General features: G+C 37.3%; 8 protein-coding genes across 13 annotated transcripts in view; 6 read left to right on the top strand and 2 right to left on the bottom strand.

The window, feature by feature from the left end:
• Positions 1-962, top strand: part of LOC115624271 (ichor) — a 1,815-nt gene extending 853 nt beyond the window's left edge. Inside the window, exon 2 of the mRNA XM_030518898.1 lies at positions 1-962. This exon is cut by the window's left edge and continues 341 nt beyond it. Within this exon, the coding sequence (XP_030374758.1) occupies positions 1-962 (962 nt within the window).
• A 13,267-nt stretch (positions 963-14,229) lies between these two features.
• On the top strand, positions 14,230-29,398 carry LOC115623419 (serine/threonine-protein kinase PAK 1). Of its 2 annotated transcripts, none has more exons than XM_030517738.1 (8): positions 14,230-14,751; positions 21,334-21,605; positions 21,675-21,829; positions 23,899-24,064; positions 24,646-25,221; positions 26,791-27,560; positions 28,449-28,667; positions 28,731-29,397. In XM_030517738.1, the coding sequence occupies exons 2-8, from the start codon at positions 21,458-21,460 to the stop codon at positions 28,812-28,814; spliced, it is 2,118 nt and encodes a 705-aa protein (XP_030373598.1). In that variant the 5' UTR covers positions 14,230-14,751; positions 21,334-21,457; the 3' UTR covers positions 28,815-29,397. The 2 variants fall into 2 exon arrangements, with proteins under 2 accessions (XP_030373598.1, XP_030373599.1); XM_030517739.1 differs by lacking the exon at positions 14,230-14,751 and adding an exon at positions 19,560-19,657 and having other exon boundaries at positions 28,731-29,398.
• A 5,209-nt stretch (positions 29,399-34,607) lies between these two features.
• LOC115623543 (transcription elongation regulator 1) lies at positions 34,608-41,477 on the bottom strand. 3 transcript variants are annotated; one of them, XM_030517928.1, is made up of 8 exons: positions 41,231-41,477; positions 39,599-41,172; positions 39,117-39,450; positions 38,444-38,594; positions 35,810-36,187; positions 35,351-35,724; positions 34,955-35,284; positions 34,608-34,893 (listed from the first exon to the last, which is right to left on the bottom strand). In XM_030517928.1, exons 1-8 carry the CDS (start codon positions 41,404-41,406, stop codon positions 34,767-34,769), a joined length of 3,444 nt encoding a protein of 1,147 aa, XP_030373788.1. In that variant the 5' UTR covers positions 41,407-41,477; the 3' UTR covers positions 34,608-34,766. The 3 variants fall into 3 exon arrangements, 2 of the variants coding, with proteins under 2 accessions (XP_030373788.1, XP_030373789.1); XR_003995418.1 differs by lacking the exons at positions 34,608-34,893; positions 34,955-35,284; positions 35,351-35,724; positions 35,810-36,187 and adding an exon at positions 36,834-37,671 and having other exon boundaries at positions 37,852-38,594; XM_030517929.1 differs by lacking the exons at positions 34,608-34,893; positions 34,955-35,284; positions 35,351-35,724; positions 35,810-36,187 and adding an exon at positions 36,836-38,133.
• A 685-nt stretch (positions 41,478-42,162) lies between these two features.
• Positions 42,163-43,922, bottom strand: LOC115623830. Its single transcript, XM_030518375.1, has one exon. It carries the CDS (start codon positions 43,920-43,922, stop codon positions 42,225-42,227), a length of 1,698 nt encoding a protein of 565 aa, XP_030374235.1. The 3' UTR covers positions 42,163-42,224.
• Positions 43,923-44,346: 424 nt separating this feature from the next.
• LOC115623551 (FACT complex subunit Ssrp1) lies at positions 44,347-46,871 on the top strand. The gene is made up of 3 exons (XM_030517942.1): positions 44,347-44,474; positions 44,553-46,130; positions 46,195-46,871. The coding sequence occupies exons 1-3, from the start codon at positions 44,421-44,423 to the stop codon at positions 46,750-46,752; spliced, it is 2,190 nt and encodes a 729-aa protein (XP_030373802.1). The 5' UTR covers positions 44,347-44,420; the 3' UTR covers positions 46,753-46,871.
• Positions 46,872-47,569: 698 nt separating this feature from the next.
• Positions 47,570-49,870, top strand: LOC115623653 (general transcription factor IIF subunit 1). Its single transcript, XM_030518107.1, has 4 exons — positions 47,570-47,697; positions 47,787-48,694; positions 48,749-49,336; positions 49,401-49,870. Exons 1-4 carry the CDS (start codon positions 47,674-47,676, stop codon positions 49,600-49,602), a joined length of 1,722 nt encoding a protein of 573 aa, XP_030373967.1. The 5' UTR covers positions 47,570-47,673; the 3' UTR covers positions 49,603-49,870.
• Positions 49,871-50,322: 452 nt separating this feature from the next.
• On the top strand, positions 50,323-51,040 carry LOC115624153 (protein archease-like). Its single transcript, XM_030518750.1, has 3 exons — positions 50,323-50,458; positions 50,522-50,546; positions 50,613-51,040. Exons 1-3 carry the CDS (start codon positions 50,404-50,406, stop codon positions 51,001-51,003), a joined length of 471 nt encoding a protein of 156 aa, XP_030374610.1. The 5' UTR covers positions 50,323-50,403; the 3' UTR covers positions 51,004-51,040.
• Positions 51,041-52,652: 1,612 nt separating this feature from the next.
• Positions 52,653-109,907, top strand: LOC115623338 (transcription factor E2f1). Of its 3 annotated transcripts, none has more exons than XM_030517610.1 (8): positions 52,653-52,883; positions 72,643-72,670; positions 99,996-100,113; positions 100,590-101,444; positions 102,344-103,093; positions 104,561-104,810; positions 104,885-105,943; positions 108,489-109,907. In XM_030517610.1, exons 4-8 carry the CDS (start codon positions 100,872-100,874, stop codon positions 108,635-108,637), a joined length of 2,781 nt encoding a protein of 926 aa, XP_030373470.1. In that variant the 5' UTR covers positions 52,653-52,883; positions 72,643-72,670; positions 99,996-100,113; positions 100,590-100,871; the 3' UTR covers positions 108,638-109,907. The 3 variants fall into 3 exon arrangements, with proteins under 3 accessions (XP_030373470.1, XP_030373469.1, XP_030373468.1); XM_030517609.1 differs by lacking the exons at positions 52,653-52,883; positions 72,643-72,670 and adding exons at positions 88,430-88,719; positions 89,626-89,953; XM_030517608.1 differs by lacking the exons at positions 52,653-52,883; positions 72,643-72,670 and adding an exon at positions 88,430-89,953.
• The last annotated feature ends 4,937 nt before the right edge of the window (positions 109,908-114,844 follow it).

The raw sequence follows: 114,844 nt of genomic DNA on the forward strand, positions 1-114,844 counted from the left end.
TTGGTTCGGCCATTGCGGACACCACAGTCCCCAATCAGCTGGATAAGGACGAGGGTAACGATACGCGTGACTCCTGGATGGATTTGGATGCGTGGATCGATGGTACCTGCATACAGCAAGAGGGTAAGCTGGTGGTGTCCCAACAGGACACGCTCAGCGACTTCATACTGCCCCATTCGCCGGTGCATACGAGTAGCTCGACATTGCAGAGTCTCCTCACACACGGCTATATGCCGTTGCTACAAAACCGCCTGCAACATGGACCGCCCAGCAATGCGGCGACAACGTCGAATGCGACGGGGGGCATGAAGAGCGAGACGCCCAGTTCTACCTCATACTGCAATGAACTGTCCACGGCCACGTCCAGCAGCAGTCCGCCGGGATCGGTGGTCAGCACCAGCACAGACAATCTCATGATTAATCCGCGCTACCTAACCAATGCCAGCAGTCATCAATACCAGCTGGGCGCTGGCAATAACAACGGCTCCAACAATGGCATGCAGACGAATTCGGGTGGCATGGCGGGCAGCCTGAAGTCCGATGGACTCTGTAGTCCCGACATGCTCGGCAATTACCCGCACACCACCACCGTCACACCGACTGGCACACCCAAAGCCAAACGCTCCCGCTCCCAGAAAAAGTCCAGTCAGCAGCAACAACAGCAACAAAGTGGGAGCACCGCTACGGCGCCGGCGCCACCCCAACAGCTCAATGCTATCTCACCCTCCAGCGTCAACAGTTTCAGCGCCAACGATCTGTCCGGATTGCTAGGCAAAGAGAAGCCCGTCCATCGTTGCAGCATCTGTAATCGGGGCTTCCTCAATAAGTCCAACATAAAGGTGCATCTGCGCACCCATACCGGTGAGAAGCCGTTCCGGTGCGATGTCTGCGCCAAGGCCTTTCGACAAAAGGCGCATTTGCTCAAACATCAACAGATACATAAGAGAATTGGGCGTGACTGACCGTTGCCTCACGCTAATTTGCTGGCCAATGACGACGCTACAAGTAGTAGAAGGAACAGAAGAAGTTACAAAACGGCCCACAAACAGCATACAATGAAAAGTTGTGGGGGATTGGGGTTGGAGTAACTAACCCCCAATACCCAACCACTCCCTCTCTGTTTGCTGGCTGTGGTTCGCTTTTGTTTTGGGGAAAACGTAAACCAAAATTGCACTTCCAATTTTGTGGTTTACGGCTTCTCGTGTGTCGCATTGCTTGACCATGCATGGGTTTGCCTGCTGGGTGGGTTAGCCTTGCGCCCAACCACGCCCACATGCAACAAACCATGCAAGCTATTTGAAAAAAAAAAAGGTGAAGCAATGCCATACACAAAATTTTTGATATTCGTTGTTGTTGGTTGCTTTTGATCTCTTCGCTTTGTTGTTAGCATTTTAGCAAAATGTACAATAATTTGTACCACAATTGGGTTAAAGAGGGGTAGCAAAAAATAGGAAAACAATTGCATAACATAAGAAGATTTGGTTCATTGCAAAACATAAAAAGCTGAGCTGTAAAATAGTTTTAAAAAGGGGTCCCTTCAATTGTCTTGAAAGCATTCAATGTTATCTATTTTTTATTATCAAAAAGAAATACAGGTTAAAAGCAAACTTTAAAATTGCTCCTCAAACAATATTAGCGTACTGCATTTAATTTGCATATCCTATTTGTTACAACAATTATATAGAACAGATTCTATCTATAACATTTTCGATATTTGATAAATCTTCGAATCTAATCGTCTATTATTGACAAAGTTGATTTAGCAAATCATCAACCTACTACCTCCCAAAGCAGTTAGTTTACAAATTATTAGCCAGTCAACTTATAAAAAAACAGCTGTTTGAAGCCGTTTTATGACTCCGAAACTGCACAACATTATCTGATTTCCAATTATTGATTTTATGCCACTAAAACAGGACTTGAAAAAGATTAGGCAAAATGCTTAACATTAACTGAATAGTTTAAACGATTTTATACCAATAAACAGGCCATTAAAGGCATCTTGCTGTGCGGTCAGTCAGGCAAATAATTTGCATACAAGCTCTCAAGATTGTGTGCAAATTATTTGACTGTCTGAACCTAGCAAATATATTACTTGCAGAACTTCAGAAAAGCCTGTAGAATCAAGTCTAGATAGCCAAGTAGGAGATAAATCTCTATTTCAGTTTAATAAGTTTTAGTTAACAGAGGAAATACTTGTCTGTTCAATGGCACTGTTAGACAGCATGTAAAGGGATTTTCATCTTCGGCTACTGTTAAAGTTTACATGGACTGTTATGAGGACGCTGTTAAGTTGATAGAATGGAAGATTTACCTTTCCCTCTGTAAAATGTACCCTGAGGGAAATGAAAAAGAATTAACTTTGTTGAACTGACTTTGTTTTCAATAAATTGATTGAAATACTTACAGTTGTTGTAGATTCCTGAGGTTCGTTCTATTTTCAAATATTCTACATTTTTTATAATATCTCGAACTATTCGGTATTTTAACACTAGTTCCAACTGGCTGTGAACCAAATTAGGTAACGAGATTTTTTCAATTCGGAAACGTACTGATAAACTCCCAGCCGCCAGTTGGAAACCCCTTTTTTGAGGCAGCAACACCCCAAAAAAAAGAGACCACAAGCAATGTAAGAACAACGAAGCGTCCAATTGTCTTTTTGCAACTGTTGTTCTGTTTTGATGCAAAACTGCGCGGTTCGTACACCTTGGCACAGGTATCTACATATATTAATACATAAGTATATAGGCGGATGAAAATACATGAATATAGTTAGTACTGCTATTATATAGTATAGTGAAGAAAAAGTAATGATAACAATTCGAATAACAATCTATATGTATAAATAAATGAAACGAAATTATAATTAATATTCTGATATGTTATTTTTTGTACCTCATGTTGAAAACTGTTAAACAAAAGCAATACAATTATAAATTAATTATGAATAATTACAATTTAATGTATGTACAAAAGAAACGTTTTTAAGCACACACTTTCTTAGACCTTAAGTTGTAGCGGGCTTGGCAAAATATTTATGCAAATAAATATCTAAATATATATTTAAATTATTTCAATATAATTCTTAATAAACAATTAAACAAAATACAATAGCAAAGTACTCAAGTAATAATTTGTATTGAACTTATACCATAAATTTAATGTTTGTTAATTTGTTTTTTAATCATTTGTTGCTAAAGTTTATATTATATACGTATGCTTAACTTAATCTACTTATGTTTAATAACTATTGGAAGATATAAACGAATATTTTCTTTGAAATTATTTATGCGGCGTCCTTTACTTACCTTCTAAACTTTCAATGTTCAAGCTCTTTGGAAATTACAAAAACATTAATTTATTGAAATTACAAAATTTACATCAATTATAATTTTAAATAATATGTTTAGTTCTAGCAATGTGCAATTTTATTTATTCAAAATGCATGCGTTTTATTGAATTGTCCCGTCAATTTGTAAACATTTCGTTTGTAAATATTTATTCGCTAATTCTAATTTTAGTTTAATGTTTATTTTTAATAAAGAAATACGCAAATTGTCATTTAAAATGTGCAACAAAAAGAATTGTTTCAAGCAAAGTGAATGGTGGTTTGTCTGCTTAGTAACTGGAACAAAATGTTGGGAATATCCCAAAATATAAAGAAGTATATGGCGGGTCTAAGAAAGAAAGGTAAGACTTAAAGAAATTATTTTGCTTGGTTCTTTTTAATAAAAATATTTTTCTTAGACAAAGTTTAGACAGATTAGTACATTTTCAAAATTAATTAATTTAAAAAAATTCCTTGTGAAATATTTTTTCCTAAATTACGGCCACAACTGCATATAATTTGCATACAAATTTGTCGTGTTAAAAACATAGGCGTTGAAAAGGAAAAAGGGTGTACTATTTTTTATAAAAAATAATATAAAATGCAAATAAAAAATGACATTTTTTTCTGAAAGCATAATAAATTTTAATCATGATTTTTTCTATTTTTACAATAAACTAAAGATTTTGACATATTTTTCAATTTTTCTAATAATACTTCATAAACTTTTCTGAATTTAATTAATTTTTTAAATGTTAAAGTCGAAAAATTATTATTTTATATTATTAATTAATAAAATCAATCATTTTTTTTTCATTAAAATCAAAGTATATAATAAATAAATTAAAAATAAAATACAAGCTAAATGGGGAAAAATATTTAACACTTATTTGGGTCTCTTCATGTTAGTAATTGGAAAAGAAAATTAATAACTTTGCTCGAATATTCGATATAGATTTAATTTTTACAGTATTTGCAAAATATGAAATCGTTATGATTTAAACTTTGAAATTTTGTTGACTATTTATTGTTTATTATTTATTCAATACTTCCATAAGAAAGGTAACTTATAAATTATACCAAATTTCTAGGTCTTACCTTACACACATAGCATAATGGTGCGTTTTAAATATTAAAGCGACTAACTATTTATCATGCTCTCTGCCATCTGCTTAGACGGCTCCTTCTCTTTCTGTTTAGACCCAAATCGATCATTCACATTCAATGCATAACAGTTTTGGGTGGCGCGTTGTCGCTTTGCCCGCATTGCGCATGCCCCACGCATATGTGACCATTAAAAAATGGAAAAAAATAAAACCAAACCTGACAACGTGCTGCGCATGACATTAACAAGCTATCACAACAACAAAAACCACAGCAACAATAACAGAAATGCACAGATAAATGGAGTAAATATTCCAACAGTGACCAAAAAGTAGAGATAGAGAATGGGAGACAAAAAAAGCCAGCAAGCCAGAATCATTACTGACCACAAATGCCACAAAGAAAGCAAAGCAAAGCAAAATGGAGAAAGAAGTGGTGGCTGGCAGAAAAAAAAAGCAAACTCACACCAACACACACACACACACACTTGAACACAACTACAAAGACAGCTTGCCATGCATTCTGTGCCACTGACCTAGTTTCATACTCGTTTTGCTCTCTCGTTCTCCCACCTTGTCGCTCTTTCTCTCCCTCTCTCTCTCTCTCTCACTCTATCTCTGTCAGTCAACAGCGCCATCTCGCCGAAGAACGCAGCAAAGCAACCGCAACGGATTTGAAATGTGAACTTGTATGGCCATCCACAAGTCGCAAGTACGAAGAACGCGGCTTTAAGATACCAAGATACTTTGCTCTTTCACCGCACACCAACACACACACACACACACACACACACACGCACACACACTCTACAGATAGATCGTCTTAAGTTGGCTGTCGCCTTTTAGCCAGCATCGCATCGCGTATCCGCATTTCTTTAGCTTTTTTGTATCTTGAACTGCCTCACTGGCTTCTTTGGCTTCGTTTACTTTTCTTTGCGTTGCTTTGCTTTGCTTTGCCTCTGCATCTGTATCTGTAACTCGTTTCTGTGTACTCGTATCTGTTGCCTCGTATCTGTGGCACTTAAATTTATGCAACATCATGGCTACGACTCTGTAGCTGCCTCTCAGCCTTTGACACGAGCCCCTCTGTTACTGCCGCACGTAGCCAGCCCAATGCTTACTTGCCGCATTCAAATTCCTTTTATTTTTGAAAAGAACAAGATTTACAAAATTTCCAAATACGCAGAATATGCAAAATAAATGCTGTATTTCGATATCAGTTTAGTTTTATTTTCCGGAAATTTATGAGATCTTTGCCACAACAAGTTTGGAAAGAAAAGTAACCCCAAATGGCCCTCAATTTTTCAACAGAGAATTGCATTTTTTATTAATCGTGTAAAATGTTATATATGGTTTATTTAAATAGTAAAATTTTAGACAAATTTTGTGAGTGTCAATTTTTCAAAAGAATTTCTGCATTACAAACAAAGGAGTATTATTTTTAAAAAACAATAAATAAAATACACACATATATAAATATATTTCAGAATAATGTGCTTTAGCTTTTTTTATATATACAAACTATTTTCGTGGAATTCTTATACAAGTAGTTTAAAACAGTTTCTGAACTTTGGAAAAATGTTTATTTATTGGCAAACTATTTTTATTATTTTAGTAGCAGATTACTTCATTTAAAAATATTATATTTAAGCTATACAGAAATCAATACAATAATTCCTTTGATAAATTTCTTCATTAAACAAGAATATTGCATTTTTTAAACAAATATTCATCAAACAATTCAGAATTAGCTCTCTTCTATTTATAAACGACTCTCTATAATCACATCCGGGAAATCTTGGTTTTTTTCATACATTAGTTAACCTATTAAATAATTGTTTGTCTAATAAGGTCTCTGACCACATCTGGCTTTAAAAACAAGCATATCAGTTCTTCTTCAAATGTTGTGAGAATATTTGTTAAAAACATTATGTTTCAACAAAATAATATTTCAATTTTCTCATTGTGCAATTCTGTTCTTCTCAGTGTAAAGTATATGTTTATATATAATATAAGTAGCGCTTTATTCATTCGCCATGCTGCCAAACATAATGTTGTTAGATAATTCGAAATGCATCAGTCGAAAAAAAAATAGATGAAAACAAAAGACAACTGAAGAAGCGCTTCTGGTTGGCTTTCTTTTCTAGTCTTTCGTCTTTTTCTTTAAATTAAATTTTATGTCAATTACCCGTAATCTTCTACTCATTGTTGGGTTACTTAATTGCGTATTTTATGACGCATTGTAATTAGTGAGTCGACCCACTTTTTTCAATCTCGAAGATTTCAGACCGCAGCTAGAATTTGATAGCTTGGGAGGTCTCGGTCCCAACACCTCACCAGCCATGAAGTTAAATGCAAAAAGCAGAGAGCGCTTAACGCTCATTTCTCGGCTAATGGAATGTTTAAGCTTTGGCTTTTGTTTAAAACAAAAACTTTAAGTAGGGACTGTAATTGCAGATTGTAGGGAAGCGCTCTTCGAGTCATCAATTAAGCACATAGACAGTGCAAGTGATATGGCAGGGAGCGGGCGATCAAATTAAATTTTACAGTAGTACTTGGAAGAGTTAAAGATATCAGGTGTATACAATTTTTGTAATCAGTTAGAAAAATTAGAGTTTAATAGACTGTAAAATGATGTCCATTAGGTACTCGTAAGAAACAGAGTAGAGCAGAATGTTTTAAACATAATTTCTATAACTTATATATATTTATAGCTGATAATAGAAATACAGAAATTATTGCTGATATCAACATTTTTTGAGCAGGCAACAAACGCTTAGAATTAAACACAAAGCCGAGAAACTGAAGCCAATTTTAAGCCCGATATGGACATATGGTACGAGCTTTGGAGTCTGTGGAAATTTGGAGGGCAGGATTGAGTCCATGAATACTATTGGCCATTCTTCTGTAACAACTGTGGAAGTCTTGTCATCGATCGGTTGGCATTATTGATGACAGTGCTTAACGTACTATAGCCTGAGCTTATACCGCCATAGAGCTGCAAATAGAATCGCCTCAGAACCGATTTTGTTTCGGAGAGTTGTTTTTTAATGTAAGTATACCTGAATTAGCTTGCCAGATGGTGAACAAAATAAAATATAATAAAATTAATCGTTAGAAATGGCAGCTAACTGAAAAACAAAAACCTAGCTCGAAGTGACCATCACCATACCTCCCAGACTCCAATTTTTGTAAACCACACATCCTCAGACACAAATTTTGCATATTTAGTCACATCCAGCAAATATGGAGGGAATGTACTACTGTCTGAAGCCTAAATTTACTTTCTACCAAAAAAAACCAGTGGATACTAAAAAATTAATAAATTGTAATCTCATTGATGGAAATGACAATCAAATTAATTTTTTGTGTGTGCATTGTTAACGAATTAGGATATTTTTAATCGCAATCAATTTATTTAACATTAATTTCGTTGCAACAATTATCCCCGGCAACATGAGGATTTATAAGCTTAGCTTTGTAGCTCCTGGCATATGGCTTCTTAGACAGAAAAACATTACCCCTTAGTGGTTGGTTGATTGTTCAATTCAAACATTTAATAGTTTTGGTTTGATTTGAAACAAAACTCCAAGTTCTCTTGGCCATAATTGCATCGAACTAAAAAAAAGAAGCAAAACCAATAAAAAGCAATTGAAGTTCGCAATAATAACTAGAATTGAGTGCAGCGTCTAATGATTGCGGGTATTTCATAAGATTTGCGTCTCGCACTGTTTGCTTTTGCAGTTAATTAATGTGATGTTCTTTATTATTGTTTTTGTTATTGTATTACTATGCTTTAATAAACTTTATTACGGCGGCAACGAGAACGAGCACAGACTGCTTAAATATTAATTTCATAAATAATTATGGCATGATTTATAAGTCACGAGCAATGCTGTTGTTGTTGTTTCAGAATCTTGGTCAGTAGTGAGCTGTTCGGCAAGTTAGCGAGGCGTGAAGAGGCGTTTGCTGCCTTGAACAGAATTTAATTACCAAAAAGCGAGCGCATAAATTATTATTACAATTTTTCGTAAATTGTAAAAAATCAACAAAAAATTGCAACAAAAAAAAAACTTACACAAATTTTCAACTTCCGACACGCGAGGCGTTTCCGTTCTGTTTTGAAAATCGAGCATCAATCAAAGCCTCAATCAAGAGCAAAAGTAATCGAAATAGACACACACTCACATACAATATATATTTATTTATGCTATAAATGTAAATGGAAAATTTACAAGAAAACAAACAAACATACCAACATTCAAATCATTGGCTGGCAGAGAAAAACTGAAGAAAGAGAGTGAAAAAAATTATGCGCGCGACAAAAGCAAAGCATGAAAAGGCAAAAAATAGATATACATACTTGTATATATGTATGTATGTATATATAAGTATATAGACAAAGAGGCAACAACAGCGACAAGCAAATCGGCAAAAATAACAATAAATATGTATAAAAATGGCAGCAACAACGGCAGCAAATACTTACAGATACACACACACACACACACTCCAACACACACACCCCACACACACTCACTTGAAACACACACAAAATAGAAATGGAGAGCAACTTTCACCCAAGGTCATTGTGTCTTTAACTGCGCGCGGCAGCAGCGGCAGCAGCAGCAACATTAGCAACAACAACTGCTGGACAATACGCTGTCTGGGTCGATTGGTTGCCATTTTGTTTTTGCTGCTCTTTTTGTCAACTTGCAACGCCGCATGGGGCGTGGCACGCCGCCTTGATGCTCATCGTTTGGCTTTGGCGTAGACCAACAAAAAACACCGAAGGTTGAACTAGTTGTTGTTGCTGCTGCTGCTGTTGCTGTTCACCGTGTGGCAGCAACAACTTGCCCGAAGTGCATGTTAAAAATACTTGTTGTTTGTCTATTCAGTGCTGTTGTGGTTGCTGTTGCTGTTGTTGTTTCTGCTACTGCTCTTGGCTATGTTCAAAGACAGCATAGGCCCAACACTCACTTTGTGGGAAGCTCAACTTGCATTTAATTCGGACCTGTTTAGTAACCAATACTGTTGGCTTACAAATATTTAATAGCATAGGGGAGCTTTTTATCTAAAACTGTTTGTTCTGGAATAGAAGATTAAAGTCCGATTCTTGAATAACCTGTAACCACCTTTATGCTAAAACATTTCATATATTGTACACAGATTCTGTTCGAAACTTTACATTATCTTGAGAAGCTAAAGAAAACTTTTATGTAATTTTAAAAAACAAAATATTTTTTCGTACTAACACTGGGTTTTGTATCGATTGTTCCTATGGCAACTATTTGATATTGTCAACCGATCTACATAATAATAATTGATAATAGATTGTAGTATTTTATTATGATACCAAAATGAACAGAAAGATTTTTAGTGCTTCAATTGACTTCTATACCGATTGATGATTTTTTTGTCGACCGTTCCTATGGCAGCTATATAAAATAACGAGATTTCATGGTTTGTAATTAACATATACTGCGTTAGCGAGCCTTTAAGGGCTGAAGTCGGATGGGCCATCAAACTCGTTCTTTAATTTCGGTACCACGGGCTGAGAAGTTTCAAATTAAAATCGACTGTCAAGCTGCAGTTGACACCCAAGTAGCTGTTAAAGAATTGGTTTCGGCGTGCAGTTGCGTTTTCCAAAGGGGCGCTGGCGTCCAAAGATCAGCAGAGCTGCTAGAAATGCATCGCTCCTTATCCAATCGGGAATGCATTTCCCGCTAGCATGCATTCGACATTGACATATTGACATATTTTAACAAGTAGTGTATCAAAAACCGATTTCAGGTTCAATTACTCGTATGAACTACTTTAAATCGCTCCATCCTCCTATCTATCAACTAAGGTATCTTTAAAATGGTTCCAAAAGACAGAAGGAGAGCCTGGATACTTTTATTTGTCGCCTCATACGACAATCAATGATATAAGGAATCTAGTTTTATTGATGCTCCTCAGTTATTTAGGTAGTTGCTTTAGGAAGCCTAACATAATTGCAGATGCAATTGGTTTCTTCCCATAGGTTGGTGCAAACACTCCTTTATTGAAACTTCTAAAAGTTTATCAAGTATCTTCATAAGCTTATGAACCGCGAAAATTGTATCCAGCCCGACAGTCTTATATTTTAAAAATGCATACAAAGCATCACATCTCATTGCAATTCTCGGCTGATCATGGATACTTTGTGTTTGTACGGAACATTTCTATATTTACATATGTTGTTCAAATAAATAGTTGTTTATTAACATTATTACGGCTGTCATAGAAATTGCTATTTCTTCTGAGGGCCTTTATTAATAAGATCTCTTAATCCCAAGAAACGATTACAGAGTAATTGTATGTTTTGCCCCAATGTTGAAAAGAAAAGAACAGTAACCATGTCTCCTTAAAATATTTCACAACTGAAAAAAGATTGCCCAGCAGCCGACCTATAAAATATGGAACGGCGCATTAATTAAAATCGAAAGATGAAGAAAATAACGTAAATCAAAGATGAAGCAAACAAATTGTGCATTTGTTTTGTTTTTTTGTGGAATTTTTTCAAGTTCGTGGATACGTGCAGCTTTTAAAAGGCCAACGCAGTGCTGCACAAACAGGTTAAGAACAGTTAATGGTGGCGGAGTGGAGTGGAAATGTGTGTGGACGCGACTGCAATTAATTTCCAATGCATTTTCGAAGGCAGCCAAAGGCATAAAGAGCAGCAACAACAACAGTAACAGCAGCAACAGCAACAACAACAACAACAACAACTTTGGCAGTTGGCGCGTGATCTAGCGCCCCATGGCGACGTCTACGACGACGGCGACTGGTCAACTTACACACACACACACAACACACACACAAACATACATGCACACACACAAATAGCTTGAGAGAGGGGCGAGCGGGGCGAGAGTCAAGCGACCTCATTTTTATTGGAACCTCAACAAGTTGCGTGCTGTACACTGTGTGCGAGTGTGACTGTTGTTGTTGTTATGGTTGCTTGTTCTACTTTGAAATTTCACTTTTCAAATGTGTGTGTATTTGTGTGTGCGAGTAGAAAAATAAAAAAAAAAAAAAATTATTAAACTAAAAAAATGTGCGAGCATTTTTGTGCGTGCGCCGCTTTAAACAAGTGAATGGGACAAGGAGTGTGGTCGGAAGCGTGGTAAAAAGCAATGGTGGTGAGTATAATGCATCAGGAGCGGTGAGCTGCGCTGTCACGCTTTATTTTATGCATCCCCAAATATTTGCTTGGAAAAAAAAACAATTTAAGTAAGTTTTTTGCTGCAGTCTTTCGTTTTACATACAACAGTAACAGCACACAACGAACAACAATGCACAATTGTCGCACGATATACATATGTACATACACGTATGTACATACATATTTATGTCGAAAATATTAAAAGAGGCAGCGCAGAGCACAAGCAAGAAACAGAAGAAGAAGGTGAAGCAGAAAAGCAACAACGGCCACAACATTGACGATTTAACCTCAAACTTCAAGTGTCACTGTCATGGCCCTTTTTACTGCCTCGATCAACTACAGCAGCAACAACAACAACAGCTACTATAACCTGTTGGCAATTTAGTTTATGACTTTTAGCTGCGCACAGTGGCACAAACTGCACACTGGCATGAAATTGAAAATATTTTAAACGAAATGAAATGACAAAGAAATTGAAATATATACAATATGTTCCGGAATATATATTTTCAATTTCAATTATTATATATTTTCAATATTTCCGAGGGATAATGAACTCTCTTTAATTACTTTATCTTGCACAAATAATGATAATAATAATAAATGATACGTTTTAAACACAGAAATAAATAGATATCTATGTTTAAAGTAGCTAGACAGCCTCAGAAATTGTAATATTTTTCAAAATTTCAGAGGAAGTGGGCAAGCAAAGTCCAAAATTTGTCCATCTTATACGCATATACTTATATTCAAACCAACCCTTTTACCATATTTCTAAATCATTTGTTGGCTTTAAAGCCAATGTGCAGTTCCACCAAAGTACAAAGCTTTCACCTGAGCTGGGGCCCACTGTGCTGTAACAGCGTCAGCGCCGCACGTATTGCCACGAAAAGTGGGTCAACATGAAACGAGCCAGAAATGAAAAAACAACAACATAGCAGCAGCAGCCAAAAGCAACAGCAATAACAACAATGAACAATAACAACAGCAGCGTGCAGCGCAGCCAAAAAGCAAATCACGCTGACGAACTGGCTTAAGACTCAATGGCTGGCTGACTAGCTTTTGTTGGTATTGTTGTTGTTGCTGTGGAAAGCACGGGTGCGGGGCATGCATAAGCATTGGTAAGAAACAAGTTGTTGAAATGCTAAAGCTTCGCTTCAAGCAGCATTGTACATTTATTTTTTGGGGCTTGGCTTATGGAATTTGTTCGTGGATTCGTGAAAATCCTGACAACAGCATTCTTGACGATCATCATGATGAATGATAATAATGTTTTGCATATCTGCAGCTCATTGCAAAAAGAAATAGGCATGAAATGTTTATAAGCAAGGTTTAGCCAGATTCTTAATAAATTGGCGCTAAAAAATATTTAAATGCTACAGCCCGCTCGTCATTGTAGTGCTGCCCATACAAAAGCAACTGTTATCACTGTGGAGTGGCAGCACTACAAAACAGTGCTGCCCCAAAACATGGGTCAGTTTGGTCAGTTTGAATATTCATTGTTGTCAGTGTATTGCGGATTAAGCACTTTCTTTCTGAGCAAGCTTCACAATATATGAGGTTTTTCGAACCCATGAAAATGTTTTTATAATGAGAAGGAAGCAGAAGATCATATACATATGACCATATTGACCTTGCCAATAGGTTCATATAAGTTATAAACAATATAATAAGTAAATAAGACTAATCCCTTGTATAAGTTGTAATTGTATTTTGCAATAAGTTTAATTTAAGTTATTGAAATAGTAACAGTATAATACCATGCATAAAATAATTAGCCTTTAGAAATGAAGCATAAAGCTGGACTCGCTTAAAAAGCCAAAGGTACCTCTACAACCTAAGTCTTTAAGTGTAACTGAAATAAAATCTAGTTATTTCGCCTAATCTTAAAAAAAAACACTTCATTAACCAAATTTAACCATTAATCTATTTTAAAATAGAGTTAGTAATGCCCAGAGATGTTGCCTACCAAGCGAAATCCCATAATTTTTGAAATAAAAGTAATGAAACAAACAAATTATTAAAAAATAAAATAAAAGAAATAAAATCCAGTTATATCGCCGAAATCTAAGAAAATAAATTAAATTTAACCATAATTCTATTTTAAAATAGAAATAGAATAAAATATAAATTCAACTCCATAGGCAAACTTCAGGCCTACTCTGTTCGAGCTGCAAGAGTTTTGATACACTTCTGTACAATTTTAAGTATGTACACACTTTTCCTAGCAAACCAATAAAGGCAATTTTGGCATTTCCTCTAAACAATTGCAGGTTTTTGGAAACAAAGCTGGGCCATGATTTGGCGAAGTTTTGTTACTTGCGGAAATTAAAAATTTATTTCATATGAAGGCATTTTTATTAATTCGTGCTAAGACCCATCGTACAAATAGATTATTCGCTCTCTGTCATTCCAATACATTTAAATTCGTCCACATTGTTGTGACAGTGCTACCCATGCTTTAGCTGAAGCAGCTGTTGATTTTTGGGGAGCACTGTCCAACCTTTGCAATTAATCGAACAGATATATCGCTGTAGTAATCGGTGGTAATCGTTTGCTTCGCCAGCCCTGAATAAGTCGAAGCAAAAAAGTCTGCGTTTTGAGCTCTTATTAATTGTTATAAAAACCGCATAAAATGTAAATTAGAGTATTGGAATAGCGGCAGAAACGCGCGCGTAACACACTCACGTAAACGGCAGGCTAACAACGCGTGGAACTGTGCTTTGGAAAAGAAAAGAAAATTTGTGTTTTGTTCGTTCGGGTCGTTTACACTTGTGCGCTGCCAACTCGTCGCTCGCTGCCGCTGCGGTTTTCCTTTCGCAAAGGGTTTTCCGCAAATAAGAAAAAAAGGCATAGTTTATTTAAACCATCATAATTATATGTGTGTGTGTGTATTTAAAGTGCATTGTGCCGATGTTTTCTTGAAAGTTTACAAACACGTAAAAAATCTCCAGCTGGAAAGTGTTGCCCCTCTGCCCTTTAGTGCTGCTACCGCCTGCCTCTACAACAGCAACAACAAATACAACACATAGACAAACATACAAACACGCACACTTAAACGCACTTCTTTGCGTTGGAAAGTGACGAACGAGCAACGGTAAACAGGGTGTCACATCATAGATATACCTGCAGTGAGTTTCTCAAAGTTTCATTCATAAAAAATACATACGCACACACAGCACTTACATACTTTAATACATGATCAAATTTTAAATTGGTGTTAGCGACACACACACACACATACATACTTGCATGCAGCTGTTTGGCAACACGCACGCACACATGTGCATTGATTTTTCCAACACGGCACTACTCGAACTGGCGCTTGCTTTTCCGCCTGCCTGCATGCCTCCTTCCCCTCCCCCTACGTGCTCGCTTCTTTTTCTTTATTTCATGTTTGTCTGTGCACTCTTGTGTTTTCTTTTTATATGTTCCGGAAAAACGGTCAGGAAAACGACTCAAGTGGTTTTTATTTAAGATTATTTGAGATTAACACATTGCGAGTTGCTCCATTTCGACTGTGTGTGTGTAAGTGTGTGTGTCTATATATCTCTATGTTGGTGTGCCCCAAAATAAAACACAATTTGGGCTCTCATGGAAAAAGAAGGAAAATAACAACAACAGCCACAGCCACACTTACGTATAAGTTTTTGGTCATAAAATTGCATTTGTGGGTCGTAAAAAAAACTTTGGGCATTGCTTGGAGACTCAGTTGCCGAAGAAGAAGAAAAATGTCAACAACTGCATGTACAGGGTGTCTAAAGTATTACCATGCACGTGCAACAACAAAAAAACAGCAACTGCATCAACATTAGGCTAAAATGTTTCCAATAAACACTATCCAACAAAAATGGGAACTAACTTTTGGCCTATTTTGGAATATCAACAGAGAATTTTCCAGCAAGAAAGCAAAACATTGCAAAATTCAAAACAGGTCTTAACAATCAATAAATCATAGCATTTAGATAAAGAAAACTCCCTTAAATATTATCGACTCGGAGGAGAAACCGAACCAAATACAAAATATCATATTTTCTAAAATAAATATACAATAATTACATTTCAGGTTGTATGAAATTAGTACTAGCTGTTTTGGTCTTAAATGTATATATTAATTGGAAACCACAAACCTAAATTCTTAACTTCAATGGTATTTTGATCTCAAAATATAACATTTAAACAGAATAGTCTTCATAAACGTTCCAAAGCAAAACAATTTGTTTTCCTCCTACCATCAATAGTTGGTAAACCAAATATTAAACAATTGTTTTATAGATAGTGCCATCGGTAGCTCAATATTGCTCTTGAGTAGAGCAATAAAAATGTACTGAGCATCGAAATGTAAAAAAATGTTGCACAGTGTAATAGGAACACAGAACAAACGTGCCTAAGCACAGAAAATCCCAAATACTATATGGTGTACCGACATAGGCCCATAAAATAATTATAATGCTAGGCCCGCAACATTTTGCAGTCAATTTAGCGTTTAACGGTTCTCTGCCACCAATACGGGACCGACAGGTAAAGACTGACACCACAATATGGTCTGATGTTGCTGGGTGGGAGTGCTGGGGTGGTGGGGAGGGGGCAAGGTGGAAGGATGGGTACTTAATATATATAGGCATAATATCCGTTGCACAAGTCAGCGGCAGACGTACATACGTTTATTTCTTTCTTTCTGTCTTCCTTGGGCGCTGCTTCTTCTTCATTGGGGTGGCGCGCAAAACCAAAATAGAAAAGACAACCAGCGCGCCACTCGTCGGCGTCGTCATCATCATCATTATTGTTGTTGTAGTAGTTGCTGTTGTCGTTGTTGGTGTTGTTGTTCTTGTTGCTTATGAACGTTTGTGGCTTCTTCCTCCACTTGGCTTTATGAGCGCAACCAGCCGAACCAGCAACAACAACAATATGGCAACTGCTGCACTTGCTGCAAGTTGCAATAAAACACACACACCTCTACATACGCACACACACACACACATACAGGAACACACCGCCATACACACCCATATATTGCCTAAAGTGCGCCACTTTTATGAGTGTCGCTCTCTGTTGTTGTCGTTGCTGTTTGCTGTTTAGTTGGCAACATGCAACGCCAACACACACACAAACACAACGCACACATAGGCACAATGACGTTGCACCTATGTATGAATATGTACAATATGTTTGGCCCACTTGAGCAGGTACTTCGACCAAGTCTATGCTGCCGAGCCGCTGTCGTTGCAAATATGAAAGAGTGTTGCATTCACAGTAAACATTCGCAAATTAAAAATTCCCAGGGTGTTCAAATTTCTACATTTTAGTTTGAAAACAATAATTAAAACTCAGAATTTCAATACAAAAATGTACAATCTCAATAATTATACTATTTATTAAAGAAGAACTATCTTAAAGACATAAGTTAGCTCATGTAGACATTTTCTAATAAATGTAGAATACTTAGTATATGGACCTCAAATGCATTGCACTAATCGGGCATTATAGAAATTGATTAGGAAAAATTTGGGAAATGATTGGGGAAAATATTAAATCAAATCAACACTCAGTTGCCACCTAATTGTTAATTTAAGTTGAATAAACTAATTTTTTATTTTTATAGAATACATTTCCTTAATCTTCATAGGGAATTGATTTCCGACTTGTTTTTAATTTGATTCCGAATGAATCCTTTGAAATAGATTCAAAGTAAATTTCGGAATATATTCATACTAAAAAATAGATAATCAGAATCGCTTCTTTGTCATTTTTTGTAATTATAGATAAAAAGCGAATTACTTTTGATTTCAGTTGGGCATGGCCAAAATTATTGAAATAGAATTATTTGATTGTTTTTCGGAAGCCGGAACAGCAAGCGATTTCCATTTCCGAATAAGTGAGTCGAAATGGAGACAACAGTGCTTACTTTGTTTTAAAATTTCAACCACCAGCTGTTAACAACGCAATGTGCGTGACTCACGATCACAATAATTCCCAGATCACGCGCCACTCTCGAATGCACAGCCAGCAATTTGTAATGCTGGATGTGTAGTGTGGAAGCTTCCTGTCCTGCCAACCACAATATCATGCTGTCCATGAAAGCCCATGGCGATGATGGTGATGCGTCAGTGGGCTGTGTGTGCGCTCATTAGGGAATAATTTACATTACCTGTGCAGCAATGCGACAAAATCGCAGCCACATCACATGTTGTGTTGTCATACTTTTTATTGATTTTGCATGAAGTTCAAGCAAAAAATAATATAAAAACAAATGTAGAGAGAGAGATAATAAAAAATGGTTTAAAAGACCAAAAGCCAAAATGCAACGATGCAGAGAACAATTAACCCAATTCTTGGCGCCCACATGGATGACTTTATTGTTGTTGTTGTTTTATGGAGTTTGCCGCCCACCCACGCGACAGACTTTTGTTGCTTTTGCGATCACATATTGTTGCCACCTTTTGGGAGAAACTAATTTACATGGCTGCCAACGTATCTGTCGTCGCATTTGTGGCAGACATCCAAAACCTACTCTACATACACACATGCATATAAACAAAGTGTTTGTTCCATATAGCTGTTTCAGCCCTGGAATGCGCTGTTGCTGTTATTGTTGCTGCCCCACCGTTCGTGACTGCATTGACTTTTGACGCTTGACGTTGATAAATGAATCATACAAGCAGCGCAGTCTGCGTCAGCGTCAACATCGTCGCCAGCGCTGTTGTAAGCCGGCAACGAAGCAGACATCAACATAAACGCACTCTCACACACACAAACACACACAAGAGCACGCATTAAACTGGACGGCGGCGACTCAACTCTCTGGTCGTATGTTCTTTTTTTCTTTTCACCCCACAACCACCCATCTACACCCATAGAACACATAGAATGCACTCAGAAGTCTTGTGTTTGCATTTCCATTTAATTTGACATTCATTTCTTTTACATTGAAAAAGCACAACACGAAAATTGCTGATAAATGTGTGACTGTGACTCGCAGTTTTGTTTTTCTTCCTAATCGATAACACACACTCACACATTAACCCATACATACATACAAATGGATTTATGTATGAATTTGTTATCTCACTCGCCCTAGATGTTTGAGTTCAAAAGCATTTCTTCTCCGTCAGCACACACGCAGACACTATCTGTCCATTTGAACTGTTCCCGTCCCCGATTACTTTTAAAAACAAAAACGTTTGCGAATCCGTATTGATTTTGCTGAATGAAATTACAATTTTAAATTGTTTCATTACGATTCGTTACCAGCTGTTTTAATTTGTAAATGAATAAAATATTTTTCTTTAAAAAATTGCATATGTACATACATTGATCATTTAATTTAATATTTCAATATAAATAATTACTGAGTATAATCAGAAATGAAATAAAGAATTAGCCTCAATTAATCAAATAAAGTGACCATATTAATAGGCTTGATAGTTTATTATTAAAAATTATAAGCGTTATAGACTTAAAAATAAACGATAGTTAATCTTGACAATATATTAAATATTAAAATAATGATTTTTATTTTTAATAATAATAATTTAATTCGTTTTCAAAAACCGAGACAATTAGCAATTTCGTTTTTTAATAATGTAAGCAAAATCGCAAACACGAACCGTTCTGTATATTTATTCTTATTGGAATCAATGCTTTGATCGTCGTCAAACTTATCTCCAATTGCTGCTCTGCTCTCTCCCGCTCTCTCACGGTTTTACTGAATAGTATCATTTGCCCACGCTCTCAGCAACACCCACAGTGGCGCCGTATCTGTTGTTGTTCTTTCTGCTGCTGCCGTTGGTTGTATTGTATTTGTTTGCGGGCAGTGGCAGTGACACTCAAAATGCCGGGCCGTCGACCAGACGAGAGCGCAGCGGCCCATTAATGCCGTTAGTACACACACATTCAGTCAGTCGGCCGGCAACAGCAGCAGCAACGGGAGCGCCCCTCAATTCATAAAACGCCGCGTTTAATGCTGTTGTTATTGTTGTTGTTGCTCTTTTCATAGTTTCTGTTATTATAATAGTTTCGTGGACTAGTTTTGTGTGGGTGTGTGTTGTTTGCATTTATGTATGTATGTATGTAGTTTTTATTTGCTTGCCCATAACAATTCTTCAGTTTGTTGTTCTTTTTGTGCTGATTTAAAGCATTTTCAAACGTTTTTGTGCTAAATTTTAAAACGAATGTGCGCCTCAAAAGTGACTTTAACAATATCATAAATATAAAATCAGTGCAAAAATACAAAAATACTAAAAGCAAAAGCAATTAAGACGTGTGTGGAGGAGACGTTGATTTCCTCGTATTTTTGCGCATAAATATAAAAAATAATAAACCAAGAATATTGTATAAGTTGTGTGTGTGTATGTAGAACTGTGTGAAATATATGTACAAAGTTATATATTTTTAGGTATATATGAATATAATTTTTCGCATGTATTACATACATACATATGCACATACATATGTATGTATGTTATGACAACGTCTCGTTGTTTTCTTTTTTGTGGGAATTTTTTTCTTTTGCCCTGTTTATGACGCGACTTGCAAGAAAAAACAACAACAAAAAGCGTTATCTTTGGCATACCGAAGATAATGTACCCTTGCAATTTTTTAATCACTGCTCATGTCTACAAAATCTACACACACACTGAAACACAAAAGTATGTGTGTGATATAATCGACTGATTTATTTGAAATTCAGGTGTATTTTTAGTTAAAATACTCATCAAGCTATGGACAGATAATTTGCACACAAACCATAAGCATTGTAGACTTGAATATGAATAGTTTTGTGATATAATAAGCTTATAAACTTGTGAATCAACTCTTCAAGGACTCTAAATTATTGGCAAGTCTGACCACAGCTTAAAAAAGGAATTATTGGGAAAATCCAAAGATTTTGGTTTCTGATTTAGTTTAAATACTTTCTAAAATGCAATTTTTATTTGATCATTTGTTGATTCTTTTTGTATAACTTGTTCATATGGGGTTTTTTTTACGAAAAATTTTTTTTCCCAAAACTCTGTTTTGATCATAACTTGTCCCAAGCCCACGAAAACTTGTTGGCTCTAAAGTTACAATTAAATTTCTTGTTTGTATTTGAATGGTTCGGAATGCATATAATTTTCAACTTTCAAATATAATTAATATATTTTAAATATTAAATAAGATGCGTATTCTTAAAGTTTCGTTATAAATATAATCGATAAATTGATTATAAATCAAAAAGTTCAACGAAGTTTTTAGTAAAAACTGGCACATTTATTTCAAGCAAATTAAACAAAATTTAAAAAGAATATTTCCCTTACCCCAACTCCTTCCCTGATTTGTATGTATATAAAAGTAGATCTGTTGTCAGTGTTGCAAAAAAAAAATACCGACTAAAAATAGAATAGCATAAAATATTTGTAATTAACTAATGCCGCTTTGATAAATAACCTTTCAGCGCCCACGCATTTTTTGGGAATAAAGTAGGGTCGTTTCTTTCCCTTTTGTCTGCGTTGCAAAAAAATTACTTAAAATAGAATACACCTTTGTTAGTGTATGGTGAATGGTTGCTTTCGGCAGCAAAAAATGAAAATTAGATAAGCCTTGCGAAAAGATAAGCTTTCCCCCCTATTTATAAACCTAAACCGCAAAAATGCTCACAGCATGAAATCATTTCTGCAGCTATTCACTAAACAATATCAATAACTGTTGCATTCCAATTCGATTTCACATTTCAGACGCTACATACATACATATATACGCGTATTGAGGCAGCCACAGTTGTTTTACTATCAGGAAGTATCCCGGAAGTGAGGAAGAGGCGACGCAACATCTAGAGGCAAACAGCTGTGCCGCAGCAGAATGTCGAGCGAGGAAGATAAGCCGCCAGCACCGCCAGTGCGTCTCACGAGCAATCGTGGGGGTGGCATTGAACGAGTTGTGGGTGTGGGCGTGGCTGTAGGCAGTGGTGGCGATGCGCCACCTGTGGATATGCGTCCGTTACCCAAAGGTAAGCTATTCAGTATGTGGCAGCCATTCGCACGCTCAACAATGTGCCTTTTTTTCCATCCACCTGAAGAGCCCGACGATGCGGACCGCAAGAAGAAGACGCTTAAGAACAAAATCAAGGGATCAAAACCATCGCATACGGACTCCAAGCCAAATATATCGTATCCCACGAATTTCGAGCATACGGTCCATGTCGGTTTCGATGCGGTCACAGGCGAGTTTACGGTAAGTCTATCACAACCGATTCCATAGGAAAAAGAAAATATATAGATATAGAGATATGTACATTATTTTTATGTGCTTGCTTCTTGGCCTTCAAACAATAATAAATATTCGATTTTCATTTTGACGGGCAACTCAGCATTTTCGTGTTGATTTCAACGCTTCAGTATTATATTTTGCATTTTAAATGCGTCTGGATGTTGAAGAGCTCTTCGAAAAGACTACACAGACACTTTTTATTAGGGGAAAATGTTGAAAATTTCAAAAACTTGTTTAGAAAAACGTGCTTCAAATTAAAAAAATAACAATAAGAATATTCAACGTGTGGGCAGACGAAACCAATTAACGGATTGGCCTATTTGGAAAATCGCTATCTATTGTTTCGATGATGCTTTGTTTTGGATTTACCTTTAATTAGTTTATTTGGAATGTGTTTGATGATAAGCAGTTAAATATTTTTATGAATTTTTATTTAAGCCATATAATTTATCTCTGGGCAACAAACATGTTTATTGATAGAAAATATACTCATTTATTTTTTAAATAGGGAAAGTTTTGCAGTAAAATTTCATATGTGATATGAGTTTCAAAGGTTTACCTTTATTTTAAAAATAAAACCAATATACAAATATCTCGCAGCACAGTCCTGTTTAAACAAAGCTTTGTTAACTTTAAAGTAATAAAAAAAGTTAAATAACAAATTATACAAATTGCTAAATACTTGTAAGAAGAGCTATTGAGAAAAGTGCTACAAAGCTTTATACACTTTATAATAAATTAATATAACAAAATTTTAAACGCAATTAAATAATTACCTGTTGATAACATAACAAAACCCATTAAAGCTCTCTCTCTCTCTTTGGCATTGCCTATAAAGGTTAACCAAACTTTTGCGTTTTTCAACTGCCCATATAAGCCCGCATTGGTCAGCCATTTACATATAATACATACTCGTTATACATAAGCTTTTGGTGCCCCTAGCCATATACATACTTACTTGTACACTCACACACACTCTCTTTGCCTCGTTTTTGATAATTTCTATACCGATTTTGTATTGTTCGTTATTATTTCAAGCTGCCAATGAAAGTAAGTAAACGCCAAGTCTAACGCAACGGAACTTGCCTTCATTAGTCTTTCCACTGTCAGTTAAAGCCGAAAGAGCTATTCCGTTTATGTGTTCGTTACCAACTTACTATGTTTTCAATAATCGGGCCTTATAGTTATCTCTATATTGTTGTGATTGTTACCAATTGCGTTTTCTTACACAATACATACCCTATACATTACACAATTTCACTTTGTTAACAAGCTTGCCACATAATATTAGTAAGCTTGATTAGTTTAGTTAAAATGCTTTTAAGCGCTGGCTTCTTTCAATGATCTAAGTGTGTTGCTCATTTGTTAAACCAAACTCCCAAAAAACCACACTCCTCTCCGTTTCTTCAAGCTATATAAATTGATTAAGGTGTGTTCAAGCAGGCAAATAATTTAAACACAATCAACATTTCATTATAAATCGTTAATTATCAACTACAACAAACTTGCGATTGCATGTTGAAGGCTTAATTGTAAAATATTACGTATTTGCGTGCAAATTATTTGCTTGTCTGACCATAGCTTAAGTCTCTGTATCCTTTCTTTTGTATAACCATAACCCTCAGTCTACTTAAAAGAGTTGGGTACGGGATTGTTGTCCAAAAGATGGCACCAAAAATATAAATTGTGAAAAATGTGAATGTTGCCAAAACATTTCGAAACAAAATTTCGTCTATTTTCAATTCCCATAAAGGTTTCGAGACTTCAAATAGTTAATCTACAGCCTGTGAATGTCTGTATTCTATAGATCAAGAGAATCGACTTCTTGAACAGGTGGATATGAAATCGAAAAGTCTTACCAATAAATATATTGTCTCGTACCCATCTCAGTTCATTTCACATTCCATGCCATGTGCTCTGGCTAGCCATAGAGAAGAAAATAGTTGCAGCACATGCCTTCAATGCCTGCCTGCCCTAAACAAACAATATAACGAGTTTATTGCACTTGGAATGCTCTTTTATTTGATTTACAGGGCATGCCAGAGGCATGGGCGCGTCTGTTGATGAACTCCAACATTAGCAAGCAGGAGCAAAAGAAGAATCCCCAGGCCGTGCTTGATGTCCTGAAATGGTTCGACAATACAACCAAACAGAGGCCAAGTTCCAAATACATGACAAATGCCATCACGACGCACTCAGGTGAGTAACTAAATCCAACTTCTTCATCCAAATACTAGTCTGTACGGACAACGCTTGAATAATGCGTTATTTGCGTTGCAAGCAATTAAAGTTTATTGAGAAAAGTTTTAAGTGTGCGAAGGATTCGATATTATGGTGCTAAAAAGAATTGTGGAACATGTTTTTTCTATATATAAATAATAGTTTCAAATGTTGTGGTTCCTCACAGCTTAATTTGAAATGAATATAATTGCGTTGCAAGCAATTAAAGTTTATTGAGAAAAGTTTTAAGTGTGCGAAGGATTCGATATTATGGTGCTAAAAAGAATTGTGGAACATGTTTTTTCTATATATAAATAATAGTTTCAAATGTTGTGGTTCCTCACAGCTTAATTTGAAATGAATATAATTAAGTTTCAGTTGGAAAAAGATCTTAACTCTAGTTTATAGCATTAATATCACATGAAGAAACACACGTTTAAAATGAATTTTAAAGTCAAATTTCGACTGAAGCCTAAAGCTATTCTGTATCCAAATCGATCGCATTATTCAAGGCCTTAGTGTAAGAGTGTTAATATTAATGTATTCCGTTCTAAATGCAGGCTCCTCGCTCAGTCGCGTCAGCAGCAGCAGTCCGAGCAGCACGCCCACTGACTCCGAGCTGCATGCCTCGAACAGTGGCGGCAACCTGATCGGCGTCCAGCTGGGCAGCATGACGCTGGGGCCGAATGCCAACAATGTGTCGGTGGCGGGTCAAATGCTGAGCAATCATTACCAGCAGCAACAATTGCTGCAACACCAACAGCATCAACAGTTGCAACACCAACAAATACACCAACAACAACAGAATCAGCAGCAACACATCGGCATCAGTCAATCGCATTCGTATAATTTTGGTGGCCATACGGCCTCCTCATCATCGCAACATTCATCCGCCAACGAGGACGATATTTTGGGCGCACCACAGCCGCCGCCACCGCCAGTGGCTTCGCGGCCAGAGCGCACGAAATCCATCTACACGCGGCCCATCGATGAGCAGCAGCAACAGATGAGCATGCCAGCGGCGCCGGCGACCACGCCCACAACTCCATTGCAGAGCAAAAAGCTACTGACGCTCTCGCCGGGCAGCAAACTGAATAATGCCACAACGACGCTTGACAAGAACAAAAACAATGCAAGTGAGTATCGAACTCTCCCCATGCGGGCACTAAACAGTAATCTATAGCTCAGAGATGTGCGGCATTTGTTTACATTATAGAAAGAAGATATTTATTGGACAGCAAGAGCTTTGTTTATTAAGAAAAGTTAACAATATTCAAAAGAGAGTTACAAATATTATTTGAAAGAAACATATTGGGTTATTGGAAATGCATTTCGTTGAAGCTTCATTTAATGAAGCTATTGACCGAAACGATGATGTGTTATTGAAGAGAAGATGAAGATTAATTCGATATGAATGATTAATGATTGAAGCCGTTAACCAAAAGTTTCTGGTAGCCCGAAGAGATGTTAGCTAAACGAAGATATTGAGTCATTTTATTAGAAATGCAATTCGATGCATATTTATTTCATAAGAATAGTTGATGAAAGAAGATATTGACCAAATGTTTTTAGAAGTCCGAAAATATGCTATCTGCTAAAAAAAAAAGATGAAGAATAGTTGATGAATGAGAAGTTGTCAAAAGAAGATGAAGATTCATTCGATATATGTAAATTGTTGATGTCTGAATGTTTCTGGTAGTTATCCGAAAGAAGATGAAGATTCATTCGATACAAATGGTTCAAGTTATTGATCGAAGGGTTATCTAAAAAAGAAGTAGATTCATATGCAGTTGTCTAAAAGTAGATGAAGATTCATTTGATCAATGTAAATGGTTGGTGACTGAATGTTCCTGGTAGTTCGCGCACATCTCTGAGAAATGGGAATAGTCTTGAATGCAATATAATTGTTAGTTTTAATTAAAAGTAATAACTAATATTAATTGTTGTTTGTTTTAATCTGCATTGTGTGTGTTTAAAATTTTAACATAATGTTGTTATTGTTATTGTATCGCCTCTGTGTTCTGTTTTTGCATTCAATTTGAATGCACAAATCTTTTAAATGCTGCTTACTGCAACAAATAATGACTCCAACAACAACCGACAACCTACAACAGCAGGCAATAGCTGCATAGAAGCGACAACAGCAATGGCACCACAGCCAGCGCCAACGATTCCAACAGCAACAGCAACAACAGATATAGTTGACGAGCGCGATATTGTTGGAATAATTACAGCAACAACAACAACAACAGCAACTACTAATAACACTTCTACTAATAATACTACTAGTGTATTGTCTACTACTAATTCTACTACTATCAGTACTCATAGCATACATTTTAATGACTGCAATACAGCAGCGACTACAACAACAACATCATCATTTGCTCGAGCAACAGCAACAACAACGACTAATCACGACTCTTCTGCTTCCTCCTTTTCATCGTTCCCCTCGTTTCACGACGATGCGACTTCAACAACAACAACTACAAATTGCACAACAATTTATACCAACCTGCCACCAATAAATTGTCCAACGCCAACATTATCAACCTTATCGTCGACGCCACCACCACCACCATCGCCACTGCTAATACGCGACTCTGCAATTACCATTACAATGGTTACACCGGCCACGCCCGTTGTCGTTGCTCCCGCCAACACGCCCGCCAACGCCCACACCACAAACACCACCATCGTCACAGACCTGTTGAACACACACCAGCTGGCGGCATCGGCGGCGACGGCAACGACAAACGATTCAAATGCCACCACAGTGGCCAACAATCTGAATGCCTCGCCCGCAGCGGGACAACAGATTGCTGTGCCGCAGGCGGCGGCAGCCACACCCAATACTCGCGCCGGCAATGCCAAAAAGAAGAAAATGTCCGACGAGGAAATATTGGAGAAGCTGCGCACAATTGTCTCCGTCGGCGATCCCACACGCAAGTATAATAAAATGGAGAAGATCGGACAGGGTGCCTCGGGTACCGTCTATACGGCAATTGAATCCTCGACTGGCATGGAGGTGGCCATCAAACAAATGAATTTATCGCAACAGCCCAAAAAGGAGCTGATCATCAATGAGATATTGGTGATGCGAGAGAACAAGCATCCGAATGTCGTTAACTACCTCGACAGTTATCTGGTATCGGAGGAGTTGTGGGTGGTCATGGAATATCTACCGGGTGGCTCGCTCACAGACGTCGTCACCGAGACCTGCATGGATGAGGGTCAGATAGCGGCCGTGTGCCGCGAGGTGCTGCAAGCCCTGGAGTTCCTCCACGCCAACCAAGTCATACATCGTGACATCAAGAGTGATAACATACTGCTGGGCCTCGACGGCTCCGTCAAGCTGACTGATTTCGGTTTCTGCGCGCAGATCTCACCTGAGCAATCGAAACGCACAACTATGGTGGGCACACCCTACTGGATGGCCCCCGAGGTGGTTACACGTAAGCAGTACGGACCCAAGGTGAGTCAATTCAGAACCTCCCCAGTTGATGAAAATAATTAAAAAGCTGCTATTCTGTGGTAATTTTTAAATTTTAGTTTTTAAATTGTTTCAAGGGTGATTTTTCTTTATTTTTCCACAATTTTCGCTTTCTTTGACTTAAGTAATGAGTTCATATATTTGCCAAATTAAAAAAAAAAAGAACAGTTAAAGAATTGAAGTGGGAAGCAAACTTTTCTATAGTCATTTAAAAACTTTCAATTATTTCTACCTCTGAGATGAGAGATTTAATTTCTTTTCATATCATAAATTCTTTTGCGTAAAATTGGATTGCAATTTATCTAGAAAAATGTTAAAAAATTAAAGAAAATAATAATAAATGATTTGGGCGTAATATTTCCAAAATTTTCCGAATAAAAAGATGATTTTTCATCAAAGAAGTTGAAGAATTATTTGTGAATATTTTTGCCAATATACAATCGATTCTCTATTGTTACACTCAATAGAACTAAAGAAATAAAAAGCCTATAGAAACTACAAAACTACCTAATAACGAATTCGACTCGGCGGGGGATTTTATTTTGAGTAGTTAGAGACGTTATTAGACCTAACAAAAAAGAATTAGAGGTGAGGAAATTGCTATTTCTTCAAAAACAAGTATAAAGGAATTCAAAAATAAATTTAAAATAATAAATATAAATTAAAATACTTAATTAAGTAAAGAATTTAATATTATAATGTTCGGTTATAATATTAATGCCTGAGAATTGTTCTTTGAAAGTAAATGATTACATAAACCGAAAGACCAGTAATATTATTTAAGAGATATGTAGAATGTTTGTCGCGAAACAAACTGTTATTTACCTGAGAACTGTTTCGTCTAATCATAAAAATTTTTGCTATTTACAGGTCGATTTGTGGTCATTGGGTATTATGGCCATTGAGATGGTTGAGGGCGAGCCACCCTATTTGAACGAGAATCCGCTAAAAGCCCTGTACCTCATTGCCACAAACGGCAAGCCGGAGATTAAGGAAAAAGACAAGCTGTCCGCAGCATTTCAAGATTTCTTGGATCAGTGTCTGGAAGTGGAGGTGGATAGGCGTGCCAGCGCCATGGATTTGCTCAAAGTATGTCTATTATTAAATGCATGCCATTAATCAGCTATTTAATGCATTCATTCTCTTTGGCAGCATCCCTTCCTGAAGTTAGCGCGTCCTCTGGCCAGTCTAACGCCTTTGATTATGGCCGCCAAGGAGGCCACAAAGGGCAACTGATTAACAACCAAGAAACAGCAGCTCATTTAACCATTACTAATGAATTATTATTACAACAAGCAACAGCAGCAGCAACAACAACAACAACAATAGCAACAGCAACAATAATTCTTATGCGTATGTTATGATTAATTAACTAATTATTTATATAAACGTATTATATACATAAATCTACATATACACACATATAAATATATATATAAATTTATATATTCTAACACACGAAACAAAAGAATAGAAGAGAAGAGAGAAGAAAAAAATTTCAGTTCACTTTTTAAAATCATTTCAAAAAGTTTCCCAACAACAAATCTGTAATAACTTTTTAGTGTTGTTTGCATTTCAAGTTCAACCAATCAATTCTCTGCTGCTATTTGGAAATACCAAAATTTATGTTTAGTTTGTACCATAAACGAGAATTCTACAAATAAAATTAACAAATAATTCGCATTTTAAATGCATTACACAATTGGAATTTTGTGAATTTAGCAGTGTTTCGATTTACAATTTAAAATTCGTATTTAGCATTTAACAAACAAACAAACAAAATATAAACAAAAACAATTGTAAAAAGCACTTTTCAGCAAAGAAATTCTTGCGCTAAACGCTGTAACTAACATATGACTTAGAGAGTATTATTTAACAGTTTTGCTTACATTATGTCTAGAATTTTTTGCTACATTTAGTAACTAAATAAACAAATATATATAAATACACCTATATATATATATATATATATATTTTTATATGATTTCTGTTGTTTTATTTTATGTTTCATTCATTTCTTTCGAAAACTAACAAAGTTAGTTTTTTGTTTCAACAATCGAGGGATGTTTTCTTTTAAAAGCACTCTTTGGTTCCATACCAGATCTGAGTAACTGCCACCAATTCCGATAACAAATTCAAACAAAAACTTCAAATTGTTATGCACACACACACATACACCCCCCACACACACACACTCGGAAAACTACTTTTCAGTACTTAGGTATATATATCTGTGTACGTATGTAGTTGTAAACAATAAATAATAGTAAGTAGTCATATGATAACATAGTATTAGAGAAGCGTGTATTTTTTCAATTTACAATGATTACCCAAATGTGGTTTAGAGATATACACTGAACAACAACAAAATTTAGCAATATATTAAAATTTATATAAAACAAAAACAAAGAAAAACACACTAAATTGTTCAATAAATTGGTAGTAGCGACTAGAAACTAAATAGCATGTAAATGAAGATAGAAAGAAAAGAAAACAAATAGCATACCATGAAAACCAGTTACTTTGTGCCTAACCAAAAGAAAAACAAAACAAAATAAGGAATCAATAAGAACAACAATGATATTAATAATAGTAACTAACTATACATATATATAGAAAAAGAAGATGATAGCCTAGTATGTAGAGCAGCGAACTAAACCATGTTAATTACTCGTCTGTAGCAATGTGTGGCATAGCTAGTGAGTAGTTGGGAGTCCAGCAATATTCTACATATAATTATCCTTTAAACTGATTCTAAAGTTTGATTCCTTTCTTTACTTCATTATACAAAACACGATCAAATATCTCTTAAGGGTATGTATTGATGCCATTGTGATCGGTGATCGTTTCACTCAGAAATTTACACATTATTTCCGGATCATACTTGAATTTTTGCGAGCCTACATACTTCAATCAGAGCGCGATCAGTTCAAATCATTTTCCACATAACAAACACAAAGCTAATATTCCTTAATGCTGATCGCGATTATTCGTTATTTGTTTCAATACTTCCAACAAAAGGAAGCCATTCCCTCAATTTCAGTAAACATTTTGCTTAAGACAAAACCCAATCTCAATAAACTGATCAAAACTATTTCGTTGAATTTCCACATTAATTTAATTTCTCATCACTTCACTCGCTCTTCATAATTACCAGTTGATTGTAAAAATAAAGTCAAATGCTTCCAATCTGATCACGTTCATATTTCTTTATAAATACCATTAACAACGTTGTAAAACGATGCTCATCGCAATTATTTGTTATGTATTTTGGACTTTTCCGATCATTATTTCAGAAACAAACCCAAATTTCGAAATACCCTTAAATCTGATCGCGATCACTTCAACCGCTCGCATTTAAATAATCGTCAATAATCAATATTTCCTCTACAAATTCTGAAGCAAAAACAAACCAAGTTGCGATTCATATAAAATTCGATCATCACGATCATTTTGCTCGATAGCAATAAATATAATTCAAAAATCAATTTTTTTGTTAAATGAAATAACTGAGTAGAAGCTTCACAAACTGATCTTCAGATCATCATAAATTTCAATAATCAAAAATTTGTAGATCACAAATTCCTCAACAAATATTCTGAATTCAAAAACTGTTAACTGTTTCTTACCCTTCAGATGACTTTGAACGATCATTAAAAATTTCCGGTTAAAAATTGCTCGATCGTAGAAAAAACTTTAGAAAAGACTAAGCTATAATCCCTTCAAACTGATCGCTAAACTAATAGCTTTTCAATATTATTGTCATCTATTTTCTCTATCATTAAACATTAAGGTTTAACAATCATGATCATTTCATTCTTCAAATGAAAAAATAATCGCTGATGAATATTTACACTATTTGATATTAATATTTCTTACCGTCCAGTATACAGAAAAGCATTTCCAACAAGACACATTGAATGGCATCTTCACGTCTAATGATCGCTATTGAAGAGTGTATTGCCCGCATCATCTCAAGAAGATCAAAAATATCAGTGATCGTAGGATTGCTCCCAACTATGGACTTAGATTCCGTGATCGAACAAATTATTTCCCACATATGTGCCGAGCTTATAATTCTGCCATTGAGATCTTTCGAGCATATTGTTTAATGAACTATATATGTAATCAGATCGGTTTTTTTTATAATTTAAATGCTATATCTGCTCAAGTCGTAGGCTCCTTGGACAGGCTTTCTCGAAATTATTTGTTATTTGCTGGGAGTTTGCAATGCCAAAAATTTACATTTCCGACAGCAGCTTTACTCTATTTTCATGTTTGCATATTTCCTCCATTTTTTCGTAACGCTCTACACAGATGAATTTCATAAATTGCGTAAGAAAAAATAACAGTAAAATAAATTAAACATCAATATAACATTTTTCACAGAGCGCATTATTTTCGCTATTAGTTCCTAACACAACATTTATATCGTATTTAAAAAACGAAAAGAAAAATTATTACAAAAACGAAACATAAAATACAATTATAAAAATGTGTTTTGCAAATTAAAACTATTTATTGAATTGGCGCCAATTTGGTGCCAAATTGGAAACGAAGACGCAACTGAACTTTTACATATAATTATGCGGAATTATGAATAATTATGATTATGTGTACGTTTTAGTGTTAAAAACTCGGAACTCCAAATTGCAGAACGAATGTGTATTAAACAATAAATGTAGAAATGTTTAAGCAAGGCGATGAATGATTACATATATACAATATATATATATATATATATATACACACAACTAGAATTATGAAATGAAAACGAAAGCAAGATCTATATATATATATATATGTATATGAATGAAAAATTATTATAAAGTATTTAAAAATGATCAATAAAAATATATATATATATATAAAACAGGAAGATGTTGTAAGATGGTGCAATTTAATTTCAAGGGTTGGTAATACTCGTAGATATAAAATACCTAGATTCCTATTCGAATCTGTATAATGCACGTCTTTCATTTCGGTATATATAGCACCATTATTTTATATAGCTGCCATAAGATAATAGAATTGATACGTTTAAGTTTCATCAAAATCGTTGCACCAAAGCATATATTAGCTGTCATAGGAACTATCAATGCAAAAATCAATCTTAGTACCAACAACTTTTTGATAAGTTGTTGATCAGGGTTCATTTCAGCATAACCTAAGTGCAAGAAAGTTTTTTATCATACAGGTAACAAATAGTAATATTCCTCGTTCTACAAATATGCACCCTAGGATCTTGGAAAGAACTAGAGTCTCCAAACTATCTATACAACAGTGATGTAGAATAATCGATAGTATAGTTTTAAGATTATTGAGAATAACGCTCAATGCTCACTTTTATTTCAAGTGCTATCGACTCAAAATCAAGAAGACTATGAAAATTACCATCGGTAAGTGGGAAATAGAGTAATAAAATAAAATTTTATTTGAAAATATACAAAATAAAATAAATAATAATAAAGTGGCGGGCAAATCAATAGTTATGTGCATTTAAAAAAACAATCAATCAGCAATAAAATGTCACGGAAAGAACTAATCCAGACTATTGATAGTTTGATAGCCATAGTCTACAGTCCCGTCTAATTAAGCAGATCAGGCTTTATTTTTTTCTGTTATTGGCAGGTGCCTACAGAACCAATGGGAATGTTTGTGCAAGCTGTTGAGGCGGCTTGAGTACCAGTGCGGCCATATTCTTGGGGAAACAGGACGATGCAAATATTTAAAATTTTAATGGGAATTCAAAAGAACAGCTCACCTGTCTTGCCCAGGCATTGGTCCAATAGATATTTGCACTCGCTGCGATAATTTTTACACATTACCGTACCGCTGATGGTGGCCGTCACACAATACGGTGTTTTGTGATCACATCCGCGTTTCGATGTCCATTTACAAAATATTCCTCTGTTGGTGTTCAAAAGCAGTCCCGCCTCCATGTTGCCTAAAAGGCACAGAACTACAGCGAAACAAATAATTAAGTGGTTGCGCTTCATTTTGCAAATGAACTCAAAACTTGGCTCTTTTATAGGCCTTTTCAACCAAAGTTGACCAAAGCTAAAGCACCCAAATATTCTGCAAATATTTGCCAATTAAAAGCTCAGCTTAGTCTACGTCTAAAGTAATGTAAGAAAATAAAGAAGTGAAACCATTAAAAGGTTGTCAAACAAAGGTTGTACAAATCTAAGAAGCCGTCTTTCCAACTTTCACTTTCTCCCAAATTGCTTTATTTACAAACTCCAATAATGTGGATCGGGTTGGGTCAACTTTTGCAAGAAGCTTACTAATGTGCAATTGTTTGGGACTTTAAATAAAAACCAATAAAAAAAATGGACTTACTTTTCTCATTAATTGTAGGCATTAGGGTAAAGAAAGTTTCTGCTTAGCTGCTTTAAAACAAGGCTGAACAAACGGACATCTCTAGAAAGAATACGCTTCCCTTTAATGTACCTACATACTATATAAAGTCTAATGTGGTTTCTTCTTTGTTTATCTCAGTTAACGTATCCACTTATCCACCTAATCCTAGTCACCAATATCTGAATAATTCACATTAATTATAAAAATTCATTTTTATTAACTAACACAAATTAGAACAGCCTTCCTCCGCACTTCTCATACGAATCCCCTAACCACAGCCAGTTTAGGCACAAATAAATAGCCGACTTAAACATCAACGTCTGTGAATTTTAATACACGTCAAAACTACTGGACTGATTTTTTCAAAGTTTTTCTCCATATCGATCCCAAATGAATGGACAACCAGGCCACTCTCTCCAATTAAAGCTGTGATCACCAAGCAATTATTCAAGAAGGTAATCATGTAATTTTCTATCTATGTAGTACTGGATGAGATGGACAAAACTATGTGGGCGCTGAGAAGAAAGAAAGGCGTGGCCCTTTCTTCATTTTAACTGGTTCACCAGCATCTTTATGGATGACATTTTTTAAAACTTCAGTTAAATGTGGAAATTATTTAAAATCTTACCAGTAGATAGTTTTTGTTTTAAAGTGAAAACAACATGCTTCGCATTCATCTCAATAGTTTTATTTAATTAAAAGTGTTTAAATTATGTTTTATAGTTTTAGTTTGAATGCTAAAAATAATAATAATATTGATTAGACGAAAGATCTTTATGTTCTTCCTGCTGCATCGAATCATAATAATGTTAATTGAAACTGCGACTACTTATTACGACGTGTGGACTCGGATGCGGTAGGCGGCGGTGGTGGTCCACGTTTGTTTAGCTCCTCAAGGAAGCTCATTAGAATGATGTTACGCTCCTCCTCCAGGTGCTCGAGCACCAAGTAGCTGCGGAATGGAAGAATAAGTATTTAAGATTGCTTTTCTTTTACAATTTAGTGACACTCACCGTTTGTCATTCTTGAGGATATCCTGAATTTCCTTGAGATGATTGGCATTCTCTTTGATGAGATCGCTGCTCTTGTGTGTTATAAATTTGCATTCCTGCAGCAGCTCGCGCAGAGCCGTCTTCGCCTGCAGTGTTTTGTCCTTTATATAGTCGCGGAATTCGCGCTCTCCCTTATCCGAATTGTATTTGAGATACCGTGGATCCTCTTTGATTATCTTTTTGATCTCTTTCCAGGTGCTGGTCAACTCCATGCTTGAAATTTCTTCCAGCATTTCGCGGAATTTCTCACGCTTCTTTTTCATCAGATTATCAATGTGTTCATTGAAGATTCTGGAAAGTAATATTATGTGTGGATTTAAGCAGGAAGATAGGTAGTTCAATTTTCTTTCTACTCACTTCTCACGATCGTCACGATCGAGCGTTTCAATCAGTTCCCAGCGATGATCTTTGCGTAGCTGCCGTTTTACCTCCTTCCAGGTAAAGTCCGGATTGCGCACCAAATCCGTTAGCAATGCATTGAAATGTCCAATCGCTTCGTCACGCTTATGATGCTCACGCTCCTTGTCCCTGTCACGCAGATGACCGGCCAGTGTGCGTTGCACCTCCTTCTCTCGCTCACGAATGCTTTGCTCTGCTCTTAACTTACGCTCCCGATCCTTTTGCTTTTGTTCCGCTTCGCTCTCCCGTTGGCGTGCATCTTCACTATCCTCGCTGAGCGCACGCTCCTCGCGCTCCTCCGGCTCCGAGTCATCACGATGTTCGCCCTCCTCCTGAAAACAAAATCAATTTCGACAAATGTAATTAAATTCGATGATTGTCGAACTAAAATTTTCACTACTAAAAAATGGAACCTACCGGTGAGTCTCGTTTAATTCGCCCCGACTTGCTCTTCTCCTCTTTTTCTCGAGACGATTTGCGTTCTGCACGCTCCCGACTGCGGCTACGACTGCGACTACGCCCGCGGTCTTTGCGTCCTTTCTCCTTTTCCTTTTCCCGGCGTTCCGCTTTGCGGTCCCGCTGTCGTTCACGTTCGCGCTGTTCGCGCATCTCGCGCTCCTTACGTTTCTCGTCCTTCAAAACATGCAAATAGTCCTCGAAGTATTCCTCGCGATACATTGAGTCCACAGCTCGATAGCGTGGGTCCGACTCGAACTTCTTTTTAATGTCATACCAGCGCGTATGTCTCTCAATGTCGTGACGCTCACGCAACATATCGAAAAAGTCCTTGCGTATCTAGATTGTGTGAATTAAAGGGAATTTGACATGACAGCCATGCGGAAGAAAAGAGAGTAGGTGTGAAAACGAATTAGTTGCGTCTCTGGCCTTGATAGTCGCTTGCACTTAGAATTGTAAAACTTATTAATTAACTTAACTTAACATCACATTTAAAGAACTTAATAGTTATCAAATATATTTACACGATTTTGTTGCTGAAAGAGAGAGATTTTCAGATTAACTTTCTTCACCTAAGCTGAAAGAAAAGTTGATTAGAGTATAGCCAGGCACGGGATTAAATGTGGTTTAGAAATGGCTCGGATTCCAACACGGACAGGACCCAGCCCGGACGAGGGCTTATGAAGCAATATAAAAAAACCACTTCCTTTTAGTAACTAACTAAATGGTGTACTGATATGTAAAGCTATTGCTAAAACACGAACATTTTGTGAAAAAAATTAACGCAGGTCAGTAATTTCGGAATTTCATTAAATTATGTGGAAACTAACGAAATTGACAATTCCTCTTAATTCCGGAAAAACGATTTATTATGAATATGAATTGTTATGAATTTGGTCTAGTGTTCTCCTAGTTTTGCTATAACTAATTTCAAAACCAAATTGCTTCACATATCGGATAGTGAACTAGATATTCAACTTTTGATGAAATGTTTCTTCTAATCTATTACGACTGATATTTATGGCATTCTACTAAAATTAACTGAAAAATACAGAGTTATATCGTTTTTGGTTTTGATATCAAACCCGATCCCACACTTTCTCATAATTTAAAAAGTTTGCCATAATTACACTATCTCTCCCATCCGTAAAATTAAACATGGGACTTTTTAATTCTTTCAATCCCAATCCCCCCTTTTTATAATCGTTCAATTATACCATTTCTTCCCATTGTGCACGAGGCTATTATTAAAAATTCTACGGCTATGCCGTATCGTACAAATACAAACAGTATTTAAAACTAAAATATGCTTAGGTGTATCGTTTTATAAAAAGGTAATGTCTATAGAGAGTGAGTTTCCAACGAGCCCAAAATGCCGTTGTTTAAGCTTGTGCAGGCAAATGGAGAAATAGTCTATTGTCTCCAATTATTGGTGGAGAATTCAGGATCCATTTGCCTGGCACATGCCAACAAAATGATGAACTTTGTTGAGTTGGTCATTAGAACATTCATCGATTATTTTTAAACAAGAAACAAATTAAAAAATATATATTGGGTTAATTAAATTATGTATTATTCATACTGTTTGCTCAGCGCCGAAGCCACCTGCATACGTATTGTAATGTAGAAGTAGTAGAAGTCGTCGTTGTTGTTCCTCCTCTAGTTGTTGTTGCTGTTGTAGCTAATCCAGCCGTTGTTGTGGTTGTGACTCCTTTTCTGGCTCCAATGCCATCATCCATAACTCTCAATATCATCTAAAACATCATCATCTTCCTCATCATCTCATCACCATCGCAACATCATCACCATCATCTTCATCTTTCCTATGCGTGCGACGGAAGGGAGGAGGGGGGAAGTGGAAATCACACCAACGATTATCAGCTAATTTTCAGTTTTGCAAACCTTTTGATTTTGAGTGATTTTTCATATATTTTCCAGATTTCTTTTTCGCACAAAATTGCAGAAAAAAAATTTGAATTTTTTGTTTGTTTTTTGTAACTCACCACACAGGATTGCAAGCGTGTGCGTGGTGTAGTTGAAGATGGCAACGAAGATCGACTATCGACGATGACGGCTGGCAGACAATCGATATCAATTCGTTTCGTTTCGTATCGGTTTACAGATCCGATCAATTCAATTCTCGTTTCAAGGCAGATGATCAGATTTGCATGGACATTGTTATTTGTTATTATTACTATTATTTTGTGGGCGTTGCGCATTTTCAGTACTCTGTGAACTCACACACAACATCAAGCGGCGACAATTGCGCACAACAATAGTGTTTGCTACACGGTGGAGTTGTTGTTTATTGTTGTAGTTGTTGTGTTTTGTGTGACATTTGCAACAAACCGAAACGACACGAGGGGGCAGGAGGGTCGTCGTTTGTACGATGTTTATGTTTTAAAATTAACAAAAAATCACATTATGTAAATATGTTGTATTATATAAGGTTAAATTAATATTTATAGATATCATTATAAGAATAGAGATATATATGTACAACCATTGCCGGGACAATGATTTTCAATTGTGGTTTGTTATATATTTGCGATACGTAATTAACAGCGGCAATCGCATGCACGCATCGACACATACCTGCTCTTTCCTCAGCAGCTTGTCCTCCTTCTCCCGTCGCCGCACCTCCACAATGTACTCGTTGAAGAGGCTCTCCCGTTCCCGCACCTTCTCGATGGCCCGGAAGCGATCGTCCTTGGCATTGCGCTGACAGAACTCGCTGAAAGAGGACCTGCGGATAAAATAGAACATTAATCAAATTGAATTGGGACTGAATGAAATGAAGGAAAAGTTAAGTTCAACACGAAAATTAAATAAGATGTGTATCTTCTGGAGGAGACATGAATAACTTTTATAAACGTTTGATTGATTGATTTGTTTTCAAATAATATTTGCTTGTTTGTAAACGAAAGGATTTGGAGCAACAAATCATTTCATAAGGAGTCACGCCTGTCCGACTCTTGAACATTCAGTTAAAATAAACTTGTTTCTATAGATATTTGTATAGGATATATATGGTTTGTACTAAACTTTCTACTGCTTTTATCTATAAAGTGCGGAGTTTGTGAATCGTATTATACACTAAAGTTAACAAAACATTGAGTATTGTGCGTTCAATTGTATTCTATATTTCAATTGCTAATTAAATTATTATTAAAATTCCGTTATTAGCGAACCCTTTTTCAAATATTGACCTCTTCAAATTGTTTTGTCTCAGTACAGAAATATTTTTATTAAATTGGTTTCTACTCACTTGCCATGCAGCTTGACCTCTTCCATGAGCTTTCGGAAATCGTCCCGCTTCTGTCGCATCTTATTACGCTTCTCCTTACGCTCCTCCTCAGCACGATCCTTGACATATTTTTCAAATACCTGTTTACGTTCCTTCGATGTCAGCAGCAAGTAGCGCGGGTCGAACACAATCTTATGCAACTCCTTCTCCCAAGTGCTGAAAGCGGACACATCCTTTTCGCGCAACATCTCCTTGAACTGAGTTACTCGCGTCTCCAGGGGTACCAATGCGCGTTCCTTGGCAGCACGCTGTTCAGCCTCCAATACAGCATCCTCGTTCTTCTTGGCCTTGTTCACTGTAATAAAAATAATTGATAAGAGATGATTCACAGAAGATGCGGTTTTAAAAGCTTTCGAAACTATCTAGAAACTAAAGTAACAAAGAAAAACTATTCTTTGGAATTTGTGAATTAAAATAACCACAATTATTGGCATTTAACTTACGCATGCGGACTCGCTTGGTTGGGACCTCCTCAACACTGGACTCGGACTCTGTGCGTATTTTAATGACCTCATCGTCATCCTCCTCCATGCGCTGCGCCTGTACCTGCTGTAATAGCTGATTGGTGGTGACTAGTGCCTGTTGTTGTTCTGGCTTAGCTTTGCTTTCCTCGACAGCGGTCTTCTGCTCTGCCTCGACTGATTTCTCATGTGGCGACTTCAGCTGGTCGGGTCGTTCACGCACTGCTTTGTCAACATCTTCGCGTCCCATGAGATCTTCGGGTCTGTCCCAAACAGATGTGCGCGTGGATGGGTTGTAGAAGAAAACTCTCGCATCTCCAGTCCAGACCACACACCAGGGTGTCCCGGCAATTGCGATGCTAGTCACAGGACGCGACTTGTCTGTTTGCTTGGCAGCGGCGGCCTGTTTCTTTTGCTCTTCCTCGGCCTTCTTGCGTTTTTCCTCGGCGGCCTTCTTCGCCTCCTTCTCCAGAGCAGCTGCCTGGGCTGCCTTGGAGTTTTCGGTATTAGCCTTCATGGCGGCGGCGGCAGCAGCAAAAGCCATTTGAGGATCGAATCCAGGTGCAGTGCCGGGCGGCATATGCATCATTGGATTGGGCAGCAGATGTGGCGGCATGCCGGTAGGTGCACCAACTGGTGGCGCCTGCCCCGGTGGAGCTGCTAATGTCTGTGGCGAAGCACCGGAATGTGCGGCCATGCGTGCCGCCTCCATATCCCGCAATGCTTGTGGCTTCTCCCACACACTTTCGCCACGTCCCGCATGAAAGTAATAAGGTCTGCCGTCAGGAGCCCGATGTTCTGACCATTCAGCAGCTCGCGCAATAACCGCTGGATCGATGACACCAGGTTTTATGATTAGATTCTTCGCAGGCTTATCCTGATGACCAGCTGAGGGAGGCGGAGCATGCATGGGCTGTTGCTGCCAAGGCGGAACTCCTACACCCCAGGGACCAGCAGGTCCTGCACCTGGAAAACCATATGCAGGCGGCGGCATGCAAAACGGCGGTTGTCCAAACCCCGGTGGTTGCATGCCCGGTTGGAACATGGGTGGCGGCTGTTGACGCACATTAGGTGGTGGCTGCGAGAGCAGTGGTGCTTGTGCCGCATTGGGTGGCGGTTGATTCATTAGGTGTGGCGGCGGCTGCGATGTAAGATGAGGACCAACTGGTGGGACATCGCTGGCGCCGCTCGGCAGTTTTTCATTCTCCCCATCCGGTTTATTCATTGGCACAGCTGTTGCTGCTGCTGCGGGGCCTCGCTTTGAGAGTTCTTCAATTTCAGCTTGTGTCAATATCTTAATATGCAGCCCCTCAGGACGTGTCCACGTTGTCTCTCTTGTCACAGAGTGGTAATAATACGAACGGCCATCATCGGCTTTTGTCTCCACCCAAGTCTCCTGCGGCGGTTGCGTGACTGCCAACATGCCATTAGCATTTGGCGGCGGCCCTTGTGCCATCAGAGGCGGCGGCCCATGCTGCTGTTGCGGCTGCTGCTGTTGTGGGTGCGGGTGTTCGCCGACAGAACGAACGCTAAACGCCGTAAAAGTTTTACTGCCCCTGCAATGATAATTTAATGTAAAACATTTTTTTTTGGTACTTCGAGTGCTTCTCTTACCATGGCGGCTCATTGGAGTTCACTTTTTCTGCCTGAGAACTAGCAGCCCCCACCACCCCTTCGACGGTGACACCATTGCCATTTATGCCATGAGGCGAACGACTGGATACATCATTAAAATTCGCTTGCGGACTAGCACGTTCACTGTCCATGCTCTCGTCTAAGCTTGTTTCCATTTAACAATATTTAATTCTGCACTTAAAACACTTTGCATTTATTGGGTTTTCATCAATTTTCTACAACTTAGTTCTACCGCTAGCGATGGTACAACATAAATGTAGAGATGGGCGATAATCAACTGCCTATTCTATTACGTTACCCTCAATAACAAACCACTATGTCGATAAAAATAACAGTTTGTAGAGTTAGGGGTGGCAGAGGTGGATAAAAAAAGCTGTTTTTACAGTATAATACATTATGCATTCAGCTAAGGTTATTTGAAATGATTTTTATAACAATAAATCACGTTAATAGCTTTGTTTCAAAAAAATAACAAACTTGGCATGACGACGACATACGTTTTCTTTATGAAAGCATTAAGTTCAGTAATGAGCTGGTTCAGGGAAACTATTGCAGCACAAGCGACTCAGTAGAACAAGTTCTATTGGCATATTTTAATTTTAAAAAAATATAATTTATTTGTGTTTTATTTTTGTAAGCTAAAACAAATTGTACCCAATTGTTTTTCATGATTCAAGGCTTAGTTCTTATGTTTATTTAACACAAACTTTCAATTGACATATTTTACATAATTAAAAACAAACGACCACTTTTGTGTATGTTTTTGTAATTGTATGCTTAAATTAATTTAAATTTAGCCAAATTAAATTAGTCTCATTCTACATAATTGTTACACAATTTGCCTTAATTCTGAACACGTCAATAAAGCGAATTATCATCTACCATATTTAATTTCAAAAAAATAAACTCAATTGCTTTTTGTTTGCTTTTATTATTTTGTGCCTAACATATTTCCACATCATTGTAATAATTCCTAACGACTCTGACTTTTCAATTCCGCCCATAGAGTATTTATGCGTTTGCGACCCTCCGCTAAATGTTGCAACAAAATCTCAGCATGTTTATCATAAATACCCGGTACTTGGCACATATCCATGTGACGGTACAGTCGCCAAGTAACCTTAAAGGATTTGTGGCATTTGGGGCAGGCAAGCTTTTCATTTGTATTTTCAAAAGACTGATTACTTTCGTAAGAGGCTGCCGCTGATCTTTGGGGACTTGACCATTTGGGTTCGGGCTTGATGAGCAACTGCGTTTTATTTTTGCGCTGCAACTCCTCCTGATGATTGTGTCGTATGTGATTTATCATTTTGGACATGCTGGTCTTTGTGCGCTCGCACAATGTGCATTTTAAATAGGATCGGTAGGGCAAATGATTGAAGCAATGTTTTTCGAGTGCCGACCGTTTTGTGGTGGGCTGTACTTCCCGACATGTCCGACACCTGCTCCCACGTCCCGACTCCAGTATTTCGAAACTGTTCTCGATGAAATGCTCGAAATCGTGCTTTTCAAAAACATGTGTACGCCAATCGTCCATAGATATAATCTCTTTGCCGCACTTTGGACACAGAAACGAGATTAGCTTCATATAACCGGTGACATCGGAGACGGTATCGCGTTCGGTGGGCGTGGAGACACGTCTTCGCTTCGCTTCTGGCGAGGGTGTCTCATATGCTTCGTTTCTATCTGTTTGCATTTCCTTTTGCAATTGATCCACTTCCTCCTCACCAAGCGCATCAATTTCAATAATAACCATTTCCTTATTCTCATCGCTTTGTTTGCTTGGGGTCGATGGCTCAGCAGGTTCGCATTCTTCGATCGTCTCTTCAAAGAACTCCTTACAGAATGCATCAAGCTGTGAGTCCATGAAGTCATTGTCGGGTTGTCGTTTACACTCGTTGCGCACAATATCCTCGTAGGCATTTAAACAACGATCCAAAGCCAATTCGCTGGCATTGGGCTTTGATTTGGTGGTGCTTGAAGGCTCCTCCGGCTGCAAATCAATGTCCATTAATGCCTTCTGCAGCAAATCCTTGCGCTGGCGAGACTCTCTCTCAATAGGAGCTGTGGGGCGTGTCACCTTCGGAGGTCTTCCTCTAGGCCTCTTAGGTGCTATTTGCCTGTTTAGTGCACCTGCACCCGCTCCTTGTTTTAGTGGCACTCCCTGCTGCTTAGGTGCTCCCTGTTGCTTCGGTGTTCCCTGCTGCTTAGGTGTTCTCTGCTGCTTAGGTGCTCCCTGCTTCTGCTCCTGCTGCTTTTTTAAATGGCGCAATTTATTTTCATATTGTTCGATCTCCCGCATGTGCGTCTCCAGCAAATGCACATTCAGAGCCCGGCGTCTTGTGTACGCCATCCGGCAGTGCACGCAGCGATAAGTTTCCCGATGGTCCAGATGCATAAAGTAATGATATTGGAGTAAGGCGATTGTTTTGTGTGCATTCTCCACCCACTTAAAGCACAGCTGGCACTCATGGAATCTATCGTCGATTTGTATGAAATTAAAATCGGAGTACGTCTTTTTGAGATAATCGTGTCTGGTGTTCAAATGTTGACGCCATTCGGCCTGGGTGCGAAAGGCTTTGCCACATTCCGGGCATATGTAGACCATATGCGCCTCCAGTCGCGCATTTAATTTGCTTTGCTCATCCGTGAGCACCGCGTTTCGCGACATTTTACAAACAAAACCTTTAAAATTTAAACCCACAGTAGGTTTCGTTTACCGTACTTCCTCTTCTACCTGGCGTTGTTACCATTCACCGCGAATAAAATGTCTATTAACATATTAACAAATTCGCTTGGTATTTCAGGTGGATTGGCAGGGCCCAGATGACGCGCGCGTTATCGATATTTAGTATTAGATTTCGCAAAACATGATTTCCATTGTAATAATACGATACTTTTCCCAACTGTTATTCAGTGTTATTTGATAGTGACAAACCAATATAACACGAGCTATACGATGCAAATACGATGCACTTATGTCTCTGAGTGTTCAGTATTTTATGAAAATTACTCGCTTTTTATCATTTGAGCGTAGTTGGCAGCACTGCATTTTGGCGTCCTCAACTCCATACCGGGTGCGAAAACACGCGGGAATTCGCAAGTTGCAAATAATTGGTGTAATTTATTGTAAACATACAATTTATTTAGCGTGCAGCGTAGCAACGATATGACCGATGCTCTAGAGTACAACGACATAAGCGCAGAAGTGCGCGGCGTTTTGGTAAGATGCTATTTTCTTCCAGCTTGTTAAGAATTTTTCCAACAACAAAAGTTTGTTTTTCTTCAACATAATCGTTAGTCTGCCGGCCGTCTGAAGCTTACTGAGCAGCACATCGTCTTTAAGAATAATAAGACCGGCAAAGTGGAGCAGATTGCTGCCGAGGATATTGATTTGATCAATTCGCAGAAGTTTGTAGGTACATGGGGTCTGCGAGTCTTCACAAAAGGCGGCGCTTTGCATCGTTTTACAGGATTTCGGGACAGTGAGCACGAGAAGCTGAGCAAGTTTATTAAGGACGCATATGCGCAGGATATGGTGGAGAAGGAGATGTGTGTCAAAGGCTGGAACTGGGGCACAGCACGTTTCATGGGCTCAGTGCTGAGCTTCGATAAGGATACGAAAACGATCTTTGAAGTGCCCCTCTCGCATGTATCGCAGTGCGTCACTGGCAAGAATGAAGTGACATTGGAATTTCATCAGAACGATGACGCACCCGTGGGCTTACTTGAAATGCGCTTTCATATACCAGCTGTGGAGTCAGCTGACGATGATCCTGTAGAGAAATTCCATCAGAATGTGATGAATAAGGCATCGGTTATATCGGCTTCGGGCGAATCTATTGCCATCTTCCGAGAGATTCAGATATTGACACCGCGTGGTCGCTACGACATCAAAGTCTTCTCCACATTCTTTCAATTGCACGGCAAGACATTTGATTATAAAATTCCAATGGATTCCGTGTTGCGTCTATTCATGTTACCGCACAAGGACAGTCGACAAATGTTCTTCGTGTTGTCCTTGGATCCGCCCATCAAGCAGGGCCAGACGCGCTATCACTATCTGGTGCTGCTCTTTGCGCCCGACGAGGAGACCACCATTGAGCTGCCCTTTACTGAGGAGGAATTGCGTGACAAATATGAAGGCAAATTGGAGAAGGAGCTGTCTGGTCCAGTATACGAAGTCATGGGCAAGGTGATGAAGGTGCTGATCGGTCGCAAAATAACCGGGCCGGGCAATTTTATTGGACACTCTGGCACTGCTGCCGTTGGCTGCTCGTTCAAAGCTGCTGCCGGTTATCTGTATCCTTTGGAGCGAGGCTTCATCTACATACACAAGCCGCCATTGCACATACGTTTCGAGGAGATTACCTCCGTGAATTTTGCCCGCAGTGGCGGCTCAACGCGCTCTTTTGACTTCGAGGTGACCCTTAAAAACGGCACTGTGCACATTTTCTCGTCCATTGAGAAGGAAGAATACGCTAAACTGTTCGATTATATTACTCAAAAGAAACTGCATGTGAGCAACATGGGCAAGGATAAGAGTGGCTACAAGGACGTTGATTTTGGCGATTCAGATAATGAGAACGAACCCGATGCTTATCTGGCACGTCTGAAGGCTGAGGCGCGTGAAAAGGAGGAGGACGACGATGATGATGATGGCTCCGATGAAGAATCCACAGACGAGGACTTCAAACCCAACGAGAACGAATCCGATGTGGCCGAAGAATACGACAGCAATGTGCAGGATGATTCGGACGACGATAGCGATGCCAGTGGAGGCGGCGGCGATAGTGATGCGCCGGCTAAAAAGAAGGAGAGGGAAAAGAAACGCGAGAAGAAGGAGAAAAAAGAAAGGAAAAGAGATACTGAGCGCACTGTAAGTTCAGAACATTTCTTTAAAAATACACTAATAAATGTAAATGATTTCAAATATTTTGTAGAAAAAAACCACCAAGAAGAAGGATTCAAATAAACCGAAGCGCGCCACAACTGCGTTCATGCTGTGGCTCAACGATACTCGTGATAAAATAAAGCAAGATAATCCCGGCATTAAGCCGACTGAGATTGCCAAAAGGGGTGGCGAGATGTGGAAGGAGCTGAAGGACAAATCGAAATGGGAGGAGGCTGCTGCCAAGGACAAGCAACGCTATCAGGATGAGATGCGCAATTACAAGCCCGGTGCGGGCACCGATGATGAAAACGAATCATCCAACAAGGTCAGCAACAAAGCGAGCAAAAAACGCAAATCTGATCCATCACCCGCCAAAAAGGCCAACACATCCGGCAGTAATTTCAAGAGCAAGGAATACATATCCGATGATGATTCAAGCAGCTCCGATGATAAGGCCAAGAAGGGAGGCGAGCCGGAGAAAAAGAAAACCAAACCTTCCAATGCTGAATCGAAAAAGAAGAAGGCGGCCAGTGAGAGCGAAGATGATGACGAGGAGGAGGAAGATGCCAGCGAAGACCAGACCAACGAAAGCGACGCCAGTGATTAGGGCCAGCGGCTTAATTAAGCATTTCCATTATATAATTTGTATTCGCTTTCCCCCCATTACTAATTTAAGCATTTAGCTCTAAGAAACACATTAAACTGTTATATATACATACATACATATATGCAAATTTTTATTCATACAAGCAACACAAACTTGTCGCCTAAACTAAAAAGACATACTATAATTATTATTTGAGAATCAAGTTGGATGGTTATTATTTGATTTCAAATTAAAAATCTTGGTTAGACTACACAATTATTTGTTAATCAAGACGGGTACCATTAAAAAAAAAATATATATATATATATATTTGGCTTTAGATTCGCTGTAAGTAGAGATTATTGATTAATGAATTGGTACTGGTGAGGATTTTACAATAGATATACATTTAAGAGCAATTCGAACTATGTATATTTAAAATTCACATAGTTTTGGCAGATGTGAGGACAGGCGCGGTTTTTTAAAACAATCGCTAGTCATTGTGTGTGCGCCAGTATTTTATTTGAATAGATGGGTTTAGATAGAGTTCCAATTAAATTTGATTAATTTGGCAGTACTTGGTCGCCTAAGGGCCATGTTGGATTTTTGATATCAGGCAATTAATGTCGTTTATTAGCGTTCAAGTGGATGCTGAGGAACATTAAATATATATGAAATTTAAATAGTTACTTGATTTGAAAACCACATAACATTATTGCACTCACGTCGATACTCGCTGAACCGTTACAATTGTCTGTCTTAGCGATGATACATCTCTTGCACATCTCTAGCTAAGCTACAGCTGTTCTGCCTGCCAACTAGTCGCAAACACCGCAATTCTTCGCAAGCAGAGCGATTTCTTTTACCATTTGTTAAATTTTAAAATATATACTAGCTCGTAATTTGTTTTATCCTATCTTCTCTTGAAAGTGAGAACTTGCAATGTCCGCTGCAGCAAAAACAGCGGTAAGTAAAACGCATTTTAAGTTGATGCCTTACTCACTCCACACACACATGCATATGTATATGTACATACGTTTGCAAATATTTAACAGTCCAGCGGCGTTGCTGGAAGCACGACTTCAGGGGCTGGTGCTGGTAGTGCTCCAGGCTCGAGTGCTGGCAATGTGCAGGAATTTAAGATACGAGTGCCGAAGATGCGAAAGAAGCATCATGTAATGCGTTTCAATGCGACGCTGAATGTGGATTTCGCGCAGTGGCGAAATGTGAAACTGGAGCGGGAGAATAATATGAAGGAGTTTCGCGGCATGGACGAGGATCAGCCGAAGTTTGGTGCTGGTTCCGAATACAATCGTGATTTGCGCGAGGAGGTGCGTCGCAAGAAGTTTGGCATTATTGCCAAAAAATATCGGCCCGAGGCACAGCCATGGATTCTAAAAGTCGGCGGCAAGACTGGCAAGAAGTTCAAGGGTATTCGAGAGGGTGGCGTCGGCGAGAATGCGGCCTTCTATGTCTTCACCCATGCGCCGGATGGCGCCATTGAGGCGTATCCACTGAATGAGTGGTACAATTTTCAGCCTATTCAGCGCTACAAGTCTTTGTCGGCCGAGGAGGCAGAGCAGGAGTTCGGGCGACGTAAGAAGGTGATGAATTACTTTTCTCTGATGTTGCGGAAACGCTTGCGTGGTGACGAGGAGGAGGAACAGGATCCTGAGGAAGTGAAGCTAATGAAGGTGGCAAAGAAAAAGTCCAAAGAGCTGAAAATCACCGATATGGATGAGTGGATTGATTCCGATGATGAATCCGACTCGGATGACGAGGAGGAAAAGAAAAAAAAGGAGGCGGAAGACAGCGATGATGAGGCCGGCAAAAAAGGCAAAGGCAAAAAGGGTGCCGATAAGAAAAAGAAGAAACGAGATGTGGACGACGAAGCCTTCGAGGAATCGGATGATGGTGATGAGGAAGGTCGCGAAATGGACTACGATACGAGCTCCAGTGAAGAGTATGTTGTAAAGCTTATAAAAATAATAATTTACTCACAATTTAATTTAATTAGCGAGCCCGATCCGGAGTCTAAACTGGACAAAGACATGAAAGGCGTGGCCGAAGAAGATGCTTTGCGCAAGCTGCTGACTTCAGATGAGGAAGATGATGAGGAAAAGAAGTCCGACGAGTCGGACAAGGATGATGATGAGAAGAAGAAAAAGGATAAGACTAAAGACGAAGGCTCCAAGGACAAGAAGAAAAAGAAACAATCAAAAGATGACAAGAAAGCCAAAAGCAATGGCAGTGAATCGTCCACTGATTTCAGCTCAGATAGCTCTGATTCCGAAGATGATCTCAGCAATGGCCCCATCAAAAAGAAACCCAATGTTAAGGACAAAGATAAGGACAATGGCAGCACATCGACATCCAAGGCAAGCACCAGCAACGCCGCCAGCAACAGCAATACCAACAAATCCCGCTCCGCCACACCCACTCTGAGCAATGACAACAACAAACGTAAGCTAAACAGTCTGCCCAGTGATCTCACCGGTTCGGATACAAGCAACAGTCCAGTTAGCACACCTGCCAAGAAGCCCAAAAACGAGATCAGCACCTCACTGCCTTCAACATTTGCCGGTGTAGTCAACAACAAAATCGAGTATGAAAAGAAACCACTATTACAGTTTAGATATTCCTTATCATATAACTTCCACTCTTTTCAGGGATTATGGCATCACTGAGGAGGCAGTGCGTCGCTATCTGAAGCGCAAACCATTGACGGCCACGGAGCTGCTGACCAAGTTCAAAAATAAAAAGACTGGCGTCTCCAGCGATCGCTTGGTGGAGACAATGACCAAAATCCTAAAGAAAATCAATCCCGTCAAGCACACCATCCAAGGCAAAATGTATTTGTGGATTAAATAGACAGCCTACCACCACTTACCACCCATCATTTAAAGCCGCAATCGCCACTGACAAAGCCCTTCGCAATCGCTTCCCAAGTTCTCAACATCTCAATAACTGTCCAAATGACCTTATTAATTCTCAATTATTTTTATAAATCCGAGACTTAATGCCATTTAGGGAAAGGTGATTAATATTTAGGATGTTTCTGCGAATTTGTGCGAGTTCAATTTATATAGCCTATAGAATGTTGTAAGTCTGGAATAAATATAAATTGTTTTGAAATGACTGAGCAACAATTGTTTCTTTGAAAAAGAAAAAAATTTATTTGATTCGATGGAAAAGAAAAAAATATATTAATTGGGAAAATGAAAGTATGAAAAGTTTTAAAAATATACAGAATTTACCACCAAAAAATTTAAATTAAAATACTTTTTCATTAAAAAATATATACAAAATAAAGTAACTAAGTTTAGTTTAAAAAAATAATATACAATTTTAGAATATAATAAATATTTGTGTATATAACATTTAAAATAACTTTAATAAGTTTATTAATTCAATTTATTTGTTGCTTTCATTTTTATAGTCTAGCAATTTTATTTTTAATTTCAAAATGAAATTAAAGTATTTTAAAAATTTAAATTTATTTCTAAATTTACAGTAGTGGCTTACAAATTAGTACCACTCTGTATTTATTAAAAGAAAAGTGGCAGCACTACCGGCATGTGTCATCTTGACACTGTGTGGCAGCTCTGTGTAGCCGCGTTTATTTATTGCACATTTCCAATGAAATTTAAGTAATTTGTTGAAATAGCTAGCATGGAGGTGGAATTTAGCAAGGAAAACTTTCTGCTGCCCGAAATAAAATATGAATGTAAGCATAAGTTAATTAATTGTTTATACGAACGCCTTAATGACAACTGTTGCTATTTTATAGATTTGGACCACACAGCCGATGTGCAGTAAGTACAAGATTTAAGGATATGTAAATACTTATTTAGACAGCCGTTACTATGTTTTCTGATTAGACTTCATGCCTGGGGCTCCACGCTGCAGGAGGCGTTCGAACAATGCGGGATGGCTATGTTTGGTTATATGACCGAACTGGATTATGTGACTGTCGAGACGTGCTACGAGATCGAAGCGAAAGGCGACGATATTAAAGGACTATTGTTTCATTTTCTGGACGAACTGCTCTTTTTGTTCTCCGCCGAACCGTATTTGGTGGGCAAGAAACTGGAAATCACAAAATTTGATATGGACAATCTTGAAATAGTCTGCCGATGCTATGGCGAACCCTTTGAATTGGGAAAGCATCCACAGGGGACGGAAGTAAAGGCAATCACATATTCGGCCATGGAAGTGGTGCAGGACGTGGAGCGAAGTAACTTTGAAGTGTTTGTTATAATTGATATTTGAGGCGTAAAAAGGGTATTAAATGAATTTTGACATTGTTGTTGTTGCTGCTGCTCCCTTTATTTACTTTGGTTCTCACCCCAAAAAAAGCTTCGGTGTGCATTTGTTTTTTTTTTTTGCTGTTCTCATTAATCATAAGCGAATTTCCAAAAATTTGCAATCTGTTGCACATTAGGGTTGGAAGGACTTTCCAAAAAAAAACCATTCAATGCAGTTTATTTAAATGCATGTACATACATATGTATGCGGTTGGGCTACCGCTGTTATCCTTCGTGATCCTTTTGTACTCGTGCAACGTGTTTTGATTCCCGTTTATGGCGAGAGCAGTTCAATGCACCCGTCCTGTCGAATTCATGCACTCAAGGTTATTGTCCCAACCTCCAAGTTTCTCGAATGTATTAAAATTAAACGTTATTTTAATTTTAAAAAAAGGGTTAAGTTGGGCAAGCTTGAACTAGTTCCAGATTTAGATTTAGTTGCTGAAGTAAATTTTTTAGACCATCGAAAAGAATTCTTAAATTATTAAATACATATTTTAATTTTCGTAAAGAAGGGCTCATACCCAGCATTGTGCATAGTACAGTTCTTATGCAAACGTGTCTTAATAATAAATCTTTCTTGTAATTATATTGCGTTTGCAAGCCTTCTTACATCTTTTACTTGCTAAATCATAAAAGGGTTATCTTAAATATAAAATAAAGTTTTCATGTTAAAGAACGAGAAACAAATCAAATAACTAAAAGATAATGCCTATCGAAAAACGAAGTATTCGCAAAATGAACTTGTTTTGAGTTCAAGCAGGCTGGCAGTTCGTAATTATAAATAAAAATTGTGAATGACCGTTGTGCGGGGCAGCAAACTCGACAAAATTGGCATTCTAGCGAGTTACCTCCACCTACAACAATAACAAACTGATCATTTGCAGCGAGTTGGCATGGCGCGGCGAACAAATTTATAAACAGCTGTATGCACAGCTGGCCGGGCGAAAAAATGTAAACAACAAAAAAACGCGCGCTGCCGCAGCGGCATATTTGTGTATGCATGTGTGTGAATGTTCCTTCAAGTGCAAGTGTACTGGTAGCTTTAATAAATAGTAAAAAATACATTTAAAATAAATAAAATATTCACAATAAATAAACATGGCCGCTTGATTGGTTCTGTAAAGCAACACTGCGACGAATACGAATACGCGCACAAAGTGTGTACAAGAAAGTGTGTGTAAAAGAACAAACAAAGTATGAAAGGCAAAGCGGCAATAAAATGTACAACAACGACAACACAAAATAGGTATTAAATGAAACGACATTCTTGAGTCTTTTATTTCATGTGTTTGAACGACGCGTACTGTGTGTGTGAAATATTTTAACTATTTTAACTAACTAATGTTTTATTACATATTTATGCTAATTGTTGCATACGCAGGTGTTGTTTCAGCCGTTAAAGTGGGCCACAAGTAAGCGCGCCTTTTTTATATCGGTTCTGTGCTGTGTCTAAGAAGTGCAATTTTCTATAAAAAGTATAAAATATATCCAAGTATATATTTTTATTATATACACATGTGTATATGTATTTCATAAAGATAGTAACAACAACACCACCATCACTACCAAATACTCACACTCGCACACCACCAACCAGCATACACGTTGAAAAAAACGTCATCATCGCCGCGCCGCACTTCGCCTTTTCTTGTTGTTGTTGCTGTTGCTTTTCAATTCGCTTGCTCGCGCTCTCGTTCATTCTTTCTGCAGCCACCAATTGTCATGGTGGAAGCATGTCGAAGAGGAAGCATTGAGCACATTGTGTGGCAGTCAGTTTTTTAAAGTGTGTTTTTGCCAACCAAGTCGTAACGCCAGCGCCCCAAAATTAGGCGCCATCGAAAGGTAATACTCTAAACTATATTTTGTGCTACATTCCAAAACGCTAGTATGTGTAAAAGTGTATGAAAAACGTTCCGGAAAAATCCATAGCCAAAGGTACAAAAAAAACCTGAAAAATGTGGTGTAGTTAGTAGTGTGTTAGCTGCCGATACGGCGACAAAAAGTGAGACATGTGTTTGTGCATGGGTGTGCGTCTGTGTGTGTGTATGGCGGCGGGGTGCTGCGTTGGACATATGTACATATGTATGTGTGTATTTCAGAGTTTGAGGCTCCCGGTTGACGCTGGCAATATGAATACCGCCTGACTGACTATCTTTGCAGAGTGGGCGTGCGCTGACCGCTGTTCTCTGTTCGCCGGCATGGCAATCAACCAGCTGTTTTTCCCCAGACAGCTGCAAGGACAGCATGGAGCTCTTAAGTTCTGCTGATTAGCAAACATACAAATATTTCAATTGCTGATAATTGGTCCGGTAGTGTTCGCTTGCGTTTTATATAATTTTGTGCATATTTTGTTGTCACAGCTGAGACGAGCGTTATTTCTCGAAGTCTAGTCTAACCTCAATTTGCATAGCAAACGCATTTTTTGCACTTCTTGCGTATCCTTCCCTTATGTACATATATACTTGTATGTACCTACATATGTATACATATGCATATGTTTGTATGTAGCAACACTGCCTCGGCTTTTGCTTGGCCACCACCTCTGCTCACCTGCAGTTGCAGCGCAGTTTTTGGCTTCAGCCAAAAAAAAAAACGAGTGAAACGCTAAAGCCGCTCGAGCCCGACTCTTGCATGCCCTGCCCCTCTGCCTCTCTGTCACTCTTCTTCAACGGACATAAACTTAGCTGCAGCAATCGGTCCTATGACAGGCTTTTGATATCGTGCACCAATACGATTCGTCTCGTCATGCTGATCAAGAATATACATAGCACAGCATCTCTTTCTCTCGGTTACATACATACATATGTATGTACATTTGCACAAACCCAATATACTATGTACTTGTTTTACCCTTTGGGTACAGGGTATTAAAAAAACAGCTGAGCGCATCTTGCAAAATGGCGTTTGGCTGCCTTTTGAATGATAACCGCTTTTCTCTACACACACGCACACTCACAGCAGCGTAACGGTTTTGGCAAAACATCTTCAGCTTTACTTTCAACTGCATTGCCGCCTAGAGAAGAGAAAACTCCACTTCCAATTCATTGGCTGACGTCACATTGACGATAATATCTAATTGGATATTTTATATATATTTTTCGTTGTCTTCTTTAGCACTCTCTCACACAAATGCATATCAGCTCTATTGCTTTGCTAGCGCATTTTATTTATTTATATATGTATATGTGTGTGTGTGTGTGTGTGCATACACAAACATTTGTACATGGTATAATTTACTTAACATGTATTTGAATTTGAAATAAAAACGTACCGAAATAACAACAACAACATCAAATCATGACCTTGGCAGCAGTTCCTCCTAGGCAGGCGATATTTTTTAGTCTCTACTTGAGTGAGTTATTTCTTTTATCTCTCTGTACACTTATTATTTGTTAATTTAACAATCTGCCACGTTCGCAAGATATTGTTATTTAATTTTCGTTTTGCATATACCCCGAAGCACAAATATTACCACTGCACTGTCTTCAACAATTTAATTTCAAGTTATTGGACTGGCTACAATTTTTCATTACTGTGCAGATCGGCTTTGATAGATTTCAATTCCATTTATTCTTAACTTTGAGTGAAAATTTAAATCAACTAAATTTTATATTCTACTTGGTTTGAGTGCAACAAATTTTGATCATAGTCCGCAATATGGTTTAAAATTGCATAAATTATTTAGAAAACCTGGGAAAATATGTCTAATATGTAAGAGTTGTGTCGTATGTGGAGCTGAATTACAATTATTATAAATAAGAGAAGACTGCGATCGAACTAAAGCAACGTTGCGATGCCTGAGGCCCTAACTTGGCCTTTATAAGTTCTTTGTGATGCGTGTATGGTATCCCATTGGTTTTTATAGGTCTGCTATCAGCCGGTATATGTAATGAAATTTTCTATTTTCACAATCTCGATATTTGGTCGATATCAAATAAGATCATTTAGAAAAGAGTCCGCATGGGCAATGAGAAAGAAATTGCTCCTCGCTTTTCTCCAATTTCTCATCTCTACAGCTTCTGAAGAAATCATTTAATCGGATGCCAAGTCGGTGTTTGAAAACCGGACAGAGAAGCGTCAGTTTTCCCATCACCTTGGAAACTTAATTCCATTTAGTTTTCAGAGCTTGGATGTTTTTTATATGTCTGCCCACACATCGAACCTGAGATTAATAAACAATGAGAGTCTTTTAGTAGGTTAGCAAAGGCTTCGTTTTGTGCGAGGGAGAACAATTTGTTCAATTTTCAGCTTCAACTGTTTTACCAAACTAATAATGAATTCATTATTATCAAAGTGCTATTAATTTTATTTTATACCATTACTCAAAACATGGATCGATATTATTGATTAATACAAGGAATATTTTAAAAGAGATTTTAGGCATTTCTAACAAAATAAAGAGAAATGTTTCTATTCATTCATTTTGGAGTACTTCATGAGCATTCGCGAAACAGCATGTGCGTTATTGTATACCCCAGAACTGTTTGCCTTATCGGCATAACCCATATTTGACTCTTTTTCATGTCCCCTTCCACGTGTTGGGTGATAAGAAAAGAGTTCAAATTGCAGTAATTATGGTTTCCAAATGGATTGCTTTAAAGTAGTATCACATTTTCGATCACACATATTGGCTTATTTATAGAATTATTAAATAAAATGAGAGGCATTTACTGCTATTCCTAATGAACTTCTCTTTTCTTTTCCTTTCACGTGTTGGTTGATAAGAAACGAGTTAGGTTTGCAGACATTACGATTTTCAAATCAATAGATTTAAGTATTATCCCAGTTTTCTTCATGTTGATTTATTTGTAGTCTTATTTAACAAATTAAACGTAAAATGCAAGTTGAACTGAATAATATTTAGTCAATGATCGTTAAACTCTTTTGCCTAATAACTTTTGGCATTGCTTCAATTTATTGCGAATCGTCGCCACTCTTTGCCTTCGACGTCATACGTAACCATAGTTTGATGACCTCCCCTAGCCACTCAATGCTGCCTCCACCTCCTCGAACCGCTTCCCGTTCTTCGCTTCGTCTTCAGTCCGCTGCGTCATCAGTTTTTTCTCGCTCTGAATTCAAAAAAAAAAAAAAAAAAACATTCTGTGTCTTGTTGGGGGCTGGGACTTTATAAGTCTCTGCATATTTGGACACTTCTTGGCCTTCGCATTCGTAGTTGTTGTTGTTGTTGCTCTTGCTCTTCTGCTTCTTTCTTTTGTTCGTTCGTTTGTGAACCAGTTCGAGGGGTTTATAGTGGAGGCCGGCCTGCTTGTTTGTTCTCTTTTACCTGTTCTGAGGTTTCATGGGCCACCTTTGGCACACACACACACACACACTCAAAGTGCTGATATTTTTGCGTTTCTTTGACTTTTTTTATTTAATGTATAGGAAAGCATATTGAATCCGATATAGTATATTAATGCGGAAGCAGTGATTTGTACATTTTATTTCGTTCTCTATGCACTAATGGGTGAAAAATGTCACTTCTTGTCGGCGGCTTATCATTACACCTATTTTGTTCTTGACTCCACTGCTCGAAAGGGGAAGTCTTCTTAGCTTGTCTGAGCCAACTACATGAAAAGTTTGAATTTTAACGTATTTTTATGTCAGCATGAGTTGCATTTAAGATTTGGTAAATAGTATGTAGCTCTGATTTTCCAATTAATTTTAAAAAGCTACAGAACCAGGTCTTTGGAATCGAAGTAATGGGAATTAATATGAAGTTTCCCAACGATTTAAATTAAAAACTACATCTTTTTTATTTTATGTTTTTGATAAATAGGCATTTACAAGTCCTATAAGAAGTCAAATATCAAGAAACATTTCTGAAAAATTTGGTTATTTAAGGATTATATTTAAAACAGCAATGTGTATTAAGTCGGTTTTACTATTTATTGTAACTAAATGTGTCAACAGCTACCTACATTTGATTGGAATATACACTTACTGTGCACCCAATTTAAAAGAATAAACAACTTCTGTCGTTAACAGGCGACATTATATTCATTTTCTTTCATTATATGTATAAAATACTTTTTTTAAGCTTTACAATGTGAGGCGTCGCTCAAAGCTTTTTAAATCAAATTAGTCGCGCTTTGTGTAGTTTTCTTCAATTACGGTGCAATTTTTGCTCTTACAATGAGTGGCAGGAAAACGTTGAATGAAATTGATAAGCTCTTAACTTTTACAGCATATTTCAACACCAAATACATATGAAAATATGTATGTATACTTAAATAATAATACACCAAAAAGGTTTTATCAGCAGCGTGCAAAATGCTTTTAATTAACAGCAGCTTTTACAATTGCCTGTTAAAGTTAACAGAGTGTTGAGACACACTTGCTGCTGTTAATAAGAAAGTTGGCAAGCAAATTCATAAATATTAAATGTGTTAATAAATATTTAATTTAATTGTGGACCTCAGCCAAACGCTCCTAGCCCCCTATTGCCCGAGATTGTCATTGCATGCAATTTTTTTTTATGAAAAATTATTTTTTGAACGTGTGCGATCATATGTCGTTCTCTTTATTTGTTTTTGTCATTTTATATAGCGAGTTGTTGTTGCACCTTTATAACAACAATAACAACAGTAGCAAGAGTTGGCAACGAGAGCAAAAGGCATGTCAATACCTAAATATGTGCATATGTATACATATATGTATGTGTGTATGTATACACGTGTATATAAAAAATACTTTAGCGAAACAAGTTAAAAACGCTTTCATTAATATGTTTGTGTTGTTGTTTGTTTGTTGGTGCCTTTTGTTGTTGTTGATGCCGTTTGTTGTTGTTGATTTCGTCGTTTTAGGTTGCCCGTTGCCTTTGCCTTTGCTCGTTGGCTATTTTTAAAATGCGCAAAAACAAAAACAAAATACATACATACATACCATAAATATATAAAAAAAAGCCGGCGCACCGATTGCCTTGGTTGTTGCTGTTGTTGTTACTGTTCCCGCTCAACTGCTGTTCTCGCTGCTGCGGTTCGCATAAAAAACGTGGAATATGAAATTTGTGAGTACGGCCCCCTCACACATTCGCAAACTCAAACTCTCTTTCAGAGAGACCCCACGATATTTGCGTTGAGGCTCACGCGTCGCTGTTGACGCTCACGCTGTCGGCCGTCTCGTTGATGTTGTTGTTGTTTTCTTGTGCAAATTGGAGCAAAAAAAAAGTTAGAGTGTAGCTTTAGTTGAACATCATCGACATCGATTTCCTGCTGCTTCTGTTTTGATACTCTACATCCAAAGTGTACACTAAAATGTCTAAACGATAAAATCACTAACTTTTTTGTTTTTATAAAAACATATCAAAACAAAATTTTGGTATTGATAAGTTCCTATAATAAAATATAAATCTAATATAATAATAAAAAATAAAATATAAAATATATATAAATATAATATAATATAATAAATAAAAATAACTGAAATAAAAAGTTCAATAAATTTACATTTCTTAAAATTAATAATTTAATAAAAATTTGAACATAATGATAAAAATAATAAATAAAAAAATTAACAAAATATTATTTTTAAACAATAATTAAGTAAACAAATAAATAAATAGATAAAAAAAAATAAATATAATACTACTTATTATTATAATAATAATCTATAATATTTTTATAGGTGAATAATAATACAAGAATATGTATAGTTTGCAGGGCTGCCACGCCTACTTCTGTGTTATTACATGCGTATTTTATACTTTACGTACAAGGTATAAAAATAGATAGATAAATAAAATAATAAAAGTTTTTTATTTATTAATGAAATGCTCCTAATGTATAGACGATTGCTGCCACAAAGCCTTTTATAGTTAAAGCCATGTTTTAACGAAAGTGTCGGGTGAAGTGTAAACAAGAGTCGGTGTAGCGCAACTAAAACGTTTTACTCGTTATGTATGACAACTCATTTTTTGTTGTCCACTCAACTTTCGTCTGTCTTGTGCGCAGCTTTGACTGTGGCTGTGGGTGATGTCGTCGCCACTTGATGGCAGGCAACAGCAACAACACACACTCCACAAACACACATACGCACACACACACACACACACCAATTGGGTCAGATTGGCGTCGTCCATTCGTTTGTCCCTCTACCCCAGCATCGCTGTCGTTTGTTGCATCTCGTCATCCCACTTTTTGTGTTGCCCTTTTTCGTTTTTATTTCATTTATTATTTGTGCAACTTTGTTGTATATACATACATATGTATGTATGTACATGCGTACGAGTAGTATGTTCTGAGTTTTGTCAATGCTTTTTGCTGTTTTTGATTTTTTTTTTCAAGCTCGAAATGCGACTTCGCACTTCATTGATAAAATGATTAATCGCCATGATTATTGTATGTGTGTGTGGGTATACTTGATTATGTGTGTGTGTGTATGTATGTCACCTATAACATATAACGTGAAACGGATGTTTAAACGAACCATTTACATATATTTATGTATGTACTTACATATACAAACAGACAGACAAACATAGCAACGTTTATACAAAAGCACGTCCCTTTATGAAACTACAAAATAGGGAGTATAGTATGAATGAAGAGACTTTTCTGGAATATTCATAAAAATTGTTATAGTTGAAGTTTTGTGAGGCGAAAGAAGAACGCAAATATACATAGATAAGGAATTACTTTGACCAAACCTGTTGGTTAAATTTGTTAAAGTGAAAATAAATCAAATGGGGGAAACGATTAAATAAATTTATTATATTATGAAACCAGTCCTTGGGCAGTTAAATTGAAATGTTTACCCTAAAAGTATGCTGTACTTAATTTAAAATTCGTTTGATATCATGTAAATCTGTAATATTTCTTTGAATCCTATTTCAAAGGTGCTTAAGGCAAACATTTAAAAGGAACACATCATTAAATTCTACTTTTAATCATAAATTCAGTCAAATTCGGCGCCATAAACTACAAGAACTAAGTTCTTAATGCCACTCTTCAATATATATTCATAGTTAGAAACAAAACATTCATCATTTTGGTACATTTACATATGGTGTCAATAAGGAATTTACTTTTATCTGTAGGTTACTTGATAAGTTCTTTCCATAAACTGAAATGTAGCAATAAAGAAGCTACAAATTGTTATAAAAATATCTTTATTAAAGAGTTTAAATCTTCCTTATACCCCATATATATAACTCCTCCATAGATCTTTGCTTTTCTATAAGACAACGACTTTAACTTGTAATTTTCTGGATTTTCTATTATCATAATATGTTTTTCTCATAAATTGCAAATATAACGCATGTTTTCCCATCAGTCTCATTATGTTGCTTCCCATAGTTCTTGAGTAATAAATAAATCTATGTATATTTTTCTTTTGCAAGAAACAATTGTGGGTTTTCGAATCGAATCTAACAAGCGCATAGCCCTAATTATAATTCTGCGCTTTACTTTCTCTGGCGCGTTTATGGTATTGTTGGGAACAACCATAAATTATGATTTAAAATCAATTTGATGTGCAGCTGATGATCGGCAACGACTTTGGGAAAAGGAACTTAGCGGATTCTCTGCCTTATGCATTATGCTCTAATTACCTAATGCATATGGAATTTGTGGGCTAAGATCGAAGCACGAACGGCGACCCTCAGCGGCAACCCCTCGTAACCCTGACCCACAACGGGGAAAAAAAGAATGGGTATAAAGAAAAAAAAAAACAGCACCCAAATGCAATTTATGGGACAGCGCACAGACGCATACATAAATATAAAATCGTATCTTGCAGATACGAGTACATGCAAGGCATGCACATTTCAATCTTGAATCTTTCTTGCAGCTGCGCAAAATAATTGAGATTGAAGCGAAGCATTCAAAATCGAGCAGAGCGCTCCGCTTTTTCATTCTTTCTTTTCTTTCATTCTCACTTACTACTTTCTTTAGATCGTTCTTGTTCTTGTTGTTTGTTGTTGTGAATGTGTGGAAATTGCGAAATAACTGTCTGAGGTGCTTTTCGCCTTTCACAAAGGGCAGCTGCGCGGCAGGACATTTCCAGGACACTGCCACTGTCCATTCTAGTGTGACATTTTGCATCATCTATGAGTATGACTTGAATGGACAACCGCTGTGTAGTCTTTGGCTTTGTTAGTAACTCGGCCATCGTCGTCGCACAGTGGTCCACTCTGATTTTTTTATTGCAAAAAATTCTAGTTTTTAGATAAAAAATGATTGTTGAAAAATTAGAAATGGATTTCAAGTGAAAAAAAAAAAATTTAATTAAATCTTGTGTTGGACGTGGGCCTAGATTAAAAATTGTTAATTGATTATTATAGGGTATATGGTAGACTATTGGACCACTATTGGCACCTCCAAATAGACAAAATTTTGCAGTAGTGTGCTGGAGAACGTTAAAGCGTTTGCTTTACAAGCCTTCGTTCAGGCGATATGCTCCCAGCTACTGTGGAAAAAGTTTACCAAACTAAAATTTTCACTATTTTTGAGTATATATGAAGACAAAAAAAAACATCTTAAGAAATGGAAACTTTGAATATTATCCAATAGTTGATAATAATATTAATATTTCGTACATTTCTTTTCACAAACTCAGCAATTAAGGTATGGATTTTTGCTCCGAGTGTTGTGCAAATTGTCCCATTGTTCGTCAGCATCTGTCTGTCTGATCTTTTATAATCCTGCGCTGCATCCGTACGTGCTCATAATTTATGCTGCGGCATCAGCCACACGCACACAAACACACCTGTCCTGACTTTTGAGGATCCTCAACTCGATTTGAGGCGACTCGGCATGTGTTTGTGTGTGTTGTAGTTTTTCCTTATTAAGTTTTTCCTGATGAGCAGCTGTCGTTGCTTCCTTCGTTCGCATCCTTCTCTCGTTGTTGTTTTATAATTAAACGCATATTTATCTGCCTGTTTTCATTTTCTTTTCCCATTTCGGGGGCTACGCCTTTTATTGCGCATTTATTGATTCGATTGCTCCTCGCTCCTCACGTGTTGATAATTTGTACCTTTTGTTTTCGTCATAATCATCAATGACGATCATCATGATGATCGGTGGAAGCGGAGGCAAACAGGTGTTATCTGTGTCCCTCGGCGCCATTTGTCGCACTGACGACTCACATTCATTGTGCAATTGTTACTAAATATATACTTTTTAATTCTCATTGCACATGCCAAGTGGCCATAACAAAGCAACAGCCCACGCAATGCTCTCCTGCCCCACCAATCTAGAGATGGGCACGTGATTCATATGTTTACAGCATGCTTGAGAAGCTGTAGAAACGGATTTGCAGTAAATGCCAGAGCATTTTAAGAGTGAACTATTTGGAGTACTCCTTCAATTACCCCCAAAAAAATGGCATTCTTATAAAAAATGGTATTTTGTATTAATGCCCCATTTTTAAGTTCTTTCGATAGTTCCTCTGTAAGTTTGATAGTTCCTTGACATCTGCTTTAATCATTATCATCATCACTCAATTATTTTGTGGCACAAACAGTTCCTTTAATTTTTCTACATGGAAAAGAATGAAGTAGTAGCATTTAAGCACCATTTTGAAAATCTTCCCATAGATTCTTGACATTTCTTGTACAAAACTATCAGTAACTGTGCTTAAAAAAGAGTTAATAACTGGCGCTCTATTTGTGGTACGAAGATCTCTCAAATTGTACCCGTTTTTGAAAGCTCCATTTTATTCAAAAACTCGCTAGTTATTTCAAGCTATATGTATTAAGAAATTTTCAAAAGAAATTAATATAAATTTCATAAGGATAGAAATGTATGCCTCTGTTAAACAATTTTATTTATTTTTATTTTTATTAATATATACTTAGAATTTAGGTACATGTATAGACTTTCTTTTGATGAGATATAAAATCTCGAATTTCGCTTCAGCCGCCCCATCTCTAAGCCCCACACTTGTTTATTTCTGTCAATTTATTGGCGGTTGTGTTGCCGCTTTATGGGCCGACTGGGCTTTAAATCGACACACGTTTCGCATTGCCTGATTAGATTATATGGCCAGCATATTGAGCCCACAGGGTTCACATCCTTCGTCGTCTGCTACGTCTTGGTTGGCTGCGCCGATCTGTCGAGACCTCTTCGTTGTTGTCGTCGCAAAGTTCAAAGCCAAATGGCTATTTTTACTGCTGGCTGCCTGTTGTTGTTGTCGTTGTTGTTTTTTTTTTTTAGTTGTTGTTGTTGCCATTTGCTGCGCTTATGTATTTAATTTGCCAGAGAGCCTGCGTCGTCTTGTTGCCGCTGCTGCCTGTCTGCCTTCCTGCCTGCCACTTGCCCCCCAGCACCGCCTTCTTTTGGGGCTCTGTAATTGCGCCAATCTACGTTGCAATATGCGTAAAGCCAGCCAGCCTGTGTAATGAAATTCCATTGCCCGTCCTTCTTCTTAGCTGTTTCTTTTATATTTGTTTTCAGCGTTTTTCCAAGAAATCGACAAATGCAAAAACAGTGAGGAAAACAAACAAACTACAAAAAAAAGAAACAGCATCAAAACGACACCAAATGGCAGCTTGGCCCACAACTCGCTCGCTCGTCATGGCTCGAACAGAAATCACTTTGACCAATTGCTGTAGGGCCATAATTAGCAATATGTGTGGGATCGGACTGTCGGGCATGCGGTTACAACAATTAAAAATCCATTAATTTTTTCCATTTGCTGCTAATATTATTGTTGTTTGTCCGGTCTAGTCGAGTCTCGCTACATTTTCTGATAAGCAGACCTCAACAGCTTGAAACTGCAATTATGCCAAAAATTTGCAATGTCGTCGGAATTTTGTCAACCAGTTCCAATGACGAGCGAAAATTAGACTGGTGCGAAAGTCAAAGTGAATAGGAATCAGAATCCACGCTAGAGACGAAAGCAGAAACACTCTGTTGTAATTTATTCAAGTTGTCTTTAATTTATATATATAAAACTTATATATATATATATTCAAAACTTATATATATATATAAAACTTATCAAAATGATCAGTTCTGTTTCCATTTGCGAATTCACGTCAAGCGGAAACGAAATGCCGAAATTCGTAAATAAAAAATATGAAGTGATTTATGTTGAAAGTATTCATATAATAAGCTATACGTGACTTTATTTTAAAATTTAAATACATGTACAAATTGCTGCTTCTTAAAATCTATTGTGCAAGAAATTTTCAACTGAAAACCAACAAGAGAAACCGTCAAACGAAATATTTGGCGACATAATGTCCATAAATCGCATTGTGGACAACTCCAATCCGCTCAGCTGTTGACAAAGCAACGAGAAGACAGTGCTGAGAAGACGATATCGACACGCACAACAACAAAGTCGTTGACGGCGGCGGCGCACATACATACTTGTAATCACAGCTACAGCAGAGAGACGAAAATTGCAACAAATATGCTAAATTTGTGGCATGTACACAAAAAGCGACAAACCCAACGTCGATGGCAACGAACACCAACACCAATAACAACAGCAAAAGCAACAAACAGCAAAATCCAGTTTTATGCCAAAGTGCAAGAAGGAGGAGGAGTGAGAAAGAAGAGTGGAGTGCGGTGAGCGGAAAGCAAGGCTGGCAGAGTCATATTCAATGCAAAAACAATAACAACAACCACAATAAAAGCGGCGTCAACAACATGCCCCGCATTGCCCCACTTGCTTGGGGCTCTGTCTGGCATTTTGCTTCTTTTTTACTCTCTTTGCTCTTTAAGTCTGATGCGCTCTGCACATGATTAGCGCAATGCACAATAACAACAACAATAACAACGACAAAGCAATGCGTACAACGTACGACAACGAAAGGAAAACAAAAAAAAAAACAGAAAACAAAAAAAAGAGCGAAAACGTTGCAAATGAAAATAAAATTTACAAATTCCATTCATGAAATTTTGCTGCGTTGGCTGCGACGTTGGCGGCGACGTTGTCAGCGACAGCAGGAGCAGCAACAACAGCAGCGGCGTTGGAGCTCCACTCTCACATACACATACACACACACACACACACACACACACAACCAACTTGTTTTTATTGTTGTTGCTGTGTTTTTGCAACTTGTTTCAGTCAGAGTCCTCAGCTCAACGGCTCATCTTGTTGTGTGCTCCTGCACCCCCCACCTCCTTCTTAGCGCTTATCGCCTGCACTCTGATGCTGGTGCTCTCGCTGTATTAGTGTTAGTGTTTAAGTTTCGTTCATTCGTTCGCTTATATTGTCTGCGTGTGGCGCTCGCTCGGCTTTGGCACTTGCACTCTGTTGTTGTTATTGTTATTGTTGTAGTCTGATGTTGTTATTGCCCGGATGTTTTGTTGTTATTGTTGTTGTGACTGTCTGACTTCAACCTCCATGCAGAGCTCTGCATGTTGCATGCCTCTGCCCCCATTTCATATGCCGGCACTTCCTCTCTCGTTCGTTCTCTTTACATTTTCCCTGTTCTCGCTCTGATGCCTTGGCAATTTGTGGGCTTGTAAGCTGCAGCAGGCGTCAGTTTACAGACTGCATGCGAGTGTGTGTGTGTGTGTGCGTTTGTGCAACTTTGTTGTTGTCGATTTAATGTCTGCTGCTGTTTCAGGCACAAAAGGATGTGTCGTCGTCTCCTCATCGGCCGTCGTCTGCATTGGCAATTACAGAAGTTATGTCTCGGTGCTGCCGCCTGGCCACCCTTTTCGTTTATTATGCGGGTCTATATATGTTGTGGGTGCCAACAATTGCTTACTCTCCACTCCCTTGCTCTCCGCCTCCCTTTAGCGGCTCGGCATATCTGCAAAGCTCACGCATCGCATCCGCTTCCGTTAGCTCAGCTCTATACTAAGCTCTTAATGACTAGCAGCACGGGCAAATCCAGAACCTATATACATATGTATGACTTGTTATTCTTACACATTTTATGGGGAATGCGCGATAAAAGTGCAACAATATTATTGAAAAATTGTGGCAATACGGAAAGTGTATGCTCTATAGAGGTGTTTTTGTATCCAAAATATAATTGCTGGGCTGATAACTGAGATGATGGACTCTAAAGGTTGTTCAGAGTATCTCAAGCTTAGCTTAAATTTTCTTAATTACCTCATAGCTGCATTGTTCTGCCCAACTCCTTCTTCTTCAACATACAGACATTATCAGCAATAGTGGTAAGCTCTTGGAATGCAGGGTATAGAAGTAAGTTCGCTGCAATAACGCATTCTCATCGTCATCTTCAACATTTTCATTCCCTCTTCGGTGCCATCATCTGCGCATATTTATTACACGACGACAACCCCCTCGGCCGCCACGCCTACCCATTGCACACGCATTCTCTTCCTTCTAGCTCCCAGCCTCCCTCACTACCGCTTGGAAGCTGGTGGTGCTCAAATTTCAAACGATTTCAATGGAATTCTGCAGCAGTCGAGTCGAGACACCAAAAAGCAGTCCAGACTCAACACAACAACAATACAAACAACAACAACGGAATCCTTCTAGCACTTTGGTTACAACAACAAAATATCAGCAACATTCAGTGCGCCACGCTCTCGATGCAGCCTCCAAAGCGGCGCATAATTTTAGCTTTTTGGTTCTTTTCTTTTTTGTTTCCTTTATTTTTTGAGTTGTCGGCGTCTGTGGCTTCCAGCATTTTTCCTTCCTTGGGTGCCTGCTGCATGCGTGCCTGCCTTGTTATTGTTGGAAGCCCTTCTTTTGCATTTGTGCCGACAACGACGAAGATGAGATTTTGTTGTTATTGTTGCTGTTGTTGTTAGAGCCTGCTGGCTTTTATCGAACTTGTACTGAACCCGAACTGGTCAGTTGGTTGGTCATTAAACTGCCAGGCCTGTTGCTGCTGTCTCTGCTGTTTTGCATGCTGGATGGCTGGAACGTATGATTTGTTGTGTCGTGGGTGGGGCTCAATGAATTCCTGTAATACTAGCTTGGCCCAGGCCTCTAATCCTTAAGTTAGCGTTAAATAGGCAGCAGCATTTATTTTAATTATGCTTCAAGCTGCACAAGGAGCTACCAACAAACAGCAGAAGATATTGTAGATCCTTCTATATTTCGTGAATAAAAAGAAATTCGAAATCATTTTTTCAAAAATGAACTTATTGATTTTTAAAATGTTCTCCATGAAGATCAGTACATTTTTGCATTTGCTTGAAGCACTTTTTGAAGCTCCTTTTCCATCTCCCAAAACTATATTTTTAAACGCTTTAATGACTTCTTCGAGCGAAAACGTTGTCCAAGTAGTAGAAGAAGGCTCTCTTTTGAAACCTGAAAAATTGAATCCTATTAGATAACCTATTATTAACATCTGTAAACAACACTTCTTCAGAAACTTCAAAAACTATTGACGTTAAAATCTATATATTTGATAAACCTAAGTCAATCAATTTATCCTAACGAAATAACAACAATATGATCCTTTTAATATGACGCTTTATCAGCAATTCTTCCAGAAAATTATCGGTGTTATCTTAAATTTGCTGCTAACTGGATTTGGCAATATTATGTCAAGTATTCCATTATGTTTGGCTTACTACAATCATCAACCTTTCTCAACTTTTTCCAATTACAAAATAACTTCCATTCCCTGTAAAGAAGAAGGGAAATACAAAATAAATGAAATATTTCTCTACATTATAGTGCTTCCATTTTTATTTCATTACAAACTTTCGAATGTACAACTTTTTCTTTGTTCGCTCCATTTCTATCTTGATATCTACCATCCCTTCGTTCCCTTCTTCTCCATCTTGGTGGATATCCATGCACGTTTACAGCTGGAAGATACTGTCCCTTTCGAGTGCTGTATTGTGGTTTTACTTCCACTTTTGCTTATTTGTGTTTCTTGTTTATCCTTTACAGCTATTGTTGCATTTGTCGCATTTTTGTGGTTTTAAAATTCTTTGCTGGACACGCGAGTCACATGACAGCCAACAACCACTGTGTCCAAGGGGCTGCCAAGTCTTTAACATTGTTGTTGTCATTGACTGTCTTGCAAAATATGCACTGAATTCCCTCTTTGGGGTTAACCTCAATTGGCTTAACTTCATTCATTTTATTTGCAATACACACCGAAACAAAAAAAATGAAAAACTCATTCGCAATTTTTTATTTGCGGTTATTGTGGAGCTCAGGCCCTTGGAAATGTACACCGAAACGTGGCTAGGAATTTAAGGCCAAGCAGCGTACAGCAGTTAAGCTAATCGGCTTCGTTGCGTTGTGTAGAGTAATGCGGGGAGGGGGAAGGTGAAGGCGGCTAAGCCTGACAAAGTAGAAATGTGTGGGAGTGCGTTCAAAAGGGGAATATACCATCACACCTACCAATACCTTAGCCAGCTTACATTTTTGTTTTTTACGTGAATCGTGAAAAAAGCTTCTTTTCAGAGGTTGGTTGGAGGTTCCTTCAGAAACTCCAGAGTCATATTAATTCATTTTATAATTACCAGTGATACCTTAATATAAAACACTGCTTACTTTTTAATCCACATTAAAGTCGTAATTATCGCCATTGAAACAATTTTAAGTTTGTAATCAGCTTTGATGCTCAATTTTTTGCTGCTGGTGCTTTGGTAAGCACCATTGGTCCATTAGGAATCAACTTTTATAGATTTGTGGTACTTTAAAAATCCAATTGATAACTCAATAATTGCCGTTTATACCTTAATAATCTTCATAGAAAATTAGTAATCACTATAGGTACCGTAGTACGTTAAATATTTAATTAATTACCTTAGTAATCACCGATGATCCGTTAGTAATGAACATTTAATCCTTAGGAATATAGAACATAGTAATCATCATTGACAGCTTAATAATAAAAATTTTTAACTTAGCTATAACCATTGGCACCTTAGTAACCAGCTCTATTTATCTATATTTTATTTTATCTGTCGATACAGATTACAATAAGTTATATTGATCAAAAATACGCCTCAAAAATAAATGAACAATTATGCCCATTAACACCTCAGACACGATGGGGGGATTTAATTTGTTATTTGCCAGTTATGCCTTAAGCTAATAAATCGAAATTTTAGTAAATGGCATTAATATTTTAGTATTTATCTAGGAATACCTTAGAAATCAGCCATGCTACAATTTAGTTGCCTTTAACCTACATCACTAGAAAGAGTTCTAAGTGTATGTTAGTGTTGAAAATCAACAGTTTTTGTTCAGTGTTGGTAATGATTTGAATAGATAGCCATGTTGTGTTGGTAAATCAAATAACAAATCAACCTGAAAATACCTCCAAAGCTCTGGATTGAGACAAAGAAATCAAGTAAATGTTGCTTAAGTATGAAAGTTGAAATTCGCACCTTAATTTGTTTAATTTTTTTTTTTTTTTTTACCACACATCATTTAAGATAGTCTGTTGGTAAGTAGGTGTAGACTACCAACAATTAAAGTTATTTTGGTTGTAGATAATGGGGCATTAATAAAATAAGAGTGGACAGACTGCCCTTCGTTCAGTCACGCAGGGGTCGCGGTGCCTCAAGCCAGCAAAGCAACTGCCACAGCCGCCTGTGTTGCAACAACCTTGAAACTGTTCAATATTCCACAACATAATTCGTGGCCGGCTCAATATCACGAGTTTCCACAGCCGCTTGGATTGTGTAAAAATGTTGGTAGTGGACTGATCTGGCAAGCCAAGTTATCCAGCCGCCAGTTGCTTAACAATGTCAACACAAGCTCGCCCGCTTTACTAAAATTACGCCAAATTATGCTGAAATGCAATGGGAGCGGTAAAAATGCGACGATGTTGCAGACAGCCACAACAATAACAACAATATCAACAACAACAACGATCGATGCCATCGCATTGTGGAAATGCCAGTGACAAGAGTGGTAGAGATGACCATTTATGTGATATTCGTATCACTGCTATAATCCAATAATATTTCAAAATTTTCAATAATTTCAATTCTTCATCTCCCTCGTCAAGCACCATATCAGAGATGCAGTTCCCCGACATTTTAGAGCTCACTTCACAATAGTTAATCATCTTTTTCGTCTTTAGTTAATACAAGTGGACTGAATAACAATTGTTCATCGCCAAAACCTTTATCCACTGTTCCATTTAAGTCATTCATTGCTTTTTCACAAACAAGCTTTTAACTTTGCAGGCTTTCATAGTCTTTGAGTAAATAAATCGTTCTTAGTTTACGACATTTCCATTTTCCATTCCTTATTTCTTTTCACTTTTCAGAAGGTGTGAAGATCGATTTACACACAATCTTAAACTATATTGAAGCTTTCAACTAAAACTAAGTAAACTAGATGAATTAAATTAAAATAACTGGCTTCGAACAGATCCAACCAACTGTAAGAACCAACTGAATCTTCCTTAACATTGTTTTAAAAACATCCAGAGATTTAACTACAACTTTTATATCGATTTTATTAAGACTACTCCAACTACTTTGACAATGTGAATCAGATAATCAATCTAAAAAAAGAATCTGACTTCTACAAAATCTTTCATCATGTAATGGTTTCTTCCTTAAGTAAATCGCAGGTACCTTCTCCATAAAAAATCATGACTTAATAGTAAAATACAAACGATTGTTTATACATCTTGAGAATGTTAACTTCTTTTTAAGAGAACGACTTTTTTTTTTGATTTTTATTTTTTTAACTAAATCGTAGTTACCTCTTCTACATTGTTAAGAACTAGAAGTTAGATGTCTTAGCTCTTATTTCTAATATGCAACGATGTTGCATTCCCATTTCACGTGATAAAGTCACAGCTGTATTCGTAAAGCTCACCTCTAGAGTTGAGTGTGTGTTCAGTTTTTGGAAGCCATATAGCTGCCTCGCATGCAATTGGTGGTCTGGTGGATTGCTTATCGGTCGGCGAACATCTTATTCGCAAAAGGACGACTGCAGACTGAAAATAGCATGAAATATTTTTAACGCTTCAGCAGCGCGTCTTCAGCGACTTGAAGTGAGTCGATTCGAGTCAACTCGAGTCGACTCGACGACGACTCGAAGCGGCAGTTCTCAACGCACATATATTTATTGCATTTTAATGTGGCACTGAAATAAGATTTAATTGGCATTGTTGCTGCCATTCTGGCAGCCACTAGACTTTGAACTATTTGTGCCGCTGAACGCAGAACGCTGCATTGGTCTCTCTCTCAGCTTGCCACACGGATTTGCAAGTTACAGCAGAATTTCTTTAATTAAATTCATTCTCACAGTGTGTGCAACATGTGGCAGTCAAAGCAGCATGCTTAGACCCAGCACATACAGTAAAAACTCTTTCAATGAAAGGGACTTCCCCAACTGCCCAAAGAAAGAGATAAACTTGACATTTATCGTAGTGAGTTGGTTTGAAGTGTGGGGTTTGTTAAACTTATCGAGTTATAAATTATCTCTGAAAACAAACGGACCTTCTCTTATCAATCCACAGTTTGACGAACCCAACAGGTTGATAACACACTAAAAATTAACTTATCTTTTCCCTGTTGAGCTGCTTTACAAGTTTTGTGCTCGCTTCTTAAAACTTTTCGCTGTTAGCGACTCCGACTTCCCCAACTGCCCGAAGACAACTAAAACTTGGCTTGCATTACACGAAGTAGCTTCTAAGAACAAAGTTTGTTGACTCTAAGTCTTACATTTTTCGAGTTGTAGGCGTTCATACAGACAGACAAAATAAACGCACGTACCTCTGTTCTTATCAATCCCTAGTTTCTTAACAACAAGTTGATAACAAATAATAAATGATCTTATCTATTGCTGCCAAAGTTGCCCCACAAGTTCTGTGTTCGCCCCAGAAAGTTTTCACTGTATGTTATGGAATGCTGCGAGCAGACATTGAAAGCGACTCTGACTCCGACTCCGATTGTTGACTCCTGCTTGGAGGAGCCGCCACCGCTCGCCGCTTCTATTGCGTTGACTGCCCTCTTTGGCAGGAATTTCAGAAAGTCTTCGACTTCACACACTCACATCGGCGTTGTCGGCTCTACCTACGCGAGCCCTTTAAACTTCGGCTCCATCCCAATCAGGTTTCGTCGTCGATATACGACAGACGCATAAATCGCTGAAGTTTTTTAAATGCCTGTCCAGCCGACCAACAAACGAACGAACGACCAACCAAACCAATCCAAACCAATCGACCAACAAAGTCCACGATCCCAGCCATTGCAGTTCTTCCTTCTGCCTTCTAAGCTGGCCACAAAAAAGTTATAAATGCTTCTCATATTTTTAACACCAAACATTGTTGCTCGGTTTCCTCCTCATGGGGCGCGTCCAACAAACCCATTTTTTTTGTCTGCCCTCCTCAGCTCCCAGAGCTTTGTCAGCAGCATTTGTTTGATTTGACAACTTTGTTGCGTCTTCTGTTGTTTGCTTGTGCTTTGGCTTCACAACTCGCTCTAAATGTGTTCGACTTGTTGATTTAGGCTGGGCAATAAGCCTAAGGGACACCAAATAATAGAATTGTTATGTATTCTCAACAAACTGCGATACTTGAATTATGCCAATAGGCTTTCCTATGCAAAGTTTCGGTTTGAAAATACGACCAACCAGTGGTTTTATTAGTGGTTCCCAAGTAAACTAACATTTGAGGGAACTTTAGAAACAAACAAATAGGCTGTAGGCATTATATTTTGTATTCTCGATCAAAAGTGAAACTTCCAACTACTACTAATGCTATTCTCGTTTTTTTTCGTTTCAGATTGCCGATTTTAGCTATTTAATATTTGGTAAGCCTTAACATTAAGTTAGCTAGCAATAAAAAAAAGTCAATGGATATTTTAAGAAGCTGAGCACAATATATCGCTAATCCGATACACAATCACTTAAGCGATTTAGAGAGTTTTCTATAAAACAGATCTTACTGGTTTGTTGGGATTCTAAAACTCTTGATTTGATGTAAGATTTTTTAAACACAATCCTTCTTTTCTTTCCCAATATTTTGAATTTTTCTAGTGAAAGATAATATGTGAGCTTACTCTCTATTATTTATATTACTTATTCCGAAATAAGTCCATTTAAACTCAATCGATATTGGGAAATGTAATATTACCTATTTTCCATTAAACGATTAGTTCCCTATAATGATCTTTAACATAAGTTGGCTTATAATTTTTTATAAATCCAATCCACAACTGGGCCTTTAATACCATCTTACCACATCTTCTTCTACTTCTAGTGCATTAATTGTTGAGGTATATGTTTTATATGCCTTCAACTTATCTCTGTATCAGAGTTTTTAATTAAATATCTTCATTTAAAATCTGTCATTAAACATTATAGCAACGAAGATGGTCTCGTTTTTCTAACTCTTTGGAAAGTCAACCTATTCCCACCTTTTCTCAAATAGGAATTAACATCGATCTACACTAAACTACTAAGTAGAATTCGTGGCCATCACTTAGTTGTGAGTTATAAGATTCTTTGAATCAGCTCTTCACCAAATATTTCATTTGTAATAGTAACTCGGTGGCCAGCAAGTCTTGTACTTAGTAGACAGGCGGCTGGAAAAGCAAAAACAATTAGTAATTAGTTATAGAGAGCCCTCACGAGCCCTCTATGGCAGGGTTCAATGGCACCCGTTTGACAGATCATTGAACCGTGGCCAGTCGGACAACAACTAAACAAACACTATCTGGCAGCTTAACCCTAACAAATGAACTCAATATTCTGCGCTAACATCAAAGACAATAACTTGTAAGTCCACAAATGGCTACAAGCTGTTAACACGCGGTCAGGACTTGGGCGAGAGACGGAGGGTTTGTTTGCAAAGCGAATGTCAAACCCATAAAAACAATAAGGAACTGGCCCAACTACTTTTAACTCCCAGCTCAGTCCTGCAATATACAATATTTAAATGCCATAAAGAGTAAAAGTTTACAAATCAATTTCAATTTTAAATGGAATGTTGGAATGTTTTTACAATTTTGTTTGACAATCACTTGACAAGGGGGAGGCACAGGAGCCGTTTAGCACCGAGGGCTCTATGCATAAATTAAAATTTTCTGCTGGTTAAGCCAGTGGCAACGACCCAAATTTCTGGTCAAATGCTAATTAATCCCACGAGGGAAGAAAATCAACAAAAAACTAAACTAGACGAAAGGGTCGCACAGGATTTGCCTGCCATGCACGGCTGATTTTCACACACACACGCGTCATCGTCGGCTTAGCACTTTTCCGGTTGTACCCAAATGGGACATCAGTTAGGACGGGCCCAACCAGGTAGCCGTTCATTCACACGCCCCTATCCTCCCCTCCCTAACTAAACACACGCTCTGATTTTAATCTCACGCATGTAATTTGTAGGGCGAGAAAAATTGCATCACATCGCGTACGATCCTAATTTCGATTCGACTCTGGGACTCTGCCAACTGTCGCCTTATCTGTCGCGCCTTTGTCACCCAACTGTCCCTAATCTTGTATTGATTTCGCAGTTTCTCTCTCTTTAAGTCCTTGGGTAAATGTTATTTCTTGCATCCCTAGTCCTGCTTACTTTTTGGTTTTCTTGACACGCGCGCACCCCTACCGGAGAAGTGCCCGTTCTAACCTAACCTTAAAAGCAGCAGCAAGCAGAAAACGCCAGCTGTTCCTTTAATTTTGCTGCGTCTGCGCAACATTCCTACACATGATTAGTTGTAACAGCGCCGCAACCCTCGCCCTGCTCTAAATTACAAGTTCTTTGCAAAAAAACAAAAACAGAATTCACCCCATTTGCGCGGTACGAGTACGATAAGTCGCCCCATTTCGTAGACTCCCTCTAGGGGTTGCTTTACTTTAATTATTAGCTCAGTACCAGAGCCGTAGCCGCCTATATCGAGATCCCTTTGCGAACCCTTACAGAGGGCTTACTCTGTAGGTAACTCCTGCCTATCGCCCTCGTCGTCAGCGTCCTCGTCATTTGGCACATGTCAATCGTCGCAGGACACTGACAGCGGCTATAAGGCCTAGAAGGGTCGAACTATAGACTATACGCTGACACAGTGCATCAAATGACATTATTTATGAGGGAAAGACCCCAGCTAGAGCTATAAAGTTTCTAGAAAGTTTTGCTTAAACTTTGAAAACAAACCAAATCAGCTTCTCATCTCGGAAAATAGATCTAATGACTAAGATAGGCAAGCAGATAAAATTTTCGACTGTTCCCTTGCTTTTATTGACAAACCTTTAAATTATTGAAAGTAAAATATTCCTCTATGGATATATTATTTATTATTTACCCTGAAAAATAATCTATCTAACGATTAACATATTTAAGGGAAGAAGACTCTACCTCTACCTAGAGCATGGGGTCGGGCTCTTACTATTGCTTATTTTTTGATAAGTGATAAGCGGTTCACAAATCAAGCGATTAAGATCAAGATTAGATTTATTAACAATATCACGGTTTTTAAATGATTTCGATGGGCTTTAAGTCCTTTAAGCTACTTCGATGCTTAAATCTAATTTGAAGGCAATATTATTGGTTGTTATGACGTATTTAGGGATCAATTAATGCACATTTTTCTTTATAGGGAATACAGTATAGGCTTTTACTGAGCTATAGTATTTGGCTATAACTTCTTTTAGAGTTAACCTATCACATAAACGAATGGAGACAGATCGAAGAATTGCGGGAAGTATAAGAAGAGAGAACGCTACAGTCGAGCGAGTGTAATACCCTGTACCCAGACTAATTTCCAAGACAGAGTTATATTCACTCATAATAGAAGAAAAAAGAAGAAGAGCGTAGTACTGGAGTGAAATTGTTCCACTAATAGAGAACGCTACAGTCGAGCGAGTGTAATACCCTGTACCCAGACTAATTTCCAAGACAGAGTTATATTCACTCATAATAGAAGAAAAAAGAAGAAGAGCGTAGTACTGGAGTGAAATTGTTCCACTAATAGGTTTTTTTAGAATTGGCCGATTGGGATGAAACTTAAAACAGAACTATAGAATTGTATGTACAATTAGATTATGTGTGCAAAGATTGGTTAATGTACAAAAAATTGACTAAATTCTGTAGCGGGTTTCTGAGATCCTTGCGTTCATTCAGACAGACGGACGGACGGACATGTTTAGATCGGTTTCTCTCGTCATGCTGATTCAGAATATACTTTATGGCGTCGGAGATGCTTCCTTCTGCATATTACACATGTTACTTTGCACAAACCTAATATACCCTTTTTACCCTACGGGGTTACCCTGCAGGGTATAAAAATAATCAATAAGGGGGAGTTTAGAAATAAAAACAAACCAAGTTTGCTTATTCTAGCTCTTAAACTTTTCAAGATACTGACGTTCATACAGACAAACAGACGGACATGGTTATTCCGATATAACTGATCAATAATTTCTAATCTGTAAAAATGTATTATTTTTTTTATTAAAATTTATTTAATAATATACTTAAATGGTAGTTACCAACTAAAATTGTTGGACGCGTTTTGAACCCTAAATTTCTGCCCACTGTGCCAGCAATTGTTGAACGCTCTTGCTGCCACTGTGGGGGCCGTTGCTGCCACTTCATCAACGCCGGCGCGTTACAATTTTCGCAACCACTTCCTGCACTTCCTGTTGAATTGCAGGAAACCAAAAAGCAACAACAGCAACAACAACTACTACAGTGCCCAATTCTAACACTAGAAACACCGAGTACTGCCGCACCCTTAGAGCCAAAGCCAACCAGAATTACGCGCCGGCATTGCATTCTGCAACAATTACAAGGCGAGCACTGTGTATATGCTTCGGCAAATGGAAATGGAAATGGTGCTGCAACCTAAAAAAAATTACCTCAGAACACGGTGACAACGACAACTACGATGGTTCATCGTCGTCGTCATCGTCATCGTCGTATTTGTATTTGTATTCGGAATCATTGTAATCATCTGGCATCGTGGACGTGCCGTGCCGTCAAAGCAGCGACATTTGTGGATTTCCCTCGTCTGTGTACGTTCCACTTTCCTACTTTTTCAACGCATGCCGACTGTCTGAAGTGCTTTGCAACCAACCTACCAGCCTATCAACAACAACAACAACAAGTACAACAACAGTAGCAGCGGCAGCAACAAGAGGGTGCTCTCTGGTTTTTCTTTTTAAGGGTGCTTCTCATTGCACTCCACGTTTGGGTTTTTGGGTTTTGCGCAAGACCCAAGACGTAGGGCGCAAGACGAAGTCGATTCGAGTATTATTCATATTTTCTACTGCTGTCCAGGTGTGTTGCCATCTTTGCTACTGTTGTTGTATTCGTTGTTGTTGATTCTTCCTCTTCTCTTCCTCAGGCTTTTCATTTTTCTCAGGGATTAGTTTTGCCACATTCGGGACATCTGTTGGTTCTCTTTTTTTTTATTCTTGTGCTATGTTTTGTTTATTAATTTGATTTCTGTGTCATCCATTCTACTTAGAACTTGGCATTTTCGGATAGGGATAGGATAGCTGTTGTATCACTCATTTACATTAGCTTGATAAATAAGATGAAGGATGTATGTATATTTATTATTATTTATTCAGCTTAGAGCCATTTACGTTAGCTTAATAAATTAATGAAATTATTTCATATTAATTGCAAAGTTTTAATCCCATATATCAATTCAATTTGGCGTTAGGAGACCCAATTCTATCTTAAGATAACACAATTCTATTGTCTGATAAGCCCCCTTATACATTTTTAAATTTAAAATCCTTTTGGTTCTCTTTCGGTTGAGGCTCCTTATAATAATAATAATAATAATAATAATAATAATAATCATCTTGTAACACTAATAATATCCAAAAAGTATCAAATTTTGGGTTAAAAGGTTGCCACTCGCAGTTGTTCTAAAAACTTTGTGCTTAGACCTCAGAAATTCACTTTCCCTTTCCCCTTGTTTTTGAGATCTTAAAAAAAAATATTTTCAAATCTCTTCATGTTTTGAACTCAAACTGTGACTGCATGGATGCTGAGAAGAGCAACGCCTTTTGGATTCCCGGGTCCAGCTGGAGACTTCCGCTAACCACGGAAGCTCCCACGCCATCGTCATCGTCCTCGCAACTTATTAGATTGGTCGAGTGGTAGAGTGTTTTGCTTTCAAGCTAATTGCAGAACGTCGTTATCCTTGCCACATCCTACGCGGCGCTGTGTCCTTTTTTGCGTTTAGTCTCTGACATGTTCATAGGAAACCGAGAGCAGCAACAACAAGAACAACAACAACAAAAACAATAGCAACAACTACAGGCAGTCAGCGAGATTTACTGATCTAAAAATTTCCAAGAATTTCGTGAATGGGAAAACAAAAGCGCAGCTCGCAAACACACACACACTTACCAAATGAGAGAGAAATACCTTTTAGCTAGTCTACCTTTAGCCTGGGCCTGGGCCGTTGTCTGGATGGCCCGTACATACGTACATATACATATGTATGTAGGTATGTATGTATGTATGTTTGGGTATATCTTATGAATGTACTTATACTTGGCTCTCGGCCTCTCATCGTAGGCAGTGGAAGAAAACGAAGAAGAAGAGGAAGAGGCATCAGAAGTTGAAGCAGTTTATTTTTGAAGGTTCTTCTTGCTTTTATGCCACTGCTCCGCCTGGTCTGGTCTGGTCTTTGGCCCGGCTCGGCATAGCTTTTGTAGTTGTAGTTGTTGTTGCATTTGCCGCTGCTGCTCGTTATTGTTACTTAAAATAGCTGAAAAACGTGAGCAAATGCTCAAAGCGTTGAGAGGCATATCCCAAATTTGAAAACCGGTAAAGCAGAGTGCCAGGTAGTTTTTACTTTATTTTATTATATTAGTGATAGCAGTCGTAATAGTGAGTTGTTCTTTTTACTCTTTCTCGGTCTACTTAAACGTCCGCCCTCGGGGCCTTCAACGTACCCCAAAGTTGGGCAGCAAGCAGTTGGCCTAGAGCAAGGTTTCTGGGAGTTGTTCGTCTGGCAAGATCGGTTCGGTTACCTCTTTGACCTGCGTTAAAGCATTAAAGGGTATTTTAAAAGCCACAATGTGGAAAGTATGGCTTATTTCAAGCTATATATGAGACAATCGATAAAGCCATGTTTGTTTGTATGAACATCGATAACTTTTAAACCATAATAGCTAGGAGCAGAAAACTTGATATGTTTATTGTGTCCTTTCCATGCGCAGATGAAGTTTATCACAAAATACATATAGCTCTATTAATTTATGTTGCTTGTAAAATTATACAGTTTGGGAAATCTTTGAAAAACCAAAACGGAAGGATAAAGGCGTTTTTATCAATGCGTTTTATCAATGGACCTGAAATAGAATTAGTCATAAGACTTAGTTTAGTAACTGTTTACCCATTTATCAGGCATGTGCGCCACAGAAAAGCACGAAAAAAATATATGAAATTTATCGTAAGGACTTAATAATACCTGTTGATATGCTGAAGTTTAATCAAAATCGGTCATAGGAGCTCTTTTCTTGAAAACGATATATTGATCCAATTTAATATTTATGTGTTTTATTTTTTTAAAAACCCTTGTTATCAAAATCGGCCCTCTATATCATACTGTCATTACTGCCATCGGAACGATTGTTGCAACAAAGTTCATTTGAGTTGACGGACTGTGGCGGATAGCGGGGGCGCAACTTTGGCATTTAACTTCGTTTTTGTTGTTGTTACTGCTGGCATGAGCTACGACGTTTACTTTTGGGACCCATTGTTCCCCTCCTCCCCCTTCCAACCGCTTTAACACACAAATAACAAACGACAGCTGCACACCACCGGAGCAGAGAAAGAGAGAGAGAGAGAGAGAAATGCCGTTGATATTTTAGTTGATTATGAAATTCCTTAACACTGGATAGCAACCCTCAACCTTTGTCGAACCGACCATCGAACCTCAGACTCGAGCCCAAGCCCATGCCCATGCCAAATGCAACAGCCTCGACTGTCCCTGCTCGCAAATGCAATGTCCTGTGCGCAGCCTGTACACAGGACGCGGTACAGTAACTGCCTGCCTGTCTGTCTCTCTGTTGTACTCCTGAGGAATTCCTGGACCCTCAAACGCCATGTAAAGTTTTCACTTTTTATTTTGTGTGTTATTACTTGTGATGGATGGATGGATGGATTGATGGATTGGTGGATAGGTGGAGGAGTAGTGGGTAGTGTTGGGGCGGCGTCAAGTCATCTCCTGTTTCATATCCGCTCATAACTTTTTGGCGTCTGCGGTGCTGCTGGCGCTTCATATATTCCTTTCCTTAATTTTTGTTGCCAGACTGCCGCCACTCCTGGAGCTGATTAAATTTTATCGCGGCTCTCAAAATTGCTTATGATTTTGTGCCGTTGCAATCATCGCCTCTATAATTTCGACATCAACTGAACTTCAATATGCCGCACTCGTGCAGCCGCCTGCCACCAAGCAGCAATCAAAGCGCCGGACTTGGCATTTCGCGTCCTGGTCCACAGCCTGTCTGTTATTACGCTGATCAAAGCAGCGCGATTGTTTTTTGATTTCCGCTTAGCGTATTTTTTTCTTCCTTCTCGTATAATTTGCATACAAGCACATTAGCTTAAAAGTAAATAATGGGTTATACCTATAGAGAATCAAAAGCGGAACAAAACCGTTCAACATTTCGAAATGCTGCAATATCTATTTAGTAGAAATGGCATATCTTTTTTACTAAAAGATTGGTCTCCGACCAGACAAAAATTATTCACCCAAATTATTTTTAATTTATAAAGTTGTAACTAGCAAAATTTTAAATATAAAACGCACTATTCTGAGTACTTTTTTCGGATCTTCGTAAACTTTACCATTGCTGGTATGTGCTTTAAGACAAAACCTTAAAGAACCAATCAATCCATTTAACTTTCTGAAGATTCGTATATTTATATTAGAATCTTTTCTTAAGGCTGTCTGGCCCTATTTAGCTTTATTATCTATTATAAGGAAATCTAAGTGTAGAGCAAGACCTTTCAGAATCAATCGCACCCTTTGAAGTTGATGTTGGTACAGTAAAGTCTGTTATAAAGTCTTGTGGGTTCATGAACTTTGCTCCAGCTTACAGTAGGTGATAATTGTTTAGGGCTCGATCTTGAGGTTCAATGACTTCCTAGAGAAACTAGTTGGCCACGAAGTGTACAGCGACGCCTGCAATTAGCACCTGTCATCATCATCATCATCATGATGATGTGTTCTTCTGGCACTGCACAGACAATTGTCTTTGTTGCACATACATACATATATAGAGTAGTTACAAAATGTGGCAGCCACAACCCCAGACTGAGGCTCAGCCTAAGACGCGCGTGTCTGGCCAAAGCAGGTCAGACAACTTTGCCTATTTAGAGGAGGACGTAGAAAAAACCATGTCAACATGGCAACATAAGCATTTGTAGGCCTGCATTGCCTGCCAGCCTGTTGCCAGTCAGTCAGTCCGCCAGCCAGCCAACCAGTCAGTCAGTCAGTCATTTAGTCAATCAAGGACATGCTCATAATTACTGCCGGACCATTAGCCAAATAACAAAAGCGCTAAGCTGCAGGCTCCCAGACGCTATTGTTGTAACTGAAGTGGCAGGCGGCGGCAGCGACAACCCTTCGAAAAAGCGCAGTTGGGTGGGCCGTCGCCGCCGCTGTCGCTGCCGTTCGTTGCGCCGACGCAGCAAGCTTTTGTCAATGTGCAAGAGAGTATTGTGATAGAGAGTGAACGTGGCTCTCTCGATTGTATGAGCATGCGTGTGCTACGTATTGCATTATCCTCCCTTATTGTTTTTTTTTTCTTCTTCTTTTTATACCCTCTACCCGAAGCTTCAAATCATATTATAAAATCGTGTAGGTTTTGTATCATAAGGAAACATGGCAGACCAAACATGTACATATGTATGTATATATATTCTTGATCAGCATGAATCGTTTTCGACATGTGCTTCTCCAAAAGTACAAAGAGCCCGACCCATCAGACTTGGCTGCAGGTGCTCCCAAGTTCGGGAAAGGAAAGTTCGTGTTTATTTAAAATGACTCCACCCCTTTCTTCTAATTTTCAAAATCTGTAATTCCTCTAAATAATGTATTATTAAATGCAATCAATTACAGAACCGCTTAAAGGGTATGCCAAAGTCGGTCGTATTCGATTCTAGTCTTCGATATTATTTGCTTCGTTGTAGCTCCTTGCATTCCTGTTCGTTATTGTTGTTGTTGTTATTATTGTTTGGCTTAACGCCGTTACTTTTGTTGTTGCGCCAGACACGTTCTCTCTTCAAACGTGTCGTTTTCATACTCTCTCACTCACTCGTGAGGTTTGTTCGAACACATCGAACTGCTGCTTGCTTGCCCTGCAATTGCATTCCTGTTTGTCTGCGGCAGCTGTTGTTGTTGTTGCTGCTGTTGCTTCCTCTTGCCCTTTGTCTACACACACACACAACACACACGCAGAGAGAGAGGCGACATAGACGGAGACACGGATGCGGACTATCGGTTGATTACTGCGCCGGCCAAGAACTACGCAACATTTACAAAACGTACGCTGCAGAAAGTGGAAGTGATCGTGCGGATGTCGGAATGTTATATACCCGTCGTGATACGATCATGAAGTTGTTGTTTATGTTAAAGTTGCACATAGTTTAAGTGAAACACACGTCTATCAAGCACTGCAAGAAAAAATTATTGAAAATATCTATAAGATGCAATAATTGTTAAAGGAAACGCTTTCAAAGTGTCTGGCTGATTAGAAAAGTGCATCCAAATGTTTTCAAATTAAAATTCTTAAGAAAAATGCTGCGCATGCGCACACAAACGCAGACACAAACATAACCTCAATGCCGCTAATCACTACCAATGCAGACAGCTGGCACACAAACAACATACACGCATGCGCACACACACATACACACAAGGATTACAAAGGCAGCAGCGAGCGCACGAACTGCAACGCTTATAAAATAATACACATAAATAATGAATATCACACAAAAATGACTAAAGCCAGTTGCTAATTTTTGTATTTATTAATATTTTAAATAATCTTTAAATATATTTTAAACATGAAGTTATAAAATATATGAAAAACCAAACGACTATGTTTGCACTCTCATTAAAATTGTTAATTTAATCAAATTCCAAATTCGAAATTGCAATACTTTCTCAAAATTTGATTTTGATATTCAAAATTATGTTTAATTTAAATGTTATTTATTTACAAATATAAATTATTTATTCTATTTGGAGCACATGTTAAACTTATTGCAAATCTTAAAAAAAACCATCAGCTTGTTTAAAATTATTATAAATTATATTTATTGCTCAGTTGATTATGTCATTTGAAACTCGTTCAAACAAAAGCCAAATTTATTTATAATTGTTAAAATTTTCACAAAGCACATAAATAGTAATAAAGTTAATTTTAAATTGTTGGCACTGGTGTTGAAAATAACAGAACACAGTTAATTGCAACAAATTCCTGGATTATATTTCCGACACAAAAAAAGTTCGCGTGCCATCGCAGCGTAAGTAAAAACATAAATGAAATAATTAACAACAATTCTTGTTGCTAACATAAATAAACATTATTTTTGTAAATTGCTAACAATTAAGCAAACATCCATTAGTTTGAAAAACTCGCCAGTATTTACTCGCTACATTCCAAAGCACTCGCTAGTGTCGCTGAATAAGCAAGGCACAACAATTACACTTCCCTACAGGATATTCTGCACTTAATAAATGGAATTATATATTTCATAAAAAAAATATATATTTTTTAAAAAAGAAGTAAATTAACATTACAGTCCGATTTTTTGGCTGCGGAATGGGCTTGGAAATTTTTCTATTAAAAACAAGCTTTTTGCATTTAAATTCCCTTTTTTGAAAGTCTGATCTGATATAAATTTTTTCCATATTATTCAAATCATTATTTCCAATATGAATTGTATTTATTCGGTGATTGCTAACAAGTAAAGATAAATCGCGTGGGAAATACAAAAAAGTATAAACATTAAACATTAAACATTTCTGCTTAAATATGAATAAAATGTTACAATTGCTGTGTTGTTTAGTGTGAAAAATTTCATTGCTCTTTGCTGGTCATCTCGATTTGATTTGTTGTCTGTTGGTTGGAAAGGAAGAAGTGTGGCTTTTAACACGATTATTTAATTTCTTGTCACTTTTTAAATGAATAATTAAACAACAATAATTAGCCAGTATTTGTTGTTGTACTTGCTATGACCATTTGTGTTAGTTTTGTTGTGTTTTGGAGGGCTGTGCTGGTTTGTGTGACCATTAAATGATTTTTTGAGCCATTTCACGAGTTCATTGAACGCAAAATTAAGCCAGCCAGCTGGCCGGCCGGCCAGCAAAGTCAGTCAGTCATGTGGCCATATATAACAATGTAGTAGTCATAGTCTCTGTGATGACTGAATACCAAAACTTTGTTAGAGGAGTGGTTAGAAGGGCGTGTTATTCTTACGCGCCATTGTGGTGGTTTTTGCTTTTAAAGGGGGCTACATTGTTAACCACTTGCCACAACTAAACTAAAATGCATTATAAAATGAAGAGTTCGCTTTTTTTCAACTTTCCTGCCTGTTTTGAAGTGTCTGTAAAAATAATTAACATTCAAATCAAATTAATTTGCAATTAGTGCGCTGTAACAGCAACTAAAAGGCTTTCCTGCCCACAGTGTGGAAGCCACGGCAACCAGCCCCCATGGCCCATGGCTCATGGCCCATCATCAACATCATGGCTGGGACTGTGCGCAATTTGCAGAACGACAACATTAATTTTGCTCTCCCTTTGGCAGCACTGCTAGAGCTAGTGCTGGTGCTCTTGGGCGCAGGCAAATTCAATAAATGTTGCGTCAAGTCAGTCAACCGTTGGTCTCTGACGCACAGACACAACAACAGCACGCAGCCAGCAACCAACGCATGTAATGGGCATGGCCATGGCAAAGGGGGGTAAGGCAGGCAGTCCATTAGCCAACAAAATACAAAAATTATTGATTATTGTAATGATTTAATTCATTTCTTTTATTTATATTATAAATAATAAATAAATTATCTTGAAATGTTAAAAATTACAAAATAAACATAAATAAAAATACATTTTATTAAATAAATAAAAAAAAACCTAAATTTACATAAAAATAAACATAAAAGAAATAAAAGTAAATAATAGGGTGTAAATAATTTTTATAAAATTGCATAATTGATTATTACGAATTGGATATTTTATTTTTATTTTAAACTTTTATGCATACACGATATCTCTAATTGCGCGGATACTGGGTTCACTCTATGAAAATTTATTAAATACTTTTCAATTATATTACCGATGGTGAGATTTTATACACAGCAGCATCCTTTGGCAAAAACTTGAGCCCCCCAATCGAAAAGCTGGCTACGCCTTTGAATATGTATGTGCGCCTGCTGCACTTTAAGAGCTGCGTCATGTACCATAACATTATGTACTGTCTAACATAACCACCACCCCAGCGAGCTCATCTCGAAAAGAGTGAAAAGCGGCAGAGAGAGGGAGAGGCTGGCAGCGGCGTTGCTGCTAAGCACAAGTCGCTGCCTGCCAAACAAAAAAAAAAAGCCAAGAAAAAAAGTTGACTGACATTCTGTCAAACGTGCATGGCAGCGACAGCGGTGGCGGCTTTCGTTGCCAAAGAACTTTAAATGGTTTTTTTTTGTGCAACGGCAGCTTTTTGTTTGTGTTTTGCATGACGTTTTGTTTCACTTTTATTTTCGAATTTGAATAACCATCGCCGTTGCTGTCGCTGCCGCCGTCATCGTCATCGTCGCGCTTGTCGTTGTCGTTCCGATTCTCAAGTAGTTTTCTCGTTGATTGCATTTTGCCGGCGCACAGCTCCTGCGCGCCCTCGTTATCCTGGCTATTTCGTTTCCCATATCCGCATGTATATATATATATATATATGTGTGTGTGTATGTTTGAGTGCCTTGGGGATGCAGCCAGCAATGACGTCCTCTGAGGAAGCATTTTTAAAAATTTTGCACCCCAATAAAAGAAAAATAAAAAGGGGTGAGACATAATACTAGACATCGGATTTATTTGAACGCTGGCCAGACTTTTGTGTAAAACATCATCTGAAAGAGTTTGACACACGCTACTTACATACTTACATATATAGTATGTACTTATATATATACATATATTGTGATTCTGATCCAATAAAAAAACTTTAAGATATGTACATATATTAAAATAAAAATACATATAAACAAAATAAAATTATTTATAAAAATAAAAATACACACAAACATATACATACATAAGTACATATGTACAATTTTTTAATATGATAAAAATTAAAATCAAATATATTTTCCATAATGACACGAACAATAATTACAGTCCAGCCAAAAGTAATCCTACCAGTTTTTAATTAACATTCAATTTTTTTCCACTGCTGTTAGACCTCAGCATAGTTGTTGTTGTTTTTTTTTTCTGACAGAGCGTGTGTAAAAAAACTGAGTGTAATTTTTTTTCTTTGTGAGAAAAAGAGGCGCTCAGCCACCCCTGGGATGAGAATAGCGAGAAGAAGAATCAGTTGCAGGAGCCACTCAGAAGGAACTTTGCCCTTTTCTTTGCCTTCCTTTGCCTTTGCATATGCAATTAGAGTAAACTTTTTTTTTGCGAGATTTGTTTTTGTGTCTCTCCGTCTGTCTGTCTGCTCTATCAGCGCAATGTCACTCATAGATTTTTTTTTGCGCATGCGCAGGGAGGGAGAGCTGAAAAATGCGATCGCTGTGTATTTGTCTGGGCTTGGAACTTCCCACGATCCTTGGTGGACTTTTGTACTTTTCTGCCGCGAAAAAAATGTGTGTGGAGTGTCATAAATACTTTTAATTAACTGGAAATGTGCGTGTGTTTGTGTTTTTGCCCCTAAGAGGGCCGTGGCGCTACAAGAAATTGAAAGTAGCGCGCAATATTGTTCTTCTACTATTGCTATCTCTCTCTCTCTGTCTCTATCTGTCTGCCTGTCTATCCGTCTGCTGTGTGAGGCGTGAGTTTGAGGCGTATTTACCATAATTTGCTTGATTTTTATGAGCACTTTTAAAGCGCAGCCACAGACAGTGGCAAATGTTGCTGTTGTCGTTGTTGTTGTAGTTGTTGGCATAGATACATACATACATAACGATGATACGGCTCGGTTGTACAATATTTGGGCAGATGTTTTACATTATTTTTCCTTTTTTTTCGTTGTGCAGTTCAATGAACTTAACTCGAAAAAATAAAATAAAACCGCGTACTTGTATTTCTGACAAATACGCATTTAAATGCCTTCTTACGTCCGTTGATCGTTCGACTCTGAAAATTGGCAACACTGCGCATATCAATAACATGTTGGCAACAATGTTGCAAAGCTTTAAAGAAAAAACAAAATGCCACGCAACATTAAGCAAAAAGGTTGCGACTTGTCCGAGAAAAAGATAAAGAAAAACTGAAGTAAATTACTGTTGGGTTGGGTGTGGGGCGACGTTGACTGCGCTGTCACTGTCTCAATTGGTACGTCACTTCCGTCTTAATAAGAAAAACGCGGGCGAGCGAACAGCTACAATTTTTGTAGCCGGCTTGTTAGGCGAGCAAACACACACACACACACACACACACAGGCATGCGCGCGTCTAGTGTCCACATGCCACAGCCATACAGCAACAAAAACAACCAACTAGCCCACATTGCGTTCCACACCAACAAACACACGCTACCATATTAGTTAGGGATGCAAGAAAAAGCAACCAACGATGCAACATCGACTGCTGTTTTTGATTATTCAATGATTAACGTTATTTAACAAAAAACATCGAATGGTTGTTTAGCGTCGCTAAATGAAAATATTATTGAAATGAATATATTGTTAGCAGATTTGTTTACATAAAGTTGTCAAATAAATGCTGGCGTTGCACGTCAAGTATTTTACATTTACTTTTTTATTTTCTATTTTAGAATTATGGTATGTTAAAAGTTGATTTGCCATTTATTTGTTAGATTTATTATTTTCTTAATATATAAAAAAGGAATGATAATTGATACGTTTTCAGGCATGCCAACCTTTGCTTAAAATAAAAAAAAATGAATTATTTGTATTTATTTTAAAACTAAAATAATTTTATCTATTTTATTTTAATAAATAAATAATTTATTAATAATATGATCTGTTAATACATATCTATGGACACACATACATATGTATATATATAGAAAAGATAAAACATATGTTAGTAAAATGCAAATGCTTATGCTACAACAACAACAACAATGTTCGACACAAACACAATTGTGTTGGCTTAGTGGAGCGCAAAATCACACATAAGCACACACGTATGTCTGTAACACACACTAAATTACGCGCACTAATACCAGCTTCCGTTACGTTGTGTTACTCTCTTGCTTGCGTTCACTGTTACGTGTGCGCTCTCTCACACGCTCTCGTTGCCGCTCTAAATTCGCCGCAACAAATTTGATTGTCGCTTCGGCTACACACACGAATGAACATTTTTCTGCCTCTTTAGCATTTTCGCGACATTCGCCGCAATCAGTTTTTCGTTCACACTCCACACTGCTGGTCGTGTTTGTCTGTTTGTTGTTGCTGCTGCCGCCGCCGTCGCCAGTGTTGCTGTTGTTGTTGTGTTCCGGTTGCTCTGCTGCCGCTGCTGCTGTCGCCAGCGAAACGAAAAGCTACAAAAATTGTGAACGACAAACCAACCAACAAGTACACACATACACACGCAAAACGTAATATACACACATTTATGTTCGTGTATATACAATGTACATATATACATATGTACGTGAAAGCCGGTCGCGCATTTAATCAGCAGCAGCAACAACAACAACAACAATTTAATGCAGTTAATTTTACTGTAAAAAGTGATTCTAACAATGAAAATATGTGTGCATTTGTGACGTGACAATAAAATTGTTGCCAAATAGTTACAACAAAAAGAATAATATTCTTGCCGCCTACAACAAGACCAAGAAGGAATCGCTTAGATTTTGTGGGCGCTCATAATAAGCAGCACGAGAAGGTTGAATGCAGTTACGTTTACTGTATAAAGTGCTAGAACTACAAGAAGGATCCGCCTTGGGTTTTCATTCCATTCCGGCCAACGCAACAACAAGGCGCGCCCTGTCTCAACTACACATTGCGTTGTGCCTTACGTGTTCTCCTAACTGTGATATATGTATTTTATTTTTCCCGTAACAAACGCGCGCGCTCTCTCATTGCATTCTCTCGAAGTGCTCTCGCGACGCTCTTCACTGTCTCGATTCGCCGCTTTGCTTTGCTGTGGATTTCGTTAATTTTATTGTTGTGTTTTTTTTTTGCCGACTGCGACGCACAGCGCCGACTGGCCTGGGCCGTTTTTGCTGCTTGCTTTGAACTCCATTTACTACATACGAGCAGCAGCGGCCGCCGCATCAACAGCAGCAGCAGAGGCAGCAGCTCCAAAGGCAGCAGAGCTAACCGCGACCGGCACTCACTTTGCGTTTACGTTGTGGCCCATGAAGTTCGATCGCGGTGCACAAAATGTGAAAACTGTAAAAAAGAAAGAATCAGGAAAAAACATTCACTCACACAACCAAGACTGCATGCAAAACAACAAATTAACGGCAAATCAAAGTGGTGCGCGCGTGTGTGTAACAATTATGTGATAAATCTATATACAACAAAAACAAAATTTAAAAAAATTTTCAACTGCTGACGTCACAACGCGCGCAACGCAATCAAAAAGTAAAAAAGTTTTCCCACACAAAAGCAAAGGCAACAGCAACAGAAAATTTTGCGCATTGGCGAAAAAGTAAATACATAATGTTGATGAGTAGTATATAAGCGCAAATATGAAACGTGTGTGATATTAAATGAGCGGCCACAGCAAACCAGCAAAGCCAGCGACGTTGGCAGCAGCAGCAGCGACAACGACAGCGTCGAAGACGACGACCACGACGTCACGTCAACTTGAAAGCCAAAGCCACATTTTGTTGTGTGTGGTGGTGCGGCAGGCGTTGGCGGCCAGTGGCAGCCGAGTGTGTGTGATATACATATATATATACTATATATATATAGAAAAAGAAATTCCAATATAGGTGCGTGTTACTTACATATATTTATAAATTAATTATAATAATATATTTGAAGGCGCCAATCAAGACTTGTATTCTTTTTTTGATACACCTATGTACATATGCATGTACATATATTCATATATTTTTAATTTTTTAATACAATACGTTAACGAATGTGCAGCGCGCCTTTAACTTTGTAGTACATAATTAATAATAAAAAGAAAACTGCGCCCACAATCACAACAGCTACAAGATAAGATACTAATACAATGTATATCTTATCAGTAGCTCTCAAACTGTATAAAAATGATCGTGTGTAGTGCGATGTTAATTATTATAATTGTTAAAAGGCAGATTGGCTCACTAAACTAAAAACGAACAATAGTGAAGAGGCTTTGCTTTTAACACACTATTTTAAACTATATATTTGAACAGAATATTAAAACTAGTTTATGCCTCAATGTTGTGTTAAATAATGAGGAAAATAGTATTTAGCTTATCAAACCGAAAATTACAGAGTAAGTTTGGGGGATTACCATTTTTGAATCGTTTACGATAATTAATCATTTCGTTTGTTTTGTTTTCGAATCAGAAACCTATTGGCTGGCCCCAGTCGTTTATCTATAAGCTGTTAATAACCTTTAAATGTTTTTGTTGTATTATTGTTCCTTTTGCCTGAGCTCTGCCGTCGGCGTTTTGTGTGAAAATGTTAAAAAGAAATCATGTTTAATTGATGGTTACAGCAGTTTAATGCGACTTCAAACAAACCTGAAGGGTTATAAGGGTTAGCTTAAGGCGATGCCGGCTTGTGCTCCATTTAGTAAGTTTCGAGTAATACTTAACAATTATGTGAGATTTATTTGTGTAAAAAGTTCATTCCATACGTAGCGCCGGCGGCTGTTAGTTAACAGATGTTGGCACACTGCTTTGTTTCTTTTGAATAAGCAATACAGAGCGAGAGAGAGAGAGTGGGGTGCCGGAAAATCCGAATGCGCTCAGCTGGTTGGCTGGATGGCTGGCTGGCTGCTGCTGCTATTCTAGGCAAACTTTTATGATGCTCCTATGTAGAAACATCCATATGTACATGGTGCCTATGTATGTATGTATTTATGACATTTTTGACAATAAACGCTGTGCTCAGCATTCAGTTATGTATGGTATATGGAAAAAGAAAAACTTAGTTGCTATTTATTGTGCACATGGCAGAGCTTTCTCTGTCCTTTATTGTGGAATGTGCTGAAAGCCTTTCTCGAAACACTCAGACGTTAGGTGCGCTGCATGGAAAGATAAAGGTTTTAAGAATGGTTTTGTTTGAGCAAAATAGATCCGTATTCCATTTCACATTTTTAGAGATTTTCAAAACAAAATGTAGTCTTTCAATCTATTGTCGATCTAAGGTTAAGTTAAAAACGTTTATCGGTTAAAAAATATAGAATCTGCAAATACTACAAACTCTTTCAAGTATTACTTAATGTGAATAAATGTTTGTAAATAAACTGTAATCTTTCGATATATTTTAGGCTTCTTTATCATCATGCGAACAGTTCAACCGTTACGAAAATAATTACGTTACTAATCTTATCTCTAGACTTATCTGTTTCTTGGAAAAAAGTGAGCGTCAGTACTTGAATTCCTTATATGTAAATGTATATGAAACACAAAAGTCTCTGTAGTTTCAATTTGCCATTCGTGTGGATTTTCTATCGATAGGGGGCTTTCCCCCAATGCAAAAAAACTCGAGCTAAACGCAAGCAGCTGCCTTTTATTGTGCATGTTTATGAGTAAAGTTATATGAATGTATGTACATGTATATAAAGTACATATCTAAGTATGTAGCGGATAGGCATAAATGCCTTAGAAGTTTCCATTGAGTGCACCGCAGGCGGCATTGAATATTTACTGTTCATGTTTCTGTGTATGTGTGTGTGTGTGTGTGTGCATGTGCTTTTGTTTAATGCCTACTTCCATACACGAATGGCTGGCTTGCCATTTGCCAGTCCTATCCGCCACTTTCTTTAAATATGCTGTGCCCACTGCATCCTGAATATTTTTGGCTCGGCTCAACATCGGCAATCCGAGCCGCCTTTCTATATATAGTACATACATACAAGTATATACTTGTCGCTTCCACCCACCCACCTTGCGTTGGCTGCCTGCCGGCCCGCCTGCCTGCCTGCTTGTGTCTGTGTATGGGTGAGAGCGTGCTTGTATATTTATTTAATGGCACACAATACTTTGCGACGCATTTTATTTTGTGGGTCTTGTTGTTGTATTTGTACTACCACTTGGCAATTATTTTTGGCTTTTTGCGCGCACCCACGCCGTTTTGTTTTCTCGCTGCTCTGCTGTTAAAACTTAACAGCAACTTAACAGTTCGTAAGCCCGCCATCCTACTTTTGTCTTACGTTTGCTGCTGGCAACTTGTTTGCCTTGCCGTTGTCGTCTTTTTTGTCGCATTTTGTCATAAGCACCGTTATGTTAATGTGTGCCGCAAGCTATCTCGCTTGCACAGCTGCCTTGTGGGTCGTTTGGCCTTTTGGGGCGGCTGGCGAGCTGGCGAGCTGGCGTCATTGCGATTTGTTGTTGTTGCTGTAATTTTTGCGCGCGCGTGAAGTTTGTACCTTTTTTTCTTTTCTTAATTATTGTTGCGCTGCTTGTATTGCTGTTTACACTTGCCTTTCTGTTTATTTAAATTTTATAGGAACTGTAGCGCACAGTTCACGCACAACACAACTAAGACAAATAATTAGGCTGCGGCGGCTGTTATTGTTTTCATTGTTGTTGTTGTCGCACCTTGGGCAGGTATGTGCGTGCTGCGTGTATGTGTATGTGTGTGTGACAATATTTGATTGACATTTTTAGGTTAAGCTTTGACTATTTGCGGGCTTTGCCAATTGTTAATGCAAAAATAACATTTGTGTTTGTTGGCGTTAGTGAGTAACCTATAATTGGCTTAATAAAATGCGCATGTAACGAATGGCGAAAGAGTCACAGAGAAAAGTCCATTTAGCGGCCATATTGAATGCGTTTTCCGGGTAAGAATTGTTGGGGGGAGTTTACAAATACATTTGTAAATGGGCATATGCCAAGGTATTATATGCTTAATAAACAGTTAAAGGTACATATACACTTATGTATGTATGTACATAATATATACAAGTGTATACGCGCCGGCTTTCCTACATGGCGGTAGCAGAAAATTACCGGTCAACCACCAACGCGCACACACACATACATACATATGTAGCTAGCGAGCGACGCGCATAATCAGTGGAACTCGCGTAGAACGTGGAACGCGCTGAGGAGGCGGCGGACGCAGCACATAAAACCGGCTGCTTGCGGCGCAATAAACGAATTCACGAAAAAAGACAAAAAAGAAAAGCATGATAAAAAACCGTCATAAGCAACCAAATGCAATCCACAAAAAGAAAAACAATGAACTTTTGGCCAAATACTGATAACAAATTTTGTTATTACTGCTATTGCCAATGTTAGAACGATGATGTTATTATTAAAAGTTCTTTACACCTCAACCCTTTCTACGTGGAACACTAATATGAAAAAAAAATCTACTCATAGATAAGTTTTTACATAAAATTTTTTCATTTTCAATCCGCAATATTTTTGAAATACTTTGTTATATTTGTCTCAAATGCATTCTAATGCGCCCACTCTAATAGACAATTCCTTTAAAGCTTATGCTACTGAACTAATGAGCAATGCAATAATTTCTTAAATGAAATTCAATTCATCTTACCTTTGTGGATTGCATCTGCATCTGAAGCAGACAGCGTTATATTCTGAAGCAACCAGCCTGGTTGGTTGTATGACGGGCAGAGAGAGAGAGAAAGAGAGAGATCGGTCTAACAGCTGTTACGAACAGACCAGCAGCCGGCAATTTGCGGTTTACCGCGAGAGCAGAGAGCGTCAATGCTGTTGCGTTGTGACAAGTGTAGGGAGCAGCATCCCCAACATCTCACACACAAACACAAAACTGCTGCATTTAACGCCTGTTCGCTCTGCTGGCGTCGCAGTCAGCACTCACTGCGTCGACGCACATAGTGTATGAAAAATGTCTGCAGTTTTTTTTTCCGGCTTTTGCTAAAATATTTTTTTTTTTTTGTATTGTTGTGGTATATGTATTTGTTGTTGTTGCTGTTGGTGCTGCTTTAGTTTTTCATTTTACTACGTCCGGCTACTGCGCATGCAAAATTGTGTGCAAAAAGAAAGCGAAACTTTTACGTTTTTGCGTGTATTTGTGCAGTCGTAACGATGCGTGCGTGTGTAGTTGTCTATATGTATGAATATAGCATGTGTCTCTGTCTGTGTCTGTGTGTGTGGGTGTGTGTATGGCGCACTAAAAGATAAAAGGCATATTTATTATACAATCTGTATAAATAATGACAAGTCAAGCAACTTGTGAGCACATATACATACATAAGTACATGCATATAAATATATATTTAAATTGAAATGAAAAGAAAGTAATGAATTTTTCCACTAGACTATTTTTAAATCGAATCACAAGTAAATATTGCTTCAAATACTATATGTATATACATAAGTATCTCAGAAATTAACATGCACCCCTTAACTCATGTGCCGTTATACATACATTATATGCTTGTATGCGTGTTTGTGCTTTTGATGCGCCTAATTACAACAACCAGGCCATTAAATGCTGGCTGGCCGGCTCGCTTCGTTGCCGCCTCCACCACAACTCCACTTGGGAGTTCATTACCAACAACAACAACAATAATAATAATAATAACGCCGACTACAAACTACTAATTCATTTTAACTGCCGACGGTTTCGCTTTAGTTTTTTTTTTTATTTAATATTTATTTCCATTTTTCGCGTCTAATTGAAAAGGCGACTGGAGCAGAGCGCGCTATCAAAAGGCGTTGCTGTTAAAATACTGCTGTTATATGTGTATGTATGTATGTATGTCTAAATGTTATTATTGTTGCATTTGTAGCTGGGACTGTTACTTTTCTTACTAGCCTCGCATTGCATGTTGCTGCTTCTTCTTTTGCTGTTATTTACTTAACATTATGTGTATATGTATCTAGTTTTTTGAGTCGGTTGTTTTTATTGTGTTTTTTTATTTCTTTATCAAGTGTGCGCGTTGCGCTACAAATGTTATTGTTGTTGGTGTTTCTGTTCCACTGGTGCGGTCGGGTACATATGTATGTACATATGTACATAGATAGACGCCAACGTCGCCACCTACGCGAGCTGCGTGCCGTGCGGTCGTTCTGTTAGTTTTTTTTCTTTTCTTGATGGTTGATTGGAAAAAGCTGCGTGTGTAGATAGTGTGTATGTATCGCGGGTTTTGTTTGTTCTTTTAACTTTTTTTCATTCTCTTTTTTATTTCTTTACATGCATGTGTATTCATTTCTCTTCCTTGTTTGCTTAATGTCACAATTATTTGCTTATTTGTTGGTTAAATGATAAAGCAAAGCAATGACAGGCAGACAGACCAGACGTCTAACAAGTGCACTTTGAATTACATTTTTAGACGAAGATAAATGTGCAACGCCTATGTACGGGGAGTAATCGTTATAGCGGACAGACTGCATTGATATTTCATATTTTCTTTTAAATTAAATTTCTCTGACATTTTTATCGTAAATGGCGGAAGTTGCTTTGAAACCCCATTCATATTTCTAATTTCTGCTCTTGTCATTAGGAAATGTCCAACACACCTTACTGACTTTTGAAAGGCAATACAAATAAATTAAAAACTGCTTTGATGTTGTCTATTTTTTAAATTATTTTTCTTGTATTCTTTGGAATTTGATATTCTTAGTTGCTTTTCCTCTTCTGAGCATTGTTGATTGGCATTTTATTTAATAAAGGAACACACACACACGTTGTGTTAAATGATGACAATCCGCTTTTTATCACGGAACGAATTAATATAAAGTCCCATGCAAGGCACGAATTGTTTAAACTTTCAAATTAACCAAGAAATCAACAAAAATTAAATTCAAAATGGACAGAAAATATTAATCCATGTATCGCCTAATTGTCGTCCAAAGACACAAAAGAATCTATTTAGCTCAGAAATTATATTGCTAGAGACATTCAGAGAACCTCATAAATTCATAAATTAGTAAAAATTTTGATTTCTTGAATACTTTTTAATGTGTCTTTCTTCTACTATTGAAATAAAACCAAATCTTCTAACTCTATATAACCGCACAAATAATTTGAATAAAGATTTCTCGTATTTTACAAGTATGCTGTGAGAAGTAAATCGCAAAAAAGTACACTTGAGTGTAGAATACTTATTAGTTTTATTGGAAACAACATAATTTTCTTGCAATACTTGTGATATTTACCCATAAAAATGTTCTTTGTTTGAAATCTTTAATAATCAATTTAGAAAATCTCGTAAATATATTTTCTTACGTTCATTAATCCAAATCTATTGTTGGTTTTAGCTTCAAAGCTCGTGTGGCATTTTCTGTTAAAATGTTAAATGCTTTTTTTTTATGTCTATGGGAAACTTTATACTGTGCCTGTAATTTTATATTTAGTTTAAAAAAATATATATGTTCATATATGTAGATATACGGCTACTTGTATTTCTGCGAGCGTGTGGATCAAAGGAATTTGCTTGAATTGAAATTGAAATTTCATAAGCAGGACCTACCTGCCAGCCATACCCTTACCTTTACTGTTGCTGTTATTTTTGTTCTCGTTGTTCTTGTTGTTGTTGTAGTACCCACATAATTCGTACAAGCAAGGTATAAAATTTCCGTGTCTTCGCTTTGGATTACCCACGAATTACGAAAAGTAAGCGAATGAGTAAATCAAAACCGAAGCAAGTGAGTGAGTTGGTAAGAAATCGCTGGTCTGTAAGCAGATACCGTTCGTTGATTGTCGTTGTTGTTGTTTTTGTGCTGCTACTGCAAGTATTCCTCGTGTGGGGACGAGGCTGCTGTTTTTATATGCATATGTATGTACGTCCGAGTAAAGGGTGTTCATTATTGCGGAACTATATATACATTTTGTTGTATTTCGTTTTATTTGCCAAAAGCTATAGAATCGAACTCTTTTTTTTTGAATATTTATAGTACTATAAATGGGTATAATTTCTATGTCAACAACTGTTAAGGTATTCTTCATGTAACAGTTTCTGTTAATTATGCAGTGCGGAAAATTACAAAATATTGAGACAATAATTACAATTCTTTAAAAGTTGTGTGGATAAAAAGAGGCTATAAATCATTACGCTTCATTCTTGAAGCATTTCTCTTTTTCCCAAATAAGTTATTTCCCAACACTAAAAGAAAGAGCACCCTTTGTTGCCACATCAACGCCAGATAGAGAGTGAGAGAGCTGTTGCTTACCTGTGCTGCGTCTTCTTCTGTTCGGCTCACTTCTTGCCAATTTCAGCAAATTCCATATGACGTCGACGACGCCGCCGGTTTCTCTCAGTTTACAGAACGACGCAACAGAGAGTGCGCCTCTAATGTTGCTGTAGTTGTTGCTTCTTCTTCTTTAATTTTTTCTAGTGGCCTGAGTGTTTGTTCTTTCTTCGCTATTACTACTACTTTTATATATGTACATATACGAGTGTGTACATGGTATGCTTGTATATGGAATTATATACATATGTATATATGTATAGTCATTGCAGCAATTTTTGTTAACAGTTGTTTTTGGCGCATTTGTGTCGCAATTATCAGCTCGTAAAATGTTAAAATTGTTACCGGCAGCGTCATTGAGCAACAACTTTGTCGCTTATAAAATTGGCGCGATTTTGTTTTGCTAAGCGGGTATTTCACATGTTGCCCACACAGTTGTAATTCGCTAAAATGATTAAATTATGGAAATGATGCATATATATTCTAAAGAATTTATGTTAATAAGCATTGAGTATATTTTTTCTATTACCATTGTTGAAACTCCCTTGAGTATTCAATTATTTACATTTGATAATTGTAATGTGTATAAATTGCTTGGTAAACAGAAGATCCGGTAGAAACTGACTCAATAAATTTACGTGTGTGTGTACAAATAGAAGCCACAGCTTGAAAACTATTTTAATCTCATTTGAAATTTCATTGCTTCATCACATCACCTTAGATTGTGCAATCTTTTTTCAATTATTGTTGCAGCGCTCTGCTATCGCATTCGATCGAGCAGTGCTGTTAATGCTTGCGTAATGAAAAATAAGTTAGATTGTTTTTTATTGAATCTGCGTGCAAATGTGATGCAGAAATCACAAAGAAATTTGTCATGCCAACAAGCTGCTTATTTTAAAATGTTTCCAATTCAATTTCAAAATGCTGCCATTGCTGGTAATGACATTTTGCTGACTGCGAAACATTCTTGTTACACACCCTTAACCCAAATACAACAAATTAACTAACACATTTTAATGGTCAATTATTTTAATCTCTAAAAATTTGCATCAGAATTTTGATTGATTTTATGCCAAACAGCGTGTCTGTTGTGCAGCGTACTGTTATCGCCCGTTGCTGTTAATGCACTGTTAACGGCACTTTGTTGACAGCGCAACATTGTTGCTCAACACTCCTTACTCTCTGAACATACATTTGAATTTCCAATTTTTTTAAACAATATACAGTTTTCTTTAGAACTCTGATTTCGAGCCAAACGGCTGAATTACCTTTTTGTAAATTGTTCCCCATTATATTGCTGTGTCGGTTACTGTTAATGCTGATAACAGCGCGTGTATTTTTTATTAGTTATTTCATTAAAATGAAAAATAGCCGCTAATTGTTGCTCATTTGCCTATTATTTTTAAGCTTGTTGAACTTTTTAATTTGCTAATCTAATATGAAATATGCCTTCAACTTCAAAGCCGCTTCATTCATGGCTTAAACACACACACAGACACACACAATCACATTCATTTGAAATCATGTTCATAGGCATGTGTCATGAATAAAATAATAAAAATAAAAAAATTGAGGAAAAAAAATAGCAAAACATGGTCAAGAAATGCCGGGCTTTTGAGTTTCGTTGAATTGCTTTGGCAAGCAACGTACGAAAATGCTTGCTATAACGTTTTCTCAATCGGGCATGAAAATAAAATAAGGCAGACAGGTAGACTGACAGAAAAGCTGAAGCAGTCAAGACTTCTAATGAGCAATGGCAGAAGCAACAACAAAGCTAAATGAAGCCAATAGCCTTCATACACACACATACACACTACAATAACTTGGCCCTGGCTTGAATCGCTTTCTGTGTGTGCTTTGATTCAAGCTTCGGCTCTGTCTGCTGCTGGCTGGTGGGGAAGAGCGGGGAAATGGAGGAACGCACGAGACGCCAAAAGCGTTGAAACAGCATAACGTCACTTTTTTCCATTTTTTTTTCTTTAGCAGCAATGTTGTTGGCTGTTTTTTTTTTGCTGCTTCTGTTTCTATGCTGACTTTGTTGTTGCATATTGTTTAATAATTTTTTCGAGTTTATTGACATTTTGGCAAACACAAACAACAGCAACAAGTGTGTATCTTCGAGTAATTCTGTATGTTTTACTTTTTCATGCTTGAGTGAAACTTTCAGAGATGTTGTTGATTTGGAAAGTTGAAATGTCGTGCCCGGCTAGCAAAAAATATATTATATTTGGTCTTTTATTTACTTGTTTCTAGCATTCAAGTGCCCTTTAAGTACTTTTTTACAGTTTCAAGCTTATCAACAGGCATGCCAAATCGAAAAAGTGGCGCCTTTTTTTTACAATCACATTATTGTGTGTAGTGCTATAAAATTTGTTATGTATTTATTCTCTACACATATGTATTCAGAGCTATTTACTGCCAAATTAACAGCAGGCAAGTAAATAAACCGTAACAGAGCGAATGAGAGGGAGAGAGAGCGAGGCGGAGCCCGCCAAAAGTCCAATGTTAATGTTAACATTAATGTTAATTTAAACACCCATATACACATATTAACATAATACATAAGCGATAAGGCAAAAACTATGCAAATCACCATCAGCAGGTGGAATAAATTAAGCTTTCAAAAATCAGGTCACATGTGACTAATTGTTGTTCTTCTTTTCTCTTCTCTTTCCCCTTGCAGATGTGAAGAATCCTTAGGTGCTAATTTAGTTGATAAGCGCAAAGTAAACAGCAAACCGTTGCAAGTACAATATATTTAGGCAAAAAGCAAAAATCCAGAAACCAGCAGCGCACACAAGGTAAATATAATTGAACAACAAATAAATACATATACATATAAGTATAATGTAACTGAAATTGTTGTAACTATTACCCTCTATATTTCTTAAAATTTGTAGCCGAATTGGTCCTTGTTTATTGTTCAAATTTTTCGAATGAGATGCATCTTTTTTTTCAATAATTTTAAGTTAAAATATTTTGACAAAAATATGTTAATTCTGTATAAACAACTATATGAGAGCAATTTGAGATTGAATTGTTTATTTTTGTGACCTGCACAGCTTAACAGAACTATGTTAGGCGCAGAGTAAAAAGTTTTCTCTTCACTGTAACATAAAATTGTGCGCAGCAAAAAAGTATGCTGCATTTTTTATAACTTAAGCAGAAATTATTTCAGCCAAACAAGAAATGCTTTATATAATTTAACTAAAATATTTAAATGCAGAAATAAGAATATAAATCAATAACACCACTCTTCACCATTCTTTAATTGCAGTTTGCTGTGTGTTAACGTTTTCCCACTTATACATACAAACAAACAAACACACACACACATACATATATACACAAAATATAAAAGGCTGAATTAAAAGTAAATGCCAAGCCTGGTTCATAAAAGCAACGTTGCGGCCCTGCAACGAAGCAAGCCAAAAACTGAGCCTAGTTGTTAAGTAAAAAAAAAGAAGAAGATAAACCTAAAAACAATAAGTAGAAGAAGAGGAGGCAGAGGAGGAGGAACCATTTTACAAACACTGCACTTTGGGAGCAGCTGTGGAAGATGTCGAAATATTTTATAACTGTTGCACCACCAAACACCACAAATCACACAACAACCACAGCGGGCAACAACACAACTGGCTACAACATCAACAGCAACAGCAACCTCCAACAACAGATACGGCGGCCACAACATCTCTTTGGAGGCGTCGGTGGCACCGCCCAGTACGTTCGGAAGCTCAACTACGAACAGCTAACAGCTGGCAACAACAACAATAATAATAATAACAATAACATTGTGATCAAAAGCGATATTGTGGAAGACATCGTCGAATATGATAATGGCATGAACAGCTGTGACAGTAACAGTGGCGTGGCAGCACATCTAAGAGATCACGTCTACATTAGTCTGAACAAGAAAAACCATAACGTTGACAGTGGCAATCACACAGCAGCGGCAACAACAGTGACGGCAGCAGCAACACCAAACCCGCAACAGCACCAACAACAGCAACAGTTGGTAACCTCCACACCAAACACACAACAGAGGGGCGGTGGCGGCGGTGGTTCAGGCGGCGGCAGTGGTGGCGGCATGGCAGCAACCAAAACAAACGAAATCACACAATACTACAAGGTGAGTACATATGTATGTAAATAAATGTCTATGTGTGTGTGTAACACAACATGACAGCAGCCTAAGGAATCGCGATTCTGATTCAAAATTAAATGAAAGCTGTCGGACCGCATCGCCAGCAGTTTTCCGATTTTAAATCAGTTAAGACGTTCGCCTAAGAAATGTTAATTCAATATGCCATATTTCTTTGAAAATACTTAAGCTTCTTTCGTACATCACAAATGTTAAATAAAAATGATTGCTGTTTATTATTATATTATAAATGAAATAATCAGTAAAGAATTTCGTTGATATTAAAAAAAACACAACACTTTTTTACAATTTATTGAAGTTAAAGCGTCATAAGAATTATGTTTATGATTTTATTTCATATAAAAATAATTGTATTTAATTTTTTAAATGAAATAATCGTTAATTTCAAAAAGTACCAAAATTGTTCATTATTAAGCTCACTTTTATGAGAATCGCAGAGAAGGGCCTGGTTTTCTCAAAAGTGTGATTAATTAATGGTAGATTATGTCTCATTTTTAAACGACTTAAAAAAAGGAGGAGGTTACCAATTCGTCTGTATCTTTATTTTAATGTATTTTTTTAATAATTTTTTTTTATTTAAAAATTTTTTTTATTGTTTTTTATTAATATAAATTAGTGACAATAATATCAAAAATCCATTTAGAAACTGAGCAGCAATTCTCAGTGCTAGTCAGTTGCTAATAAGCTACGAAGACTTTTGCCAAATCTGAGCAATTTTCTAATGTAGTGGCCCCTCTGGGAAGTACGCCCAAGCTGACTGAGACTGACCAAAAAAAAAAAGCACATGTACTCTCATTTTCATGCGAACGCTATCTAATTTTTCACTCTCTCTCCCTCTCTCTCTGCCTGTCGCTCTCTCTTTGTAGGTAAAACGCCGGCCGCAAGCCCAACACGATATACACCCCAAGAAGCAGGCGAAACAGAACGCGCAGCATCAAACGATCGTCTATTCGAAGCATGCGGCCAGCAGTACGCCCCGACAGTTGCATCTTCAGTCCGACATCGACGTGGACGACGATGAGACGAGCAAATCGTCCAGCCAGCAGCTTCAACCGTATCGTCACACTTCCTCCCAATCGTCTCACAACTATGGCTCCTCCGGGCAGACCGAACAGGCTGCCTCCAGCAGTAGCAGTGGGGCTGGCGGCGGAGGTGGGGGCGGGGATCGAAATCGGGCCGACACCTCGCTGGGCATACTCACGAAAAAGTTTGTGGACCTGCTACAAGAATCACCCGATGGGGTTGTCGACCTCAACGATGCCTCCAGTCGACTGGCGGTGCAGAAGCGCCGCATCTACGACATCACCAATGTGCTGGAGGGGATCGGCATACTGGAGAAGAAGTCCAAGAATAATATACAATGGAAGGGGGGTCAGTCGATGGTCAGTAGTGAGCGAACGCGTCGCATTGAGGCCGAGAGCGAGCGTCTGGAACAGCGGGAGAATGAGCTGAACATGCTCATCGATCAGATGCGTGGCGAGCTGGCTGAGATTTCTCAGGAGGTGGACACAGTCGGTGGCATGGCGTACGTAACGCAGAATGATCTGTTGAATGTGGATCTGTTTAAAGATCAGATTGTTATTGTGATCAAGGCACCGCCGGAGGCGAAGCTTGTGGTGAGTATCACTTGATTCCGTAGATATATTCTGGATAGATATATGCACACACACACATATTTACGATCAGGCTGGCTGGCTGGCTAGCTGGCTGACGTATGGATGTCAGGCAGTTGTTCTTCTTCTTTGCGTCTGCATGCCATTAAACGTGCCGCGTATTTTTAGACGCTGGCTCGTCGTCGTCGTCGTAGTCGTCTTCCTCAGACGCAACCGCAAAATGGAACGGCGCAGCTTCCCTTCCCCCATTCTGTCCATTCCGCCGTTGTTCTTTTTGATATCAATTCAAGCGAATTTTGCGACAAGCATTGCACAAGTTTTTCCAATAAGATTTTCCCAACACGACTTCTCTAGAGGCAGTCGGGATCATAAGACGAGACGAGCAGGCACTATTTATAAATGTCTATTTCGCTTAATGTTTCCGTTCGCCTTGAACTGTTTATTGAACTCGCTCGCACACACACACATCATCATCTTTATCATCTTCATTATCGTCTCTTCCACACAACAGATGCGCAAAGAGAGCAAGTCAGCCAAACTATATAATAACCGATTCCACTTCATTCCACATATGTTGTCCGAATGCCATTTTCCAGCACCTTCCATCTTTCCATTTATTACAATGTGCAATGCATTCCGATCATTTATGATATTTTCTTTTCTTTGTACTTGGGACACCATTTGTACAGTTATCTATCAGCCATGTCGGCTTACTTTGATCCACTTTGATCAGAGAGCTGCGGCTATTCTTTTGCTAATAGCTTTCTTCCAATTTGAGATGCTTACGAAATATGTATATAACCATATTATGAATAAACAGGTCTAAATAAATGTAAAACCGGATATTTATGAATTGCCATTCTTTTAATTTCTCTGAAACCTCTCTAAAAAAAATAAATACATTTAGATTTTGTGCAATTTTCAAAACATAGGAGTATGTGCGCGTAAGCCCTCGATTCCTGCTATCAGGCTTGTTTCTGTTTACGCAGTCAATCAGTTCGATTTCGTATATATCCTATTTGCAGTTAGTTGTGAGAAGTGAAATCAAAAGCTTTTCTTTTTTTAAATATCTAATAACAGTAATGATCTAATGGTTTTTCGAATTTTATCCATTTATTAATTAAAATAAATAAATTAAAAAAACTTCCAATACAAATATTATTCCTTAACACGCTTTAAAGTTTGACTGTCTGGCAAAAAAATGCAAAAAATTCGCACGCAAAATGAATCAATTAAACAAAACGAAAAACAAAAAAAAAACACAATGCCACAAGGAAAAGTAAAAACAACAACAAGTTGCCAGAATATACAGAAAAATAATAAAACAAAAAATCTAAAGCATATATCATATCTAAAAATACAAGCAGCTGAGCACACAGTCAGCTTTTAACAGTGACATTAGCATTTTAATTTTTAACAGCTGCTAAATATTTATGTTAATCAACATACATACTCTCTCTATCTTTACAGCTGCCCAGCACACAAAAGCCGCGTGAGATTTATATTAAGGCGGAGAATAGTGATGAAATCAATGTGTTTCTCTGTCACGATAATACGCCAGAGAGTTCACCAGATACATCGAGTGGCGGCAGCCATGTAAGAGCACCTGGAAGTGGTGTAGTGCGTACCGCCACCTCGACACGTTTGCATCATCTGACAAATCCGCGCCACAACGATCCACTGTTCCATAACATTGATGCCATTCACACAAAGGGTTTGGGTAAGTTAACAGCTTTAAATTCATAACTAACAGAAGCTTAACAGAACTCGCTCTCTCTTGATCCCACTTCGCAGGCCACACACCATATCGTCTACCAGCCCAACGCAACCTTAGCAAATCAATTGAGGATGCGGCGAAACAAACCCAGCCTGAATATAATAATATTTGTGATATTGCCGGAGACGCCAAATATGAGCAGTCATTGATGCCTCTGGATTATGATGTGGATGATGATCTGGATATGTTAGTGCCCACGCTCACAAATCCCGTTGTGAGCAGCAGTCAGCAACTGAATAGCAATAGCAGAAGCAACAGCAACGATAACAGCAACACTGCCGTTGGTAAACAGCTGTTTGGCAGCCCAAATCAATCCTCCTCGCCCACAACCCGTAGGCAGCTGTTTGGCAGTTCGAACCGTAGACATGCCAAACAGCTGTGTGATGTCCTAACTCAAGCCCATCAACGTTCAGTAGCTGCTCCTGCTGCGATGTATGTGGAACACGCAAACTCTACGCTTAATAGTCATAGCAACAACAACAACAACAACAACAACAGTAGTAACTCCAGGAAAACCTGTAGCAGCAACAGCACTGTTAACAACACAGTTAACAGCTTCAGCAGTCAACAGGAACAAGATCCCCAGCAATATCAGCAACAACAACATCAAAGCAAAAACTTTCGCACTAGCGATGTTCCCATGTATAATTGTGCAATGGATGGCAGTAACAACAACAGCAACAATAATAGCCGCGACAGTGGCCTTGTGCCAGCGATGGAACAAGTTCATCAACAGCAACATGTTGCTGGATACTCGGCTAATGGTTCAATGAATATGCAATTTACATCTGTTGCTCCCTGCAGCAACAACGTAAATAACGATGTTGTTGGCAACATGGTGGAGACTTATGGCGCTGGCGCCAATGCCAAACAGCTGAACTCCAACAACAATGGCAGCAGCAACAACAACAGCAGCGACAACAACAACAGCAACAACAACAACAGCAGCAGCAGCAACCATAACAGTCGCAGCCTACCACCTGTCTTCACTGCCACAGACTGTGACGGGAACAGTAACAGCAGTTGCGGGATGCCAGGCCTAGAGGATTTGTTGTTTACTGATATGAGCCCAGACTGTAAGTACATATTTATATATATATAGTTTATAAATTATACATATAAGCCCGGCTAATTACATGTGCATTTCCATGTATTCCATGCATTGCCTTGCATTATTCCTCTAATATAAACATGTAAATTCGCACTACATTGCTTTAACAGCAGCGCGCTCTTCTCTCGCTTGCACTCTGCCTTTATCTATCTTATCTTAACAGTGCCTTAACATACAAATGTAAACTGAAGCGCACTTGTCAAGAACTTAAGCTGTGACCTGCGTCTGTTATCTCAAATCGCATCACAGTCTGAGTTCTTGCTGAGTGTGAGAACTTCATGAGCAACAGACAACAACTAAGTGAAGATTTTTTCTTTAAATATATAAATTGGTGAAAAAACACAAACAGTAATATTTAATATTTTTCGAATGAAAAAAAAAAGTTTTTCAAGTACAATGTTTTTTTTTTATTATTTAGTTCAGCAAATAAAGTCATTTAATATATGTATATAATAAAATATATTATGTACATATATATAAATACAAATAAATAAAAATAAACAATAAAAGTAAAATAAAATGAAAATAAATATTGATATACAACATATACATAATAAAATAATTATTTATTCATATTAAAATTTTAATTAATACATATTATATTTATTTAAGTGAAGAAAAACAAACAAACTATTAATTATTGAACGTGATGCTTGAAATTTTGTTTCCATCAATGACTATTTGGACGATTTTCAAGCATTGCGTAGAGGTAAAACTTTGAATGAAATTGAAAATTTTGATTTTCTTTTCACATTTATTTACTTTCTTCTGTTATTCTTTCGACAAAAAGTCTTTTTATTATATTTTGTTTGCAACAACTTTCGGCATATCAACGAGAATCAGTTCAAAATTGAATATTTTTTTATGCTTTACTTTTGGCTTATCCTTTCCTAATTCTTATTTACAAAATTCTCAACCCGGCAAAATTGAAATCAATGTCTTAATTAAATATTTAAACGCCTAATCCTCCCATAAACACACTTGCATACACATCTTCATTGCATTCATTCAACATCTCATATATAAGATGAATTTCATAGCTAATGCTGTATGGGTCAGGTAGAAAAACTGGAAAAGTTCCACCTTAGAAACGTTTCGGAAATGAGAAGAGATATTTCATTTCGCAAATGATGAATAAATAAATTTATTTCCAATCTGTTGTTAGTTTATGAAAAGATTCAAACCAGAGTTGCGCACAAATTTAGGGTAAAAGACGTGTGTTTTATTTTTGAGAAGGCTATATATATTTTGGAATTGTATTGTTAAATTGAGAAACGTCTTAAAATTGTAGAAATTGAGTTTCCTGTAAATTTCAAAAAATACGTGTGTTCCAATTGTGCTAAAAATGTTTTGAAAATGCATGAAACAATTGAAGAATGTGAGAAAAGTTTTCAAGTTGTATTAAAAAATTGTGAACAGTAAGAAAATGCAATAAAAACATGATAGTTGGAACAGCAGTTTGGTGCTTAACGCAATCAAGAAACACAAATATTTTGGATGTGCGAAAATAGCGTTTGGAACATTATGGAATTGTGTGAATGGAACGTAGAAACGTTTTGGAATTATGTAAAACATTAGGAACTTTTTGGAAATGCATGAAACAATGGAAGTACGAGAGAAAAATTTTGAAGTAAGAAAAATTGTGCACAGTAATAAAGAAAAAAGAAATGCGTGAAAAAATGATAAGAAAACAAATAAAATTGAAAAGGTAGTTGGAACTGCGTTTTGGTGCTTAACGAAATCAAGAAATATGAACGTTTTGGAAGTGCGAAAATAGCGGTTGGAATATTATGGAATTGTGTGAATGGAACGTAGAAACGTTTTGGAATTATGTAAAACATTAGGAACTTTTTGGAAATGCATGAAAGATGAGAAGTGTTCCAGTTACAATTGTATAAGAAACGATTTGGAAATATAAGAAACAGCCCAGTAATGTAGAGAGATGCCATATTTCTAAAGGTATGATCTTCAGTTCTATTAGCTATGAAATTCAACTAATTAACCCAGAACCCACAATCCCACCATTCCCCCTCTTACCAATTATCAGACATATAACTAAACGTTTAACCAATAACCGTATAATAACAAATGGGTTGTAAATTGTAAATAACCAGCCGTGTGTCGTCATCCCTGCTCATTCACATGGTCTCTCGTCTATGGAACCAATGGCATCGATAATCAATAATCATTATATAGAATCCGTGTGCGTCTATCGCAACAAATTCATTTTGGAACTGAATTCTCGTGGGTCTGCACTGATCGTTGCACTTTCCTGCCTGACAAGCGAATGGGGCAATTGTTCATTTTTGAAATTGAAATTTTGTAGCACCATGAGATTCAGCTCTGGCGTGAATTTCAAACATGCATCCATCAATGTATCCAACATGTATATCTCTGTGGAGAACCATCTCCCAACCAACTAACTCCTTCCCCACCCATCTCAACGATATTTGTTTATAAGTTAGCTACATATAGTTTTAATTACTAATCGACTCTCTTAACCATTACAGACTTCAGCAGCAGCGATATGGCCTTCGTGTCCATTAATCCGCCGGACGATATTGATTATCAATACGCGCTGAATGCCAATGAGGGCTTGGATCGGCTCTTCGATTTCGGTTCCGATTCGGTTACGCCTACAAAATGGGGCAGTTTATAATCTTAAATTATATGCAGCATATTATTAATATTATTATTATTATATTATTACAATTATTATTATTATTATTATTAAATTACAAAAAATCTATATCTATATGTATACACAAAAGAAAACCGGAAAGCAAATCAACAAAGTAATGCAAAAACCATACAAAAAACCAACACCAACAACAACAACAAATTAGCAAACTTAATGAAAATAAGTTGTGTGTAACATTTTAAGCGTAAAATACATTTAAATTTATAATCCAAACTATTTTAAGTGAGAAACAAAAACTAAAAACTACTTTAGAGAAACTAAAAACTTGATTTAAGAAGCAAGGGGGCGCTGTGTGCGTCGTTGGGAAACATTTTTAAAAGCCAATACGAAAACCTTTTTTAGCCTTAACAACAACAACAACAAAGAGGAGAAGAAGCAGTAGCAGCAGCAGCAACAGCGGACCTCCTTTCCCCTCCTTCTTTAATCCCACATCTCCGCCTCTGCCGCAACCAACTGAGGCGACAAAATTTAGAAACCTAAGCTTACTAGAACTGTCTGTAAATTAGCAAACAAATACACACACAACAAACACACACACACACACTTATACACAATTTTTAAATAAGTTAAAAAAATAGTTATATACCTAATTATAAACAATTACAATTATTATTATTCTTAATAATAATAAAAACTCAATTTCAAATTGTTAAAACAAACAAGCAAACAAACCGCTAAGGCGAGGAACATTTTTTGTACAGACTCCAAAAGCCAAGGCTGCGAATATATAACTTATTGGTTCGATTCCATTCGTTTCCGTTCGATTTGATTCTGTTCTGGTACTGCATGCCAATGTATGTGTGTCTATCTTCGACTGTATGTCTCTCTGAAAACTGTTCCGATCTGACTGTCTCTCACTCTCCAAACCGTTCCAACTATGCTTCAACTCTCTCACTCTCCAAACTCCCAACCACAATTCTCTCCAATCTACACCAATCCGTCTGTCTCTCGATTACAGCTCAAAGCAATGTGCGTTTAGTTTAATGTTTAGAAGAGAAACAAGCAGAACTAATACTTAAATGCCTAATCATAATTTGTTATTGTTATTTAAAATATATATACACACACACACAAACACATCCATACACACACACACAGCCACACTCTCATTTACAATAGAGAAGCAGTTCTACCTAAGAGCCAAAATCCCACAAAAATAAAAAAACACACATTAAGTAGTTATTAAACTATCGCCTAATGGTTAAATAAAATCAACACAAAATGCAAATCATACGAGTGTAAAGAAAACAAAAACAAAAAAAAAAAAACAAAACGAAAAACAAAATATAAAACTTTTAAAAACTCTATCACTCAGTCTTTGAATGTACCTGGTGTGGGATTTTTGAAATACAGATTCGATAATCTATATTAAACACCTAGCAGATCTTGCCCGTCCGGGGGGATGGTCTCAGTATTTTTCTTAAATTAAAAAAATGTCTGAAAAATAAAAATATTATTTTGAAATTAAATTGTGAAATTTCTGATAAATTAAATAAAAATATTGTGGGCGCCCTCCTCTGCGATTCTCATACCAAGTACCTAAGCGCTGGCAAATCGAGAATGGTGAAATTTCTGAAAAATTTAATAATAAATTTATGGATTTAAATTGTGAAATTTCTGATAAATTAAATAATATTGTGGACGCTCTCCTCTGCGATTCTCAAAGCAAGTACCTAAGCGCTGGCAAATCGAGAATTAAATGATGAAATTTCTGAAAAAATTTAATAATAAATTTATGGATTTAAATTGTGAAATTTCTGATAAATTAAATAATATTGTGGACGCCCTCCTCTGCGATTCTCATACCAAGTACCTAAGCGCTGGCAAATCGAGAATGAAATTGTGAAATTTTTGAAAAATTAAATATTGAATTAAATGTGAAATTTCTGATAAATTAAATAATAGGCCCCGCAAACTATATATATTCTTGATCAGGGTGACAAGCTGAGTCGACATATCCGTGTCCGTCCGTCTGTATGATCGCAAGGATCTCCGAAAGTATAAGAGCTAGAATAACCGTTTGGTTTTTGGTATCTAGGTTCTTCTAAGCCCTAGACAGGTCAAGTTTCTGTTTTTATTCTGATACACCCAATGCGAAACCTGATTTTACGAGTCACAGAAATAAAACCGCATTTCAGAATTGATATTTTTCATTTTTGTTTATTTTTTAATGTTTTTTTAATCATTTATTTAATGTAATTTAATTTAGTGTTCATTATAGTCTCGCCATAATAGTTAATGTATGTATATATTTATGTATAATATATATATATATAGTTGTTGCTGTTTTATTTAATTCGATTATATAAACAGGAAACAATGAACTTAGCAATTTACATTTACAATAAAGTTTTAATACAAAATTAAATTACAAAACGTAAATATTGAAGCTTTGTTTTTCCCTCTATTTCATACACATTCGTGTGCACGAGTATGTTTCTATTTACACTTTTCGATTTTAACTAAAATATCGTGTATTTATGTGTATATAGTATATTTCTATATAGTTGGCATTTGTGGTCGATCTGACTGCGCAATATGTATTTCGGTTTGTTGTTTGTTTTCCTTTCTTTGCTCTTCCTCTTCCTCAGCTTCGAGTGTTGTGTAGGTTCGCTTTTCTTTTGTTTTCTTTACTTTTTAGGCATTTAGTTACACAGTTTAGTGAATTCAACTACTAAAATTAATCTTGCTTAACAGTGTTAATTATTTGTTTTTGTTGTTTTTGTTATGCATACATATACATATCAAATTAATTTAATTAAATTTATGTATAATTCCATTTATGTTTTTACGTGTTTTTCGGCTCGTTTGCTTTAAGTTTATGTTTATGTTTAATTTCTTCTCCCTTTTTTATTTACATAAAAACAAAAGGAACTATATATTTCAGTCTTTTAAGTGTGTGTGTGTGTGTCTGTGTATGCGTGTGTGTGTGTGTTTGCGTGTGTGTATGTGTGTGTGGGTGTGTAGAATATCTATTGTTACATACTTGTTTTATTTTAAATTAATAAAATGGTATTTTTTTTGCTTCTTTTTCAATTTTTTAGTGTAAATATCGCTTGCTTCCCAGTTTCGTTTATTTATGTAATTAGCACTAAGTTTTTCATAATTTTGTTGTTTTTTTTTTAATATTTTTTTTAGTTTCAATTGTAATTCTATTTCTTTGTATAATTTATTTAAATATTTAGTTTCCTTGTTTGCTTTGCGTCTATTAAATAAAAACAAAAGGGTTGCGTGTAGATTAATTCATTAATAATAATAATAATTAGTTAATTAATTATATAAAGTTATAGTTACAGTTACGGTTACAGTTACGGTTATACATGTAAAAGAGCGAAGGCAAATATCGAATACTTTTGTTGCTGTTGTTGTAATTTTTTCAAAAATTCCATTTGTTGCAATTGCATTTTGAATGTTGTAAAGCGAAGCTTGAATTCATAATATATCCTTTTGTTTGTTTTGTATGAGTGTGGCTTGTGGCTCTCTTGCTTGCAACAGGCCGAGGCTATCTGGTCCCCAAAAGGTCCAGAACTGAACACATAATTTGTAAAGGAATAGGCAAGTGGGGGCTCGGGCTAAAGGAAATGAGTGCTGATATCGTTCAATACAAATGCCTACAAACATCTGAGCTTCGTAAATGAATCATAACAAGTCATCAATTCGATTTGCTAAAGAATAGGCAAGTGAGGGTATAGGCCCAGTTTAACGAATGTTGAAAATATTAATATTCAAATATTCAAATTTGAATTATATGGGCTATGGCTTTTAAATGTTTTCTACGTTCTTTGAGTGCAGTTCGAAGAGAAGAAAAATTGCAGGTATAATGATTCATCTCTCATGGTAGTGGCTTAAAGCTCCATCTTAATTATTTGCATTAAAAAAATGAATATATTTGATTCGTTTGATCTAATGCACAGCTTTAATTCAAAACATTTAAACGATTCGCTTTAATTTAATGCACCGCCTGAATCATATGCATTGCTACAATTCAAATGATTCTGATTCAATGCCTTTACTCATGTTTATAGTGGAACAGAAAAGGGACTAATATATAGTTCACTATTTAAACCACTCAACTATATAATTCATTTTCAATTTCAATCATGATTCAAAGCACTCATAGAATTCAGTCTAAGACAAAAATAAGACTAACTTTTCCTGTTGGGAGTTACTATTTAGTGCATTCACATGATTCGCATTGAAACAGACAGAACGTGATTCATTGATTCATTTTCCATTTGATGTCTGAGAGCGTTTTTGTTACTCTGCCTAGTTCTCGTTGGATTTATCTGGCATTTGTGGTGACAGCCTCGGTTTGCTGCAAATCCACTCACTACTCGAAAGCACATTTAAAGTTGACTTCTGTCTGGAGAGTATTGGATTGTTAGACTCTGTTTACATGGGCCCTGTATGCGTTCTGGGCTCTGAAATTCGTTTCGAGGGAGTGTGTGTGATTTGTTAACTGTTTTCAAAATGAATACTACTATAAATATAAACGAGCTCTTCAACAATCAATCTATTGCGTATCATTATCTATCATACATAGTTTACAGTACATATATAAATTGGGCATTGGTGAAGACGTAAACAGAATCCAACATGTATATCTGCTGTTTGTGAGTGAGTGTGTTTTGTGTGTGTCTTCTGGGCTTAATAGCTATTTAGTACATAAAATGCTTCCTTTATGCTTCAATCCTTTCTATATAGGTCTAGTGTAGTGTGTACATGAATAGTTCAAATGTAAAATTATACTATAGAATCGAATTAGTAACAGTTCATTGAATATTGTTTAATATACAAACGATTTTAGACGACATTGCTGAGCAAAACTATGGTTATACTTGATTGATTTTGATTGATGAGGTTCTCAGCTCAATAATTTGTATTACTGTTTGTTATAGAAAATTACTCTTTAAATTATATTTTGATTCCGAGAACAGAAGATGGTTACATTTCTTTTGTCAATCATGACTGAGCACACTTATCAATCAGCTAGTTTACCGCGCCGAGCTAAATAGTAGTTATAAAAATGTTTTGTAGCTTTTTTGAATAGAATTTTCAATACTTTTGTGCCAGGGATTCTGAACTGTTTCCATATAGTTTCAAATTTTCTACAGTAACAATTTTCGATACTTTTATGCTGTCAATCTGCTCTAATTTTGTGGAATTGTAAATGAAATTGTGAAATATTTGGCAGGCATTAGAAAAGCGTTGTCATTTATATAAGTATTTCGGAATTTCAAGTATCGAAATATATTGATTCAATTCACAAAAATGTTGAAGAAACTTTAAAAAAAAGAAAAAGTGATCATTTTTAATGAAAATATACTTTGTTATAAAATATGTATTTTTTTATAAAAAATATTTTTACTAAAACTTAGAATTAGTTTCTTCGACAATTTTTGAGATTTCTGTTCGCTCTCGCATTAATCGATGTAATTCGTTTGAGAAATGAAGTCCGCATATCATTCAATATTAGAGGTACTTGGGAATACACTATTGAATTGAATTGAATTGAAAATCCAGCTAGGTGGTGTCGAAAAGTATTGAAAAATTCGTATCTAGGCGAGATATTTCGCTCAACAAAGTCGCCACAGCTCGTTTGCATTTCGTTTCACTCATTGATTCGTTCGAACACATTCAGGAATTCTTATAAATTTTGTTTACACTCGTACTACCCAACCATACTAGGGTGGGGGTAGTATGGGGGCTTTATGTTTTAATATATTTACGCATTTAGTTGAATTATGGGTTTCTATGTTACTTAAGCTCTCAGTTGTAGTTCTATACAATTACGTTATGGTTGTAAAATGAAGCTTGGCTTCAACAAAATTAATTTAGATATACATATAGTATATAGTATATAATAGTTATGTAATATATTGTGTACTTTAGTTATATATAATCATTTAGAAAATAATAATAATAGTTGTAATAATAATAGCAATAATTTGAATGATTTTACAATATCCCCTCGCCAGCCACAAAATCTGATGGTTTGCCACACACCTTCCCCTCTCACTTTCTCTCTCTCTCTCTCTTTCCGTCTCTATCTGTTGCTCTTTCATTAAAATACGTTTAGTTTAAAATTAAATTAAAATGAACTTGCTGCTGTTGCTGTTGTTGTTAAAAACCAATTAAAACTTACAAAGCAATCAAAACATGCAA

This window comes from Scaptodrosophila lebanonensis, unplaced genomic scaffold (assembly GCF_003285725.1).
Source record: "Scaptodrosophila lebanonensis strain 11010-0011.00,11010-0021.00 unplaced genomic scaffold, SlebRS2 tig00000053-arrow-pilon, whole genome shotgun sequence".
Lineage (NCBI taxonomy): Eukaryota > Metazoa > Arthropoda > Insecta > Diptera > Drosophilidae > Scaptodrosophila > Scaptodrosophila lebanonensis.

Coding starts and splice junctions, on each gene's coding strand:
- LOC115624153 (XM_030518750.1), top strand. CDS start 50,404: ATGGAGGTGGAATTTAGCAAGGAAAACTTTCTGCTGCCCGAAATAAAA. Junction 50,459..50,521: donor GCCCGAAATAAAATATGAAT/GTAAGCATAAGT, acceptor GCTATTTTATAG/ATTTGGACCACACAGCCGAT. Junction 50,547..50,612: donor GACCACACAGCCGATGTGCA/GTAAGTACAAGA, acceptor TTTTCTGATTAG/ACTTCATGCCTGGGGCTCCA.
- LOC115623419 (XM_030517738.1), top strand. CDS start 21,458: ATGTCGAGCGAGGAAGATAAGCCGCCAGCACCGCCAGTGCGTCTCACG. Junction 21,606..21,674: donor TATGCGTCCGTTACCCAAAG/GTAAGCTATTCA, acceptor ATCCACCTGAAG/AGCCCGACGATGCGGACCGC. Junction 25,222..26,790: donor CAAGAACAAAAACAATGCAA/GTGAGTATCGAA, acceptor CCATCGTCACAG/ACCTGTTGAACACACACCAG.
- LOC115623551 (XM_030517942.1), top strand. CDS start 44,421: ATGACCGATGCTCTAGAGTACAACGACATAAGCGCAGAAGTGCGCGGC. Junction 44,475..44,552: donor CAGAAGTGCGCGGCGTTTTG/GTAAGATGCTAT, acceptor CATAATCGTTAG/TCTGCCGGCCGTCTGAAGCT. Junction 46,131..46,194: donor AAAGAGATACTGAGCGCACT/GTAAGTTCAGAA, acceptor AATATTTTGTAG/AAAAAAACCACCAAGAAGAA.
- LOC115623543 (XM_030517928.1), bottom strand. CDS start 41,406: ATGGAAACAAGCTTAGACGAGAGCATGGACAGTGAACGTGCTAGTCCG. Junction 38,595..39,116: donor GAGGTCAAGCTGCATGGCAA/GTGAGTAGAAAC, acceptor TTTTATCCGCAG/GTCCTCTTTCAGCGAGTTCT. Junction 35,725..35,809: donor GAATTAAACGAGACTCACCG/GTAGGTTCCATT, acceptor TTTTGTTTTCAG/GAGGAGGGCGAACATCGTGA.
- LOC115623653 (XM_030518107.1), top strand. CDS start 47,674: ATGTCCGCTGCAGCAAAAACAGCG. Junction 47,698..47,786: donor CCGCTGCAGCAAAAACAGCG/GTAAGTAAAACG, acceptor AATATTTAACAG/TCCAGCGGCGTTGCTGGAAG. Junction 49,337..49,400: donor GTAGTCAACAACAAAATCGA/GTATGAAAAGAA, acceptor CACTCTTTTCAG/GGATTATGGCATCACTGAGG.
- LOC115623338 (XM_030517610.1), top strand. CDS start 100,872: ATGTCGAAATATTTTATAACTGTTGCACCACCAAACACCACAAATCAC. Junction 103,094..104,560: donor CGCCGGAGGCGAAGCTTGTG/GTGAGTATCACT, acceptor CTATCTTTACAG/CTGCCCAGCACACAAAAGCC. Junction 105,944..108,488: donor TACTGATATGAGCCCAGACT/GTAAGTACATAT, acceptor TAACCATTACAG/ACTTCAGCAGCAGCGATATG.
- LOC115623830 (XM_030518375.1), bottom strand. CDS start 43,922: ATGTCGCGAAACGCGGTGCTCACGGATGAGCAAAGCAAATTAAATGCG.